The sequence below is a fragment of the Nycticebus coucang genome, chromosome 9, assembly GCF_027406575.1.
Source record: "Nycticebus coucang isolate mNycCou1 chromosome 9, mNycCou1.pri, whole genome shotgun sequence".
NCBI lineage: Eukaryota > Metazoa > Chordata > Mammalia > Primates > Lorisidae > Nycticebus > Nycticebus coucang.
In genome coordinates this window covers 27544241-27666136 of record NC_069788.1, presented here as the reverse complement: position 1 = coordinate 27666136, position 121896 = coordinate 27544241, and the positions used below count along the sequence as shown (strand labels likewise).

Below are 121896 nucleotides of genomic sequence, written 5' to 3'. Positions count from 1 at the left end.
AGCTACTTACCATTATTTGATCTTTGACAAGCCAATTAAAAACATTCAGTGGGGAAAAGACTCCCTATTTAACAAATGGTGCTGGGTAAATTGGCTGGCAACCTGTAGAAGATTTAAACTGGACCCACACCTTTCACCATTAACTAAGATAGACTCTCACTGGATTTAAGATTTAAACTTAAGACATGAAACTATAAAAATACTTGAAGAAAGTGCAATGAAAAATCTTGAAGGAATTGGCCTGGGTGAATATTTTATGAAGAGGACTCCCCAGGCAATTGGAGCAATATCAAAAATACATTACTGGGACCAGATCAAACTAAAAAGCTTCTGCACATTCAAGAACATAGTAAGTAAAGCAAGCAGACAGCCCTCAGAATGGGAGAAAATATTTGCAGGTTATACCTCCGATAAAGGTGTAATAACCAGAATCCACAGAGAACTCAAACGTATTAGTAAGAAAAGAACAAGTGATCCCATCTCAGGGTGGGCAAGGGACTTGAAGAGAAACTTCTCTAAAGAAGACAGACACACGATCTACAAACACATGAAAAAAAGCTCATCATCCTTAATCATCAGAGAAATGCAAATCAAAACTACTTTGAGATATCACCTAACCCCAGTAAGAGTAGCCCACATAACAAAATCCCAAACCCTGAGATGTTGGCGTGGATGTGGAGAAAAGGGCACACTTCTACACTGCTGGTGGGAATGCACACTAATACGTTCCTTCTGGAAGGATGTTTGGAGAATACTTAGAAACCTAAAAGTAGACATGTGATTCGATCCTATAATTCCTTTACTAGGTATATACCCAGAAGACCAAAAATCACAATATAACAAAGACAGCTGTACCAGAATGTTTACTGCAGCCCAATTCATAATTGCTAAGTCATGGAAAAAGCCCAAGTGCCCATCGACCCACGAATGGACTGGCAAATTGTGGTACATGTATACCATGGAATATTACGCAGCCCTAAAGAAAGATGGAGACTTTACGTCTTTCATGTTTACATGGATGGAGCTGGAACATATTCTTCTTAGCAAAGTATCTCAGGAATGGAAGAAAAAGTATCCAATGTACTCAGTCCTACTATGAAGCTAATTTATAGCTTTCACATGAAGGTTATAACCCAACTATAGCACAAGAGTATGGGGAAAGGGCCAAGGAAGGGGAAGGGAGGGCGGAGGTTAGGGTGGAGGGAGGGTAATTGGTGGGACCACACCTACGGTGCATCTTAGAATGGGTACAGGCAAAACTTACTAAATGCAGAATAAAATGTCTACATACAATAACTAAGAAAATGCCATGAAGGCTACACAGTTTGATGAGAATATTTCAGATTGTATATGAAACCTGCAAATTGTACCCCTTGGTTGCACTAATGTACACAGCTATGATTTAACAATTAAAAAAAAAGTCATGTTGTATATAAAGTTATGCTACCACATTGCACAGTAATATGAACATTTCTAAACGCAACCAATAATTCTTCTTCTCTAAACTTAAGCTGATGCTTAAGTGAAAACATAAAAGGAGAAATTAAGCAACCTAACAAATGCATCTAATCACAGGACCCTTCCCACCCCCAGCATCTTAATGCTGGATGTACTTCATAAAATATGTCATTGCTTCCAGAATCATAAAAAAAAAAAAAGCATGTCAAGGAATTACATCAGAGACAATTATTCTGATAATTCTATGCCTTTTATTCAGGTATTTCAGAAAATATTTGATCATTTGTTTCAAAATGCACATTTCAAAAATCCATACAAAATTGTAATTTGTTTTAAAACCAGACAGAAACAGTGAAAAAATGATTTTGAAAAAAAGTTCACCAAAAATAAAAAGACATCCCCCCCCCAACCCTTTTACATGAAAGCATAAATATGGCAGGTACAAATTTTCCTTGAGTTCCTTGTTGTAATTTGGTCCATAACATGAACAGGCTAAAGTAGAAAAACAAAGAGACGATTTGTCCGCATTTGCATTATGCGTTGCTCAGGGCACCAGCAGCCTCAGCTCATCCTTCAGGTGTTTATTAAACAGAGGAACTGAAAAATGAGGTTTATAGTTTCATCACATAAACACTCAAGGAAACAGTGGTACTTACACGTACCATCACAGCCAGATGCTATCAGGTGGGCAGGGCTATCCACCTGTGGCTGATTCTCAGAAAAATCTCCTTCCTCTCCACGTGAACAAGAAGCTCTGGAATGCTTTTAGACAGAGCAACAGTGATGTCAGGAGCATCACAACAGATCTTATTCCTGGACACGGTCTTAGGCCCCATCATGAGGATGGATTTTTCCTCTTCAACAGATTTCAGAAAAGAAAAATATATGGACTTCTACGATGATGCTACATGTTTTACTAGAGTGCCACAGAAACCCACGCGGGGTCACGAGAATGGCAATATGAGGAAAGTGGCTGACATGTCTTCTGTAAGGGATGACGTCTACCCTCCCATGAGTCCCATCTCTCCCCCAACTGCAGGGCATTTTAAGGGACAGAAAGGCCTGTGGAAAAAAACCACTAGCTGGGAGAGTTATTGCACAACCCGGAAGAGAGAGAAAAAGGAGGCAGGCAAGGGGCAGGGGTGAGGGTGAGGGTCGCTGCTACTAACACAAGGTAACACTGAGTTAGGAGCTCAAACAGTTGTGCGACAGCCAGCCAGACTAGACCCACTGTCAAATGAGCTATCTATGAGTTAACACTTGAGACTAAGAAGTAAAAGTAAACACCTTTATCATATAAACTTTGGGTTGGATGGGAAGCCAAAGAGATCATAAGAGGCTTATGGTTATGTTCTTAATCTGGGATGGAGACAGGAAAAGCAGGGCTTGCTGTGTGGGGCCAGAGGCAGGGGCTGGTGGGGCTCTGAGCTCCCCAATAGGTATGAGGCACAGGTGTCTGTGGTTGGGCTACCCCACAGGTTTCTACAGCCACCCATCCAAGCCACAAGAGAACTGACACAAGGGAGAAACCAGAAACAAAACAAGAGAACACACTAGACCCTGATGCAAGGGGGAGGGGAGATGTCAGAAATGAAGCAAAACTGTCACAATCGGCGTCCCTTTCATGTGTAACTGTACTGAGGTGTGGTGCCCTCAGCTGCATATGACAAACAGCTCTAGAGGCCTGGTAGCTGGGGGCTGGCCTCATAGTACAAGTGAAGACTGCAGGGCCAAGTAAGGCACTTATTATAGGCACACACAAAGGATCTGCTCAGGACAAAATCTCTGCAGGAGCCTGCAAATCCAATGCTTTTCTTCCTCATAGGCTGCTAATCCCAGGGACCTCCATAAAGAGTGAGGTGACTCCCACTGGGAAGGAGCGGTCTTTTCCAGCCTGTGGGAGGTGGAGTTAACACTCACTGCCAGAAGGATGGCAAGGAGTGGAATGTAGGTAAAGGCCCCTCACTGGGGCAACCATGGGCCAGACAGGGATTCCATTTAGGTTTTCAAGCCATCTGACAATGACTTAACCCTCCAGTAATCCCCAAAGCCCTCTCCTGAGGAAAAGGGCCATAAGCTCAGAAAGCAGAGGTAAAAAACCCAGTGGGCTGTCCTGCCTCATAGGCCTTCGGCACTCTCCATTAATGAAGAACCGAGGCCTTAGAGAACTGAGATGTGCTCACTCGGGACACGGGCCGGGTAATTAGTTCTGTCCACAAGCCCCGACCTCCTCTCACACCAGGCCTGGGGAAAGCCAACTGGGAAGGCTGAAGCTCATGAAGGAAACCCAAACCAAGGCCTTTCCCAGACACACGGGGGCCAGAAGCCCCATCTTATTAATCTCGAAGGGTGCACACTCTGAACCAACCTCTTAATTCATTGCTTAGAAAAAAAGGTCCGGGGGTATTGAGGAAGGAGGTCCCCCAAGGTAACCCAGAAGCACATACTCTTCCAGGCATCAGGGGGCTTTAGGGTCTCAGGGATTCTAGTCAAGAAAAGCATCTGTGAGGGGTCCACGGCACAGATATCTATTTTGGTTTCTTAAAAGTTGGTAAGTTCTGCCTTAGGACAGGAACAGACAAGATTCTCAGTGACCATCTAGGTCTGGTGGCTGAGGACACACGGGGCTAGTCTCAAACGGGAGGGCAACAGCTCTCTCCTGGCTCAGCTTGCTCCCCTTTCACCCAGAACCATCCCCTACCTTCAAAAGGAACACATGTTCCTATTAATAGTGCAGCCATCAGAACCTTGAGTAAAAATAACTTGCTCATCACTGAGCCTCTAAGGGGGGAACGAGCAGCCCCCCTCTCCTGCCACTGGCGTCTGATGACTCCCCACATGCATAAGCCAGTCAGGGGTGTTAAGAGGCCACCATTGCTGAGGTAGGGGACTGCTTTTCTCCTGCTCTTGGTGGATGGTGCTGAGCTGGCCTCTCAAACTTGGAGCAGTATGGCAGGGCCTTCCCAAGTGACTTGGTACTTTAGGGACAAGAGAGCAAGCAAAAAAAAAAAAAAAAAAGAAAGAAAACAGAACAAAGTAGCCAAAGTCACCAAAATTAGAATGAGTTGCCTGAGAGGGGTCACAGGATGAAGTGGGGTTGTTTTAGCTCTGGCAACATGGTTCATGTCAACCCTGTCAAGGACCTGGCTCTGCCACAAAATAAATGTGCTAGAGGCTAGGTGGGAGCAGACAAAACACCCTACGAGTACCCTTAAAACCCCGAAAATGTCCCCGAAGCCCAGGGTGTTGTGATGCTGCCTTACTCATGGTCTTGGGGTTTTGTTGTTTGTTTTTTTACACAGAACAAACCCTGAACACGTCCCTGACCACTGGGAAAAAGGGCCAGCCTGAGCCGCCCCCGGCCACTGGGCTGGAGGTGCTGCACCCTGGGCACAACACAGAGGCAGCACTGGCAGCGGGAGACCCCAGGACTAAGAAGCCACGAAGGGTGTGGCAACAGGTGTCCTGGGGCAGAGCAGTGGAAATCTACATACGTGTGCATGGGATGGAGCTGCCTGACAGCCAGACTTCAGCAGCTTTGCTCCCCTCCCCTGCGCTCAGCGTACCACAAGCATGCTGTGTGTATTTGTTGAGGGAACACCATGCAGCACTTCAACTTGGGGTCACCTGAGAGGGAGAGGCCTCTGGCAGGAAGCTGGTGACGCCCTACCAACGACACAGCCTAGAGAGAACCCAGGCTCATGGCAGGGGTGTGGTGGGGGTGGACTTAGTCAGCAGCTCCCAGGCAAGACAGGGAGCGTGAACCCCATTTCTGCCCGAGTCAGGCCTGTCCCACTGATTTGGCTAAGGACTTTGGTTTCTGATCAGGTCTGCTGCATCGATGCCAAGCTACAAGCTGCCCTCTCACCCAAGTTCTGCTGTGCAGCCTAGAGATGTGCCAGAGAAGGAGAGGGAGGGATGGGAGAAAGGCCTATTTTCAAATACACTGTCCCACTTCCTAAGGGTAATCTAAAGAAGCCCAGGGTAGTTCTTCCCATTTCTGCAACCTTACCTTGAGCAGATAGTCTATGATGTTGTTAGGAAACAAACCCCTCAGTTACTGGTGAGTTCAACAATTACCTATGATGTAAGTGACCTTGTAAATTCCCTTGATGAAAAGACCCGTTTCCCCCCTTATGGATAAAAATCTAAAGTTTGTTCTGCTCGATGTCAGAAAGAGGACAGTATACCAACGGACGCTACCATTCCTGTGCCTGCTATGAACTGCTCCCCTTTGCCTCTGGCTCCCCTTCACGTCAGCTCAGAGTTCTAAGGTTCCTACTCAGAACATTTTTAAAACCTAATCCCCTTTCTGGAAGTCCGTTCAAGGCACCATAAGGACCTGGAGGCCTTGTCTTCATGTGGAAGAGCTTGGGGGAGAATATGTGAGGGAAGGGGACAAAAAGACCCTCCTCTACCAGGCAGGACAATGATTTGGAGTCAGCTCTGGCTTACTGCAGTCCAAAATGCTGTTGGTGTGCTCAAAAAACATCAGCAAATGAACAATTCCAAAGAACACTCAACTAGTGAGGCCAGAGCTAGAATGGCCCAGTGACCCTCCTCCCTCTCCCCTGGGGACACCAAGGGACCAGCCTGGAGCTTAGTGCTTCCGCAGCTAGAGATCACATCAAGGTAGCAAAGTTTAGCCCTAACAGGGCTGGTTCTGGAGCTCAGGACCACCCTATCTCAGGTAGGCTTGCAAAGCACAGTTTGGTTTGGTTTGGTTTTGAATGCTGGTGAATGGTCAAAAAAGCAACTGTAGCTAGGACTGCTAAAGAAAGGCCTAGGATGACTTCTCCCTCGTTTCTGCTGCTGTTACCTTTCTGGAAGAGCCTGCTGCCCGATGCTTTGCTTTGCTCTCCACAGTGGGAAGACTTGTTCTTCACCAGCACTTCCCCCACTGAGCAGCAGGCAGGTCTCCATGCCACGCCCAGGAAGGCATGAGACCCAACGAGACCCAATGGAGTTAACACACCATCCTCCTGGATTGAATTGTCGGGTCCCACAGCCAAATGCCTTGGCATCTGCAACCAGCAGTGGTTGCTGTGCCTCAAGATGGTACGTGCAGAACGAGAATCGTGGCTCTTGTCAGTTAATCAGCACCAAGGAGACTGTGATCCAGGTGGGCCGGCCTCTCCTCTTCTCGCCCATCTACGAAGGGAACACCAAGGGTCCTGCTACTGGCCCCAGCTGGAGGCTCCGTGGCACGAGGCTTCCAGACTGACAGGTCCTGGGGACTGACGGACAGGACTACAATCTTAGCTCCCTCTCATTGTAGAAATCAGACACAGAAAAATTGCACAATAAGGTGAAATTACGAAGTAAAAGAGAAAGCAACAGCCATGAGCAAGAGAAAGAGGCGAGCAGAAAGACAGCCGTGAACACCAGGCTGCTGGGAACCCAGCGGAGGTGAGCACATGAGGCGGCCTGAGGGAGAGAGAGAGGGAGAGTTTGGCTTTATTGAGAAAGGTTTATGGAAGAAGAGAAAGCCAAGAAGTAAGAAGGAGAAACCCCTCGTTGAAAGGTTTCTGCTGTTTGAGATGGAGCACCACAGGCAGAGGGCGGAGGCAATGAGGGGCCCCGCTCCTCGCCCCCTGCTGTGCCCCCACCACGAGGATTCCTGTTCTCAGCACTTTGGCTTAAGGAGACTTGAGTTTCTTAGTCCGTGGGGAAGTTCCATTCTCTGCTTTCACCACTCCGTTTTCATGGTAACCTGGGCAGTGAAGAGAGACAAACATGCGCGGTGTCTGGGACTGAAGCAGGAGGGGGCGGCAGGATGGGGCAGCCCCGCTGCGGCACAGGGTCAAGTCCGAGGGATACCGGGACACAGCTTCCCACGGTGACAGGAAGCCAGCAGACAGCCCCTAGTAGGGCCCTGCCTTCTCCACTATCTTGGACAAGTGGCCCTGTTTGAGGGGCTTGGTCTCTGTCCTTTAGCATGAGGGACCTGGGGGATGACACACAGTAAAACTCAGAAGCAGGCAGAGGCCTGCCTGTCCCAGCCTGGGGCTAGGGCTAGATGCTGGCTGAGATTGCTTACAGCTTCCAGCATCCTCAGTTCCTCTGGGGCCCCTGCAGGGCGTCAACCCATTTCAGTAACTCCCAGAACAGTGGCAATAGAAGGGAGGAGCATGAGAGGCTATAGGGACGAGGCCTTTGGCAGAAAAACTGTGCTCTCTTTCTACTGTTGTTAAAAATAACTCCGTCTGCTCACTCAAACAGGTACATGTGACTGCAGCCTCATGCCCGCACCTCCTCTGCCAGCCGGGTCACACCCAGCTGCGCACGTTTCTGGTTCCGACACACACAAGCCCTTGCCAAGCAGGTGGCTGCCTGGGGAAAGGCCAGGGAGTCAAAAACTAGAGCCTGGGGCCCGTCTGCATCCAGACAGACAGTGCAGGGCTGGCAGTGCCTGGGCACTGGGTGGGGGAGGTGATTCCTACTATGCGTACCAGAGTCAAAGGAGAAGTGGGTGTCCCAGCCTTGCTGTCTACCTAGCACTGTGTCCCTCTGAGTCACTCCTGAAGACAGAGGAGGAGTCAGCAAGCTGGGAGGCAGGGGCAGGCAGAGATATGGAGCAAAGGGTAGGTGAGGACAGTGCTGCCAGGCAGCACAGAGAATGGGTGCCAGCAGCAGCAGCAAAACTTGGCTGGGGTCCAGAAGCCACCCTGAGGACATGTTTCCCGCCAGAGCGCCCCACCCAGCCACTGCCCTGCCCCGCAGTGGCCAGGGCTCCAGCCCCACCCATAATCTGTCCTTGGCCCACACCCGGACACGTGCCAGTCAGACAGTCAGGAGCCTCCAGGAAGGAGTTGGGGAGGAGGAGCCACAGGACCAGTCTGGGGAGTACCCAAGGAGTCCAGGCCCAGCTCCTCCCTACCTATCCCAGACAGACCTCGCCTGGCTCTGCTCTCTGCCAAGGGCCCTGGCACTCACCACATTCTCTCTTGAGGAGCCTGGCTGGTAGTCTGGGGGCAGCTAGGACTCTCCGCTTGGCGCTCTGCTCGTTCCAGTATTCCCGCCAGTGTCGCAACTGGGAGTGGATGAAGCGCCACATGAGCCAGGCCTGGGCAGCACACACCAGCAGCAGCACGCAGAGCCTGTGTGGGGCAAGGGTGAAAGGGGCTTGAGGAGAGGCCACAGCCTCGGGGGGGAATGGGGGGGTTAGGAGAAACAGGGGGCAAGGAGCTTGCAGCTCCCGTGGCCCGTCACCCTGGGCCTCACTGCCACCATGAGCTCCAGTCAGTCTCTGCTCTAGCACCCTTCAGGTGTGGTAATGTGACAGGGGCTGAGCAGACTGGAAGTGATGACAGACACACATCCAGGTCTGCACTCACGCTGCTCCCAGGCCTCGGCAGATCCATGACTGTATCTCCTTTGCATCCACAGCACAGAACAAACTTATGGAAGCCCCACAAATACAGGTGGAATTCCAACGACTTGAATTATGATGCAACTGAAATAATTCCTGAAGAGTGACTTCTCATCGAGAGAGTTACTTAAAAGCAAAACAGCCCTGGAGAAATCACTCCCCAGGCCTGTGGGCTCACAGACACATGCAACTTCCTTGCGGTCTTCCTCATCAGCCACTGGCCAGGCCGTTGAGGACACGGCTTTAAAGAGCCCATGCATGGTTGTAATGATCAGCTGAGGCTCTGGATGTAAACCTAGGCACCCTATGAAGCACTGGACACATGTGAAGGTATTCACATTTGGGCAGAGACCCAGATTACAGTCTAAGAAAATCAGGGGCAGGAAGTGAAGATGGTTTTGATGGAAGCAGAGGGCTGGTATCTCTCCCCTCCTTAGGCCTGATGTCCAGAGATTTCCAGTTAACTATCAACATGCAGAAAACTCAAGGACCTGCTGCCTCCTGATCTTCTGCAAAAGTTGTGCCTAGTTCAGGAGGCTCTTGCAGAGCTCAGGGAGCCCTGACCTACTGCCTCGGGCTTCTGCCCAACTCACCTGCAAAGCAAAGTGTTGAAGTTCCCTTTCTCAGGATCAAATGCCTGGTTTTCCATGCGAGCCAGTCCAAAGCCGATGGCCAGCACGGCAAGGGTGAGGATGAAAAGGCGGGTCACCCCAAAAACAGCAGCCCAGGCACTGAATCTGCTCACAGAAGCAGAAGAGAAATGTCAGCCTTTAGAGCCCTTAAAGAAATGTTCACCCACTTCTCCAGAAGGGACCTCAAGTAGGAAGAGGAGTCAGGGTGGCCTAAGAGGGTGCTTGAGGGATAAGATAGCCAGAATAAGATACTCCAGGAAAAAAAAAATGACCTCAGGGTGCTGCTTGCAGGTAAGCAGGCAGTGTGCATCCAGGGAGGCACCCCCCAACCATCCAGGCCCCACTTACAGCTTCTCGTTGTTTTCATCTACGAAGTAGAAGAGTCGAGCCATGTGGAAGAGGAGCTCAGTCAAGTACTGCAGCAGCAGCAAGATCAAGCCCAGGCGGCTTAGGCTGCGGGAGAGACTAGCCTTACACTCAGCTCAAGATGCCAGACAAAGCATGGGCCACTGCATGGGCTCAGCTTTCCACCCTCACTTTGTCCAGCTGTCCCTACGTCATCCTTTAGGATTCAGTTTAGCTGTCATACCCTTAAGAATTTTTCCTAATACAACCCACTGGCCTTTGACCGGTCCTGTTGGGGTCAGGTGGCCCTGCCTGCTCCCACCGTGAACCTGGCCTATGCTCTTCCCTGTGCTTGGCACCCTGCATTCACCAGCTAGGCTGGAACCAAGCACATGAAAGGTGCTCGTGGCAAGTTTGCCGAGCTCTGAGCTTAGAAATAGGAGGTGTCCCTGCTGCTTGACTCTGCACTATGCAGGTCCACAGGGCCGAGAGGTGCACAGAGAAGCAGGAAGCCCCTTCCACGTGGTCCTGCCTGCGCCTTCTTCCCTGGTCCTCGCCACACTCTACTGGGTGACAGTGCCACTCACATGACACATGAGCACCCAACACAGGGCACAGCTGGCACCACCACACAGCCTGCAGCCCTCAGAGACCCCACAGCATTAATGCTGCTCTCGGCCTCTGGCGCCAGGGCCAGGGCCAGGGCTGAGCACTCCCTCGCTTCCTGACTCTGTTGATCCGAGTCAGCAGTTCTCACAGGATGCCTGTGGGCAGAAGCCAGAGACAACGGGCCGGCCGCAACATCTCCAGGCACTCCAGCAAAAAGTTATTATACACGGAGGGTGCTAAAAACAGTACGCACATTTTTAAGAAAGGAAACAATTTATTAAAATTATAATACTCAATATATATACCTGTAACAAAAAAGCAATCTAAGTCACATTAGCATCTCTTGGAATTGCAGACGTCCAACATGACTTGAGTAGTAGAAGTTTAATACATTTGTTTCCTTTCTTAAAATGTATATACTTTTTTTGGCACCCTGTGTATATAGCAAGTTCTCAAAATGCCATCTAAGAGCAAGGCAAGTACAAGGCGTGCTCCTCCACTGCACAGATAAAGCTCAGAAAAGGCCCAAACTATCAATGACACCATTTATTCATCAATAGGATTCTTTTCATAACAGAGACTCTCAAGGCCAAACACTATACCAACTCTTTCCACTTCTAGAACAACCAAGATGCAAACTATTCTCCATTTTGTCATAAAGGGAAGGGAACCCCAGAGTTAAGAGCAGCATCAGCCACTGGATGCTGTGAGGCAGGAGCCAGCTCGGGGGGCCTGCACCCCCAAGGCCGCACTTGAAAGGCCAACATTCATGGAAGTCTCGCTCACTCGCTCTCATGTTCAGGAAGGCACTCTTCTGGGTTCGCACAGCAGGTGACACACCACCCCACAGTGCTTACTAAATTACACTGCCATGGCTACAGCTGTCTCAGCCACTGAGGTAAAGGAATTTTTCCTTTTCTTTTTTTTTTTGGCCGGGGCTGGGTTTGAACTCACCACCCTCGGCATATGGGGCTGGCGCCCTACTCCTTGAGCCACAGCGCCGCCCAGGAATTTTTCATTTTCTATCTCTATATTCCCAAGTCTTAGCATGGTACTCAGGACACAGAGGGTGTCCAATGAATGACTGTGAGGACAAATGCATGGACATAAAAGGGCAAGGAACCCAGGCAGCTCCAGGGCCTCACTCACTTTAAGAGGTATGCTCCGGCTATGTGGACCAGGTACAGGCAGATGTACTGGAGCTGGCGGGGAATTTCCTCCTGGAAACAAGAGAAACAGGAGGTAAATGTGCTCATTCCCCTGCTGGAGATGCAGGGAATTTCAGGAACATGCGGTGGGTGAGAGAAGCCAGGCCGGCCTACGCTGCTCAGGGCCAGGCTGCTTTAACATAGACTCTCACGTCACACCAGAATCCATGCACTGGGCCACTAAAAAGTCCAAGGGCATTCAGGTCCTTGGACCTGGAAGCAGAAGGTAAGGTTGGGGTTGAGAAAGAAGAGACAAGCATTGGGGGAAAGGGCTTTTGGAAATAATTCAGAGAGGAATAATTTAAAAGTTTTTTAAAGACTGTAGGAATGGCGAAAAGCTCTCTGCTCTGTATCTAGAAGATGAGAGTTAGATTTCCTTCTCTGGTGGAGAAGGCAGGCAAGAGATTGACCCTGGCAGCCTGCTTTCAAGGGGTCTGCGTGGTGCTTCGGCAGGGAGGGGGCTGACTCAGCATTTTACTCTACTCCCCAACACATTCCCATCACAACCCAACACTCCATGCTGCCAGAGGAAAGGCAGGGGAGGCCCTGCTGGGAATAGCCAGAGCAGAGTGGAGAAGTGAGCACTCACCTTCCGTACCTTCTGGAAGTACAGCTCAGGGAGCGCGTGCAGCCAGTAGGCCAGCTGGCACAGGTAGAAAAACTTCACCTGGAAGCTAGAGATAGGGGCGAGTCACAGACGCAGGACAGAGGAAAATGCCCAGCAGGTGCTCACCAAGCACAGGAGGGAAGGGCACAGGTCACCGTGTGTGTGAAGAGCTGCTCTGCAAGTGAGGGTATGAGGCCAGCAGTCACCCACCCTGCCTTCCCAGCTGGCCTGTGCCCTGCTCCACACACAAGACCACTTAGAAAGACACAGAAAATCCATGGATTAAAAAAAATAATAAAAGAATACAGAGGGCCAGGCATGGTGGTTCAGGCCTGTAATCCTAGCACTCTAGGAGGCTAAGGCAGCTGGTTTACCTGAGCTCAAGAGTTCAAGACCAGCCTGAGCAAAAGCGAAACCCTGACTCTACTAAAAATAAGAAAAACTAGCCAGGTGCTGTGGCAGGTGCCTATAGTCCCAGCTACTGGGGAGGCTGAGGCAAGAGGATCACTTGAGCCCAGGACTTTGAGGCTGCTGTGAGCTGTGACACCACAGCACTCTACCCAGAGTGACAAAGTGAGACTCTGTCTCCCTCCATCAGAAAAAAAGAGGAGGGCTTCTTCAGCCTCAAGGAGGGAGCCGATCACAGACCAGCATCACTGGAGACGACAACTAATAAATATGCTGAACAATGAACGGCTCTAAGCAGCAAGGGCAAAGTCTACCTCAGCTCAATATCCTCTGGTGCTGTTGCTCTTAAGAAAGGTAAAGGGTGGCATCCTGGTAGCACTGAGAGAGGGAGGTGCAGACTCCGCCAGGCCATCGGCCGTGGGAGGCTGGGGGGAGATGTGCGTGAATGTGAGTGGGTTGCCGAGAAGGTGCGAAACTCCAAGAACTGCATGGAGATGTTCTGCTTCTGGGTCTGTCTCAGGCAGTCAGGCACCTCTGTGAGAGGGGCTGGTGACATTTCATCTGGGGACTCTCAGTCAAGCACACTGGGAGGAAGCATCTCCTAGGCACGCCCACCATCCACGACACCTTGCGCCCGCAGGCTCAGGGTGTGACACCGTCCTCCTGCCAGCTGGCCCACTGTGTTCTGGCCACATGCTGGGATGAGAAGGCAGCGGACCAGCTTGCTCCTCCCTGGGGACCAAGTTATGAGAATACTCACGGGAGGTACACGTGCGGGTAGTCTTCCCAGAGGCTTCTTGGGTTTGTTAAGTATCCTTCCTATAGAGGGTGAGAAAAGAGACCATTCAGAGACAGATGTGGTCATGAGACCCACCGGGGCCTGGGATACACTCAGCCCCCACCTACGGAAAGAGGAAGGAACAAGAAATATGAAAGGAAGGCCCCTCTGTGTGAGACCCCCTAGTACCTGGCTAGTTTCTTTAGTGTACAGTCATGTTGGAGAAGGAAGAGCAATACTCCGGGCTCCAAAGACCTGTGTCTGAACATGAGTCCAACACTTATGATTACATTGCATCTTCTGAGCAATCTCGTTAGCTTCAGTCAGCTCATGTGAAAAATGAAGGCAAAAATACCCACCGTCAGGCCAGGCGCAGTGGCTCATGCCTGTAATCCCAGCACTCGGGGAGGCCGAGGAGGGTAGACTGCTTGAGCTTAGGAGCTCAAGACCAACCTGAGTAACAGTGAGACCATGTCTCTAAAACTAGAAAAACTAGTGGGATGTAGTGGTGGGCTCCTACAGTCCCAGCTACTCAGGAGGCTGAGGTAAGAGAATTGCTCCAAGCCCAAGAGTTTGAGGTTGCTGCGAGCTATGACGCCATGGCACTCTACCCAGGGTAACAGAGTGAGACTGTCTCAAATATATGTATGTTCTTTTAAATGCAAACTTAGCTCCCAGTAAGAAAGGGAACCCTCTCTCCAGGACCCAAAGAGATAGGAAGCTAAAAGCCTGAGTAGTAAGGTGTAGGATAATACTGGTCACGCAACATAAGGTGCCACTTTAGCAGCCCTGAAGGTGCTATTCTTGGGGCCAGGGTTTCTGCACCCATGTGGGAACAAAAGATGTCTTGGGAGATGGGACCCAAGACTTTGTATAATCAGGACCCTTGAAAAGCTATAATCTAGAAAGTATTTGCAGACCAACACAAGAGAATGACTGTATCTGCTCAGCCTGGGCTCAGGAAGAAAACAAAATGATTAGCCCAAAAAAATATACAACCTCAGGTTCACCCTGAATTTGGAGTTCAACTATATACCAACTGTGTGGTCCAGGAACCAGCAAGCTAAGAAATTTGTATTAATAGTGTCATCGGCCAGTGATACCCTGAGGACTATTATTCCCACAGATAAAACCTTGGTAAAGGTAAATTTACACCTGGGTTCAGTGGCTCATGCTTGTAATCCTAGCCCTCTGGGGGGACCAAGGCAGGAGGATTGCTTAAGCTCAGGAGTTCAAGACCAGCCTGAGGAAGAATGAGACCCCATCTCTACTAAAAAACAGAAAAACTAGCCGGGCATTTTGGTGTACTTCTATAGTCCCAGCTACTCACGAGACTGAGGCAAGACAATCACTCAAGACCACAAGTGTGGGGTTACTGTGAGCTAGGATGCCACGAAACTCTACCCAGGGCAACAGAGTGAGAGTCTGTCTCAGAAAAAAAGGATGAATTTACAATGCAAGTTTACAAAACACAGGAAGAAACAATCCACCACAAGCAAGATGAGCTGTGCTACAAGAATCCAGTAAAAATCTGTTGGATGGACGAATGAATGATGGATGATGGATGCTTCAGACAATTCCTGCCTTCCAAAGAAAGATGCCTCTTATTTGTCCCTCAGAAGAAGTAGAGAAGGTGAGATTAGTATGACCTCATTTTAGAAATAGGGAAATGGAAGAAATTGACAAGAAATATCTCCTGAAAGGAGATGGTTTTCCAAAACCACTGTTGAAATCTGAGCGAGGCCACCAACCTCCTGGTCCAGTAACTTCAGGCCAATTTACTTCAGTAAATCAGAAAATCAACTGAGCTGGTAGCTTTGATGAAAATAATGCCGAGAGCCTCCAAAATCCACACTGAGATCAAGGGCAGGGGTTCTGCAGCGCTCAGGAGAACACTAAGGCCGACACATCTTGGTGAGAAGCGGCCTAGGTTATTATCTACCAGATCTCAGCTTTATTTCCAAGTGAGGGCTGATCCACCCACCCTGGAGTCACTAAGGGACCTCTGGCATATCAGTATACATTTTGGGTTTAGTCCATAGCCCGAATCTCGTCACCCTGACACAATGACCTGATAGGTCTAATCAGACGCCTGTACCAACGCAGTCATGGAAACTTAGATGGGAAGGGAAAGGCATGAACTTCAAACCCACATGGCCTCATCTCCAGTCTAATGAGCACTGCCCTCCTCCTTAGTGCACACAGACGGAGGTGTGGAGGTGGAAGACCCTGGCACTCCCGCGTGGCATGGTGGTGGTCGTGGTGAGCTCCTTCAGACACATTGCTGCTGTCCATGCCTGCGTCCCCCCTCCACCCACACATCCACCTCCATCAGATCTCCAGCTGTAGGCTACCTCTTTCCAGGGAAATCAGAGGTGAGAATGTCTCTTCCTAAAGGAAGCAGCAATGTGGCTAGCACAAAAAACTGTACTTCTGGGATTGGGGTAGGAGAGGAATTTCTGCCAGGAAAATTAAAAAAAAAGAAAGAAAAAACTGGCCAAGAGAGAAGCAGACAGAAAATCTAAAGCCCAGATAATCTTGTGACTTTACAAATGGTGCTCAGCTCGGCCTCGTTACAAAGGGGTCAGAACTTGGAAGCCACAAGCAAAGAAAACTCCTCAGAAAAATGCCGCCTGCTTGCAAATGTCAATCCACTGGGGCTAGAGGAGGAGGGGGTGGAAAGGGAGAGCAGGGGGAGCTGGAAGAAAAGTGACTCATTGCTCATGGCTCTGAGAACAGCCTTTTCCAGACCTCTGTCCAGGCAGCTGTCTCAGAGCAGATCAGGGCTGGGGCACCCTGAGCTCAGGCACGCAAAGCCCCTGAGTTCCCAAGGGGCCGAGTGTGGCCCAAGGAGTACCTGTAACCCACCCCAAACCCCACCCACCCACAGGCCTCAGCAGATGCTCTGGAGAAGCTTTTGAAATCCTTTGCTCTCTTCCGATTCTACATCGGCCCACGAGCTAAGCAAGGCCTCCACAAGCTGGAATAGTCCCTCCTGTTTCCTCAGCAGTCTTCCTTTGTGGTGCTCGAATAAAAAGAACCAAAAAAACAGCAGAATCTAGACATAGCACAGCCTGCTGCTGCCTCCGTTCAGACACACCTTATATCATGTGTCCATCAGGAATCACCACGCAGTAACAATCTGCTCTAAAGCAAATAAGTCTGTTAGTGGAAACCAGTCCTGATACAGGACCAGCACGGAAGGAAGACCCTTCCATATTGGGTTCTCACTGACCAGCAGACTTTAGGCTCCAAATTTAAAGTCAGACATCCCAAGGAAGTCACACCTGAGAGACTAAATGCCCACCACCCACCCTGCTGTTTCCATTGGAGATTTTTTTCCCCCTGAGTAATAAATAGTAGATCAAAGGTAGATTAAAAGTTGGAAGTTGACATTCTTACAGAGTTAGTGGTTGGTCCAGCCACATTCCTACCATCATCACTCTACCAGTGAATATACAGACAGAAATTTCTGAATCAAACACCAAAATAAAATTGGCATTTCTGTTGAGAAGGGTTTGGGGTAGATATTTTATTTTTCTTTAACTTCTCTATATTACTCATTTTTTAAAAAAAAGATCATCTGTGATGTCTATATAAATAATTCCCTACTTAAAAAACTACTGAAGGCTGGAGAAAGAAGGATTTACAGTTTGTTCATTCATTCTCATGGCAGGTGTTTAGTGAGCATTTAGTACATTCCCGGTGCTGTAGCAGGGCACACAGCAGTGAGCATGGAGCCTGCTAGCAGCAGCTTGGGGTCTTAGTGGGAGAGACAGACAGAGCACACACGCAGACAGGAAACACACCAGCAACGAGAATGTGCAAATGGGGATGTTCTTAGAGCAGGTGATACATAGGTGGAGACTTGGACAGCAAGAAGGAACCTCTGGCCATGGATGTCAGGGACTGAACACTTGAGCAGAAGAGCCACCCCTGCAAAACCCAGGAGGCAAGGGCAGCCAGGAGCGCTCGAGGAAGCGAGGCAAGGACGGGGTCCTGAGGCCAGCGAGGGGAGACAGCAGGTCGGCAGAGCCCAGATCGAGTGAGGAGGAAAAACTTATCTTGGCTGTTAAGCCAGGAAATGTGTGATTTTATTTATATTTTAAAGAGCCCAATCTCTGGCTGAGCAGAAAATGGACTGGGGTAGAAGGGTACAAGAGGGGAAACAGCCCCCTTCTGGAAAAAAAGATACTCAGGAGTCCAGGCAAGAGATGATGGAGGTTTAGACTGTAGGTCAGGGTTTCTCAACTCCTGGAGATCTGGGGACAGATAATTTTTGGTTGTGAGGGCTGTCCTGCGCATTACAGGATATTTAGTAGTATCCTGGCCTACAGAAACTAAATGACAGTAGCACTGTGCCAAATGTCCCCTGGGGGCAAAATCTCCTAGGGTCAAGGACCCCTGGACTAGGGGAAATAGCACAGGTAGAAAGCAGCGGAATCTCCCTGTGTTCTGGAGGTAGAGCAGCCAGGACCCGCTGATAAACAGACTTGAAGTGAGAAAAAGAAGATGAAACATTTGCATCAGAACAGGAAAACATGATTTACAAAGAACAGCCACGTTTATTCCTTTTATAGAACTCCTTCTCTTTTTCTTCAACCACTTTCCTCCCTGGCAGAATGGTTCAGATGGAGGAGGTGAGAACACGAGTTAAATGGGATTATCAGGAGCTGGGGTCACTAGAGCTTCCCCTGGTCCTCCGGTCTTGTTTCCTGTTAGGTAGGTAGAGTGGGTACCTGGCTCTCCCCAGAGTGAATATGTTTCCCAAGAAAGGTCTACGTGCTCCCAAGCTAATTCACATCAGTACTGTCAAGTCCTTGGAGGACTAGAGAAGCAAAGACAGCAGTTTCACACTCTGGAAGGGGGGTAAGCAACCTGGCTCTGGCCTCCATAGCCATTTGTCACAGCTGGTGTGGAAGGTGGGGATGGGGTGAGGCTGAAAGGGTGAAAGTGATCTAGAGATGAGGCAATGCCTGCCTGCTCATTTGATGTCTTTGCTATCCTGAGGCCATTCAGCCTCAGAGTAGCATTAACTCAAAATCAAGGGTTTTAGGAGAGGCCTGAAACCCAGAGGTATAGAGACCTGTGTGCACTGCACAATGGCAGGGGGCAGCACGCACACAATATAAGTCTGCTGGAGGGGGACAGAAGTCTAGGTCCCTCATTTAAATCCCCAGTGTTCTGATTAGGAAAAATGTTCCACGATAAAATGATAATACACAAAGGACATGTTGACTCCTGCCTTGAGAAGATGAATTCAGCGCTCAGCTTGGAGACAGAGAGTTCCTTACAATGAGAGAAGACAGTGCTAGTTGAGGGGTCTGCAGAAGGCAAAGAAGGAAATCTCTAAAAGGTCATAGCGTTGCCAGATTTTCCAATGCATGGTCCTAGATTTCTCACGGGACCAGGTTACAGAAAACCCCAAAGGATTGTCCACATTCCTCTGTACGAAGGAATTTTACTGTTATCAAAGGTTGCTTGGAGTAAGACTGCTTTGTGTAGAAAGGGGAGGTAGATAAATTATCTGGACCTCCAGGCATTTGTCAGAACAGCATTGACTCTTGCAGGATTCAATGTGTGGACAGAACAAGGTTGGCCTCATTTATGGAAGACCAAAGTAGTAAAACAGAATGTATGCTGGACTTGAAACTAGACCCCCAAATCCAAACAACCATTTGCCACTTCAAAAACCATGTGACCATAGGCACACTGCAAAATTTGAGCTTGGAAGTCTTTAATCTATAACACGAGTATCAGAATGAACCATCTATCTTATGGTATAATGTTCATAGAAAGGACTTGTAAAACAGTACAGTGTCCTGTAGATATATGGTACTGTTATGGCAGTATCACCTAATAATTGTAACACATGTTTACTTGGACAAGATGACTCTCTCCAGCTATAAAATAACATCTATACTATTTGGCCTCTCACTGCACTACCACAAGGATACAAAAATAGTTCCAGTTCTAAGAAACTTGCTCCTTGTTCTTTTTCCCCCGGTTAAGCCTTTCACAGTCATTCTATCAGCAATCCAAGAGAGAGCTGCCTCTCGGCCCTTCAGCAGTCCCAGGATCACTCACCGTCACCACCACGTAAAAGCACCATATCACTGAGCTGAGATGAAAGACGACCAGCTGTCCAGATTCATTGAACTTGCTGTGCTTGACCTTGGAGAGATGAAGCCGTTTGCTGATTCTCTAAAGCATCGAGAAAATGCCTTATATTATTATATGAGTATAACCAGGTTGGGCAGATTTCAAGCTGCTGTCTACTCCCCACAAAAGGGTTGAACATCGTTAGAAGGTTGAAGCCATAATCCAAGTGATTTAGCGTAAGCCTACCATGTGCATACTGTGCTTTATTTAGGGCAAGCGTCCTGAAAAAGCGGCAAGATGAACGAATGCCCAGCCTATCCCCTAACCACGCTGTGTGTGACAGACCCATAAGAAAACCATCTCGCCACATTTCAGACAGCTTTTTCCTCATGTAGTAAGTCCTGCTGTCCCACATGCTGACTATGGAAGGCTGTGAGAGGGGACAAAAACTAGTCAAATGGGTTCCAAGCTGCAGTTCCCTCCAAGGGTAGGTCCTCCACACCAAGGCATCTCCCCAAACAGGTCACTCACATCTAAGATGTACTCCTGAACCACAGCGTGCAAGATGACGGTGACGAAGATGTAGAACAGGATGGTGACCAGGTCCTTCGGGCCGTAGTGGTAGTGCACGGTCTCACTGTCTGCGGAGGTAAGAGGAGTCCCGTCAGCGTCCCTGGGTGTGGGCAGCAGAATATGCTGTCCGTATTTGCTACAGAAGAAGGTTTCTGCCCCACTATCCTGTCTAACCTCTGCGTGTTTTCCTCGAGAAGTACCAGTGGGGAGGCTCCTAACACCAAGCTCTCCGCCATGCTGAGACAGCTGTGTGTCTCCCAAGTCTGGGCAGGGGAGCAGAGAGGTTAGGGGCCACAGCTGGAGACAACTAGAGTCCATCACTGGCTCCATCACTCCCTGACTGTGTGATTGTGGATAAGCCATTAAATTCCCTGAGCCTTAATGTCCTCTGTAAAATAGGACTTATACAGTTACACTTCATCGAGGAAGCACAGTGTGGGAGTCAAGAGAGTGACTCAGAAGCTGGACTGCCACATTATTTCCGATTCTTGCTACGTGACCTTGGGCACCTCTATGTGGGACCTCTCCATGCCTCAGTTTCCTCATCTGAGTTCCCATAACATAGGTTGTAAAAATTAGAAAAATTAATAAATATAATTAGAATAGTGTATGGCACATAGTAAGTGCTAGACAGTTACTGGCTGTTGATTTGTTGTTGTTGGGCTATTGTGAGGATTGAAGGACATAATTTACTTATCAAAGTGATTCTAACTTTACGGTACGCACACAAGAAATGGTGATCTATTAAAAGATTATTTAATACTAATAAGTTAGACAGAATCCCAGACAGAGAAATCTTACAGCCCTTGCTACTGTGGCCTCCTTCTCCACAGAGGGGAATTTGCACCCCGCTCCACTTAGCAGGCAGAGGCTGCAGGGCTGCAAAGCGTGGCAGAGGCTTGCCGGGTCTGGGCTGCTCCGCAGACCCAGCACCCCCGGAGGCACACAGGCTGCCCTTCCAGCTGTGCCGCACTCACCCTGAGTCACACACACTTGAGTCATCTCTGCACTGGGATGCATTTACCAGAAGGTAGGCCAGGGTCGGTTTATTTCATGGTGGCCAGGGAACAAAGTACAGCTGACTGGGTCACTCAGGGAGTCAACCCTCACCTCAGCTGCTCTGGCCTGGGGGACCATGAGTGTGGGTGGCGGAGAGGGGGCGAGAGAAGGTGGTGAGGACAGAGAGAACATGAACTTTGAAACCAGGCAGACTTTCCCTTTTCCTCTCCCTCCTCCTTTCCACAAAGAACTACTCTGTAGAAACAAGCAGATAAAAGACCTGCCTCTGGCTGCAAAGCACAACGCACAGCAGGGAGACCAACAAACAGACTTAGGGTTACACCAGGGATAGGCAGGAGCCCTGGCAGCTGGCAGATGGAGGCCTGACTCCAGCCAGAGAGGAGGTGTGGGGTGACTGGCTGTTCAGGGTGAAGAGGGTGGCATCAGAGCGTGGGGAGAGGTGGGGCCGTAGCTGGTGGGGGGAGGCATCCACACAGGACGCAGGCAATGGGGCCCTGCTGCCAGGGAGGCCAGGGGCTGGCAGTTATGGCAAGTGACAAGGCTGCTGCTACTGGCCTTGTGAGCCACGTGGAAGGGTGTGGACTTTATCCTGAAGGCAATGTGGAAACATCGAAGAATTCCAACTAAACAGGAAAATGATGAAATCTGTGTTTTGTAAAGTTTACTCTGATAGCTGTGAACACACCTGTAGGACACCAGCTGGGAAGCTGCCCCTGCAAGCCAGGTAAGGAACCAGGTGGCCTGCATGAAGGCAGGGAGGGAACTGATAAGCCCGGGTGACAAACCCACCCTGACCCACCAAAGGGCTGAGATCTGGGAGGGTTAGTCAGACACAAGGACCAAAGGAGGAAACGGGAGGGTGGGAAGAGAATGGGACTCAGCCTCTGCTGCTGCTCTCCCCTATGGAGCCGGGATGATAGTTTCCCCACCTTCTTCATAACGGAGGATCAAAGGAGATTAGATGCTAGCATATTTTGAAATTATAAGATAATTAAATACATGCAAAGTTTCATCATTAAGTCCATCATTATTAGGCAAAATGGGATTTGTACTCAACCAAACAAGCACAGTCCAAAAATCAGTGAAATAACACCTCTGAAGACTTTAGATTATCCATTTTCAAGCCTTTGAGGTTACACGACAATTTTTACCCCAATTACTATGGATCCAATGGGCTGTGACCACAGCCTTTAGCCCTTCTTGAAATGAGAATGAATACCTGGGCGGCGCCATGGCTCAAGGATATGGTGCTCGCCCCATATACTGGAGGTGGAGGGTTCAAACCTGGCCTGGCCAAAAAAAAAAACTGCAAAAGGTAAAAGAGAATGAATGCATGAATCTATGCATCCTGTGTTCCTTCACTGTTGAGTGTGACGGGCATGTGTGTCCACCAGCTAACAAACCACATGTAGGGCTCCATGCTGGGGCTGGGGAGATGGCAGTGAGCCACGTGGGCACAGCCCCAGCCTGCCTGGAGCTTAGCGGGCACATATCAAATCCTCATGTACTCAAAACCAGCGGCCAAAGAATTACACAACTCAACAACAAAAAATCAAACAACCCAATTAAAAAATGGGCAAAGGTCTTGAATAGACATTTCTCCAAAGAAGAAATCAAATAGCTGGTAAAAACATGGAAAGATGCTGGTCATCAGGCAAATGCAAATCAGAACCACAATGAGCTATCTCCTCATACCCATTAGGATGGCTACAATAAAAAAAAAACTGAACAGAAAATAACAAGTGTTACCCAGGACGCAGAGAATCTGGAATCTTTGTGCACTGATGGTGTGAATGTAAAATGGTACGGCCACTATGTAAAACAGGATGCTGTTTCCTCAAAAACATAAAAATAGAATCACCATCTAATTCAGCAATTCTACTTCTAGGTGTATACTCAAAATAACTGAAAACCCAGAAGTGGGATCTCAGTAAAATATGAGCACATCCCATTTACAGCAGCACTTCTCATGACGGCAGAACAGCAGAAGCAGCCCGCGAGTGTGTGGAGCGACGAATAAACAAAACCTGGTCTATACACACATGGAATATTATGCAGCCTTAAAAGGAAGAAAACTCTGACTACACTACAACATGAAGCTTGAGGACATAGCACTACGTGAAACGAGTCAGTCTCAAAAAGACGAATAATGTATGGTTCCACTTACATGGGTCTGAGTTACCTAGAGCAGTTGAATTTACAGAGGTTGTGGGGTCAGGGGAATTGCTGCTTAATGGGTACTGAGTTCTGCAAGATGGAAAAAGTACTAGAGATTGGTTGTATGAGGATGTGAACACATTCAACACTACTGAACTGTGTGCTTCAAATGGTGGAGACAGTAAATCTGAGCCCATGTGTATGTTATCACAATTTTAAAAACAACAACAAAAACAGCAGCCAGGTATGACAATGCTGCAAAGTGGACCAAAGGCTGGGTGGGGAGTGGGGAGGCTGGGGGCCTGCACAGGCGGGAGATGAGGAAGGGCCCTTTACAGGTCATGGCAAGATGCGTGGAGTGTATCTTAAAGACAGTGAAAGCTACCGGAGGACTTTAGTCACGTATTTACAAAGACCCCTCTTCCTGCCATACATATGGAGAAGGGGTGAGAGGGTCATGGTGGAAGCCCTGCACCAATGATGGTGGCAGAGTGAAGGGGGGAAGACAAATGCATCAGGTGGATTTGGGTGAGAGAATCAGAAGAACCAGGACTCTGCTATCTTATCTGCATTCTGCAGCCCTCCTTAGAGATGCAGAATTCTTCAACAGGCGTTATCTGGTTTGATCTCCAGAAACATCTCACGAGATAAGCAAGGAAGGTGGATGAGGAAACTAGATATTGCCCTCATGGTCAACCTTTCACATCTCCACTTTGAGAGAGAAACCAGTTTGAGAAGTATCTACCTTCCTTTCAACCATATTAAAAGACAGACAGCAGTTAGGACTGCAATAAATAATGAGTGACAAGCAGCTTCGTGATCAGGGGCACACTAGAGGTGAGAGGCAACTGTCAAACTCCAGAGTGTGGTGTCCCGTAGAGTTAAGGGAGTAATGAAGCCCCTTCTCGGCCACTGTGGCCCCGGGAGAGATGAGTGTGGCCGGATGCCCAATATTTCAGCAGCAAAGACAGAAATCTTTATATGAAATCATCTGATTCTAAAATGGGGTGACTAATTCAAAATGTTAAAAAAAAAAAAAAAGTATGAGCCAATACCAAAGAGGCCAAAGAAAACACATCTGTGGGCCAAATCCAACCACGGGCCACTGGTTCACACCTCCAACCTACGTGACCCCTGACACCTTACTTCTTCCGACACATCCCTGTGGAGCACATCTGCGCGCCGTAGCGCAGGAATGATTCTAGCTTCCGGAGAAAGTACCTTCGGTAATGACCTTCCCACAGCAGAAGGGCGATCCCACACCTCCCACCAAAGTCAGCCCGCTTTGCTTATCTTTGATCACAGTTTAAAAAGAAACCTGGAAAAAAAAGATAAAAAGAGGCCTGGAATGACCAACATGAGCACTGGTTGTTTTGACAACCTCAGTTAGCAGCTGTCATTTGTGACCTCCTTTTTGGTCTCCTATGATATTTTCTGGTTTCCTTTTGATGTCACCTGTAAGCAGCTTCTCCTGTCCCTGTCGCCTCTGTATTTCCCAATCTTGTCCAGATACTACTATGCACTCCCTGGCCTCCTCTGCATGACCTGAGCCAATGTCCTACTGTTTACTGCCATCCCATCTGCTCTGAAAACTCTAGCATCTCTCTGCCCATGGAGCATCCTCCTTTGTCTGAAAAACTGGCTGTTTAAAGACGATGACTGGGGCAGTGCCTGTGGCTCAAGGAGTAGGGTGCTGGCCCCACATACTAGAGGTGGCAGGTTCAAACCCGGCCCTGGCCAAAAACTGAAAAAGAAAAAAAATAAACCATAAGACTCTTTTAAAAAAATAAATAAATAAAAAATAAAGAGGATGATTGTACTTACTCCTGGGATCCTTCTTTCTCTCTCAGTTTTCTTCTTAATTCCCGTAAATTTGGATTTGTAAAATTTAATTCTATCAGTTTCTGTGTTTACAGCCAATTCTTTTTTCACCTTATTTTACACTATCTATAAATCCAGAACTTAGTTATGAAAAAACCTGCATCAACAAAATCCAGAGGCAAATGATCACCTGGCAGAAAATATTTACAATTCAGATCAGAAACTAACATGTAAAAAGCTCCCAGAATTTGAGAATTAAAAGGTTTTTTAAAATTCTGCAGAAAAATGGGCAAAGCTTATAAACAGGTAATTCACAGAAAAAAGAAACACAGATGGCCCTTGTGCATTTTAAAGGATGCTCAGTTTTTCACAGAAGAAAAATGCAAATTAAAACTACACTGAAACTACCATTTAATACCTATCAGATTGGCAAAAATCCAAAGCTTGATGGTATACTCTTGCTAAGGCTGTGGGGAAACAAACTCTCTCTTACACACTGCTGGTGGGAATGCAAAAACGGTGCCACCTCTTTGGAGGGCAATTTGGTAATTTCTACTGAGATTGTAAATGCACCAACCCTTTGATGCAGCAATTCTACTTCCGGGAATTTCTCCTCTAGCTAGTACCTTCCCTACCAAAATGACATGTGTACACAGTTATGCACTCCAGCACTGTTTTTCACAGTGAACTCAGGGACACAACCCAACCTGTTTTCATTTATAGGGAACTGGCAAATAAACTGTAGTACAGTACACGGGGTACTCAACACGTGGCATGGACCAGCAGCACCAGCATCATGGATGCCAGGCCTCCTAGATCAGAAACTTGGGAGTAGGGAATCCAGGAATCTGGGTAACAATACCTTCAGATGATTCTGACCCTACCAGAATTTAAAAAGCATTGATATAAACAATGGACCTGCTTAAAAAATAGAGAGAGAGAGAGAATCAGTAGCCATGCACTGTGGCTCACATCTGTAATCCCAGCACTCTAGGAAGCCAAGTTGGGTGGACTGCTTGGGCTCAGGAGCTCAAGACCACCCTGAGCAAAAGCAGACCTCCATCCCTACTAAAAATAGAAAAACTAGTCGGGAGTTGTGGTGGGCGCCTATAGTCCCAGCTACTTGGAGGCTGAGGCAAGAGGATTGCTTGAACACAAGAGACTGAGGTTCCTGTGAGGTATGATGAACCCACAGCACTCTACCCAGGGCAACAGAGTGAGATCTGTCTCAAAGAAAACAAAACAAACCACCACCACCACAACAACAACAAAAAAAATCAGCAATTAATGAAATCAGGAAAGGATAAAACTAATCAGGAGACTGGGGAATGAGAATAGTAGCACCTTTGAGAGGGGCAATGACTAGAGGAGCTCGAGGAAGCTGGGGTTATTGTACCTTCACTCAGGCTACCGCGCTGTGAGTTTTAGGAATGCAAAAACTTCACCAACTCACGCACTTGACTGCATGTGTTATACCTCAAGACAGTGTTTGAAAAAATGATGCCTTATACATATTGATATGAAATGACGTCCAGGGTCCATTATTTAGTGGAAAAGAGGCAAGGGACAGAAGAGAACAATAGCATTCCACCTTTCATGTTAATAAAGAGGGGGGAAATTTTGTACTTGTATTGGCATAAAGCAACCTTGGAAGGGCAAATAAGAAATTCTGAAATGTTTCCAGGAGACAGGTATGATCTCCCACAGGTGTGGAGGGATGAAGGAAGGGAGGACAGCTGGACACTAGACTCTTACTCTGTAGCCACAGCCTGGAAGGGACATCATGAAGAAGCTGGGAAGCAGGAAATACTGCTCTCGGCTCACCTTGATCTAGGTTAGATCTGAATAAAGTATCTGGTTTTGGACAGATTTATATTTGAAGCATGTGAGTGCACTTCCTATTCAAAAATACTTTTTCTTTTTTTTTTTTTTTTTTTTTTTGTAGAGACAGAGTCTCACTTTATGGCCCTTGGTAGAGTGCCGTGGCCTCACACAGCTCACAGCAACCTCCAACTCCTGGGCTTAAGCGATTCTCTTGCCTCAGCCTCCCGAGTAGCTGGGACTACAGGCGCCCGCCACAACGCCCGGCTATTTTTTGGTTGCAGTTTGGCCGGGGCCAGGTTTGAACCCGTCACCCTCAGTATATGGGGCCGGCGCCCTACCGACTGAGCCACAGGCGCCGCCCTCAAAAATACTTTTTCAAATAAATAAATTTTCAAATTCTTCCTGCTTTGTATAAATAAAATAAAATGGTGCCTTCTCCACCTTATTGATCTAGTCCCACCCCCACTCCCCCATGGGGATGTAAAAAGATAGCTCATATCTGGAGCTGCCACTTGCCTATCATGTGACCCTGGGCCTCTCTGCCTCCCTGTTACCCCTGCTAGACAACGTGTATAAAACTATCAACCTTTGTCAAGTGCTGTGCCTCATGCCTGTAATACTAACACGGGTGGCCAAGGCAGGTGGATTGCTTGAGCTCAGGAGCTTGAGACCAGCCTGAGCCAAGAGTGACACCCCATCTCTACTAAAAACAGAAAAACTAGCTGGGTGTAGTGGTGCACGCTGCTAGTCCCATCTACTCAGGAGGCTGAGGCAGAGAAACTCTTGAGCCCAAAAGTTTGAGGTTGCTGTGAGCTATAACACCACAGCACTCTATCCAGAATGACAAAGTGAGAATCTGTCTCAACAAACAAAAAACGATATACCTTTCTTCAAAAACTACAGGAATAAAATAGATAACTGACTAATAAAGTACTATGCAAACAGATAAACTCCTTATGACTGTTTCCAGCAGACAGAATCAGAAGCTAAAGGGAAAGAAGAGTCACTTGCTCTGGGCCACACACTATTCTGAGCACGCCTGGCAGTGACATCATTTGCTCCTTGCAGCTGAGGCTTGGAGGCAAGCAGCCCCTGTGCTCTCAGGACCTGCAGCTAATTAGGACTGGGGCCAGGGCTCCACCACACTGCCAATGCCAGAGGCCAAGCCCATGGTCTCCCCACCAGGCCGCTCTGCTTCCCGACACCCCTTCACATCACACAGAAGATGCATTTGTTAAACGCTGAAGGCTGGCCTCACTCCCCAAGGTGGCTGGAAAGACAGGCTTAGGACGGGCATGGGACATGCAGCCTCATACTGACCCTCTAGCCCTGCCCCGTCTCCCCAGGATGCTCCCCCACTGGCCACCCAACCTAGAGGACATGGCCAGTGGCATTTTAACTCCAAGCACCATCATGGTTCTCAGACATGCAAATGTACACACACACACACTCTCAGACACAGGCTGCTACGGTTGAACTCTCTCCCCTCCAATCCCCATCTAAGAAAAAAAGATATGTTGAAGCCCTAACCCCCAATACCTGAGAATGGGATCTTATTTGAGCATAGAGTCTTTACAAAGATAAACCTATTCCAATATAACAGGGGACCTTATAATAAGGAGAAATTTTGAACACAGAGACAGACACACACAGAAGCAGAGAACGTGACGAGAATTGGGGGAAGCCAGCCATCTCCACGGTGGAGAGAGAGACCTGGAAGAGACCCTTCTCTCACAGCCCTGGGAAGGAAACAACCCTGCCAACTCCTTGATTTCAGGTTTCTGGCCTCCAGAACTGGGAGACAATACACTTCTGTTGTCTGAGCCCCCACGTGTGTGCCACTCTGTCATGGCAGCCCCGGTGAAGTCATACACACACCTACAGAAGTAAAAATCTAACTGGCACATCTTCAAAGTTACCATTTAACTCCATTTGTTTGCTTTGGGATATATTATTCCAGCTTTATGGTAAGGCAGAATGATAAAAGCTATTTCTATGATGTAAAAAAAAAAAAAATGTAGAAAAGATGAGAAAAGAGAGAACTTGGTAAGAAAAGCTCCCAGCTTCTGAATTGCTTTCATGATGCCCCACTCCTTTTGGTAAGGCTGTAATCCTCCCTGTGGCCTTGAAGAAAGACATATAGCAAGAATTCCTAGATGCCAGGCGCAGACTACAGACTGCACTGTTATTTACAAATCTGTGGCTGCTACCTGGAACGTGCCCTGGGCGCAGCACACGCACTCGTTCGGTAGGCTGCCACACCCGCTCACAGCTAGGGAAGGTGTGAACTTGTTTTTTTATTGTTCATTGAGAGCCACAGAGGAAAAATAATCCTTCAAAGATCAAATGCAAAAAAATACTTTTTAAAATCTAAAATTAGGGGTTTTTACTCTCCTAAAAAGAAGAATTTCATCAAACCCACTGCTAAATTAACGACAAAAAAAAAAATTTTTTCAATAAGAAAAATAGATTAGAAAAAAAATTATCCTAGCTAGATACGAGAAGAAAAGATTTCATCCAGTGAAGGTGAAGTAAAATGGTGGGGGTAAGGCCAGCGGAGGGGGAGGTGAAGAAGAAAGGGCACTTAGAAGAAAAGAGACTTGGCAGAAAGGGCGCTCAGTGCAGCAGGTGAAGATGTGGGTGTGCAGGCTTCCAGCTGCTCAGCAATTAGCCACAGTAAGTACGTGGTTCTGCTCACTCAGACCTCTACAAGCTCCACACCAAATGGGGTAAACACTCTGGCGTGTGGCCAAGTATTGCACAAAGTCAAGTTGAGGCTGGAAGGGGACACTTCCAGGTTGATAGATGTGCTCAGTTTGTGAACACATTGATTCAGTTTGTTTTTTTTTTTAACAGTCTCACTCTGTTGCCCAAGCTAGGGTGCCAAGGCCTCACCCTAGCTCACAGCAACCTCAAACTCCTGAGCTCAAGTGGTCCTCCTGCCTCAGCCTCCTGACTAGCTGGGACTATAGGAGCCTACCATAACACCCAGCTAATTTTTCTATTTTTAGTAGAGACAGGGTCTCACTCCTGCTCAGGCTGGTCTCTTGAGCTCAAGCAATCTGCCTGCCTCAGCCTCCCAGAGTGCTAGGACTCCAGGCGTGAGCCACCACCCGCCCTGACACCTGATTCACTGAGTGGAACACTCACTACTGGCCCATCCTTTGCACAACTGTTATACTCCCTAAGTTTGACAACTTTTGCTTCTTGAAAAACAAGTCCAGAACTGGCCACAAGTCCTGGGTCAGAAGCTGCCCACTGTGGGTTTTTTTTTTTTTTTTTTGCAGTTTTTTGGCCAGGGCCAGGTTCAAACCCACCACCTCCGGTACATGGGGCTGGTGCCCTACTCCTTTGAGCCACAGGTGCCACCCAAAGCTGCCCAGTTTTTTTTGGATAGCCAACCAATAAGCCAGGGATGCTGGGGGCTCTGGTTTATTTTTCTCTTATTCTGACAGACAGGACTTTTGGGCCAGAGGGGCTCGGATGTTCAGCCCAACAGATCTAGGACAGAGCCAAGGGTCTGCCTCTCTGACTAATATTTCCCCTCTATCCAACACCCTCCTGGCAAACTCAGCCTTTCTCAAGCTTTCTGGGTCCTGCATAGGGTGTGAGCAACCCCAGCCATCCTCTGCCCTATGACTGCAACCTTAGAAACACCCAACATCAACTCTGAGCCTCAGCTCCCTCAGCTGTAAAAGGATCAGGCCAGGCAAAGCGAGTCTCAAGTCTCCTTCGGCTGCACGCGCCACAGCTGCAGGTTAGGTGGCTTTCAACCATAATCAAGTACAGCTTCCATCTCCAGGGCCACTGTTACCCACCTGTCTTTTCCCTTTCTTGCCCCCATGAGCTCATCTTGCCCCCATGGACTCAGTCTAATATGTGATGCCAATCTTTTGAGCATGTGATATAAGCAGGAGATAACACTAACTCCTGTCGACCAGCAAAGGGAACAAGAACCACTCTGAGCCCTGGACAAAGGCCTATGGCTGAATAAGGCTTTAAAACCACCTGTCTGAGACTGTTCATAGAGGCAGCAGGTCTCATCCTAGAAGGAGCTGTGAGAACGGTGGCCAAGCCGTGGTATTGGAGGTTCCCAGGCTTTCCATCTCCGGCTGAAAAATGCAACAAAGCAGAAGGTAATAAAACCAACAGGAGTAGACAGAGCCAGGAAGTGGATCCTTGTCACCTTTGATCACTAGACCCTCCTCCTGAAGAGGTCCCTCAGCCTCTGTTCTAGGTGTGCAGCAACAGGCATCGTCAGGAATGATGTGACCGCAGCTCTTAGGCTCACCATCTTACAAACAAGTACTAACCAGGAGCTGCAGCCCCTGCTGGAAACCAGCTCTACCCAGGGATACTCCCCACATCCTCCCACCTCTCCCCAGACCAAATATTCATAGAGAAACCAAAACTGGAGGAGGTCAGAAAGATGCAAATGCGTTCCTGGGGTTTTAGGGGTTTTCTGTCCTACCTTTGAGGTCACAGGTGCAGGTTATCTGAAAGCCTAACTGGACCTTTTCACCCACCTAACTTAAAGCCATGCTCTCAAGCTTTAATGGGTCCAGCAATCACCCAGACCCTGCATGTCTAACAAGTTCCCAGGTGGGGCCAACAGCACTGGTCTTGAGAACATCTTCAGAGACTCCTGGAACCTCTTGCCTCCAGGATCTGCTGCAGCTGAGGCAGTGACCTCGCTCTCAATTTCGCAGATGGGGGATGGAGACCAGATGTTAACCAGTTTGCTCAAGACAAATTAGTAGCCAAAAAAATCCTTGTAAATAAATGCTTAGCCGGGTGGCACCTGTGGCTCAAGGAGTAGGGTGCTGGTCCCATATGCCAGAGGTGGCGGGTTCAAACCTAGCCCCGGCCAAAAACCAAAAAAAATAAAATAAAATAAAATAAATGCTTAGCCTATTTCAACAGTTCTAGACTAGAAATGAGCAGGCCTTGAGTCTGCCAGTGGGAAGAATCAAACTTCCATAATTCTCTGACATTTAACAGTCTCAATATTTCTGACCCTAATACTAGATACTTTCAACTGTTTTAATCAGGAAGAAAACTCAGAGCGTCCAATGGTAAGACCAGAAAACTGATACTTTATTCTGTGCCAGTGCTGGGCAGGGTGTACGGGTGCCAGGTAAGATATAGAGGGATCAGTTTACATTTGTGTTTCAGAGAAACAATGAATAATTTTCTAGTATAATTCTGTCCCAAGCATAATTTGGAATATACTTATATTTTAATAAAAAGGCATTCATTGTTTGCCTGAGAATTGGACTGGCAGTCCTGGATTTCTATTTTAAAAGCCTGGAAACCCATTCAACAGGATGGCAAGTAGGAATAAGGAGAGCAGGGAGCTGTCAAAGAAGAATATCCCCTGCTCAGTCACTGCTGCCTTTGGAGAAAGCCACAAGTTCCCTCAGTAGGCACAGACTTACCACTGCTGTTCCGAGTCCATCTCTCTGAAGACAGCTTAATTTTCTTAACTAACTGATTATAATGCAACAAAATCACCAATTTATAGCTGGTGTTACGGATTGCATTGTCCCCAAATTTCATAAGTTGATGTCCTAACTCCCAGCACCTCAGAACGTGATCTTGTTTGGAAACAGGGTCTTTGCAGAGTAATTAGTTAAGATGAAATCACAGTGGAGTAGGATGAGCCTCTAATCCATCGTGACCGTGTCCTTTATAACAAAGAGTAATCCGGATATGGAGGCTGACACGCTCAGAGAATGCCACACGCCAGGGAGCTACCAGAAGTAGGAGGGAAGCCTGAACACACCTCCTTCCAGCCCTTGCAGGGAGCACGGCCCTCCTCGCCCCGGGATCTCTGACTTCTGGCCCCCAGAACTGTGAGACAAGAAATTTCTGTTGTTTAGGCCACTCACTTTGTGATGCTTTTGTTATGACAGCTCTAGGAAGCTGATGCTGGGACTGGGAAGAAGGGAGTTAAAGGGACTGGAAAAGAGGAAGGAGTTAAAGCCAAAGGAAGCTGGCAGGAAAAGCCTCACCCACATTACATATTAGCTGTTTTCCTTAGCACTTAAAAACCTCAGCTGAGAGGAGACACAGGGATTTAGAAAGGACAGCCGGCTTCAGCTTCGTATGAAAACAGTCAGTTCTCCACGAAAATTCGACTTTAAATGTTGAGTTGAGCAAGTCACATAGTATTTAAATAAGAAACCTTACAAGTCAGAATTAACAAAAAAAGGAGCCATTTCCAAGAGTAGAGTGCAATCTGAAGAGATTTTGAGAGTTTTAAAAATCACAACCTTGACAGGCTTGTTACTGCCAAGTATTTTTTCCCATGAGAAATTTGCTTTCCCCCAATCTTTACAAACCAAACATTACCATATTGGGGTGGTGATTAAGGAGCTCAAAACAAAATAAAGCAGGCGATGCTAATTTCATTGTCTCTCTTGATTATTTGCTTGTCGTATTTCAAAAGCCCCAAATGGCGAGATTTAAAAGATAGGTTATTTAACAATACTTTATCATCTCCTTCTAAAGCGACTGAAACCCCCTCAATCTAGCATGGATTTTAATGTACCTTTCCCTGGAGCCAGGCCTGTCCTGGGTCTGGAAGGTATATTTTGGGAGCAGAATTCTACAGTCCCAACCTGGAAAACTGCCCGGGCTGGCTGGCTCCAGTCACTCTGGCCCACGTTCAGTTACTAGAACACACTGAGGTGTCTGTTTCTCACCTGGCGGCTTTTGCCCATGCTGATCCCTGTGCCCAGAATGTTCCTTCTTCCGCCCAAACCGCTCTCTACACCCACAACACAACCTCCACACACTCAGCTCAAAAGCCAGCTCCTCAGAAACACCTCCAGTCACCACCCTTTCATTTCTGCTTGTCACAAAACCTTGTCCATTTCCTTCACAACCCCGTCACAGCTATAATACTGTTTACTTGTTTGTTATCTGTCCCTCCCCAATAGATGGTAAGCTTCACGGAGTCAGAAATCAGATGAGTTTTGTAAATTATACCCAGGGCTCAGGCCACGAAGGGCACACAAATATTTGTCTAGATCAATCAATTAATTAATTAAACAAATGAAGGCATGATATGGTCAACAGCAGCAGCATCCTCCGAGACACAGTGGGAATTCCCAACACCCAGAGGCTCTGAGTTCAGCCCTGGAGCAGGCAGTCGACGCTGACCCCCTGGTCAAAGACAGACGCTGGAGGACATCACTCATCTGCTCATTTCTCTGGCAAAGTTTCAAACTCAAACATCAGCCCTCTAGGATCATGATCTGGCTTCACAAATAGGCTCTTCCTGTAATAGAAGAATGCCCAGTCACATGTTATGTCAACTGTTGTGGTCCCCAGGAAAATACTTTCTTGTGGTAAATTACCAAAGTGGTACTGGTTATAATCTGATGTCCCATATACATTAACTTCAGGGAGAAATGTAATGGAAACACCAGCGCAATGTGTAATAGCTGGCTATTTCTTTATAAATTTATCAATAGGCATTCTGACATTAAATAAAGAAAAAGCCTGGTTTCATCCCAGGGATACAAGGCTGGTTTAACATATGCAAGTCCATAAATATAATTCACCGTATCAGTAGAAGCAAAAACACAGACTATACGATACTATCAATAGATACAGAAAAAAACATTTGACAAAATTCAGCATCCTTCCTCCCAAGAACCCCATAGGTGGGCACATTTCTTAAACGGATGGAAACCATCTATGACAAACCCACAGCTCATGTCCTACCGAATAAAGTAAAACTGAAAGCTTTTCCACTCAGAACTGGAACCAGACAAAGATGTCCACTATCGCCACTACTATTCAATATAGGACTGGAAGTTCAATCCAATGTAATCAGGCAAGAGAAGGAAATAAAGAGCATCCAAATGGGGAAAGAGGAGGTCAACCTTTTGCTCTTTGCCAACGATATGATCTTATACTTAGAGAACCCTAGAGATTCAACCACGAAACTCCTGGAACTGATCAAAAAATACAGTAACATTTCAGGATATAAAAATCAATGTTGGGCGGCGCCTGTGGCTCAGTTGGTAAGGTGCCGGCCCCATATACCGAGGGTGGTGGGTTCAAACCCGGCCCCGGCCAAACTGCAACCAAAAAATAGCCGGGCGTTGTGGCAGGTGCCTGTAGTCCCAGCTACTTGGGAGGCTGAGGCAAGAGAATCGCGTAAGCCCAGGAGTTGGAGGTTGCTGTGAGCTGTGTGAGGCCACGGCACTCTACCAAGGGCCATAAAGTGAGACTCTGTCTCTACAAAAAAAAAAAAAAAAAAAAAATCAATGTCCCCAAACAGCTAGGTTGAGAAGCTAATCAAAGACACAATTCCCTTCATGGTAGCTTCAGGGAAAATAAAATACCTAGGAATATACCGAACAAAAGAGGCGAAGGGTCTCTACAGAGAGAGTTATAAAATCCTAAGAAAGGAAATGGCAGAGGACATTAACAAATGGAAGAACATACAAGCTCTTGGCTGGGAAGAATCAACATTGTTGGAGGATCTATTCTACCCAGGGCAATCTGCACATTCAATGCAATCCCCATTAAAATACCAACATCATACTTTGAAGAACTGGAAAAAATAGTAGTTTGTTTTATATGGAACCAGAAAAAAACCCGTATAGCCAAGGTGGCTCTGAGTAACGTGAATAAAGCTGGAGGCATCACTCTACCAGACTTCAGGTTATATTACAGTGATCAAGATCAAGCACGTATTGCCACAAAGATAGAGATGGGGATATATGAAACAGAATAGAAAACCAAGAGATGAAACCAGTCTCTAGTGGCCATCAGATCTTTGATAAACCAAACAAGAGCGTACAGTGGGGAAAGAATCCCTTTCAACAAATGGTGCTAGGAGAACTGGATAACCCCAGGTAAAAGACTGAAACTGGACCCACACTTTTCACCACTTACAAAAATTGATTCAAGATGGATAAAGGATTTAAATTTAAGACACAAAATGATAAAAATATTAGAAGAAAGTGTGGGGAAAACTCTTGATGATGTTGGACAGAGGAAAGATTTTATGAAGACTTCAGCAGCAATCACAACAACAACGATAATAATCAAATACGACTTAGTTGAGTTGAAAAGCTTTGGCACAGCAAAGGACACAGAAATTAGGGCAAGGGTACAAATTTCAGAATGGGAAAAGATACTCACATGGTATGAATCTGACAAAGGGTTGATAACTAGAATCTACAGAGAACTCAAATTAATAATAATAATAATAAAAAGAACAACCAATCCCATCTATCACCGGGCATGACACATGAACAGAACCTTTTCTGATGAAGACAGATGAATGGCCAACAAACATTTGAAAAGGTGCTCATCACCCCTAATCATCAGAGAAATGCAAATCAAGACTGCTCTGAGATGTCACCTGATCCCAGTGAGAATGGCCCACATCACAAAATCTCAAAGCTACAGATGCTGGCATGGATATGGAGAGAAGAACACTTTCATACTGTTGGTCGGACTGCAAACTAGTACAACTGCTTTGGAAAGAAGTGTGGAGAATCCTCAAAGAACTCAAATAAGACCTCCCATTTGACCCTGCAATCCCATAACTGGGCATCTACACAGAAGAAAAAAAATCATTTTATCGTAAGGACATTTGCACTAGATTGTCATAGTTCAATTTACAATCGCCAAAATGCGAAAACAGACTAAATGCCCACCAACCCAGGAATGGATTAATAAGCTGTGGTATACCATGGAATACTATTCAGACATTCAAAAAGATGGAGACTTTACATTTTTTGTACTAATCTGGATGGAGTTGAAACACATTTTTCTTAGTAAAATATTACAAGAATGGAAAAGCAAGTAGCCAGTGTATTTAATACTAATATGAAGCCAACATTTAATACATGCCCATATAAGAGAAAAACTCAAATCAATTCAAGGTGGGGGGTGGAGGACAGAGGGAGGGGGATGGGTGTGCTCCCACTTAATATTAGGATATATGACACACCTCTTGGGGGTGGAAAACAATTATAAGAGAGACTCTACCTAACAAATGCAAACATTACAACCTACTTGTTTGAACCCTCAAACTAATCTGAAATTTAAAAGAAGAAAAGAAAAACACTGCATTTTGTTTACAAAAAAATCCCCTAAAAAAAAAAAAAATCCCCTAAAAACCCTAAGATTTATGGATCATAAGTAGATGACATAGGGTGTTTTTAGCAATACATACACAAAACCTTTAAACACTGTCTCATGCCTATAATACTGGCACTCTGGGAGACTGAGGAGGGTAGACTGCTTGAGCTCAGGAGTTAGAGACCAGACTGAGCAGGCATACAAGACCCCGTCTCTAAAAATACCTGCGCACTGTGGCAGGTGCCTGTAGTCCCAGGTACTTGGGAGGCTAAGGCAAGAGGATCACTTGAGCCTAAGAGTTTAAAAGTTGCTGTGAGCTATGATGGCAGCACTCAACCCCAGGGCAACAAAGCGAGACTGTGTCTCAATAAATAAATAAATAAAATGTGTGTCTACTTAACAGAAATTCCATTAGTAGGAATTCATCCTAAGAAAATAATCAAAAATGAATATAAAAATTTAAACACAGGAATATTTACTGTAATGCTATTTATAATAAAAATGGGAAACTTAGAAATCCAAATAGGTTGATAGAAAATCTGTAGTAATCCCTATTAAGAAATTCTCTGCAGCTTTTCAAGACGTCTTGTTGAATGGAATAAAAATCAATGACATCCATAAACTCTAGTAGCAAAAAAGGACATTAGGAATCAATACTCTAAAACTTATTAACTACAGTTTTTGCTCGGTGATGGGTCATGTGTGATTATATTTGTTTTTCTGTATTTTATATTTTTTCTGTAAGAGTTACGTCTCACATAAATATACTTTGAAAAAAATGTTCATTAAAAAATAAATTGTTAACTAATCACAAAAGGACAACCGCTATATGATCTCACTTACATTCAGTACCTAGGGGATCAAATGCATAGAGACAGAAAATATAATGGAGGTTGCCAGGGGCCGGGGCAGGGGATGGAGAGTTAGTGCTCAGGGGGTCCTGAGTTTCAGTTCTGTGAGATAACAGGGGAGGGGGATGGAGAGTTAGTGCTCAGGGGGTCCTGAGTTTCAGTTCTGTGAGATGACAGGGGAGAGTGATGGAGAGTTAGTGCTCAGGGGGTCCTGAGTTTCAGTTCTGTGAGATGACAGGGGCAGAGGATGGAGAGTTAGTGCTCAGGGGGTCCTGAGTTTCAGTTCTGTGAGATGACAGGGGCAGAGGATGGAGAGTTAGTGCTCAGGGGGTCCTGAGTTTCAGTTCTGTGAGATGACAGGGGCAGAGGATGGAGAGTTAGTGCTCAGGGGGTCCTGAGTTTCAGTTCTGTGAGATGACAGGGGAGAGTGATGGAGAGTTAGTGCTCAGGGGGTCCTGAGTTTCAGTTCTGTGAGATGACAGGGGAGAGTGATGGAGAGTTAGTGCTCAGGGGGTCCTGAGTTTCAGTTCTGTGAGATGACAGGGGCAGGGGATGGAGAGTTAGTGCTCAGGGGGTCCTGAGTTTCAGTTCTGTGAGATGACAGGGGCAGGGGATGGAGAGTTAGTGCTCAGGGGGTCCTGAGTTTCAGTTCTGTGAGATGAAGGAGTCCAGGACACGAATGGTGGAGATGACAGCACAACGAGGTGAATATACTTAATGCCATTAAACTATACACTTAAAAGTGGCTAAGATAGCCAATTTTTCTTTTTTGTTGAGATGGAGAGTCATTCTGTCACCCTCAGTAGAGTGTCCAGCATCATCACAGCTCACAGCAACCTCAACCTTTTGGACTCAAGAGAGCTTCCTGTCTCAGCCTCCCAAGTAGCTGGGACTACAGACACCTGCCACCACGCCCACCTGGTTTCTCTACTTTTAGTAGGCATGAGGTTTCGCTCTTGCTCAGGTTGGTCTCGAAATCCTGAGCTCAGGCAATCCACCCAACTCAGCCTCCCAAAGTGCTAGGATTACAGGTGTGAGCCACCGTGTTCAACTTAACATGGCCAATGTTATGCATACAATACCATTATGTTTTTTAAAACTAAAAAAAAAAAAAAAAAATTAAACCATTAAATCTTAAGTACAGCTGAGTCTAGAGGTGACACAGTTACTAAGATTTTCAAGAAACAGAAGTAAACAAGCCTAAACTTGAGGATGGACGGCACTGAGCTGCACGGTCCAGGCTGCCCCCAGTGCTGGAGTGTGTGGTTGGATGAGCAGGTAAGCCTGTTCCCTCACTGCTGGTGCTGGCCACACATCCCCTGGCTCACCCTCCAGTCTCTTCCATCACGGGTTGGAGTTTCCTTTCTCTCTTGCCCATGTCCCTCAGTTTGACTCTCAGATTAAAGAAATTAAATTGGATGCCCTAGAAGTATGACTTCCCAGAGCCTGGCTACAGTGACCACAGGTGACAGGGGGACTCAGGAAAAATTTGTGGCTATGTCCTCCATGGACCACAGGCTTAGAGACTCACTCTCAAAGCCCTTTAGCTAGGGGTTGGTGGAGTCAAAGAAATGAATCTCACCTTAAAGTCTAGACAACTGACCTCTCTACTAAAGAATGAAGAGGAAAGAACCAGATTCAGCAAATGAAATCCTTCCTTTGTTCATCAAGAGGGCACCCAGTCCTTAGCCCCTGAGAAAGGAGTGATGCCTAGATCTGACCCTGAGAATTCCAACGTTGCAGACCCATGGCCCGAAAGCTGGACTTGCCCTACAGGTGTGTTGGCTTAGCCCACCAGTGTTGGTCTACACAACATTTGCAAAATTTCTGTTAGTTGCCAACATTTAAATAAAACAAAACACCTACCTAAAAGGAGGTGTTCTTGTTGTTGTTTTGTCATTGTTTTTCAATTCTCATGGGAAAAATAAAGAAATCTCTTGGCCATACTGAGTTTACTCTCCTATGTGACAACAACGGGCTGGAGGTGAGCAACAGATTGACTCTCCCCAGCCCAGCCTCACTATTTACCTACCTGGCCCTGCTGCTCCTTGAGTGGTGGCCCCTCAACTGGACTGGGAACTGCTTGGGAGAACTTTGGGGCACAAGGCATGATGCCACACAGGCGTATTACCATAAGGTCTCAGAAATACTCAGTGACTACTGGCCAGCCTTTGGCATCAGAGTGTGGCACTCTGCAGGCTTGAGGGTCAGGAATAAACCACAGACCCAGAGGTGTCTGGCATCTATATCCTGGCCACGTTTCCAGGTACCAGGTACCATCAAATGCAACATCCTGCCCATCCTCCTCATTGCAAATTTTAAAAAGAAAGCTGTACTGTTGAGAACGGATCGATGGTCATGATGCCTTGTGTCCTCTCTCCAGCAGAAGACGACACGGGATGCTTTGGGGAGAGGACTTGGAGCCGCACGAAGCACCCCCTGGTGCACCTATTTTCTTCCCGTACCACAGCTGAAGACCAGAGGAAAGTCCCCAGCCATTTACACTGCACCACTCTGCTATCTCTACAGTGGAACAATGCCGGATGCTGAGTTTAAATATCTAAAAAGATCACGTACAATCCTAGCACTCTGGCAGGCTGAGACAGGTGGATTTCTTGAGCTCAAGAGTTTGTGACCAGCCTAAGCAAGAGCGAGACTCTGTCTCTACTAAAAATAGGAAAAACTAGCCAGGTGTTGTGGTGGGTGCCTGTAGTCCCAACTACTAGGGAGGCTGAGAGCCAAGAGGATTGCTCAAGCCCAAGACTGTGAGGTTGCTGTGAGCTACGATGACGCCATTGCACTCTACCCAAGGTGACAGAGTGAGACTCTGTCTCAAAAAATAAAACATAAAATATAAAAAATAAAAAAAAAGATCATATGTCCACAGGGGTGAAAGGAAGTTTTCCAAGTCCTTCGGGGTTAACAGAGCCAGGGAGAGATCAAGACCAGTGATTTCTTACCTGCTGTAGGCACACTAACGTTATACTGAGGTAAAATAAATAGGAAGGCAGTCTTGGCTGTGACCTGTAAAACAAAGGGAAAAGGTTCCAGATTAACTTTCAGCCACATCAAAGACACAAGACTGAGACCAGCCTCCAGACCCTGCAGGCCTCTCAGATAAAGGCTGTTACCTAATGCAGAGGTAGCACTGGGTTTTGTCCCATTTTTCTTCACTGACATACCTCCCAATACTTGTACTAAAAACAAACAAAAAAAGACCCTGGGCCCCAAATGGTATCTAGACTGGTGACTCACTGCAGATGGGTAAGACAAGTGCAGCCTGGCAGGATGAGAGCTCATAAGGGACAGTTATAAACCTGGCTGCCCTTCCTTCCTCCACTTACTCACTCACTCTCCCAGCTATTTACTGATTTAGTTCTGTGTACCCAGCTTTGTGGAAGATGGAAACTAGCAGATGAGATCCTGGGCTTGCACGCAGCTCAGGACCTGACTGGGGTTTCCCTGGTTGCCTGCACATTGGACACAGCCCTGAAAGTCTACACGTGGGCTTCAGAAACAGAGAAATTCAGCTGCTGATTTCATATCGACCTTACTGTGGGGCAAGACAGGACACCTCACACTGCTGTTTACTTCAAAGGCTATCTTTAAGATCTTAGTTGTGTTGTGATAGAAACTGTGGTTACCACCTGGTTATTCGTGGCTAAATCAGTACTGTGACACTTTAGCCAGCTGGGAAGAAATTACAAAACATAGAGAGATGTGAAGCTTGGACTCTTGAACTGACTACCTGAGTTCAAATGCAGGCTCTGCCATTTCCTAGATGTGGGACCATGAGCAAATAATCTTCTACGCTGAGCCTCGGTCTCCTTGTCCATAATATCAGGGCTAGTTGTAATATCTTAGCTGGTCTGGGTGGCACTGTCCCTGATGTCAGCATTGTTGAAAGCTCCCCAGATGTCTCCAGTGTACACCTGGGCCTGAGAACCACCAGCCACACTGCTCTGAGATGCACCTGAGGCCAGATGAAGAGAGGCCTTTCTCAAGAGGCCTCTGGTGACACCTCATCAAGACAAATGTCCCGGTTCTCCCCCAAAGCAGAGGTTTGGAGAGTGGCCACGTTGGGGGAAGGGACAAAAACACTGCAGCAAAGGCAGCACAGGAAGGAGTGAACAATGCATGATACAGTCCCCGTGTCACTGGGATATGCCAGCATGAGGTTCCTGCCTCGGCCTCCCCTCTAGAGACAACCCTACTTCTTGCCACAGTCAACAAGACCCAGTGCCCTGCAGGGGGGGTGTCATTTCCTCCAAGCCTTCTCGTGAACCTGGGCTGCTGTCTTCTACGTGTTCTGTCAAGCTCGCAGGGAAGGTCCCAAATGAGATTAGGTATGAGAAGAAGCTCTTGAAAACTCCAAGCCCTATTCAGATAGACAGGTCTTCCCCAACCCCCACCCTACACCCTTAAAACTTTGGTCCACAAGACCTCTTTCAGCATTCCTGACCTACCTTCCAGTCCCACAGACTATTTTCTTTACAACAGGCATGCTTGGTTTCAGCCAAAACGTTCTCCTTGCTGCTTCCTTTTAGTGGCCTGAGCCCCTCTCATGCTGTGCACTGTGACTCCTGTCCCCTCCCCCGCACACAGTTCGACTGATCAGAATCTCACACACCTTTCACAACCCACCCAACTGCAATCTCCTCCGAGAAGCCTCCATGTGGCCCTAAGTGCTCACAGGTACCACGCTTTCCGGCTGGGAGCACCCTGCACGGGCTCTGCTGTGTCATCCCGTCCAGACCTTGTTCCTAGTTCTCCTTAAAGTCAGGGGCTGTGCTGTCTCATGTACTCTTCTGTGCCCCCTCGAGTCACTCACACAGATGCACACAGCAAGTGCTCAGCGACTAACGTGGAAGGTCTCGGGCCGCATCTGCTTCACGCTGCTGCCTTTGCACCCACTCACTAGAGAAGTGACTTTCAACCGGTGCGCTGTGGCACCTGCTGTGCTGTGAGAGGATCTCAGGTGTGTAGCAAAAATTTTTAAAAATCATTAATTAAATTATTTTCAAAAGAAGTTCAAAGCACAGTAAGTATATTCTTTTCTCTTTGCTTTTTTTTTTTTTAATCAACATAATTTAAGTGCGCCGTGGAAGTTAAACTATACGTTCAAGTGTGCTGTCAGATAAAAAGGGTTGCAAAATACTGCGGTAGAGGGAGCTGCCCTCAGTGGCATTGCTAGAGCTGTCTCCTGTCACTGAGGCCTTTTCTGAGAGACCTGCCCAGCTGCCAAACCGCCTGAATCCAGATCTGCCACATGACCCCTCCTGACCACTCCAACCACGTGGCTCTCCCTCTCTGACCTCTGCTCACAGGGGTCACTCTTGGCTCCACCACCTGACCCTGTGTTGTCTGTCACGACTCCTGTGAAGTGAGCCTTGTCTTCTCAGACTGAAATATGTGTGAGGGAAGATCACAGCAGCCGGAAGAAATGGAGAGGGGAGAAAGGCAGGCAGAAGAAAAATATTTACCAGCACTTTTCCCTGCCCAGGCACAGACCTCCCACTTGGTTTCCTCAGGAACTCCCTTGTCTTTTAAGATTGTGGGGTGGAGTAGGCCTCTTTGGGCTGTCAGGTACCCACTCTCCCCTTCCTAACAGCACCAGGTTTCCTAAGGGAATCACCTTCCCAGCCTGTATGGGGTCACATCCTTCCTCTCCTGGCCAACTGGACCCCCCGTCCTGGGCCCTGGATTGGGGTGGGAATGGGGAAGTGTGATCACTGCCATACACCTACCAGCATCTTCCACTGTGGTCCCCGCAGTCCTGGCCCTGGAGCACCCATGGGTCTGCAACCTTCCCTCAATTGAGTGAGCCCCAGAGAGCCTCCATTTCTAAGACACTTTATTCTTCGATGTGAGGTGTACTCGTGTTCCCCTGAGCTGCCCTCGAGAATCCCTGGGGGAGCATTTGAAGTCCTTAGGCCAGGGCCACACCCCAGCCAATCAAACCAGACCCTTTGGTCATCCGCATTTTGTCAAGCTCCCCACAACATCCCAGCATACAGCCAAGTCTGAGAATCACTGTAGCTTTTTTTAAGGAAGCTAAGACACATAAAGGTGGGTGGGCTCTACCTATTCTCCAGCCCTAGCCCTGCATATACAGATGATTCTCCTCACCTGGGAGACACACAGGATTAGGTTCCTACAAGCCTCTAGTCACATTTTCATCGACAGATTAATACGTAACCTTGTTTTACGTGTGTTTCTGCTTAAAAACACCTTATTTGATCCATATTGTTGATTCATTAACACTGAACTCAGGGCCAATAGCACCATAACTCGTGCCTGAGATGAGCTTACCTAACACACGTGTTTTCTCCATAAGGACCATGAAAGCTGAGAAGGGCCATCTCTGTGAAGAACCATGAAAGCTGAGTATTGATTGGGGGTTGCAAATACATATTACCAAGTAAGGGAGCTCACAAAAAATGAAATCCACAAATAACGAGAATAAAATGTATTAGGGCGAACCTGAAGGTCAGGACCATAAAGACCAAAATTTTTCTTTTTCGACAGCTCGATTAATGCAAAATGTATACGCCACAAAATTCACCCATTTTAAGTGTAGAACGCTAATGGGTTTATCTTTATCTTTAAACTGTTTTTCCTTTGTGGGAATGTAAGCACTAGGAAAGTGGAGATCTTATCTACCTCGATTATCTTTGACCCATAGCCTCAAACAGTTCTCAGCAAACACGTGTCAGTGACCACAGTGAGAGCCGGTGTCATGCTCAAGCTACCTGACCGCAAGCCTGACCTCTACCCAAGTTTATTCTTCTGTAGACATCTTCTCTTCTAAGTCTGCCCCAGTGCTGAGCAGGAAGTAGGTTATCTCTTAAGTACCTGTTTCATGAACTCATACTGTAAGCACCTATAATATTGAACGACCACGGATGAATGCTTAACATGTTTTCTGAACATGATTCTGATAGAACAGGACCTAGGGCCTTAATTAAGGCAATAAAAACCGTTCTAAAACATGCGTCTTTCTTTGAAAACAGTCACATTTGCTCCCACCTTGCCATATGTCAGCAATATGGTGTCAGTTTACCTGATTTATAGATGCAAACGCTGAATTTGGGGCATAGAAAGGTAAAGTTGCCTCCAGAGATCTCACAATTCTACCAGCAGGAAAGGCAACATTCAACTTGATTTTTTAAAAAAGGTGTCACAAAAAGAAAAACCTAGAAGACACAAAATACTGCTCATGAAACAGAATGGCAACATTTTAAATGAAACAGCAGAGAACAAAAAACACATATACTGAAGGCAAAGGGAAGGAGCAAGGAATGAGGCTGATCCACAAAAATGCATTCCAGGAAGTCCTGCTCCTTGGCTAAAGGTGGCCAGAAATTTGGCTGTAGGCTTTTCTGCAGTCCTCTGAAAAAGGAAGGAGTGATCAGCTCTTGGACTCTCAAGCTCTATTAGTTAAAAAAGCAGAAAGCACTAGTCAAAAAGAGCAATCCTACTTCTTCAGGATAAAAAACACTCTCTGTGCCTTAAAAGATCCTTTGGCACCCCAAATCTCCACTCTATGACCTTCTATCGACTTCAGACCAGAGATGAAACCACTAACAAGCCCCCCTCCGCAAGCGCTGGTTGAGTTTCCTCCGCACAGAGGGCTGAGAAACAGGAGCCTACTAAAAACGTCACTCTAATTATTTCTCATTCCTCTAAGTCTGTTTATAGGAAACATTATTGAGTTTAATAGCATTTTAAATGCCAAGCTCAGTGGGTAAAAGGTTAAAAGTGACAATGTGCTAATATACTAATGCAAGAGAGAACACTAAATTATGTAGGAAGGGCCACGTCACACATGCACACGCGTGCGCGCAAACACACACACAGCGCTTCATTGAATTTTTAACTAAAACAGGGCATCAAAGACAACGGCAGGGACCTTGAGCATGCTTGTGTAGCCACAACAAAACAAAGCTCTTCCACATGCCATGTTCTATTAGGGGCACAGGAACCTGAGCTCTTGGTTGCAACGAGACCAAGGGTGCCAGTAAAATAGCTGCTTCTAGCTAAGCACAGTGGATACAGATTCCAGTCCCAGATCTGGGCAAGGCATTTCACCTCTCTGGACCCCAGTTTCCACATCCATTAACAACAACAATTAACAGTAGTGACAGCTAATGTTCTCCTGTGCTTACAACTCCAAGCCACTCATGGTTCCAGGGGCTTTGCATAAATTAATCTAAGGTAATTCTCACAATGACTCTCCAAGGCAGGTGCTAATCATGTCCCCATTTTACAGATATACATAGAAAGAATCGGGTCAAAAGAAGGGGTCAGAATGAATGTCCTTAAATGAATGTCCTCCCCTCCCCCAGCCTCAAAAGGCTACCATTTCCTGATTACACTTAGTTTCCAATGCCCCAAACAGCCTTACACCCACTAACTTGCTGGGAGGTCTTTCCAAAAGTTTAAAATATGTTGTTGCTCCCCCACCTTGTGGAGATGAGGTTCAGGCATCATCTATATTTGACAGAGCAAGAAAGTAAAGCCTCTCGGGTTAACCCTTCACCTGCCAGCCGTGGGCACTGCGAACACCTGGACTTCTGAATGCCCTGATTCGTCCTGCCCTCCCTGCAAGGTGCTAGCTGGGCACCAAAGATAAAAAAGAAGGACTGTGATGAAAGCAGTCTCACCACTTCTCTTTTAAGTGTTAAATGTTTTGATTCTGTTTATTCTATTTTTTTCCTGGCAGACACATTTATGCTCCGTCACTTGGAAGGGGCCATGTGGGCAGACCAGCCAGCGAGGACCGGATAAGGCACAGGGCCTCACTGGAGGGCTTATTTTCACAGAAGCAGCTCTGCTCCAAACCACTTCTGTCCCACCACACCACCCCTCCTACCTGAGCCATATATCCCACACCTGATAGTGAGAACACTCATTTGTTTCTTCCTTACAAACACAGGATAAAGCCAAACAAAATGTCCCCTGAGGCAGGGAAATGAAGCAATTAAAACTCCCCTGGACCCCCAGCTCGGCCTGTGCTTGGGAAGCCAAGTGGTCTCCACTCAGGGTTTTGACAAACTGATTTTGCATCTTTCTGCTAAGGCAGAGGATAGGAAAATGTCAGTCAAAATCTTGAAAAGTTAAGCTCAATAGGTGAGAAAGAGTTTTTCAGGGGGGCGGGTGTTACATAGTCTTTTAGCCTTTTTCCCATGAGTGTTTGCACCCCAAGGTTTTTGTTGCACAAGAGTCCGTAAGTCCACCAATCACCTGTATGTGCCACGTATGTGGCCTGGACACAGTGGACACAGGTTTGCAGCCCCCTACCTCTCACTGAAAAGCAGATATAGCTGAAACAAAAATATCTTTCCCTTTTGCTCTCTGGAAGTCTCCGTTTTGCAGGACCAGAGGTTGGCTGGGGGTCAACCTCGTGAAACACAGCCGACAGAGTTCTGACAGTACCTTTCTGTGTGGCTTTTAGCAATGCCTAGAGATTTTGGTTTTCTTTCTTTTTTTTTTTTTTTGACAGAGCCTCAAGCTGTCACCCTGAGTACAGTGCTGTGGCATCACAGCTCACAGCAACCTCCAACTCCTGGGCTCAAGCGATTCTCCTACCTCCCAAGTAGCTGGGATTACAGGCACCCGCCACAGCGCCCAGCTATTTTTTGGTTGCAGCCATCATTGTTGTTTGGCGGGCCTGGGCTGGATTCGAACCCACCAGCCCAGGTGTATATGGCTGACGCCTTAGCTGCTTGAGCCATAGGGGTCGAGCTGAAATTCTGGTTTTCTTACCTGAAAAACTACCTTAATACAAGAATCGGAAAAGCTAAACACACTCAACAGATTCACAATGCGGAACAGACTCACTATTAACACTGATGGTCACAGTTTTGTAGCAGATTTTAAAATGACACTGTATATGCATGAGAAAAACTCAGAATAGCCACAATAAAATTATACCACTTGGTTTACTTCATCAGTTCAAAAGTCTAAACTTTATATTGGAATAAAGAAGAATTTTGAATGAGTCACCTAAAAGGTTTTTAAAATCTCTCAAGTTGGGCTTTTTAAAAAAGATATGTCTGAAGTTCAAATTTGCCATGCTGTACATTCTCAGTTTGGAAAGTTAATTTAAGAACTAAGACACAGGAGTTGGCCTATGACAGCCTTTTCCACTTCTTTTTATAACTTAAACTTAGTTATAATTTTAAGAAGACTTCATATTTATGTAACCCATGATTGCACAAATTGAACCTGATCTACTATGTGCCCTACAGATAGCTTTATATAAAACTATTCATTTGCATGGAAAAAAGCATTCCTTCTCTGACAGGAAGTGTCCTTAAAGGGTGTCCGTAAAGTTTGTGTGCAATTTAAAACAGACAACTAGTTTATTTATTTTTTAATTTTCAACGTAGGGTTACAATTTTTTTTTTTTTAGCATCTTTTTATTGTTGTTGTTGTTCTTGGGGCAGTGCCTGTGGCTCAAGGGAGTAGGGCGCTGGCCCCATATACCAGAGGTGGCAGATTCAAACCCAGTCCCGGCCAAAAACTTGTTGTTGTTGTTGAAGATTCATTGATGGTACAGAGAACCAGGTTACACTGATTGCATTTGTTAGGTAAAGTCCCTCTTATAATGTCACACACCATGACCCTCCACACCCCTCCCTCATTCCCTCTCTCTGCTCCCCCTTCCCCCACTCCCCACCATGTACTAAGTCATCAATTGTCCTCATATCAGAATTGAGTACATGGGATTCTTGCTTCTCCATTCTTATGATGCTTTACTAAGAAGAATGTGTTTCAACTCCATGCAGGTTAATACAAAAGATGTAAAGTCTCCATCTTTTTTAGTGGTTGAATAGTATTCCATGGTGTATATATATACAGCGTAGCTTGTTAATCCATTCCTGGATTGGTGGGCATTTAGGTTTTTTTTTTTTTTTATTTATTGTTAAATCATAGCTGTCCACACTTGTGCAATCAAGGGGTACTATGTGCTGGTTTCATATACAATCTGAAATATTCTCATCAATCTGCATAGCCTTCATGGCATTTTCTTAGTTACTGTATGTAGACATTTGTATGCTGCATTTAGTAGGTTTCGTCTGTACCCATTCTAAGATGCACTGTAAGTGTGGCCCCACCCATTACCCTCCCTCCACCCTGACTTCCCCCCTCCCTTGGCCCTTTCCCCATGGCATTTAGGTTTTTCCCACAATTTGCCAATCATAAATTGAGCTGCAATAATAAAATGATTTTTTTTCTTCTAGGTAGATGCCCAGTAATGGGATTGCGGTGTCAAATGGGAGGTCTAGTTTGAGTTCTTTGAGGATTCTCCATTCTTCCTTCCAAAAAGGTTGTATTAGTTTGCAGTCCCACCAGCAGTGTAAAAGTGTTCCCTTCTCTCCACATCCATGCCAGCATCTGCAGCAGCTTTGAGATTTTGTGATATAGGCCATTCTCACTGGGGTTAGGTGGTTTCTCAGGGTTTCTGATTTTCATTTCTCGGATAATTAGGGACGATGAGCATTTTTCTTATATGTTTGTTAGCCATTCGACAGACAACTATTTTAAATTTAAAATAGAAATAGACAACTATTTTAAATTGCACATGAACTTCACAGGCACCCTGTATATACCCTTATTCTCCCCCCTAAAAAAGAGCCCTGCAGAGATACTTCTAATACTCACTGCTTGATTATGTTTTATTCTCCTTCACATGCCCCTCACCCTCAGCCCAAATATCTTTTTCCTTTAATTGGATAGAATATTCATAAACCATTCCTCATGGAAGCTAAAGACTAAATAAAAATTAAAGATTGCTAAGGCAGAATAGGGTTTAAGAATATCTTTAAACTTACTTCTCCCACGTCATGTGGTAAAGTTTAGATTCCTGGTTGCATCTAGATATTAGTAAAACACACACATTGGTCAGAAGAAAATATTTTTACTTTTGGCCAAAAGCTACCTGTTCACGTTGGAATATCATCTTTAAATTAAATTAAAAATCAAAAACCCCCGGGGCGGCGCCTGTGGTTCAGTCAGTAAGGCGCCGGCCCCATATACCGAGGGTGGCGGGTTCAAAACCGCCCCCGCCAAACTGCAACCAAAAAATAGCCAGGTGTTGTGGTGGGCGCCTGTAGACCCAGCTACTCGGGAGGCTGAGGCAGGAGAATCACGTAAGCCCAGGAATTGGAGGTTGCTGTGAGCTGTGTAAGGCCACACAGCTTTACCGAGGGCCATAAAGTGAGACTCTGTCTCCACCGAGGGCCATAAAGTGAGACTCATAAAGTGAGCTCTCTACAAAAAAAAAAAATTATTATAAAAAAAAAATCAAAAACCCCCAAAAGGAAAGGTTATAAAGTGCAGAATTTTAAGTTGCAACTGATTTTTGGAAAGTTAAGATAGACTTGACGGCAGAAAAGGAAACGGCTCCCCAATATGCCACAATGGCATTTTAGCTGCAGTTTTAAGAGAAGTTTCAGCTCTGTAAGGCAAGAAGTAGGAAGAAAAGGGGTCATTCTAATTGTTATAGACATGTCTACGACAGCCAGTCACTGCTGTCACTAATCATCTGTGAGCAACAAGCGTGGGTGCCAGGGAGAATCATCCCTAAGGAACTTCTGGCATTTCCTGGCATTTGGGGAAATAAAAGGGTTATTCAAGGGCTCCACAGACACAGGGAAGCTGGACCAGGCACGGCCCAGGTGTATTTGCCTTCATTTGCTTGTTTGCGCTGAGGGGAGGCAAGAGTTGCCAGACAGTGATCTACCGTAAATTATTCTGTACCATCTAGAAGGTTTCCTGATGAAAACATCAGCATTTTGACTGGAGAGCTGGACATGTGGATTAAAGCCTGACATGAAAATGGGCCTTGTGCTCACAGGGATGGAGCAGAGTGAACCATAAACTAGGTCTGGGAGCAAGGGTGCCGCCATTCTCACAGGGAGCTCTGGGGCACGTAAAGAGAGGCCTGCACCAAACGTCAGAGGGAGCTGGACCTCCACCCATCCTTAAACTGGGTGGAATGGGGCTGGATGGTAAATATGCACGTTTTTTATTAAAATGTCAGATGTGTAACCTCTTGCTGCCCTAGTTTCCACAGTGCCCCTACTCCACAATTAAGTGATCGGTCCCCTGGAGTTGGCCAGAGGGCTGCTCCAATAGCATTAGAAGAAGTCAAGGTCTGGTGGGAGAGTGCTACCACATGTGTCCTGGTTCTGAGTCACCTATGCTCCCTACCACTCTCTGCCTTTCCACAGAGCAGCCCCCTCCGCTGGGAATGCGCTGGAGCACACTCTGGGCTGGCTTGTCAGCCCATTTTGCTTACGTCTGCAAAGACCTGCCAAAAACCACCTACATAGGGAACCTGATAAGCAGAACGTAATGATGATGATTTGATTCAAGTGACTTAAACCAAGGCCAAGAATGTTAATGAAAAACATCCAGGCCTCAAAACATCCCTGTTTGTCTGCAAATAGCAGTCACAAAGGAATATTCAGAATCATCTTCAAAGCAGAGAAGGAAAACAACAACATACAAGGCAAGAGCTCCCAGAAAAATGTGCTACAGATGAACAGAAACTACAAATCCAGCACCAAAGGCCTGGCCTCAGGTGAACGCGGCCCACACTGTGCCACAAACCAGCAACCCCCACCCCCCGCCCCAAGACCCTAAACCAAATAAACAAAGCCTGGGCAAATGTCTATATTTAGGTTAAATGCCACATTCCAAGACATCTCTCTTTCCCTTTCTCTCTTTCTCTCACACACAGATATAGTTACATACATTACTATGAAATCTCATTACACTAACTTGAAAATGGCATTTTAACTAAAAAGATTTGGAGATTTTTCTCAGCCCTGCCAGACCAGACTCCATCACAAGCTCTGGGAGTTGCAGGAATCTGACTGCGACCTCACACAGGGTGACGGCAGCTCAGGAAGAAAATCAAACATCAGAGGGAAGGCCGGATCCCAGACAGAACTCACAGCTGGTCCCCAGAGGCAAACACGAGGCATCAGGCACCCTCACCCAAGGCTTAATGTGCAAAAACAGCCGACTTGCTAACCAGGCTAGGCCTGGAAGTGAGGTCCAGGAGGCCAAGTGTCACCCACCCAGGCCCATTCAGCAAGTCTGTTTCAGGGGCACATAAGAAGAAACAGGAATGGCCTGGAACGTCAATGACCTTAAACTTTTGCCAAGAAGCACAGATAATCTTGTTGCAAGACAATCACACAGTGAGAGCCTGTGGACGGGAGGACACAGACACACAAACGGGAGGAAAGAGGAAAGAATGTCCCCTGCCAAGGACTTGTAGGGGGAGGAGTGGAAGGAAAACTAGTGCTGTACCCCCACGCAGCATACACACTGAGGCTGGATCCAAGGCCATGGCCATGCAGAAGGCACGTTAAGGGGCCACCCTCAGGTACTGTTTCTGCCATCTCCCCCTGACCAACCACTGGGAAAGACAAGTGTCACCCACTCAGGCCCGTTCGGCAAGTCTTTCAGACACAGATCCATCTTCCTAAAATTCCCCAGTCCTCCATAGCTCCTTACTGCCCAGAAGAAAATCATGGCCCCTGCAACCCTGGTGTTGTACAGCATTTTACATATTTAATAAATGTTATGATTGATTAAAAAAAAAAAAGAAAAATAAAATCATGGCCCCTGCTGGACATTCCAGGACTCCAAAGGTGGCCCTATCTCGCTTCCCAAGCTTTTCCCCCTTCACTATCAGACACAGGTACACTGCCCCAAACCCCGGCGGACCCTGCCCCAAATACCATCCTGGGCAGGAAAGCACCACCCAACTCTGCAGCCCAGTCAGACAAATCAGTATGCAAAAAATAATTTAACTACAACAAAATCATCACTATCTGAGGCCACATACAGGCAGTTCAAGAGACCAGAGCAGGGGCTCCTGACAGAGGCCAGGACAAAGGGCACCCCGCTCCCCACAGCCAACCTCAGTGACAAGGTCCTGCCTGATCTCCATCCTGAAGGGAGAAATAGCCAAAAAAGGGGCAGGAAGAGCGCTGCAGGCTGAGGGATCTGCACCACCAAGGCAGAGCAAGGGAAATACGACTCCCAGGGAAAATGCTGGGTATATGTGTGGAAGCCGATGAGTCTGGAATATTGGCAGGTGGCAGGTCTTACGAAGGACCCTTTATGGCAGGTATAAAAACTGAACTTTACCCCACACATGAGAAGTAGCACTGATGATCCTTTTTTTTTTTTTGTAGAGACAGAGTTTCCACTCTACTTTATTGCCCACAATAGAGCGCCATGGCATCACACAGCTCACAGCAACCTCCAACTCCTGGGCTTAGGCAATTCCTTTGCCTCAGTCTCCCGAGTAGCTGGGACTACAGTCACCCGCCACAACGCCCAAGCAGGGGATGACACAGTGCCATTTCCATCCCAGAGAGCTCATTCTGCTCCCGGGGTACAAAAGGGGCTGGAAAGGCTGAAGTCGGCCACACAGGTGGGACTAAGGTGACAGCAACAGAGGGCATCAGACCTGCAACTTGCAGAAGACCTGATGGCACAATAAATTCAGGTGAGGGAACAGTCAAGGTGGTCAGGTCCTATTTGGGAAACAGGCACACAGACCTGCGAGGTGTGATGACAGTCATTCACTATGGATGACTGGGGATCGGAGGGCGAGGAGGCAGCTGAGAAACCACTGTCAGCGGGAACAGAGAAAGAACAGAGGGGCCCAGCTGCCCAGAGAGGAGCCTCAGCACTGTCAGATGCTTCAGGAAGGACCAGCGCAACCAGGACTGAAATGTGAGCTGCACGAAGACAGGGGGCTTTGTTTTCTGATGAGACCTGCACTTGGGTCTCATCAGAAAACAAAGCCGATGCACAGACCCAGAACAGTGCTCAACACATAGTGGGGCCTCAATAAGTATTTGTGGAATGAATGAATGCATGAAGTGTCCATGAGATCTGAGAACCAGAAGGTCATCAGTAAAGGGGACAAGGGGAAGAAGCTGGCATGCATGGCGGAGCGTGGAAGGGAACGGGGAGACAGAAGTAGGGACTGCTTGCTCAGGCGGCTTCACTCTGAAGGAAAGAAGAGCAGCTGGCAGCTAGAAGGGAGTGGACGGTCAGGGAGGCGTAGAAGAAGCTCAGCCACACGGTACGGAGAAAGACTACAGAGAGATGGGATGTGATGCACAGAAAAGCAAGAGAGGCTGGACAGGAAGTCCTCGGAATGACACCAATCCAAGGGCTGTTTCTTTAGGAAATGAGATCCAGAACCACAGAGAGAGAAACGTCCCTCGAATTAATACAACTCAGAAGAGAGGAAGAAAACAGGAAGTTGGAGAGGAATAGGAAAACTTAAGAGGAAGAGGAAAAAAATTAATATCCTTTCCCCAATTATGTTCACAAAGGGGCTAGTAAACCTTCTGCTAACTATTTAATCAATTCTTCTGAACCAATGCTACTCTCTGCAGCTGGACTTTACTTTCATTCATTTCTCCAGCGGGAGCGGCCAGGCCACCTGGATGGATTTACAAGGGATGATGGTTCTGTGGGTTCCCAGGGGGAGATCTGTCAGGGTGCCAGAGGGGTGGAGGGACACCGAGAGGAGGCCTCCGGTTTCCTATCGGTCTGTTAGCCTTTATTGCCTCTGGCTGGACTGATCAGGTTCAAAATCAGAACAGGAAGATAAGCGCCTGGCCATGGGCCAGGGTCCACGCTCTGTGTCAGCAGGGGCTGCCACCACAGACCTGGGGCAATTCTGGATCCGACAATGGCCTCACTGGGATTTCTAAACTAGATGTGTCAAGGAAAGCATTAGAAGTATGTGCACGCATGCACACTTGTGTGCTGGTAAGACACTTTCACATTCCAGAACCATGTCTTTGCTTAGCACTGTCTCTAGAAAAATGAAGCTAAAAAAAAAAAAATAAAATCAGAAGAAATCAATCAAGTCTTTGATCAGGAAATATCCACTAAGCACACGTTCTGAGCAAGGCACAATGCTACAGGAGATGCAAAAAATTACAACACCCACCTCCTTCCCTCAAAGGCTCAGAGACCAAAATCAGGAACTAGGCTAGCAATCTAGTCCGACCTCCTTATCTCAGAGATGTTAACCTCTTTTTTCAACATTTACTGTAGTCCAGGGAAGGTTAAGGCACTTTACATAATGACCTCCAATAATCCTCAAAACACTGTGGGGAGAAACAGGGACATTCATAGCATGTGAGATGTTAAATGTCAGGCACTGTGCTAACCACCCTACCGGGATCACCTCACCTAACCTCCAACTTCATAAGCAGCCGCTGCGTTACTGCTCTTCACTCAGCTCCCATAGCCTGCCAGGAACTGCTCTGAACACTTACAGAAATGATCTCATTTAATCCTCCCAGAGGCCCTAATGTACAGAGAAAGCAAGGCTCAGTAGTAAGCTTAAGAAACTTGCCCAGAGGCACACAGCTGATCAGCCCCAGAAGTAGGGCTGGAACCCAAGATCCAGCTAACTATGGCATCTGGACTCCTAACCACCATGTTACCTGAGCCACGTGCCAAAATCTAATGACCAAAATGAAACGTAGATGCACAAAGGATTAGTTTTAAGGGAAAAAAGATGTCATAGATCAGGACAAGGTTAGGCAAAGGGCAAGTGGAGGCTCCTTTCCTTCCTCGAGGGCAGAGGACAAGTCCTAATTCGTCATGCATGAGGAGGGGCTCAGTAACATCTGTTGTGCTCTCCTCCTAGAAGATTTCTGGGAGGAGGTCAGCTAAACTAGAAAGATGTTCAGAAAGTAAGTAGAGAGGAAGGGTGAAGGTTAGAACAGAGTCATTATGGTGCTGAGAAAGTACCAGCAGAGGCCTAGAGATGGAGGTTTTCTGGTTTTGTTTTTTGAAACAGTCTCACTTTGTCACTCTCAGTAAAGTGATGTGGTGTGATAGCTCACAGCAACCTCACACTCTTGGGCTCAAGAGATTCTCTTGCCTCAGCCTCCCACGTATGAGACTACAGGAGCCGACCACAACACCTGGTTATTTTTAAAGACAGGGTCTCACTCTGGCTCAGGCTGGGCTTGAACTCCTGTGCTCAAGCCATCCACTCACCCCGGCCTCCCAGAGTGCTAAGATTACAAGTGTGAGCCACCACACCTGGAGAGATGGAAGTTTGGTAACAAAGCCATGGTGACCCTGGGAGGGCTGTGTCATGAGTGGGCCAACTCCAGATCTCAGCAGTCCCCACTTGTTTCAAACAAGCCAGTCTCAAATAGGAACAGGAAAGGAAATCTGACTCTCAGATCCCTGAAAGCTTTTATTCATCCATTCATTAATTCCTTCCTTCTAAAACCTTCTCAAAGTGAACTGTCTTTGTCTCCTGAGTTCATCAACAGGAACATCAATGTGCACATTTCTCAAAATGACTCAAGCCAAGATAAAGAAACGATCGCTTCCCTCAAAGTGCAGGACGCAACACTGCAGCATGAAATTCTCAACTCTTTCTTTCTACTCACAAAACTCTAAAAACCGTTCCATATTTCAAAATTTACCTATTAAATTTTATCAGTTACCTAATGGACAAGTGAGTCTGAGCTCCTCCAAGTGAAACTGTCAAGGAAGCAATTTCCTATAGGATACAGATATTCAAAGACCAGTGCTAATTGGGCACGGTGATTAGAATCCCATTTATGCTATGCTAGAAACTGCTCTTGGTCCCTGAGGGCTGAGTGTGCAGAGCACTGGGCTAAGTGGAATTGAGTAGTATCTGAACCAGCAACAAAAGATAAAGCTGGAGGCATTTAATGTGCTGCCACTTTAAGAAGCAAAGTGATTCTGCTCTCCCCAGAAATCAGGGTAATAAGCAGCTTAAAGCAGCTGTGCTATTTGGTTTATTACTATCAGGAAACGTCTGTTCAAAGATCCTAGAGTGTAGTGATTCAGGAACGTCAGTTTAGCTTTGCCACCCTTTCCGATTTGATTGCTTGTCACCATATATGAGGCAGGATTCCAAGAGCAGGTAGAATAGAATCTGTTAAGTTCTACTGGCCTGTGTCCTGGAACGGGAAGTTTGACCTTTACGGTCAGTACATTAATGGGCTTCAGGTTCTCCTGCACAGAGGCGATGAGAGGGCCTGAGGGGGTATTCACTAGCTGGCTCCCTCCCTGCCGGGAAGCCCTGGTACTAATCTCATCCTCCACCAAAGATACAGCCCTTCCCCCTCACCCACAGCTGTCACCCTGCATCATAACTACTCCATCCCCAGCTCCTTCGGGCTTAGGGGTAATCTCCCCACTGCTGAAGCCCTGTAGCACTTTACCGTTCCTGACTTGTTCTCCTTGGTCCAGTCCACACCCTTGTTAACAGTGCCTTCAAGAACTCCTCCCCAATTTCCCCATCTGTTTCCTGTTGGGACCCTGACTGATGTAGCTTATGCTCCTCAAATGAAAGGTTTGCTACTAATACCACATGATAATAATTAACCTCATCAATATAACCACAGGCAAATAGGACACTTTAAATCAGCAAAATTCCCTTCCACGCACACATGCTGGTATCATTCCCCCACGAAGCCAGTGGGAGGCAGACAACCACTCCCTAAGGACCACCTAAGTTCAGAATGACCTACAGTGTCAGAAATGGTTTCCGTATGCAGGACACCCCGAATGGCTTCTCAGAGACTCTGATGAAGACAGACCACCCCTGTGGATCAGCCACTTCCTGTGTGGGGGTGGGGGAGAGCTTTACGGAGAAAGGAGGACGAGAATGCAGCATGGGGGGGGGCACCACTGACCTCAGGCTTCAGTGATGGTCCCCAGTCCTGCCTTCACGAATACTCGACCCCATAGCTTTTATTATTGTTTTAGAAAATCACACCTGTTAGGAATAGGGACTGGATTTATACTGACGAATAATGTCTGTTAAACAATGTCCAATCTGTTCCAGCACAAGTGTCAAAGGATCTGCACCTTTATGTGCTCAGAGTGCACATAAAAGGCCGCTGGGATGGCAGGGATTACCCAGGGAGTTCCTAGCCATTTACTTCCCTCTCACAAAGGGGTTCCTTTCTCTTTTTCAGAATAGAGCAGTTATTGGAGTAAGAGGGTGGGCACACAGTGGAGGGTGAAGGAGGGAAAGTCTGCAAACAAACGGGCCACTTATCTCTGGGATGTCTTTCTACCTTTTCCTACATCTGAGTAGCCTGGGGGCAAGTTGTCTGCCAAGCTTCCCAGGCCGTGTAAACACTCTGGCACCAGCTGGGGTTTGGAATCTGCTGAGTCTTTGCCAGCTGGGGACCTGGAGATGGGTCAGATTAAAGGAATGCATAATGAGGAAGGGGTGGGAGACAAAGGCTGTATTTACATAGAGAGGGTCTGCAGGGGTCAGTATGGCTGCGCTGGCCAAAAGGGGCTCTGAAAGTGGAAAATGGTGACGGGAAGTAGAAGGGGTTTCACTGTGCCCAAGTACCACACCCCACCCAAAGGCCCAAGGCTGTTATGTTCATTTATTTTTTCCCTTTAAAAATTGACTTCTTTGTCCCTGTCTGAATCCCCAGGCAGCATCTCCCAAACCAATTACACACAGCCTTTTGAAAGGTTCGCAGCTGGCTGCTTGAGAAGGCTCAGCGTGATCAGACAACACGGACACTTGATCCCCTGCGATCCCAATTTGGGAACGTTAACACGGAAACCCAAGCCACGTGCTGACAAGCAGGCCCCAAGCCATGCTCTGGCCTCAGACGAGGCCAGGCAAGAGGGGACAGCACAGCCAGCAGCCCAGGCAGCCATCCCAGCTTCCAGCCTTAAAGAGAGAGACTCCAGGCTTCCCCATGCAAAGCGCAGAGGGCAAGGATTCAGAAAGGACAGCCCCCTGGATAAGACCAGCATGCTACTCTGCGCTTTCCCTACCCTGCAGAGGGCAAGGGGGTCAAGAACAGACTGAATCTGGGGGGTATTTGGTGGCCACACCTGCTAGCAAATACACCTGGCTGCCCTACAGAAACCCCTGCAGATATCTAAAGCTCAAACGGCTCTCTGGTGTCTCCTTGCCGCCCAATATGTATTACTAAGGAGAGAAAGCAGAAGCAGGAATTAGCGGAGGGGGAAAAGCCCAGTGAGGGGAAACGAGACCAGTTCTCCCCCAACTCAGCCACAAAGCACAGGGGTAGCCTCTGACTACTCCCAAACCCCTCAGGAGGCTGCAGTGTTCTTATATTTTAAAATGTCCTCCAAAGTCCCTTTGTTTCCATGGATTCTTACACATGCTTCTGGGACATGGTTTCATCTCCAGGCCCAGGGCTCACTCCTAGGCAGCTTTTATTTCTTGGAAATCCCTGCCATAGCCACCCCTCTATTCCAGCAACACATCTACTTTTCCTGCTCAGATCTTTCTCCTGGGAGACGGCCCTTTACCAGCACGCCAAATGTGGTACCCAGAAGACATCCCTATATTTGTCCATCGTCCCAAGCCCCAATTGAGAACTCCAACCTTCCGTTAGAGCAGTGGTTCTCAACCTTCCTAATGCCACGACCCTTTAATACAGTTCCTCATGTGGTGGTGACCCCCCAACCACAAAATTATTTTCATTGCTACTTCATAACTGTAATTTTGCTACTGTTACGAATCGTAATGTAAATATCTGATATGCCGGAGACCCCCAAAGGAGTCGCGACCCACAGATTGAGAACCGCTGCTTTAGAGCCTCCTGTTGGTTTTTTCCTTTACCATTTCATTAAATCTACTATTTCTACTCCCGATGTTACTAGGGAGCAGCATACATTCTTCTCTCACCAGCCTGTGGAAGAAAGAGGCTTCTAAATGGGGCAGCACCTGTGGCTCAAAGGAGCAGGGCACCGGCCCCATATGCCAGAGGTGGCGGGTTCAAATCCAGCCCTGGCCAAAAACTGCAAAAAAATAAAAGACTTCTAAATGGATTCTCTGCCTCAGGACTCAATCCCCCTTCCTCCCCTCCCACCATCCTAGCTAGGAGAGCCAGGAATATACAGACACATATATACATGTAAACACGTGCATGTGTGCATACACACACAGACAGCCCCTGCCAAGGATCCCCACTAATCTGACATTACTGAATGTCCTTCCTTCTCTACCCTTGATTATCCCAACTCCCCAAACAAACACAGTATAATAGCCCCAGATGTCCTAAAAGACATTCTGGACATACTATTCTATGAAATGCTCCTCAAGATCAAGAAATATGTTTGGTGCAAAAATACAATACTCATTACTACTACATTAAAAGCTCTGACATGTCCTGTATGTAGTGAAGAAGTCTGTATACTCCTGAGCCCATCCGGCCCAGGAATCCTTGTGTAGCCATATGCCTGTCAACTGTTCTCTTTGATTCTCCAAATGCCTCTTCTTGCCCTCTGTTGTGCATCCCATCGTTGCTCTGCCTTGACTCTGCTTTGAGGGCCAGCTCTGATCTCACCTGGCCTGGAAGCCTTCTCCCCATCCCACCATCAGCCCCATGGCTGCCTCTCTCTCTCACACCTGAAGTCCTCAGTTCCTGCTAGTTGAGAGACAGCCAAGAACAATGGTCAACAGCTTGGATTTTAAATTCAGAAAAGACAAAGACCTGCATTAAAATCACGATTCGGCCTTCACTGACTCTGAAACGGCATTGTTTAGTTTGCTCAGTGTAGACAGAGACAGAATCTGTGAAGAAGATTGTGGAGGGGAGTAGTAGATTAGAAGCACAAGGCCTTGCACATCACAGGGACAATTCAGTAAGTAACAATTAGTCCTTCTTTTTATCATTGCTTTGTCATTTATCATTCTCCGTGTTCTCCGGCACCCCCTACATAAACCAGGCTTAGTTAATGTGTGTTGATAAGGGAACCACCCCAACAGCTCCACCTTCCCCGACAGCAGGCAGAGACACACCTTGGGCAGGAAGTGGTCCTATCAGCCCAGGCTGCCATGTCAGCCCTGAGCAAAAGGATTCCATCCAAAGGTTCGAGGCTATCAAGCCCTCAAGCCCTCAACTCCATAGACACCCTGAACTTTGTCACCCTTCCCCACCCCAATCACCCATTTGCTTCTATAGAATTCCTGGAAGAAATATGGGGGTGAGGGACAGGGCACCCCATTTTGGTTTTGGAAGTCCAAGTGAATAGGTCATACCCCAAAGTAGACAGCCCCACCACTATGGGACAGCAACAACTGCTGGGTCGGCATTTAAATCTCAAATTTTCAACTGCCATCTTTTTAAAATGTAAATATTCACCCCAGGCCACTTCTGGTACTGGTTTGTGCAGTTAAGACTTGGAAGGGAGAAGTTACATTTCCACTTCCAGTCAATCTTGACCTGAGTTTTTCCTAATGGTTTTGTACAGGCTTCTCTGAATGGTCTGGAATACTTCCATTTTCACCCTCTCAGCCACTCTTCAAAAGGCTTCTGAAAAGAACGCTTTTATTTACAGTAGGTGGGAATGGCATCCCTCTCTGAGAGTGAGGGGGTGGGCTTCTCTTCCCTTCCCTGCCCTCCTGACCTCTTCCCTCTCCCACACCCCCCAACCCCACTCATGTTCTGGCTTCTCCTTCCCCTCCCCAACCAGCAGAAAGACCTTCCAAACTTTCTACCTTTCTATTTTTAAAATGAAGCAGCTTTAATGTGACGTTTTCTGATCAAAATGATACATATTTCACTGAAATAAATATATATATGAGTGGGTGAGATACAAGCATGGGAAAAAAATTTAAATTACATGAAATTCTACCACAGAGATACTATTTTGATGACCATCCGTATAAAGATCTTTCTACAAAAATAAATCCAATCGTTTACCAAAAAGGCCCACACAATATGGAATTCTGTAATCTGATTTTTTAACAAAAAACAAAACCATATGTTTTGGACATCATTCTATGACACTTCCTAAAGATTTATGTCACCATTTTTAAATGATCTAACCAATTCCTTACTGGTAGGCATGTAGGAATAACCTCATCTTTTAAAAATGCTAACATTTCAAAATGTTTGGATATACTATTGAGTGGGAAAATTTTCAGAATTCAGTCTGTGCATTTTTATTACAACTATGAAAAACCATAACATCTGGGCATGAGAACAGAGCAGAAACTAAGTTGACTGTGTTAAGTGGAAGAACTACAGGAAATCAGTTTACAAAAGTGATATCTGGACAAAAAAGAAAGTGCTTCAACAAAAATAATCTTGTAAAATAAAAATCCCCATTATTTAAAAAAAGTAACATAAGTCCCACCTCAGTATAAAATATTTCAAGCAGCCAATTATATTGAACTTAACCTCATGGATTTTTGCTTTTGCTTTTTGAGACAGGTCTCACTCTGTTGCCCTGGGGCAGAGCACTGTGACATCATTACAACTCACAGCAACCTCAAACTCTTGGGCTCAAGTGATCCTAATGCCTCAGCTTCCCAAATAGCTGGGACTACAGGCACCTGCCACAATGCCGAGCTACTACTTTTCTATTTTTTAGTAGAGTTGGGGTCTCATTCTTGCTCAGCATGGTCTCGAACTCCTCAGCTCCAGCAATCCTCCCCGCCTCCCAGAGTGCTAGGATTACAGGCATTGAGCCACTGTACCCAGCCAACCTCATAGTTTTCTTCCCAGTGGGAGAAGGGGACAGCAACACAGAGGCCATATAATCTGTGAGAAAGGAAAACGCTGAAGGGCAGTTCTGGAGGACATTCGCGGAAGATACCATGGTGTGGGGTCTTGAGCACACAAGCTGAGAGAAGAAGGGCTCAGAGACCACCAAGGAGAAACCCCCAGCAAAATGACCCAACCAGTACTTTTCTTAACAGTTTGGGTGGCCCAGGCAGCAATGTTTGAGTGTAAAAGATCCATCTTGTGAGGAACAGATACACCAGGAGGTACAAACTGTACATAACCCATAATATAAAAATCAGAGCCATGTGTGATGACAATGGGAATATTCACAGAACGAATTAATTACAATTGATGTACTACCAACAACTAACACCAGTCGAGTCCTCACTGTATATCAGACTCAGTAAGAATGCTGTGCGTGCATTCTTTCTTTTTTTCTTTTGCTTTTTTTTTTTGTTTTTTTTTTGAGACAGGGCCTCACTCTGTCACCATGGGTAGAGTGCCATGGCATCATCACAGTTCTCAGCAACCTCAAACTCTTCGGCTCAAGGGATCCTCTTGAATTAGCCTCCTAAATGCTGGGACTACAGGCACGTGTCACCACAATGCCCAACTGGTTTTTCTCTTTAGTAGATACAGGGTCTCACTCTTGCTTAGGCTGGTCTCAGACTCCTGAGCTCAGGCAACCTACCTGCCTAGCCTCAGGCGCACACATTCTTAATTTACTTGATCCTTTCAACAACCCACTGAGGTTAAGTAGAGGCATTTTCTTTTTTTTCTTTTTTGTTTTGCAGGTTCTCATGATGTGGGCTAGAGTTCCAGAGAAAGTAGATTTTCCTAGCTGGTCAATGACAGGGTTTACTACCTAACTGACTTCTGATGGTTCCAAGATCACTGCTTATTCTTTTTTTTTTATTGTTAAATCATTGCTGTGTACATTACTGCAATCAAGGGGTACAATGTGCTGGTTTCATATACAATCTGAAATATTATCATCAAACTGTTCAAGGTAGCCTTTATGGCATTTTCTTAGTTATTGTATGTAGACATTTGCATTCTGCCTTTAGTAAGTTTCACCTGTAACCATTCTAAGATGCACTGTAGGTGCGGCCCCACCCATTACTCTCCTTCCACCTTAACCTCCCCCCCTCCCTTCCCCTTCCTTGGCCCTTTCCCCATAGTCTTTTGCTATAGTTGCATTATAGCCTTCATGTGAAAGCTATAATTTAGCTTCATAGTAGGGCTGAGTACACTGGATACTTTTTCTTCCATTCCTGAGATACTTTGCTAAGAAGAATATGTTCCAGCTCCATCCATGTAAATAGGAAAGAGGTAAAGTCTCTATCTTTCTTTAAGGCTGCATAATGTTCCATGGTATACATGTACCACAATTTGCTGGTCCATTCGTGGGTCAATGGGCACTTGGGCTTCTTCCATGACTTAGCAATTATGAATTGGGCTGCAATAACATTCTGGTACAGATATCTTTGTTATATTGTGATTTTTGGTCTTCTGGGTATAAACTTAGTAAAGGTATTATAGGATTGAATGGCAGGTCTATTTTTAGGTCTCTAAGTATTCTCCAAACATCCTTCCAGAAGGAACGTATTAGTGTGCATTCCCACCTTTTCTCCACATCCACGCCAACATCTCTGGTTTTGGGATTTTGTTAAGAAGAGTTTGTGGGCTACTCTCACTGGGGTTAGGTGATATCTCAAAGTAGTTTTGATTTGCATTTCACTGATGATTAAGGATGATGAGCTTTTTTTCATGTGTTTGTAGATCGTGCATCTGTCTTCTTTAGAGAAGTTTCTCTTCAAGTCCCTTGCCCACCCTGAGATGGGATCACGTGTTCTTTTCTTGCTAATATGTTTGAGTTCTCTGTGGATTCTGGTTATAAGACCTTTTTCGGAGGTATAACCTGCAAATATTTTCTCCCATTCTGAGGGCTGTCTGCTTGCTTTACTTACTATGTTCTTGGCTGTGCAGAAGCTTTTTTTTTAGTTTGATCAGGTCCCAGTAATGTATTTTTGATACTGCTTCAATTGCCTGGGGAGTCCTCCTCATAAAACATTCACCCAGGCCGATTCCTTCAAGAGCTTTCCCTGTACTTTCTTCTAGTATTTTATAGTTTCATGTCTTAAGTTTAAATCTTTAATCCAGTGAGAGTCTACCTTAGTTAATAGTGAAAGGTGTGGGTCCAGTTTCAATCTTCTACAGGTTGCCAGCCAGTTCACCCAGCACCATTTGTTAAATAGGGAATCTTTTCCCCACTTAATGTTTTTCATTGGCTTGTCAAAGATCAAATAACGGTAAGTAGCTGGATTCATCTCTTGGTTCTCTATTCTGTTCCAGACATCTACTTCTCTGTTTTTGTGCCAATACCATGCTGTTTTGATCACTATCGATTTATAGTACAGTCTCAGGTCTGGTAGCGTGATTCCTCCTGCTGTGTTTTTATGGCTGAGTAATGTTTTGGCTATCCGAGGTTTTTTTCTGATTCCACATAAAACGAAGTATTATTTTTTCAAGATCTTTAAAATATGACAATGGAGCTTTAATAGGAATTGCATTAAAATTATATATTGCCTTGGGTAATATAGACATTTTAACAATGTTGATTCTTCACAGCCATGAGCATGGTATGTTTTTCCATTTGTTAACATCTTCAGCTATTTCTTTTCTTAACGTTTCATAGTTCTCTTTGTAGAGATCTTTCACGTCCTTTGTTAGGTATACTCCCAAATGTTTCATCTTCTTTAGCACTACTATGAAAGGAATAGAGTCCCTGACTTTTTTCGGCTTGGTTATTGTTGGTATATATAAAGGCTACAGATTTATGGGTGTTGATTTTGTAGCCTGAGACATTGCTGTATTCCTTGATCACTTCTAAAAGTTTTTTAGTAGAATCCCTAGTGTTTTCCAGATATACGATCATATCATCTGCGAAGAGTGAAAGCTTGATCTCTTCTGACCCTATGTGGATATCCTTGATCGCCTTTTCTTCCCTCATTGCATGGCTTCCATTACAATTATTCCAATTACTTCCATTACAATGTTAAAGAGCAATGGAGACAATGGGCAACCTTGCCTGGATCCTGATCTAAGTGGAAATGATTTCAATTTAACTCCATTCAATACGATATTGGCTGTGGGTTTGCTGTAGATGGCCTCTATTAGTTTAAGAAATGTCCCTTCCATACCAATTTTCTTAAGTGTTCTGATCATGAAGTGATGCTGGATATTATCAAAAGCTTTTTCTGCATCAATTGAAAGAATCATATGGTCCTTATTTTTTAGTTTGTTTATGTACTGAATTACATTTATAGATTTACATATATTGAACCAGCCTTGAGACCCTGGGATAAATCCCACTTGGTCATGGTGTATAACTTTTTTGATGTGTTGTTGGATTCTGTTTGTTAGGATCTTATTGAGTATTTTTGCAAAATATTCATTAGTGATATTGGTCTATAATTTTCTTTTCTTGTTGGGTCTTTCCCTGGTTTGGGGGTCAAGGTGATGTTTGCTTGGTAGAATGTGTTGGGTAATATTCCTTCTTTTTCTATATTTTGGAAGAGGTTTAGTAATATAGGTACTAGTTCTTCTTTAAAGGTTTGGTAGAATTCTGATGTAAAGCCATCTGGTCCTGGGCTTTTCTTTTTAGGGAGATTTTGTATAGTTGATGCTATTTCAGAACTTGATATATGCCTGTTCAACATTTCCACTTCGTTCTGGCTAAGTCTTGGTAAGTGGCGTACTTTCAGGTATTGGTCGATTTCTTTCAGATTTTCATATTTCTCAGAGTAGAGTTTTTTGTAGTTATTTGTCAAGGATTTTTTTAATTTCTGAGAAGTCTGTTGTTATTTCATCGTTCCCATTTCTGATTGATGAAATTAGAGATTTTACTCTTTTTTTCCTGATTAGGTTGGCCAAAGGTTTATCTATGTTATTAATCTTTTCAAAAAACCAACTTTTGGACTTATTGATCTGTTGTATAATTCTTTTGTTTTCAATTTCATTTAATTCTGCTCTGATTTTGGTTATTTCTTTTCTTCTGCTGGGTCTGGGGTTGGAGTGTTCTTCCTTCTCCAGTTGCTTGAGATGTCCCATTAAGTTATTAACTTCCTCTCTTTCCGTTTTCTTGAGGAAGGCTTGCAGTGCTATCAATTTCCCTTTGCAGTATCCCAGAGGTTCTGGTAATTCGTGTCTTGATTGTTGTTTTGTTCCAAAAATTTGGTGATTTCCTTCTTAATCTTGTCTATAACCCATCTATCCTTCAGCATAAGGTTGTTTAGCTTCCATATTTTTGTATGGGTATGCAGGTTCCTGTTGTTATTGAGTTCAACTTTTATTCCATGATGGTCTGAGAAGATGCAAGGAATAATTTCTATTTTTTAAAATTTGCTGAGGTTAGATTTGTGGCCTAGGATGTGGTCGATTTTGGAGTATGTTCTGTGGGCTGATGAGAAGAATGTGTATTCAGTTTTGTTGGGATGAAATGTTCTGTAGAGGTCTGTTAAGTCCAGATGTTGAATCGTTAAGTTCAAATCTAAAATTTCTTTGCTTAGCTTCTTTTTGGAGGATGTATCCAGCACTGCTAAAGGGGTGTTAAAATCTCCAACTACTACGCAACTGGAGGACATCAAGTTGCTCATGTCTGTTAGAGTTTCTCTTATAAACTGAGGTGCATTCTGGTTGGGTGTATAAATATTAATAATTGAGATCTCATCATATTGAGTATTACCTTTAACAAATATGAAGTGTCTATCCTTATCTTTCCTTATTTTGGTTGGTTTAAAGCCTATTGCGTCTGCGAATAGGATAGCAACGCCTGCTCTTTTCTGCTTTCCATTTGCCTGGAAATGGAAAGGACAATTTAAACCATTCACATTAATTGAGAATATTGATAAGCCTTTCAAGAGTCCAGTGGACATTTTTAATCCTTTTGCGACTGTGGAAGTTGGAATTTGATCAGAATTTTCTGGGTGGGCTTACTTTTGTGGTGGAGGATTACGCTGGTCTTTATGGAGGATAGGTCTGAGAATATCCTGGAGAACTGGTTTAGTTATGGCAAATTTCTTCAACATGAGAATGTCATTGAAGTATTTCATTTCTCCGTCATAAATGCAACTCAGTTTAGCTGGATACAGGATCCTGGGTTGAAAGTTATTTTGTTTTAGAAGATTAAAAGTCGATGACCATCCTCTTCTAGCTTGAAAGGTTTCAGCAGAGAGATCTGCAGTTATTCTAATATTCTTGCCCTTGTAGGTGATGGTTTTCTTTCATCCGGCTGCTTTCAGAATTATCTCCTTCATATTAACTTTAGTGAAATTGATTCTGATGTGTCTGGGGATGTCTTATTTGGGTTGAGTCGTGCTGGAGTTCTGAAACTGTCTGCTATCTGAATTTTGGAATCTCTTGGCATATCTGGAAAGTTCTCCTTCATAATCTCATGGAGAAGAGACTCTGTGCCTTGTGAAGCCACTTCATCGCTTTCGGGGATTCCTATAAGACGAATATTAGTTTTCTTCTAATTATCCCAGAGCTCTCTGAGAGAGTGATCTGTTTTTGCCCTCCATTTCTCTTCCTCTTTGAGAGTTTGGGAGTGTTCAAAAGCTTTGTCTTCAATGTCAGAAATCCTTTCTTCTACTTGCTCCATTCTGTTACTGAGGGATTCTACTGTGTTTCTCAGATCTTTGAGGGCTGCAACTTCTTGTCTCAATGTGTCAAAGTCTTAGGTCATTTGGTCTTTGAATTCGTTGAATTCTTGAGATATCTTTTGGGTTACTGCTTGGAGTTCTAATTCGATCTTATTTGCTATCCAGATTCTGAATTCGATTTCTGGCATCTCAGCTATCTGTTTGTGCATGGAATCTTGTGCCGTACCTTCCCCATTGATCCTTGGGGGAGTTGATCTACTCTGATTATTCATATTGCCAGAGTTTTTGTGTTGATTTTGCCTCATGATTGTTTTTCACCGTTGCCTCTGGCCATCCTCTGAGGCATTTTCATCCACATTTTACTGACAGGAAAACTGGGGCACCATCAAGTAACTTAATCAAATTATCTAATTAAGTGCAGGAGCAGGTGAAGAATCAGGCTATTTGAATTCAAAGCCTGCACTCACCCTGTACATACATCGTCATATTTATTAGTCCCACACAAAGTGGCAATGTGACACAGAATCAGTACATACATCCGGACAGAGAAAGCAAGTGAGCCTCAAACCTGCAGTCAACCTTTCTGGGGAAGGAGAGCCTGAGAGTTCATCATCATAATCAGCCTTCTCGGTAAGGAGCTCTCTGTACTGTACAAGAATGCCAAAAATAAAAATAAAAATAAAAATAAAATAAATTAAAAAAAAAAAAAAAAAAAAGAATGCCATGACCATCTTTTACTCTCAAAAGGTCTCTGTGGAAATGCACAAAACCAAATGAGACCTCGAGCCAGTTTCTCACCAATCTGTTTGTTTAGCTTTACTCATGCTCCTAGTCTGGGACTTCAGCCATGTCACCATGGTCATTTTTAGTTGTGAAATAGAGAAAAGGCATTTAAGAATAATCACAGAAGTCAGTCCAGGAGGAAGCTGAGCTTGCAAGCTGAAGGACAGTATATTTAGCTTAAACATGATGGCTGGAAGGTCTAGAATACTATATTTGGGCAAACCGTTGATGTAGGGTTTGGTGAAATTCTGGTTTTGGCAGAAACACCTTCCTCCTGCCCTTCTTCCCACCCCAGGCCACGTGGGCTCAACCACAGAGCACAGCTCTCACACAGGCAAAATCTGCAGACTAGGTCTCCCCAGGGCTTTGAAACGCAGAGGTGACACAATTTGTCTAGGAAGCAAAGGGAGTAAGAAACACAATCAGCAAACAGCCCAACAGGAAAGCATAAGAGAAGAAGCCCTGAAGTACTCATAGTAACAAGCTCCCTTCCTGAGGCAATGGCACCTCACCACTGTGGCCACACTGAACTGTAACCACTGATTTTCTGTCCATCTTTGCCATTAGACTGAGCAGGGAGTTTATCCTAATAATCTCAATTAGATGCTCAATAACTGTGAATGAATTGAAAAGAGCTCTAGAGACTGGTTGCACAATGGGAATGTACTTAACACTACTTTACTGTACACTTAAAAATGGTTAAGATGGTAGATGTAGTGTTACATGCATCTTACATGATTTTTTAAAAAACACAATGATGACATGTAATACAGCAAGGGAAGAGTGGCACTTAGGTAATATGTAACACTCATTGAATGAAATTTAGTTGAGTGTAGGTTGAAAAATTTAAGTTTAAGAAGCATGGGAGTATTTTGACATAACATGACATAATAAAACATGACAGCAAGTCACGACCTATTAAAACAAAAGCTACAGGGTGGCGCCTGTGACTCAGTGAGTAGGGCGCCGGCCCCATATACCGAGAGTAGCAGGTTCAAACCTGGCCTCAGCCAAACTGCAACCAAAAAATAGCCGGGCGTTGTGGCGGGCGCCTGTAGTCCCAGCTGCTCCGGAGGCTGAGGCAAGAGAATCACTTAAGTCCAAGAGTTTGAGGTTGCTGTGAGCCATGTGATATCATGGGACTCTACCAAGGGCGGTAAAGTAAGACTCTATCGCTACAAAAAAAAAAAAAAAAGCTACAAGGAAATGGCAAATATGACCCTCCTAATAGGTTCTTCCTGTGTCCTAAAAGAAAATTCAATAAAATGTATAGGTGGCTGGAAATGTGCTCCAAACCTCATCCAAGAAATCACACTCCATTAATTCCCACAAATACTCTTCCGCACACACTTCCAACCCCAGACCCAGCATCTGGTATTTATTCACTAAGAGAGAAAGAAAGAGAAACAAAAGGGTTTTTGTTCATGAACCTATGCCTTCTTTCCTCATCCTTGTAGGATAAGATGGTGGTCTTCTGCAAATTGAGATCCGAGGAATGTTACGGGATATTACTTGAAAAGAGATGGTCGCACAGTTCCGAAACAGTGGACACTACTTCAGAAAGTTTATGCTCTGTGAATCTCCCCAAAGGGGGACATGGTAGGAAGAATTTTGCATACCTCTCTGGCCCAGAACCTCCCAGCCGCCCATAACTACCCCCAGGAATAACTTTGAATCCATATAAAGAATAGATTCCATCACAAATGTAATGGATCACTTGGGATAGCCTGAGTTCACATCCTGGCTCCCCAATTGGCCAGCTGTATGACCTCAGGAAAGGACTTAAATTCTCTCAGCCTCAGTTTCTTTCTCTTTTAAAAATGTATACAGGGTTTGGAGCTGTGATATTAGACACATGGGCTCTGAATTGTGGCTCTGGCATTTATAAGCAATGTGAGTCTGGACAGATTACTTAAGTCTTTCTAAACCTCTGTTCACTCATCTGTAAAATGGGAGTAGTCACAGTATCTACCTCACAGACTGACCTTGAGGACTGAGTGAGAGAAACAGCTCAAGGGCTCATCATGGTGCCCAGCACAAAGCAGGCACTCAACACCCTGGGTCTTTCACTCTATATGCCATGAAGAGCTATATAAAAGCTGTCCTTCCGTGAGCCCCAAAGCATCTCCCATTCTTCTTTCATGAAGATTCCCAGATTGCAAGAATCTAAAACCTCTCTCCCATGTGCACTTACAGTTTGTAAAACGTACTGGCACTCGGTCATAGGCCTAGATGCGGTGTTTTATCAATCCCATGTTGATAGCTGATATTCAGATATAATTCTTGTCTCAAGAATTTTTCCAAAATAAAAAATTATGGGAAGCTAAATAAATTTAAGAGCTACATACCTATTGTAAAAAATTGTTTAAAGGAAAACATACAAAGTTGGAAGCGAAAGTTTTCCAAAACCTACCTCCTAAAGCAGTGTTTTTCTTTCAACCTCTTTTATCTCACAGTACACTTGAACCTATAGTTAAAGTTCTGCAGCACACTTAAAGTATGTTGATCCCCAAAAAAGAGGAAAGAAAGGAATATGCTTACTGTGCTTTGAACATCTTTAGAAAGTAATTTAATTAATGGTCTCTACAAATTTTCATGGCACGCCTAAGATCCTCTCCTGGCACACCAGGTGACAGTCACTAACCTAGAGAGATAATCAGTGTCGACGGTCTGCTGCTCCCTTTCTGGGAGATTTACAGAGAGTATTTACCTGCATATATATAATAAGTTTTTTTTTATTAAAACGAGCATGCTACTGATCTGTAGCCTACCTTTTCCCTCAGGTATCAGTCTATGCCAATATGTAAAGATGACCTTATCCTCTTTTAAACAGCTGTAGAGTATTCCATTGTACAGCTAGACCATGATTTACCCAATCAGTTCGATACAATTCCACATTTATGTCATTTCAAATGAATTATGATGTTAGGGTAAGAGCTGTGTCCGGTGTTTTGACATTTCCATGGGGTTAGCACAGTGAGTGGGAAGCATTCAGTATATTCTGTTGTAAGAACTGACAACATTTTCCTCTGAGTCACAAAGGATTACTGGCCCACAGGCCATCAAATATAACTCACTAACACACTGCTGTGTGAAGCCAGAATAACAAGCAGTAGTCATAATACTGGCCTGGAGATAAATTCTTTTTTTTTTTTTTTTTTTTTTGTGGTTTTTGGCCGGGGCTGGGTTTGAACCCGCCACCTCCAGCATATGGGACCAGCGCCCTACTCCTTGAGCCACAGGCGCCGCCCCTGGAAATAAATTCTTAATTCTCAAAAGACAAGCTGTTCAATATTTTCTCAGGGCTGGCTCCTTGCCTATATTAAAATTACTTAATGATCGAGCAATTCCATTCCTGGGTATCTACCCAAGAGAACTGAAAACATGATAACCACATAAAAACTTGTACATGAATGTCCAGAGCAGCGTTATTCATATCTGCCCAAAGGTTAAAACAACCCAAATGACCATCCACTGGGGAACGGGTGAACAAAATGTGCTATTCCCATACAATTAAATAGGTGCAGTCATAAGAAGAAATGAAGCTCTGATACAAGCCACAACATGGGTGAACCTGGAAAACACTGCGCTGAGTGAAAGAAGCCACAGAAGACCACCTATGAATGATTCCCTTTACATGACATGTCTACAAAGGCAAATCCAGAGACACAAAGCAGATTCACGGAAAATGAATGCTAAAAAACAGGTTTCTTTCAAAATGACAGAAATGCTCTGGAATTAGATAACAAAGATGTGTAAAGCATGTTAAAAATCACTGAACTGTGTCTTTTTAAATGGTAAATCTTATGGTAGATGAGTTGTATCTCCATTTAAAATGCAGGGAAAAAATTCCTGGGAAAGGGGGTTATTCATTGGTAATTCTACATTACCCCTCATTTACTGAAAAAATATCACCGAAGAACAATCAGAATGCCAAGTGCTACGCTGGGTACCAGTGAGTCTATGGTAAGCCGGTAAGCAACCCCTCCTGCCCTCAAGGAACGTGCAGCCACGCCGGGCAGAGTGACCAGTCAGAGCTGTCATGAGGGAAGCTCAGGGGACTTAAGGGCTGAGTGAGGCAGGAGACACTGCCTTGCCCAAGGATAGGGAGAACTTTCCAGTAAAAGTGGGCTGCGACTGAGGAATGAGGAGCAGCTGGCCCAGTGACAAGAGGAAGGGTGTCCCAAGGGAAGAGCTCATGTGGAGGGCAGGAGCACCACAAAGTAGAGGTGCACCACAAAAACGTGTAAAGATCATTAATTAAATTATTTTTGAAAGAATTTCAAAGCACAGTATTTATACTTTTTTTCCTTTTCTTTTTTCAAGCAACCTAATTTAAGTGTGGCACGAAGTTTAAGCATGGGTTCAAGTGTGCCATGAGATAAAAAGGGTTAAAGAACACTGCCACAGAGGGACTAAAACATAATCATTAGCAAAGAGCCCCATTATCCAAAGGTGCTGAACAGTATCATTTAAAAAATTCAACACATATTCTGATTTGATTTGATTCCTATTAGGCGCTGTGCAGCCCCCGAGACTGCAATGGAGAACAAGATCAACGCGGCCACTGAATAGTTAATAGTATGTAACTATTTCCATGGGTATTCAGTAAATAGCCTTTGGCTAACTGCTTTGGTGATTTGAACATGGTATTTAAAAGGGACAAGGACAATTTGTTAATTTCTATCAAAAATAGAATTATGCTTTGACCCAATCATCCCACTTCCTCGGAAAATATCCAATAAGATATTCTTGTGTAGGAACAAAATGACATGTGTACCAAGATAAACCACTTGCAGCACCGTTTAGGACAGCAAAAGCCTAGAAATGACCCAGCGTCCGTCAAAAGGGGACTGGTCAAACGAATCAGAGTGAACCTGCGTGGTGGAAGACTGTGCAACCTCCCACACGAATTAGGAAATTCTCTGGGAACTGACATGGAAAGATCTCCCAGATATTTTCCTAATAGAAAGAACAAGGTGCAAAAGTGTAAATAACATGCTTCATCTTGTGTAAGGGACGGGAATCTAGATACATAGATAGAAAAAGACATATATGTGATATGTACACGCACATATATATTTTTAGCTGCTTATATTTGCATAAATAAACCTGAACAGAAAAATACACAGAACTAAAAACAAAAATTAGCTACTTGTGGCTGGTGAGGAGGAGCTAGATGAGAACAGGTGGTTGGAAAGAGACACTTCTCGATACAGTTCTTTTTACGTTTTTTGAATGTATCACCAAATAGTACCTATTTCCAAAAAAAAAATTTTTTAAGCTTTAAAAAACTGAGATTATAGTTTCTTTACCTGTATGCACATGCCAAAGTAGCCAACATTCCTAATGTGCCCACAAGCATCCCTGACCCTGAGAACCCAGAAGGGACAATGGGGACAGAAAGGCCTCAAAGGCAACTCAAGACACGTGCTATTCTGTGTGTACAAAGGGTCATCCCTGAGAAAGTCACACCAACTCCACGGTATGTACAGAAATGCTAGGGATACTGAGAAAATGCGAAATGACTTCTTCCTTGGGGTTGAGGGGAGGTCACCACAAGTACAAAGAGCCATGTCTGGCCCTACTCCTATTGCCAGCGACCTTCCTAGTACAAATATGAGTTACTTACTCCATGTTCAGAAGTCTTCAATGGCTCCCTATTACCTAAGCTGAGGACCAAATCCAAACTTCTGGACAAGAGCCTCCATAGCCTGACCCTTCCTGCCAGTCAAGTCTCATCTTCCACCACTTCCTACCTTAACCCCCCAATCCCCTCTCTGGCAGTATGGAGCCACTCACCATACCCCCTACCCCATCCCTGTGCCCTCTCTCTGCTTACAATACCCTCTCCCTACCACATCTGCCTGGCCAACGTCCCTGGGGCCTCAAGGCCCAGCCCAGATTTCTTTATAAAATAAACTGTCCTTATACCTCCCAGGGGGGCTGTGTTCCCTTCCCTGACATGTACACTGTACCTTATACTCACAAGAGCAGCAGTGACACTGTCACCTCCCTAAGGACTCTCAGCTCTGGGACAGCAGAATCTTCACCTTTTCATCTTTTATCCCTAGCCCCACAACAGTGCTTGGCAGAGAGCAAAGGCTGGCTCCAAGTTCAGTGGAATGAATAAACAAGAGAAAGACAGAGGCAAAGGAAAGGAGGAATTAGCTCTCTTAGGACACAAGAGCTGGGAAAGTGCTCTGAGCAGGTGAGCCTTAAAGGAGAAATAGAAGTTAGTGGAACAGGGCGGCGCCTGTGGCTCAGTGAGTAGGGCGCCGGCCCCATATGCCGAGGGTGGCGGGTTCAAACCCAGCCCCGGCCAAACTGCAACAAAAAAATAGCTGGACGTTGTGGCGCGCGCCTGTGGTCCCAGCTGCTCAGGAGACTGAGGCAGGAGAATCGTGTAAGCCCAAGAGTTAGAGGTTGCTGTGAGCTGTGTGATGCCACGGCACTCTACCCGAGGGCGGTACAGTGAGACTCTGTCTCTACAAAAAAAAAAAAAGAAGTTAGTGGAACAAAGGTGGGGATCTAGAAGATTTGGGGGGTGGGAGTGCCTGGGAAAAAGCAGAGAAGCATGAAAGAGAAGTGTATATTCAAAAAGCACAGGTAGGTAGGCTGGTGTGCAGTGAGAGGTCAGGACCCTGGCAAGGCCTCAGGAAGGTGCAGAGTCCAGAACAAAGGCTGGTTAAAACTGGGGGGGAAGTCTGAAGCCATGCTAAGCAGCCCCGCCTTTAGGTGGGCATCCGGGGAGGAGTTTAAAATTGCATACCAGTGGGGGGTAAGGGTCAGAGACAGTTTGTTTACCCATGTCCCTGACTCCCTCCTCCACTGATTTGCTACTGTTACATAGGGGATACTCAGCTCTGTACTTAAGAACAATTCCTGGAAGAAAGACCAAAGCAGACAAGAGCCTTGGGGCCAAGTTAGGACCCCACTGTAGCCATTCAGATGAGGGCTGTTCAGTAACTGAGCAGTAGGACAAAAAGGAACCTAAGAGCAACGCAGGAGGTAAAACGTGAGGCGAGGTGGGGGACAAAGGGGGCAAGCGACGGCTATGGCATTCTGCTTCAGCACAGGCACTCATTAGAGTTCCCCCTCCTGGAGACTATGGAGACCACAGCAATGCACGACTGTGGCAGAGGGGAAGCTAATAACATTGTGGTGTCCCCAACAGGCCTTAGTAAAAGGACCTCTAGATGTTCAATTAGGGTGCTGGAAATCAGAAATGGGGAAAGCCTCGCCGCATGTCTTTCCAGGGTCTGTCACAGGTCAAGAGATGAACAGAACAGCACTTGATAAAGCAGCTGGTCCCCCTTTTACATGTGTTGTCACATGCTGGGCGCAGTGGTTCCCACCTGTAATCCTGGCATCTGGGAGGCTCGGTGGGTAAGAGCGTCTGAGCTCAGGAGTTCAAGACCAGCCTAAGCAAGAGACCCCGTCTCTACTAAACATAGAAAAACTAGCTGGGTGTGGTGGTGGGCACCCGTACTGCCAGCTACTCAGAATGAGGCAAGAGAATCACCGGAGCCCAAGAGTTTGAAGTTGCTGTGAGCTATTACATTCTACCCTGGGTGACAAAATAAGACTCTGTCTCAAAAAAATATATACTATCTACTAGAACTCCCAAGTGCAAAATACAGGTAGATCACCATATACAGTGACTGCTGAGTAACTTTTCTGAATGAATGCTACACGCTCCCTCTGTCCACCAACAACACCTCATCCCTCCCCATCACTTATCCCTAGAAAAACCCACACAGAGGAAGCTCCCACTGCCTCCCCTCTGCTGAGTACTGGAACAAAACCAGCTTCCTTAGGTAAGGACACGGTACTTTCATGCAAGCCTCTTCATGGCTTATTTAGCTAAAAAAACAAAAAGAAGGAAAAGATGTTCTAACTCACTGAGCCCCTACATTTTTAAAACTCAGAAGTCATTAGATGCAAACAAATACCTTCTAATGAGTCTGAAGGACACTCAATGATAACGTCATGCAAAGGCAACACAAGCAGTGATGCAGAATGACAGCCACGCTCCAGGGCAACAGCAGCATGAAGCACACTTTGGTGTTACGATAAGGTCGAAGAAAAAGCTGTTTCTCCCTCCTAGGGTTAACTGTCCTTGCCTGCCCCACACAGCTGCCTTGCTGCTTACCCATGTCACATAAAACACACGGGGAAGAGCTAGGAGAGACCTTACAGCTGCTGAAGTCTGGATCAAGAGCACAGAGAGTATGTGGGTCCTGCCTGCTTCTCGGGGCTCACCTTCTGGTTGGGGGTAAAGATGAAATTTCTCCAGGTGGAAGTTCTGACGTGGATCTACTCTCTTCTCTAAACCACTCTCCAGACAGTCTCCAAGCAACCTCATCACATCACTGTTCTCCCTAAAACTCCTCAAAGGCTCCCCATTACCTCCTGGATAGTTTCAACTCCTGCATGCCCTACAGGGCCCTCAGAGCTCTGGCTGCACCTATCCTCTTGTCCCCTTTTCCCGGCCCTGCCCCACTTCCAGAGCATCCTTGATGCTCCACACCAGTTCATCTCTGTCTACGCAATGACACTCTGATCTAGGAGCTGCCTGTTCATGTTCCCAAGGCATCTCCTCTCTACTGTGTGCCAGACCAGACCAGTATGGCAGCTCACCCACAGTACTCACGGGCAAGTGACTAGACTTGTCTCCTTTAACCTGTCTCCTTTACTAGCTGGTAAGTTCCTTGTCATTAGACAGGCACTTTCTCTCTGGGTTCCTAGCATCTAGAACGATGGCACATACAAAAGCACAATTCAATTAACATTTGCAGAATGAGGGGCAAGACTCACAATGCTTGGGCCACATGGGCAACAAGCCGACTGGTGGGACTGAGCCGCCAGCAACACATTGCTCAAGTTACACTTGGCTCCACCACAGCTGAAGGCTAAAGGTGCGGTCAGTGGTGACAATCCGGCAAGGCCATATTGTGATACCTGGAGGTATCTGGACCCAAGAAAGTCAGGGAAGAGTGGACAAGAAGCATTGCATTCTCTTCTTTCTGAAGCTCCAAAACTGAGTGGCATAGAATGGGCTGTGTCAACAAACATGCTGGCCAGCTTCCATTCCAGACCTCACTGTCTCGGACTGAGTTGGTATATTTCCTTAATGATTTTTTTTTTTTTTTAAATCAAATGGCTGGGTAGCTGAATAGAGTTGAATGAAGATATTTTCCAGGCCAGGTGATAAGAATGCCAAAAATGTTTCTTTTACATTTCTTGGGTAATAAAATGTACTGTACAGGAAACCAACTTTTGCCTTCTACTTTATAATACTATATAGCTGCCCCAGAAATTTCTGGGGATGAATCAGTCTGGATAGCCAAAGTTTCCTTATTGCCACAGATTTGTTTGAAACTTGGACATAAATCACTGTGAATGAATAAAATCTATATGAGCGTAGTTTTCCGTGGACCTACAGGATAATAATTGTGATGAAGTATTGTACTGTATTATCTATCTTAATAACCTCAGAATCTACTGAAGCTGTTTGCTCATACACTAAATGACACCAGGTATTCATGTTTTGTTTTTTTTTCTTCTAAGCATTTAATACGTAGTAATAGACAACCTACCTCCCAATGGCCAGCTACATGGATCTAATTACCCCAGCCTCTTCTCCTATTTTCTTACTTTATCTTCTCCTGCAAACTTGGGAAAGAGAAGAGCAGCTTCATATAACTATATGCAAGTGCACATGGCTGGGCTTTGAACAAGGGTGTGAAGGACTAGCCTGGATCCTTCGGACACGGCATCGTGACCCAGGGTTGAAGCCACCATCAGGCTACTCCAACCTACATCCTACTTCTCAGCTGTGGAAGTTCTCCAGGTGGAAGTTTGGGAAGCTGTGTCCCAAACAAATGTGGCATTCACAGGAGGAGGGCCACATAAAGTATCACCCTAACACTGTTTGAATGTGATATCAATCAAAAAGGTGGATTGGGCTCTTAACTTTGTACCAAGGCCTCTCCTAAGTGCTGCATTTGTGCTAACATTTCCATTCCTCCCAACAACTCTATGATGTATTATATCCTCATTTTACTGATGAGGAAACTGAGGCACAGAGAGTTAAATAATTTGCCTAGATGGCACTGTTAGGATGTGGAAAAGCAGAATTCAAATGCAGGCAGTCTAACTCTAAGGCCATGACCCTAACCAGTGCAATCCATGCCTCTGATGATTTCTTAACATAACCACACCACAATTACTCTTACTATTTATTACTACCAAAACAGCAAAAAAACAAACTCACAAAGCAATGTGTAAACCACCACTATTCCAGAGAACTTTCTTTCTTTTTTTTTGTAGAGACACAGTATGACTCTATTGCCCTCGGTAGAGTGCCGTGGCATCACATAGCTCACAGCAACCTCCAACTCCTAGGCTTAGGCGATTCCCTTGCCTCAGTCTCCCAAGTAGCTGGGACTACAGGCGCCCGACACAACGCCCGGCTATTTTTTTGTTGCAGTTCGGCCGGGCCAGATTTGAACCCACCACCCTCAGTATATGGGGCTGGTGCCCTACCCACTGAGCCATAAGTGCTGCCTTTTTTTTAAGACAGCATCTCACTTTATCAACCTTGGTAGAGTGCCGTGGTGTCACACTGCTCACAGCAACCTCCAACCCCTGGACTTAGGTGATTCTCTTGCCTCAGCCTCCCAAGTAGCTGGAATTATACGCGCCTGCCACAATGCCCAGCTATTTTTTTTGGTTGTTGCAGTTTGGCCGGGGCTGGGTTTGAACCCGCCACCCTCGGTATATGAGGCTGGCACCCTACCCACAGAGCCACAGGCGCCACCCCCAGAGAACTTTCTAAATAATCAAAATGTTCTATATCTACACTACTTGAGCACTTGAAATGTGGCTAGTGTAAGTAACTGAGAAACTGAATTTTTTTTTTCATTTTACTTTAATGAATTTACATTTAAATAGCCAGATGTAGCTAGTAGCTACCTCATAGGATTACATGGGGGCTGTCAAAAATTGTGATCTGTCAAACATTAACTATAATGGATAATTTCCACTTGAAACCAGGCTTCAGAAGAAAATGATTAAGTACGGATGCATCTCTGCATAACACTTTCTCCACTTCTGTGTTGCTTTAATCCATTCCCATTATTCTGAGGCAGGAAGTATGCATTTGGTCAGGGTAGTTGAAGAGGCCAGCTAGAGGAAGTGGGAACTTGCAGAAGTAATAGTATTAATTGGCTGAGACCGGCCTTTAGAGATCTGTAGGGAGTGTGGGGCTGGGGGGTGGCAGATCACAGGTCAGATTCAGACACAAGGGTCACCCCATTGAACCGTAAAAAAATAAATAACCCATAGATGCATGTATGTGATGAGCGTATCACTAAATATAGAAATACTCTGCCAAGCCCAGGATCCCAGACCACACCCAGGACTGGTGTGATACAATCTGATTTGGCAGAATAGATGGACGAGCAACTATGCCGGGGTTAGGAACACCTCTTGCTTTTCCAGGTCTCCTGGTCAGCCTTGGCCTCTGCCATGAAAGTCACAAAGCCACACCCAGAGAAGGATTGCTTACTCAGACCCATAATACATGGATTTTCTCCTTCCCCATCTTGGGTTCTGCTAAGCCACCTTATATGCCAAACCCAAATTTAGTCTAGAATCTGATTTCAACTCAAATAAGAAATGAAACCAAGGTTAGAAACTGAGCCTGCTAACCTAGTAAAGCGACAATGTTTACTCTGGTTACTCCCTAAATCTATAAGCGCCTCCTTCTCTCTCCTCACAATTTGTGACTGGCAACTTAAAGTTTATACACATTTCCCAGCCTTGTTCTACACGCCCATGGTAAAAAGGCATGATGGAGGGCCTTGCATGGGCCACACGGCTGTCTAATGGGAACAGTCCAGGCCCTGGTCCTCACTGCTTCTACACACGCATCCCCACTGCAGGCCCTCCGTGGGCACAGCTTACGCCTTGAGGACTCTGGAAGAGGAAAACGCATTCTAGCCTTCATGCCCAAAGTGCTATTTAAAAAAAAAAAAAAAAGTTTTTTTCAACTACCACCCATTCCTTTCCACACAACATCCCTCTTCCAAAGAGTCACAAAATCCATACAAACAAGTTGTTCCTTGCCCATCAAGGTCAAAAGTTGACCCAGTGTAAAGTCAGACTATAAATGAAAAACATGCTCTAAACTGCAGAAGCATCAAGTCTCAAAAGTTCCAATTCTGCTCCAAGTTCTGAGAAATTCTCTTCAGCCGGAAACCAGGCATTGTGAAGCAGGCCCTGAAACTTCCTGCAGGACTCCAAGAATTGCTGTAGGGAAGGTCTGTTTATCCCATGATTGCTCCATCAGGTCAGAAGCTCCCGGACTGTAATCCCCAGGGAAGGAGCTGATAACACATCCCGAACCTCTAACCCTAAGCCTAAGCCATGTTCCCACTGACCCTCAATGCTATTCTTCCAGAATCCAGCACTACCCCAGGCACCCTGACCAGGCCATTAACCCTTGTTGACCAACCAGCATGGTCCTGGGCATTCTTTGAAGCAAGGGAGTGGGGATCAAGATAGGAAGCAGGGCCATAATTGTCTAAATTATGCAGTTATTTGTTCTGAGGTAGTTACTTCCTTCTCTCTCAACAGTTAGGGAAGTCTTCATGATGGACCACGTGACAGTCTTTCTAAAAATTCTCTATAAACAGAAAAAATAAAATACTGCCAAAGAGAGAATATCTACATCTTTATAAAAAAAAAAAAAAAGATGAAGGAACAAACTGATTAAGAATATTCTGTTCTTGAAAAATTCAGGAGCTTTAAGAAGCTCTCTCCCTATTTCTCAAGGCAGGCTCAGAGGATTCCACCCTTCCCATCACAGATCTGATCATCACCTACACCAACCCAAAAGGAACCTTACAATCATGTTAGGGTTTGACACTTACAGTCTTAAAAAACCATATGGAAGAGTTTTCCTAATTCCAGCCAGGGTTTCAATCAATATAAGCCCCCCAGTACTAGAAAATTGCACTTGTGCATACACATTACACACACACACACACACACACACACACAGCCTATTTTGCACTAAATGTTTGTATTCCCCTGCCCAGATTCCTAGGGTAAGATCCTAACCCTCGATGAAATGGTATTAGGAGGTGATCAGGTGATAGGGCTATAGCCCTCATGAATGAGATCAGTATCCTTATAAAAGAGACCCTCTCTCTTTCTCTCTCCAACCCCACATGTGGGGACATGGAAAGGAGATGACCATTTATAACTATGAACCAAGAAGTAGACCCTCACCGGACACCACATCTGCCAGAACCCTGATCTTATAGTCTTGTTAGGCTTCAAGACCATGAGAAAGAATGTAGGTTTCATAAGCCAGCAAATCTACGGTATTTTTGTTAAAGGAGCCCAAACAGACTGGCTTTAAGCCAGCAGTTCTCAACCTGTGGGTCGCAACCCTTTTGGACTGTATTAAAGGTTCGCGGCACTAGGAAGGTTGAGAACCACTGCTTTAAGCAGTGACATACACATAAAAGTACCAGCTGTGCCTCACAAGGTATTAGCAGTGACCACCACTCTTCTCTGAATATTGAGCACTCTACACTCAGGGTGTTAGGTTCTCAGTTTAATAAACCAGCCTTCCACCAACAGCAATGGCTCAAGGGTTAAGGCCCAACAGCCTGAGGTTGCACCTATCACTCACATCAATTTGAAGACCTGATGCCTACCCACAAATAGTGTACCAGCTTTAAGCTACCACACTGTGAGCGCTTAGAAGACAGAGACCCTACTTATTCATCTCTTCAATCCCAGAGCTCAACACAGGCACACAACAGGTACCCAGGCACTCCAAAAACAGCTGCCAAATCAATAAACATGCCACTCAAGTTCAAGACTTCCACATATACACTGGAGTTCAAAAGTAGAGTCTAGACTTCGAGTGGGCAGAGGTGTAGAAGACACACCGGAGACACTGAGCCCTGGATTCAAGGGCTATTTTTGTTGCCAAAAATACACTCTACTGTCCTGGGCATGTCTCCCAGCCTCTGGGGGTCTTATTTTCTTCTTTTGTAAACACAGTAGAGGACTTCTCAGGTTTCACTCAAAGATCTTAAACTTGTGAAACATGATATGCCCCTGAGCTCTGGCTACAATATTAACTTGATGATAAGGGCAGTGTAGAGGTAACAACCAGAAGCACCTTTTCTTATACAGATTTTGGGTAGCAGTAAGCAGTAGGGAAACCTCCACCCATTCACCTATGTTCACGTGCGATACACACACACATCTGCGTCCTTCTCTGTAGTCTCTTTCAGGGAGATGCAAATTTCGATGATTGTTCCAGGAAGAAAAGCCTCCAAGTGGAACAACGACCCACAGACATCACTTCCAGGTAATAAACAGATTCCATTCAGACAAAGAAAAATAAAGCAGCCTGTGGCTACATTCCACAGACTCCCCGTTTGTGGAAGCATCAAGGCTGAGTTCTAAATGTGAGCCAGACGTTGCTGAATTCTCATTTTGGCTCCGACTGTAACTCTGAGTGGATGGTCCTTGGCCAAGCCTCTCCTCTAGAAGCCAGGCTCTGGATGGGTATGACAACCTCCATAAACCATCCCAATTACAGGGTGAGGCTAGTAAAGCATTTCACAGATGTAAAGTGCTGCCAGCCCCTCCAGAGAAACGAGGGAAGCTGTCAAAGAGGCAACGTGGCTAGGTGGGGAGAGCCACCGAGCAGCCCTCTCCCGACGCTAGGCTCCCACGAACTCAACAGAGGGACCCAAAGGCCTTCAGCCCCCTGCTCACAATCTGGCCCCATTCTCCCTGCTGAAAAGCAAGCACTCTCTGCAAGACTCATTTGCAAAGCTCTGTAAACCACAGTTAACTCCCAGCATCAACCAGCTGTGACTAAATTAGGTTTGGTTCTCCTCTGCTATGGGACATTTGAGACAGTAAAGGTATATCAGGCAAAGGAATAGAATATATAAAAGATAACAGTCTGCTCAGGAAATAAGAAGGGCTGTTTAGGAACCATGCTAGTAGTTTTACTGGTTTTTTTTTCCTTTTAACTATTAGGTACCAATGGATACCAGATACACAGAGCTGGATAAAAAGGTTAAGAGATACTATCTGTAAAGTTTCCCACCAAAGCCTGCTAATAGCACTCCGACTGATTAGAAAGCACTTCTGTCATTTGGGAGCTCTAATCCACTCTTATCAACCCTCTGGTTTCGTCATTTATCAGGGTGGGAATGAGAGGTACATGGGCTATGCCACAGAGTGATTTCTGGGGCCCCTGCCCATAAAGAAGCAGATCAAAAAAGGAGCTCATGCCTGCCAGAGTGAAGCTTTCACCATAGCAACACATGTTATTCTACAAACAGTCAGGACTAAGGCGCTCTGTTGTGACCGGTCTGGACAGTGCCCCCAAGAAATGAGTGACTAAGGGTTCAGACAACAGCAAGCAAGAGAAAAGTGGTATCTATTTAACTTGCAAGGCAGTCTTCTTACAGTTTTTACTTCTCTGCAGAGCTGCCAGTGGTGACCCTAAGACCCTCCGGTACCCACAGCCCATGTTCTAATAAGAGAAATGTCCAAGAGAAGACACATTCTCTGTGGAGCAGCCACACCACAGAACAAGTCTCCATGGGAAAGGAACTGGGGTAGAGAGAGATGGGTCCATCTGGACAGTGCTCAGCTAGCACTGGAGCACTTGGGGGAAAGGTCTCCAGCTCAAAACATGTCATCTCTAAAATGAAATCCAGCCAGGATGCCCAGTGAGTGGAAAGTTGACTCACAGACCCAAAGCAAAACCAACAGCAACAGTCACCTGTGTGGTTGTTGAGACCATTGATTAAGTGCCCATGTGCCAAGCACAGTGCTGGGTATTCTTATTTTTATCCCTATTGATCTTCATTCATGAAGTTAAGGTTAAAAAGTCACTAATTGATGAATGCTATTTTTCTGAATATAACATTTTTGTGGAGAAGAAATAGGAATGACCAGTGTGTCCTTACATCCCATGAGATGGGGTTACAGCTGAAGCCTGACCAGCAGAAAATGCAGCTGCAAATTTCTGCTCTGCTGCTCAAATCACTGAGCCATGAGCGCAGAAATCCGACCACAGAAGAAGGGTGCTCAAGAAGAGTCTGTGACCCCCTCCACACCATTTCCTCTGAATAACTTCTCTAGAACACCACTGACAGACTAAGTCAAAGGCTAGAGAAGGATGCATAATGTCAAGAACTAGAAAAGCTGGAAAAGAGACTTCTTCAAAGGCACAGGAGAAATTAGTCAAAAAAAGATGACCCACGGCTGCAGATGTCTGTCTGTGCCGTTTAGATTCATCTTTTATTAACACAACAGATGAAGAACTGTGTTATGATCATTTCAGGTAAGGATGCCCACAGGTATGGTGGGAAGGGGATGAATTGGTGCCCTGGAACCCATGGCTATGACACAAAGGGCTCCCATTTCATACCGACAAGTCAATCACAATGTCAGGAATGGGGAAGGTCGTTCCTAAAGAAAAGGTAGATTTGCCACACCATTCTCCAAAACAATTAGAAAGCAAAAACCAGCCACTACCAAGAATTCCTCTGAGGCCTAAACCCTTAAGTCATCACAGACCAGTCAGAAACCAAACCTACAAATGACAGGCTCAGAATTTCAGAAACATTTCATTGCAGCTGCAGAGCCTATAAATGAGCTTAAAAAAAAAAAAAGAAATCTGTCTCAAAATGGCATTTTAAAGGTAGCATATAAATTGCTTCCTCTCTCTTCCATGCACCCGTTTTTCCTCTTCTCCATTTGCTAAAGGAAAAGTTTTCCTCTTCCCCTGCCTGCTTCAGTCTGAAACGTGGCACAGAACAGGACACTGGAAGGCAAGGGGTGGGGGCCACTTTCTAATCTGACGCACATCGCCCCCAACCAGTGCCCACACCATGAGTGGTGATCGGACCAAACTCCACCTAAGAAAGGACTAAAGGACCAAACAGCTGAGCAGAAAACTCCTCCTGTACCACCTCTCTCCAAAGCAGAGTTAAGAAAGAGAAAGCTGGAAAGGAAGAAGGGGGAAATAAAGTTCCACATTCCTGACATTTTTTAGCCAAGTGCTGTGGCCGCACAGAGAAGCTCCTCTATTCCAAGCAGCCTATAGGATGGGGAAGAAAACTAGGTTCAGGGATAAGAACCTGCCCCCTGCCATGGAAACAGGATGACCTAAAAGTAGGACAGGCAGGAGACAGACTTCCATGTATGTTCCCAAAAGGAAGTGATCCCAAGGAAAGGAATTTGGGGTCATCATCTCTCTAGGGATAGGAGTAAAGTCTTGGGCTCCCTGAGGGGGCAAGAAAGGTGCCCTGCATGCTGAAGAGGTGACCAGTGAGCAGGAGAGGAGCACAGCAGGCATGAGGTAGAGGTGCAAGGACTGAGGATGCCTGGGCACAGGCTGGGGGACAGAGGGACCCAGCTCACCAGCAGAGGCAGGGCAGGGGACCCCAGAGGGAGAAGTGGCCAAGGGAGTCCCTCTTTGTGGGAAGAATTACAATTGACTTTTCTGGCTCAGCTTCTGAAAGAAGGAGTCCCAGCCTGGCCAAGTCAGAACCCCAAGGGCCTAAAGTCCTCTCTCCCTCTCCCTCTCTTCTTCTGCCCTCACTTCTAGTAAAAGTGCTCAGTTCTGAACTGGACCCTCCACCCCACCATATGCATCCCTACCTACCCACCCATACATACCACGCACCAGGAGACCCTGAGCAATACCCATCTCTGTGGAGAGTTAGTAGATGGGTATAGACAGTGAGGACCTACCATGTGCCTAGCACAGAAAAACATAGACTGGAGGTGTAGGGCAGACTGCCCACCCCACCAAAGCACCTCCCGGAGAAGATGCCTGCCCTGCAAGACCTGTAGGTCTAGGAGGTGGTGGAGTTGGTGGGAAGAGGGGACCTGCAGGGCCCTTGCCACACACCCTACTCCAGTCCTAAGGCGGAGAGCTGCAGTTTTATTTGTTTTTGTCACCTTGGACCTTTCTCTTCCATCAAGTACTGGGAGTAAGAGCTCCTAGCACCATTCAAGTCCCAGAGACAGGTTTAATGAACAGGACTTTCCCAAAGACTAGAGGCGGAGAGGGACAGAGTTACCAAGCTCAAACTCCAGGCAGCTCTTTCTGAGCAAAGATAAAGCAGATAGAGCCACAAACCTTAACAAATGCTAGAAACACAGCAGAGAGAGCCACAGGCTATATAAGAAACTTGGCCGCAGCACAGCGTGTGGCTTTGAGGTTTACAGCTGTCACGTGTGTCTTTCCAGCCACACCCTCCAAGACTGGGGACATGGCACTGGGAGGCCTCTTAGCATGGAAAATGGCAAATAGACACCAGGGTACTGGCGGGGCAAAACAAATGCTATGTTATTTTGTTAAATTATTATTATGATAAATAATAACAGAGCTCCAGGAGCAAGAGATGTTAACAGCTTTTTTTTGCCGACATGATCTCAGTTAAACTTCACCACTTCCCCATGAGAAAGACAGGTTTTACAAACTTCTCTAATGATGGGGAAATTGAGGCTATTGCCAATTTTCAGTCAGACTAGTGACAAGAGTATGGACTGATACCCTGAGTGGAGAGGAAGGGAGAAGAGAGGAAATGGACTAAATGAACACTACACAAGTATGGAGTACAGACCCAAATCTTAATCCCAGGTTTATTTCCTACAGACCCCAAGGTCCAGCCAAAGACACATTCCCATATCCAACCCTGACTCAGCCACCACAGAATGTCCCCAGCTTGAGGGCAGCTTCACCAGCCAAATAGGACCCTGGTCACCTACAGAGACAGGGAATTAAGAGACAGAAGGACAAGGAGAAATTTAGCCACGCTAGGAATCTTCCACCTCTGGAGAAGTTTATAAACGGTTACAGCTTCCTAACCCTGAGAATACAGATAAGCAACCCTACCCAGGAGGGAGGACAAGGAGTTGTCTCAGAGGAGCCAGAGCAGACCATGGTGAGGCTGAGGGAGTTTCATTCACATATCTCATTTCTGAGACAAGATATATAGCAGCCAATCCATATTCAGTTTCCTCTAGTTCTTCCCACTTTTGAATACCACATTTTTCTCACTCTGCAAGAGTAGGGAGTCCTTCTCATCAGCCCCCTTGGATTCTGACCCCTTGTTGGCTTATTAAAACTTCCTGTTGTGGGAGGCCTACACCAGGACATTGCTGTCAGCATAAGATCCCATCCTCTACCCACCCCCACCCTATGCTACTAGAGAATCACCTTTCCTCTAAGATCAGAGGGTACCCCTGGCCTATCCTTGCCCCTGCAAAGAGGGTGAAGCTCTGGGTCCACCACAGATGAAATCTAAAGGGGCAGTCCACAGATTGATAAAAGGTGTCCAAAAACTAGCCCTTTAGGCCAGAGCAAAAAGAGAGAAAGCAAGAGAAGAGCAGAAGGTCACTGCTGGGATGGGGCCACACGTGAACACCCCAGCACTTTCCAGAGTTGAGGATACAAACATCCACAAAATCAGATGAGGAGAGGAAAAGGGTCAGGGTTCCTCCCATTGGAAGAGCCCAGAAGAGCGAGTGGTCACTACCGCGGGAGGGGGAGGGGGTACAGATTGTGCAATGACTACAGTCTGGGAGTCTCTGGGCTTGGCTCCCGGACGCCAGAAAGGAAACCCCACGCGTCAGCCCAGGGTGGCAGCGCGGCGGCTGGTTCAAAGCCAGGCTTGGATTTAAGGGCTGCAGAAAGAGCTGCAGGATACGGTGGGTGCCCAAGGGGGCAGCAGAGCATGGCACGGCGCGGAGCTGAGGGTAATACCTGGGCTGACTGGAGTACAGGCCGGGGTTACAGCGCACAAAGCTGGGGATAAAGGGGGTACGCGGTGCACAAAGCCCGAGTGCAGATAACGCCAGGCTCCTCAGCTCAGACAAGGACCTCGGGGACCTGCAGGGGTATGACCCGTGGCACACAAGAGGGGGCACTGCCCGCCCCTCCGGCACCCCTCTCCCCAGTCTCTCTCACCTCGAACATAAGCCCGATGAGGACGCAGAGCACCAGGCAAAAGCCGATGTCCGCATGGTTGTGGATGACGAACTCCTGGCTGAAGAGCGGGTAACTTTTCGTCCTTCTGCGGAAAGCCATGGCAGCGGGCGCGCAGCGGCCGGCGGGGCCCGCACCCTGCGCTCACGAGCCGCAGCGCAAACTTCTCCAGCCCCGACCCGGTCCGCCCGCCGGCCCGCCGCCCGCTCCCCCAGCAGCCCGCCCGCCCAGCGCGGAACAACTTCTGGGCCCCGCCCCCTTCCTCCGCCTGCCCCCGCCCCCGCCGCCCGGAACCGCCCCCGGCAGCAGCCCCCTCCCCACTCTCGGCCCGCACTCCGCGCGCAGGGCTCGCCCCGGCCCCGCCCCCTGCGCGCTTAACCCTCTCGCGCCGCGAGGCGCGCGCGGGCTACTGCGGCGCCGGCGGGTTGGGACGGAGAGTGCGGCCCGGGTCTCGCTCGCCCCGCGTTCGCGCCGCGCCGGGCGTCCGAGGCTCGGCCGCCTCCTATGCGGAAAAAGCAGGCTGCGGAGGAGGCGGACGCTTGGGCCTGTCCGGACAGGAAGTGGGTCCGGGTTTCCCACTCCTCGCGCCCAGCTCTTTCCTCCGCGGAAAGGGAAGAGCCGGAGGCCGCGAGGCGGCCCAGGGGTGGGCCCGGCAGCCGGATATTCCCGGGGTCGCCGGCTCTGGCCCTGGGGTGCTGAGAGCTGCGCAGGTTCGATGGAGGCCGGGAAGCTGCAGGCCGGCCTTCTCCTTGGCCACAGCGCCCTACTCGGACAACAAATGAATGGATGGTTAATCAAGTATTTACTGAGGAGTTGCCGTGGGCTAACTAGGCACGGTTCAGGTTGCTGCGCTTATGCTGCAAACAAAAGACCCTATCCTGGGGGAGCTTACGTCCCAGAGGGGGGGAATAGGTGGATGGTTTTGCCCCCCTACTTTTGGGATCCTCGTGCTACGAGGGTAAATTAAATAAATTAAGTTTTACAGGTCTCACCCAAAGTCTGCCTTCAATATTAATTGAGGTGAAGAAGTACACAGAAGAATAAAAAAGAAACTTTCTCATTGAAAGTTTTAACATTGAGTCTTAAAAGTGCTCCTGGAAGGACAAAAGGTCTTTGTAATAAACTAATTTATATTCGCAAATATTGGATTTAATCCTACTAGTAATGGAGTCAACTAATCACTTTCTAGATGCACAGAAATGTGAAATGAACAAAGAACTATTTAATTCCTATTCCCTTTATTATTAGGTCCACAGTTACTTCACTTTTAAGTAAATATGATTTCTTAAAAATGGCACAGTGTTGAAATGTGATTGAGACTGGATGGAAAATTTTTCCTTTCTAAATTTGACTCCAGTATTTAGCAGATTCTTGGGTCTTTAATTCTCTTATCTGACTGAAGGAAATGAATAAATAATTCCTATATTGGGCTAAACATTTAACTTCAAGAGTGGTGTCCCTTAAAGTTAGACCTTAGTCTTGTGAGAAACAGATTAAGAACTCTGGAGCACCTCATTATTCCTCTGTGAAGATGTTAAAATTTTCAATATGCAGCCACATTTATTAGGTTGAACTCTATGAAATTGGTTTCTTTATGGGTCAAAACTGGAATACCAGCATATCAGATGATTCAACTCCATAGTTCCCCCATATTGCCCCATGACTATTTGTAGAGAGGATATTGTGGTGGGAATTTCCTGCAAAAAGTAGGATGATGTCAACTACTTAAAAATGAGTTTAGGCTGAGAGTCCTCCATGTGTATAAATTAGAATCCTGAGGTAAAGGGGGATGGATTAGACACTGCTCAAACTGCTGACTCCAGCCCGGAGCCCTTTGAAGTATAATTAAACAATTAGACTCAGGGTTCTTATGTGCATGGTTTGATATTTCATCCCTTTGAAACCCTGTGGAGGAGTTACTCTATGTCCTGATATAATTGTTATGCTATACTTTTATATGTCTGGCAAGGCAATAGGTTTGTTTATACCAACAAACACGTGAGTAATGTGTGGTGGTATGACTTCATGATGACTACAGTGTCACTAGGCAATAATGATTTTTTTAGTTCCATTATAATCTTATGGGACCACCATGATTTATGTTGTTCACTGTTAACTAAAACATCATTATGTGGGCCGACTCATGCCTATAATCCCAGCACTCTGGGAGGCGGAAGTGAGTGGATCACTGAGTTCAGGAGTTCAGAACCAGCCTGATCAAGAACAAGACCCCATCTCTACTAAAAATAGAAAAACTAGCTGGGCCTTGTAGCTACCTGTAGTCCTAGCTACTCGAGAAGCTAAGGCAAGAGGATCACTTGAGCCCAAGAGTTTGAGGTTGCTGGGAGCTATGATGCCAGGGTAACAGAGTGAGACTCTGCCTTAAAAAAAAAAGAAAAGAAAAAACTATCATTATGTGGCATGTGTCTATATCTCCTCAAATTCTTTGATACTCTTCCTTTCAAGAGGTGGCAATTCAGGCTGGGTGCCTATAGTTAAATGGTTAGAGCACCAGCCCTGTGCACCAGGGGTGGTGGGTTTGAACTTGGCTCAGGCCTGCTGGAAAAAAAAAAAGTCTACCCAAAAGGTAGCAATTCATTCCTTTCCTCTTGATTGTGGGCTAGACTTAGTGGTTAACAAATAGAATATGGCATAAGTAATAATGTGTAACTTCTAAGATAGGTCATAAAAGGCATTTGGGGTTTTTCTTTTCTCTTTTGGATCACTTTCTCTGGAGGTTACTCATAGTCTTGTGGAGGGGTCTACATGGCAAGGAGTTGAATCCTCCTGCCAACAATCAACACTAACTTGCCAGGCATATGAGTGAGCCACCTTAAAAGCAGTTTCTCCAGCCCCAGTCAAGCCTTCAGATGACTATAGCCTCCACTGACCTCTCAACTACAACCTTGTGAGAGATTCTGAGCCAGAACCGGCCAGGTAAGCTACCTCCAAAATTCCTGACTCAGCAGCAACTGTAAGATAACAAATATTTACTGTTTTAATCTTGTAATTTGCTATATAGCAAGAGGTAACTAATAAACAGTGTTGGCGCTTACAATATTTTAGAAGAGACAGAGGCATCATTATAATTCAGAGTGATAACGGTGATTGTAAGAACAATTTGAAACGTATACATTATGAGTACAAAGAAAAGGTAACTTAATTCCATCTGGGGTATAGGGAAGAGGACATGTGATCTGGGCCTTTACCCTACAGAGTTTTTACTGACAGAGAATCCAGAAGAGCAGTGGGAGATGCATTTGGAGAGTTAAGATGGGGCTGAATCGTAAAAGATTTTGAGTGCTATAATAAGGAATTGTGACTTTATTCTGCAAATGAGAAATGGGAATTTGTAAAGCATGACCAGCTCTGTCTTTAGAGGAGAACTATCAGGAATATGGAAATCATTCTGATTTAAAGAGAGTGGTGTCAGAAAGACCTTTCTGGAAACTATTATAACAACCCAGTAAATAAATGAACACTTCTCAAATAATAGTAGCAATGGGAACAAAAAAAGGAATGAATTACTTCAGAGACATGGCAATAATTAATCAGATTTGGTGACTGCCTACATATAAGACTATGTAAGGAAGTTTAATGAGTCAAAACTTTTAGACTGTAATGACAAAATGATGGTGGGGCCACTAAAAAATATGCAGTAAAATAGTTGACTACCTCCCTCCATTGACCACCTCCTTAAGTTGACCTAATTGTCATAGACCAGACATGTACCACATGTATATATCAGTACAATAGGCCTACTTCCTTATGTTGACCAGTATGGTACATTCCCGTACCTGGTTGGAATGGTCAACTTACTGAGGTTCTACTGTATATGCAACAGCAGATAAAGAGCAGGTGAAACAGAGGAGAAGAAGGTGGCCTCGTCTGTGAAGAAGCAAGGGCTGAGGTGGCTTGGAACATCCAAACCAACACTTTCCACAGTGCAGTTGGAAATTGTTGGATTGGATTTGGGGAGGGAAAATCAGAAGTAAAGATATCTGTGACTCTGGTGGCACCTGTGGCTCAGTGAGTAGGGTGCCGGCCCCATATGCCGAGGGTGGCGGGTTCAAACCCAGCCCCGGCCAAACTGCAACAAAAAAATAGCCGGGCATTGTGGCGGGCGCCTGTAGTCCCAGCTACTCAGGAGGCTGAGGCAAGAGAATCGCTTAAGCCCAGGAGCTGGAGGTTGCTGTGAGCTGTGTGAGGCCACGGCACTCTACCGAGGGCAATAAAGTGAGACTCTGTCTCTACAAAAAAAAAAAAAAAAAGATATCTGTGACTCATCTTCAGCTGGACTGTTGATAAGTGTTCTGGGGTCAGTGACAAAAACCTTGAGGTCAGAAAAATCCTCGTGACCCTAATATTCAGAAGGGAGAAGGAAGAGGGAACAGTGTTGTAGAAGCCAGGGCACTAGATTTCACAGGACAGGTGGAATCCAGCAGGATGGAACAAGGTGAAGATTCAGCCATTATGGCTTGAGGAACCACTTAATGAATGTTGGAGTGTGCTTACCGGTGCTTAGAAGTTGAGAAAAGGAGGTGGGAAGGTAGTCTATTTCTTAAAAAACCTGCAGTGAGGGCGGCGCCTGTGGCTCAGTCCGTAAGGCGCCGGCCCCATATACCGAGGGTGGCGGGTTCAAACCCAGCCCCGGCCAAACTGCTACCAAAAAATAGCCGGGCATTGTGGCGGGCACCTGTAGTCCCAGCTACTCGGGAGGCTGAGGCAGGAGAATCGCTTAAGCCCAGGATTTGGAGGTTGCTATGAGCTGTGTAAGGCCACGGCACTCTACCGAGGGCCATAAAGTGAGACTCTGTCTCTACAAAAAAAAAAAAAACCTGCAGTGAGAAAAAGGGAAATGAATGGTGTTTTGAAGGATATGGAGGATCTAAAGAAGACTCTTTATATTGTATTTAATTTTTAAGATTAGGGCATGTGCAGAGACAAATACCCAGGAGAGAGAGAAAGAGAGAGAGAAATACTGAAAATACTTGAAATATAGGAGATCACTGATGACACCAAGGCAGAGGCTGGAGGGTAGCTCTACCAACAGGAACAAGAAAGAAAACTCCTCTGAGACAGGGTCAGGGACCTAAGAATAGGTGTATATATAGTTACATCTGGAGGTGGAGAAAATAATAACCCCCCACATTTATATTACACTTTGCACTTGCCCTGTGAGGGAGGCAAGACAGTTATTAGCAAAGCTTTCCTGTAGCTTTTCTTAGACACATGGATGACCAAGGGCCCCATAATTAGTGGGTAGCCAATCCTAGACTCCGACCATCGAGTCAGGCTCTCAGCACAATGTTCCCTTTGCTGAACATCACTAGCACCTGTCTGGGCTTTCTAAAGTATGACAGTATCTGGTCAGCACCATCTGCCATTCTGTACTTGTCTAGTGATGGCTGTTTCTTCTTTCCAGAGCAACCTTTTCTTTCCAGTTTCTGTGTCTTTGTGTTTTTGTTCCTCTCACCATGTCCTTATTCCATGTCCCTTTGCCTTAAAAGGTAACCATTCTTCAAGATAAAGAGTGCATACTTCTTCCTTCGCTCAGCTTCAGGTCACTGGTCTGGAGGCATCCACATGGCACCTGGTGTGGACCTCTCAGGTAGCTCCAGCTTCACCTGAAGTCAATATGTTTGTCTGTGAGTTTTGCCCCCCACGAGATGATGTGATCCTTCAAGATGTGAATCTTACCCTAGACTACTGTCATGTTCCAACACTAGCAAACACAAGAGTCCCACATATTCAAGTGTTAGTTGAGGCATGATTGAAAGGGAGATGTTGTTGCAGCAGGCTGTATTAAAATGCCCACCATCCCCAGCCCTGTCTACGTGATGTGCAGTATACTTTTGAGTTGAAGAATCCTTTCCATCGACTGTCATTTCCCAAAAGTAGAAAATGGATTTTCTCTTAGGACAAGAAGTCTGGAGGTAGTTCATTCCCAGTAGTAAGCAGTACATTAAAGAAGAGTTTCATTATCCTCTCACGTTGGAACTTGGTATTCACTTCTGTCTCAGGATTACCCCTTGTAGTTACAAAGTGGCTGCAATAGCTCCAGGCATTCTGCAATAGCTCCAGACATTCTGTTCTTTAAGTTCAGGCAAGTGAAGAAAACTTTCCCAGACCTTCCCTCATGCCTCATTGACCAGAATTGCATCCCATGCCTATTCCTAGGCCAAAGCAAGCCGTTTGGTATGGTTAGAGTAACTTCACTGAGGATGTATCCTCTGAGGGGCTGAAAAATCCACTGTCCTTTGGATATCCCTCACCTCAACAAAATAAAAATTCCCATGGCAAGAAAAAGGGAGAATTGATGTTGATTAGGCATCAGAATGTCTTTGGCATGATTTTTTTCAGTATGTGTCACCTTGATATTTCTACCTCTTTGCCTCACAGAATAGGAGGTTCTTTTACCCTAAACAAGTCTTGCTTTCTGATTTCTGTACGCTAGGCACATGAGTCTGGCAAATGTCACTTACCGCACGGTCACTGTTGGAGTGGCTAAAGGATAACCAGCTTGACAACGTATAATTATTTGTGCTCGGGTGTTTGAGTATGTTGTATCAGGCTCACTAGCACCTTTCAGCAAAAGATGAGACTTTTTACTCCCCACACAAGAGTTTCGTAGGATCAGGGGTATACCAAGAAATGGGGAGTGGTGGGAGTGGTCAGCATCTGGGGCAGGCAATAAGGAGTGCTAGATCCATAATGAACTTTAAATCAACAGTACACCCCTAAATGCAATGTGGTGTCATAGATTAAACACTGGCACAAAAAAAAAACACCAGTGGAATCAAAATCTGTAGTTTGATTAATAGTAGCAATGTTAATTTTCATGTTTTGAGAAACATACCATGCTTACAGAAGCTGCGTGAAAGGTATATGGGAACTCTATATTATTTTTTGCAACTCTTCAATAAATCTAAATTTATTTTCAAAATAAAACCTTTTAAAGTGTTAAAATTGACTAAAAATTGATCTGCTTTTTTTGCTGTCACCATGCACTGGCCATTCTCAACAATGTTAGGGATAAAATACTTCCTCCCCTCCCCCAAATCTTTTGGTCTGTGTTTTAAATAGTTGTAGATAACTGTTCAGTCTTTTTTTCCCTCTCTTTTGTTTTTCCTTGGGTTTTTGTTGTTGTTTGTTGTTGTTGTTGTTGTTGTTGTTGTTGTTGAGACAGAGTTCTACCCTATGCCCTGAGCAGAGTGCAATGACATTGTAGCTCACTGCAACCTCAGACTCGGGCTGTGGGCATCCCGCTGCTTCAGCCTCCGAAGCTGCTGAGATTACAGGCACTCGCCAAGGTGCCTAGCTGGGCTTTTCAATTTTTTTCATGAGTCGGGGTCTCACTCTAGCTCAGACAAGCCTCAAAACTCCTGAGCACAAGCAATCCTCCTGCTTCAGCCTCCCATAGTGCTGGGATTACAGGAGTGAGCCACCACGCCCCGCAATAACTGTTAAGTCTTAATAATGTATCTCTAAGCTTCAACTTAGTGTATTTTATTATTTACCTTTTAATAAACATTGCATTCTGCTTGCAAATTAATCCCACAGTTAGCCCCTGATACATGAGGTCTCAGATGTGTGTATTTGTTCATATCTAGTTGGAATCATCTGAGTTTGCCAGAGGCATAGTTGGTGTCTCCAAACTAGTGCTAGAGATGTTTGTGTCTAAACTATAAATTTGAAGCAAACAATGATAGCACAGTGATTATGAAGATGAAGAAACGGAACTTAAGTTACTTTAATTCTTTAATTCTGTATAACCATTTGAAACTTTTATTTGTGTTTAAAATTTAAAACAGTGAAATCAAGGGCAAGCTGCCATTATAATTCTTTCTTCCGTGGCAAGATTTTTTTTTTTTTGAGATAGAGTCTCATTTTCTCACCCTCTGTAAAGTGCTGTAACATCATAGCTCACAGCACCCACAAAGTCTTGGGCTTAAGTAATTCTCTTGCCTCAGCCTCCCAACTAGCTGGAACTACAGGTGGGTACCCACAGTGCCCAGCTATTTTTTCTTTTTTTTTAGAGACGAAGTCTTGCTCTGGCTCAGGCTGGTCATGAACTCCTGAGCTCAGGCAATCCACCCACCCTGGCCTCCCAGAATACTAGGATTACAAGCAAGAGCCACCACGCCCAGCCCATGGCAAGATTTTTTTTTTTTTTTTTAAACAGAGTCTCATTATGTCACCCTCTGTAGAGTGTCGTAGCATCACAGCAACTTAAGTGATTCTTCTTGCCTCAGCCTCCCAAGTAGCTGGGACTACAAGCACCAGCCACAACGCCCAACTGTTTTTGGGTTATAGTTGTCTTTGTTGTTTGGCAATCCCAGGCTAGATTCAAACCTTCCAGCTCTGGTGTATGTGGCTGGCGCCCTAGCCACTGAGCTACAGGCACCAAGCCCATGGCAAAATTTTTTTCTGGAATTTTTTTCTTCATGGAGAGGAGCAAGGTGTTAAAAATTATCTGCTCCTCAGGGCGGTGCCTGTGGCTCAGTGAGCAGGGCGCCGGCCCCATATGCCGAAGGGTGGTGGGTTCAAACCCAGCCCCGGCCAAACTGCAACAAAAAAATAGCCAGGCGTTGTGGCGGGCGCCTGTAGTCCCAGCTACTTGGGAGGCTGAGGCAGGAGAATTGCCTAAGCCCAGGAGTTGGAGGTTGCTGTGAGCTGTGTGACACCATGGCACTCTACCCAGGGCAATAAAGTGAAACTCTGTCTGTACAAAAAAAAAAAAAAAAATTATCTGCTCCAGGTCTCAAATATGCTAAGTATGAGAGTAAGTAAAACTAAGATTCTGGGTATCAGAAACTACCTTAAATATTATATACTCACTCTCTTACTTTAGAGACCAGGAAAGCAAGGTCCAGAAACTTGCACTGTGTATAAGGATTTGCTGAACTGGGTTGAGGACAGGCCCCTCTCCTTTCTGGTGTTTTGCTCCCAGTATGGTCTCTGCATCCTATACCCATTCTTGAGCAGAATAACAATAACTCAGAATAACTAATTCCCCTGCCCAGCATCAGCTGGTGACTCAATGGCAGAATAAGGCATGGGAACCTGAACTCCTGATAGCTCTATTCACTGTAGCCAGTTTTCCCTTTCCAGCTCTTGTTTGGCCAGAGACACCTTAATTCTGGACAACTGATGAATGTGCCACCTGACTTTCAGATAGAGGAGTGCAATTTTTTAAAAGGGACATGATTTAACATTAGAAAGGTGTAGACTTCAGGGTGACGCCTGTGGCTCAAAGGAGTAGGGCACCGGCCCCATATACTGGAGGTGGCAGGTTCAAACCTGGCCCTGGCCAAGAACTGCAAAAAAAAAAAAAAAAGTAAAGTGTAGACTTCAATCAAAATTCCTTCAAGCAGAAAAACACTGGAATATAACCTTTGGGAATCAAAGGAAAAATTTCCTTGAGGGAACAATTTCAGGCACTGTTTTCCACTAAGTCTTCCAATTTGGGAGGATCTTTGGATGGAAAGAATATTGAAAATTTAAACTGCCCACAGAAATGCTTATCTTTATTTAGTTTTTCTATATACAAAGAGAAAGTAATAATTATTAGGGTGGCACCATTATGATGCAGTAGGCCATTGCATTGAGGAAAAATTTAATAGAAACAACTCTGTGGAAAGATGATTTCTGTGAGCCAAAGCACAACCCATGAGACCCTGTTACTTGATTGCCATGCCTGACTTCCCTGAGCAGCCTCTCCTAGACTAGGGAGAAACATAGGCACTATATTGATGAAATTTAGGCATTTTCCTGTGAACCCTTGTTACTGAAATGTATCCTATCTCTGCTCCTCAGATCACAGCCCAGCATTCAAGAATGATTCGCTGTGAATTATCAGGCCTGGACTCTGCATACAGATACCACGGTCTTTATACAGCTCCCTACCACACTAATTGGTTAGGTATAACCTGTTCCCCCTTGGACTAGTGATTGGCCTCTTACCACACGGTTGTAGAGATGATGGATGAATGAGTGGATGGATGGATGCATGGATGCGTGGATAAATGGATAAGTGAAGGATAGATGAATACATCAAGGGCTAGGTGGATGGATGAAAGGTGAATAGATGGTTGGAAAGAGGGATGGTTGGATGTGTAGAAATGTGGATAAGTGGATGGATTAATAGACCAATGTGCAGGAATCTGAACCATTGCATTTTATGTAGATGCCCAAGATAATTTCATAAGGAAGAGGCCCCAAGGGGATTCCGCTTCCATACAGGAGATATGTTGAGGACCATAGCTATATTTAAGTTGGGTAGAAGATAACCTTGGGGTAGACTTTAAGGCCCTGAAAAGCAGAAATCATGAGACTTAGTAACCAGCTCATCTTCTGCCACATAGTAGGTGCTGGGTGAATATTTGTTGACAAAAATGAACAAAGGGTGAATGAATGACTTCATAAGTACATGGACAGCTCCCCCTGACCTTGAAATTCGGCCCCACATTCTGATTTTTGTGCTTATACTCCAATATTAAAATTTCATTCCTTTATAAATCAATTAAATATCTGAAAGTGTACTTTTATAACACAAAATATTCCTGGATGTTGAAAACCTTAAATCCTTTCCATCTGGCATCCCCCTGGCAGGAATTAGCTGGTCATGGTTGCTGTCTCTCTTGTTTGTTTGCTGGTGACATCGTGCATATAGACAGATCCAGAGATTTCTCTGACTGGGCTGAAGGATTCTGGCTGACAAGTGAGAGGGGGCCCTTTATGGAAGGAACCACCAGCGCTTTGGGAAGGACATAGTAACTCCCCTCTCTTGTGATCTTGAGCAGCCAGCCCCTGCTCCTAATGGGATGGGACTTCCTCTCTTTGACCCAGGGGTTTCTTTTTCTTCTCTTTCTTTTTTTTTTTTTTTTTTTTTTGAGAGAGAGTCTCACTCTGTTGCCCAGGCTACAGTGCCTTGGCATCAGCATTGCTCACAGCAACCTCAAATTCCTGAGCTCAAGTGACCCTTTTGCCTCAGCCCTGACTACAGGTGCCTGGGACTACAGGTGCCTACCACAATGCCAGAATAACTTTTCTGCTTTTAGTAGAGACAGGATCTTGCTCTTGCTCAGACTGGTGTTTCTGCAAGCTGACTAGGCACTGAAGTGAGGACAGAAAAAAGACAAGAGTAGGTGAGAGAAAGAAAGGAAACATGAGAAGAAGGGAGAGAGTTATAAGGAGAGAACAGAGGAAGGAAAAAGATAGGATGGAGATACAATATAGAATGTATTCAGGGCACAGTGCCTCTAGTAATATTATCATTATCTTGCCTGAATAGATGTGCAAGGACTCCTATCTGCTCATTACACAACTTGAAAATGGAACACATTTTATCAGCCTCATCAGAAATCTTGGCAGATGCTGTCAGAAAGTGTGTGCTATTCCTGACATGTGATTTTTCAATGGCATGTACTATACTTTTTGATTAGTGGTAGGAGAAAGAGGCAAAGAGAGTTGATTGTACTTTCTTTTTGTTTTGTTTAATCTTGAAATTTTTCTCTCTACGGAGACTTTGCTTTAGACCATCTTGAGCCCCTTGGAACAGCCATGTCAGCACAGCCAGGGGTCTAGAGTTGGCTAGTAGTCTGGGGCCACAATAAAGCCCTCTGCCAAGGACCTAGTTCTTTGAAATACCCATCAGGGCTCTCCCCTCCCCTCACCCCAGCATTGTTCATGGCTTCCATGCCCCTCTCTTCCACTTCTGCCCTGATCTCAGTGTCTCTGTCTTGCATTGACACATCTGAAATACATGGTTCAAGGAAAGAGTATGTTTGTTCCCAGCTGAGCAAGGCTCCAGGAGACCAGCATTGCCAGAGACAGAAGTGGGCACCGTTCATCTCTGAACTAAAGCCATGCAGTGGGCACGTTCCCCATGGCAAATACCACCTTTCCCTGGGAAGGCAGCCAAGGCCTGGAGCGCCGTAGAAAATCACCCATGAGAGGCCCTTCCTGAGTCCTACAGAAAATGGTTCTTTTCATAGCCTCTGAGTCCCCTTCCTTTCTAGTCGTGAATGCTCACATCACATCCCCCTTCCTGGCCTTCTGCATGAACCAGTGCCCCCAGCCAGGTGCCTCCCGGCTTCTGTACCCTTCCCCTTCCCCTCCACACTGGATGGGCTTTCCCAGACCTCAGAGAGCGCTTCCTTTCCCCAGCTCTGCTACTGACTCTCCATCCAGCACTCTGAGCCTCTCACATGAAGCAGTCCCATGCTATGACCTAACATCTCCGGAGGCTCCTCTTGGGTTGAACAGAAATGATTTGTTGACTTTGCCAGATTAGCAAGGGGAGCAAATTCCATAGATGCCTTTGTCCCTAAGTCTCAAAGTTCAGACCTCTAGCCTGATAGCAGGAGCAAGGTGCTGGAGGTAGCCCAAGTCCCAGAAAAGAATAACAGCAATAACAATGGCTCTTGTCTGGAGCAATGACTTGCTGGCAGGCAACTGTCTAAGACCTAAGACCAGCACTTGGGTGTTTAAATTTACTCCTCACAACAATGTTCTGCAGTAACTATCACCAGCCCTGTTTTATAGGAAATGGAAGCCCATAGCAGTTAAGTCACTTGCCTAAGACCCCAAGTTAGTAGGAGGCAAACCCTTACTGTGTCTGGGGGTGGGATTTCTGCACCCACTCAACTGCCTTTCCTGCCATGGCCTGGGGATGGAGGGACAACCTGGATTCCAGCCCAGCTCTGCTACTCCTTAGGGGGGTTACTTCAGGTCAGCCACCCTCATTTCTTAAGTCTCTGTTTCCTAATCAGAAAAATGACGGGTTTTGAGGTGATTTCTTACAGCCTTTTCCATAGGGTTATGTTGTGATTTCCCCCCCCTAATTATAAAAGTACTCAGAAAGATCTCCAAACTTTCTGGACACAGGGCCAACCCCAGGCAAAAGGATAGAGTAGGAGGCAAAAGTGATCGTTGATGACCTCTAAAAACTCCATCTGTGCAACTTTTCCATGGTCCAGATCAAGCCTTTAGGGCAAATTCCTAATGCCCTTTGGGGCCCCAGGGAGGATGCTAAGAAGGCTCATCCATAACCTAATGACTCAGAGGGCACACACACCCAGTGCATTAGTCAGGATGAGTAAAACTGAGCTTCTTATTAAAAATAAAGTTGTCCTTTGAATATGTCCTAATTTGTAACAGGGGAAATGCATTGATCAGTGCCAGTCAAAGGTGACTCCATTCCAACTGTCTTGGGCAAGAGGAGAGTGATCCTTCATGCTTTGATACGAGATGGAGTCCAAATACTGTTTTAGATACCAGGGGGCATGTGGTCAGAGACCACAGCATCATACTCCCCTGCCAGGAAACCTTCGCCTTCGGGCTCTGCCCATCACCTGCTGGAGAAAGTCCACATCCTTTAGCTTGGATTCAAGGAGCTCCATAAGCACCTTCTCCCTGTCCCTCCTTGAACTCTGGCTTCCTTAGTAATTCAAGAATACTAAGGAAGGGCAAAGCACAGTGGCTCTTGCCTCTAATCCTCTGGGAGGCTGAGGTAGGAGGATCCCTTGAGCTCAGTAGTTTAAGATCAGCTTGAGGAAGAGCAAGACCCTGTTTCTACAAAAATTGAAAAATTAGCCAGGCATTGTGATGGGCGCCTGTAGTCCCAGCTATTTGGGAGGCTGAGGCAGGAAAATCATTTGAACACAGGAGTTTGATGTTGCTGTGAGCAACTCTAGCCTGGAAAATAGAGCAAGACTCTGTCTCAAAAAAAAAAAAAAATGAAAAAAGGTAGCCTTACAAAAAAAAAAGGGGGGGGGGCAGCACCTGTGGCTCAGTGAGTAGGGCGCCAGCCCCATATACTGAAGGTGGCGAGTTCAAACCCAGCCCAAGCCAAACTGCAACAACAGAAAAAAGGTAGCCATCCCCAAATCCACTCCCTTGCAAATCCAACTAAGCTGGCAGCATCTCAAGCATTTCCCCCTCACCACTGGAGGAAAGTTTGTATCATCATATGTGCTTGATTCTAAGATGTATGCTTTTCTCCATTTTAACATCTTCTTCATTTAACACTGACGTTACAATCAACGGCATATCTTTGTTTCTTTTTTTTTTTTTTCTTTTTTTTTTATTGTTGGGGATTCATTGAGGGTACAATAAGCCAGTTACACTGATTGCAATTGTTAGGTAAAGTCCCTCTTGCAATCATGTCTTGCCCCCATAAAGTGTGACACACACTAAGGCCCCACCCCACTCCCTCCCTCTCTCTTTCTGCTTCCCCCCCCCATAACCTTAATTGTCATTAATTGTCCTCATATCAAGATTGAGTACATAGGATTCATGCTTCTCCATTCTTGTGATGCTTTACTAAGAATAATGTCTTCCACTTCCATCCAGGTTAATACGAAGGATGTAAAGTCTCCATTTTTTTTAATGGCTGAATAGTATTCCATGGTATACATATACCACAGCTTGTTGCATATCTTTGTTTCTTTAACAGCACTTCTTTCTTTAGTGGTTTGCAAAGTACTGGTGCATCTCAGATTCGATGAAATACAGGGAGTAGCATTCTCCAAATGTGAGCTCCAGAAGCTCAATCAGAGGCTGGGAACCTGTGTGCTCCTTCTCTGAGTCTTTTTCTCCCAATCAGTACTGGGTCCTAGTGGTAGAAAGGGGAGATCTCTGGGGGCCTGTGTAGTCCCCTGGTTGTAACCTTGAGTACTGTTGAGCATTTAATGACCAGCTCAGCCTGAATAGAAGGTGGTTTGAAACAGCCAGCCTGTCTGCCCTGGTGCTTACCTGCTGGTCAGCCCTTAGTCCTTACTCCTCACTTGCTGGCTCCCAACCCTTCACCCATCTGCCCTCATTCCTATTTCATGAATAGTTGACAACAACTCAGGGAACTTAGCCTGTCACCTAGTTCCAGGAGACAATCCAAATGTGGTTAATTCAGGCTCCTTTACCATGAGTGGCTTTACGGGTATGCCTGTGTATTAGTATTCTTTTCCACTGTAACAAATTACTACAGCTCTAGCTCAAAACAATGCAAATGTATTTTCTTACAGCTGTGTGGGTCAGAAATCTATTATGGGACTCATTCGATAAAATCAAAGTGTCCTCAGGGCTGTGTTCCTTTCTGGAGGTTCCAGGAGGGGAGGATGGGTTTCCTTGGTCTTTCTGGTGTTGGCGGATTTTAGTTTCTCGCAGCTGCAGGACTGAAGTTCCTATTTCCTTACCAGCTGTCAGCTGGGGGCCTCTAATAGCTCTTAGTGGCCTCTCTCTGGTTTTGGTTTTGTTTTGTTGTTATTGTTGTTGTTTTGAGACACAGAGTCTCATTTTGTCACCTTGGGTAGACTACTGTGGCATCATAGCTCACAGCAACCTCAAACTCTTGGGCTCCAAAACTGTTCTTGCCTCAGCCTTCTGAGGAGCAGGGACTATAGGCACCTGTCACCAAGCCTGGCTAGTTTTTTAATTTTTATTTATTTAATCTTTATTTATTTTTTTGAAACAGAATCTCACTTTGTTACCCCTGGTAGACAGCTGTGGCATCACAGCTCAAAGCAACCTCAAACTCTTGGGCTTAAGCAATCCTCTTGCCTCAGCCTCCCAAATAGCTGGGACTACAGGTGCCTGCCACAACTCCCGGCTATTTTTTTGTTGTTGTTGTCATTGTTGTTTAGCAGGCCCAGGCCAGGCTCAAACCCACCAGCCCGGGTGCATGTGGCCGGCACTCTAACCACTGCGCTACGGGTGCTAAGCCTAGTTTTTTTTTATTTTTAACAGAGACGGTGTCTCATTCTTGCTCAGGTTGGTCTCAAACTCCTGAGCTCAAGCAATCCACCCGCCTCAGTCTCCCAGATTGCTAGTATTACAGGGGTGAGCCACTACACCCAGCCCTCTCTGGTTTTTACACATAGCCCTCTATATCTTGGAACCAGTAACAAGTCCTTCTCAAGATGCCATCTCCCTTACCCAGCCGAGCTGATGTGTTTGGATTGGGTACACTAGATAATCCAGGAGAGCCTCCCACTCTCAAGGTTCATGTCTGTAATCACATCTGCAAAGTTCCTTAGTCACAGGTTTTGGGGCACTGCCCTGTGAACACCTTTGAAGGCGTTATTCTGTTCTGTGTCACTGCTACAGTATGGGACCCATCTGGCCCATGAAATGTAAAGGGGAATGTGCTGGACTTTGGGGAAAGAATTTTGCTCCCTGATTAAAAAGAGAGACATTGAGGAGGTTTGCCGCCTGCTATCCTCTCCGATTGCAGTGGTGTGAGCTGTAGCAGCTCTCTAATGACCATGAGGCCTCAAGGCCCAGGATAAAGGGAAACATACCAACCACAGAAGTAAGGGTGTCAGAGAGAAAAGACAGAAATAGCTTGGCCTTTTTTATGACAATGTGTAGCCACGGAACCGTAGAACCACTACATCTGACGTCCTGTGAGATACTTCAGCAGCTTTATTACTTAAGCCACAGTTAGTCAAATATTCTGTTACTTGCAGTTGAACTCATCCTAACTGAAAGTCAATCCCTTCATTATTGGTCCATTTCAATTATGCCTTCATTTGCTACTTGGTAATGTGTTATCCTCCCTAGTATCTCTGTCCTCTCAGAATACTGAAATGCACCTCCTCCCAAACTTTTGCCTATTTAACCAAGGTCCTGACCTTCTGCCTAGTTCTTGCTGACCCCCTCTTTAGGGTCTATGTAGGGAAGGCCTCTGTATTTCCAATTATGGCTGGGACTAGTCTCGGATTAACAGCCCTCCCTAACCCCTGACACTGCCTGCAGGGCATACCTCCTGGTGGACATGATTGTCTGAATTATGCCTGGACTTGCAGCCCTTCAAACATGGTTACCTGGACTGTTGTCTGCCTCAGAGCCACTCAGGGTCCTCCGCCCTGTCCCACCTGCTCTCAGCGTTTCCCTTCCTGTGCATCTGCATTTCTGGGGTCACGTCATACTACACTCTGTCCATCGTGGTGCCCTAGTGGTGTATCTTAATATCCAGCCAGCCTAGACCACTGGCCGTTGTCTGATCAGCTCTTTCACTTCCATGATTCTGCACCATTTCTCATGCTGCTCCCCCAAAGAGTAATTGCCATTAATTGCCATGAAGTCCTAGTGGCAATCTCATGAGGAGGTCCTATTGTTCCCATTTTGTAAACAATTAAGAAACTTTAGGTGATTTATTTAGGGGGATATGGCTAGGGAGTGACAGGCTGGGATCCTAATACAAGTTTCTCTGACTTCAAGGCTCATGTCCTTTTCCACTCATATCTGACATTTTAGGGATGGTGCCCAACCCATGACTTGAAAGTCTTGTTTCCCTCAAGGCATTAAAAGCAGCATGAGGGCAGGTATTTTCTCTACTGGCCACTAGAGTCAATGGTGTGCTTGTAAATGGTTAATGACTAACTCTTCGAGGGGACTGGGGAGATCCTAGTTTATAGATTTCTGAGTCCCATGGAGTAAATGCTTCCATCTGGCTGATTTCAAGCTACCTATGATAGCCCTGGACAAGGAGTTGGGGACAGAAGCCCAGTAGCACATCATTATATGGTATTTCCACCGTGAGGATGCAATCTATGTGAACGGCCTCAAGAGCACCGGAATAGTATAATGAAATGTAGTGAAATAATTAGGAAGTGAACTGGGGTATTTATTACCTTTGTTTTAAATTTAATTCATTCAATTGTGATTTTATGTAATTTAATCTTTAATAATTGTTATATTTAACATTCAACTTGCAAATTTCCTGCAACTCTAGAAAGGAGCCTCACAAACTGGTTTGAGCCGGCTCTAGCACACCACTGCTAGAGTCTGTTATAATGCTCTGCTTTTAATAGGCGTGGAATTGGTGGTAAGGATGCTGATAAAAAGAACATGAATATCCACTTAGGAGCTTTGAATGCAGCTGGTAACCCAGATTTCAGTATTCTTTCCTACGTCTGAGACTTTCTTTTTTTTTTTTATTGTTGGGGATTCATTGAGGGTACAATAAGCCAGTTACACTGATTGCAATTGTTAGGTAAAGTCCCTCTTGCAATCATGTCTTGCCCCCATAAAATGTGACACACACCAAGGCCCCACCCTCCTCCCGCCATCCCTCTTTCTGCTTCCCCCCCCATAACCTTAATTGTCATTAATTGTCCTCATATCAAGATTGAGTACATAGGATTCATGCTTCTCCATTTTTGTGATGCTTTACTAAGAATAATGTAGACTTTCTTAATTCTATCCCTCATACTTAACAGAAAGCCAAACAAATAAAAATAGTTGAGGGTGGAGACCAAAGAATAGCCAAGGCTCCAACTAAGGGCTGTTGAATACTGAACTCTGCCCTGGGTCAGGGTGGGACCCAATGACTGCTTAGCATTCAAAACTGTCCCCTGCAGCTGGACTAGAGCAAACCTCTGAGCTATTAACTGTCTTCTGTCCTCGCCTCTTCCTGACCATGCCCACAGTAAAAGAAGTCCTGAAGAAAAAGCACCAGTCATGTCGTTATTCTATTACATTCCAGAAAGGACAGCCTCCCAGGAATAGGGAGCTTAGAAAGTATTATAAAAACTAAATTGTAGCATAGCATCCAAGGGCACAAAAAAAAAAAAGAGTCTTGCACTTCAGCTATCTTAGGCTTTTGTTATGGATGCTCTGCTGATCTTAGTGGAAACAGGAGTGGGCAGGCCCAGCTTAGGGAGAGAGGGACAGCTGGTGAATCAGCTGTGTTGCGTTACAGTCAGCACCAGCCCTGTTGCCGCAGACGGTCAGGGATTGTTCCATATAAGGACTTGGACTCGGGACAGGCGGTCCCGCGGATGTGCTTCAGAGCTCCCCTAAAATTGCATCTTGGGATTAGGTCTTTGTTACCAGCAAAAGGGGGACCCTGGAAAGGTTGGTCAGTGTGAAGAAATCAGGACTAGTCGTGGCCTGGCGAGGACAGGATGAAGAAGCAGGGTGCAGCCCCTTTGCCGCCAAGCTGTGCTCGGGAATGCAGGGCAGAGCCTGAGAAAGCTGTGGGAGTGAGTCTCAGCAGTGATTGCATGGGCAGGGACGCAGCAAAGGACCAGCCCCTCTCTGCCTGGGGCGGCGGGGGCATTTCCCCCATAGACTTGGACAAGTGTGGTAGGGGTCAAAGGGACCCCTTTTTAACCACGAGAGGCAGTTTCTTTGACTATTGGTGAAGGTGGCTATTATGCAGCTGAAGACATAGGAACTCTACTTACTAATCAAGTGGGGAACAGTCCAAGCTCTGAGTTATTCTGAGAGCAAAGTAGCTTCACCCAAGTAGAACGCAGCTAGTTAACCTCCTTCCCCTCCTATGGGTTCAGGCAGAGTGACGCTGCCAGGGCTGTGGGAATCCAGGGGAGAAGGAAAGGATAAAGGGATGGGGGAGTGATCTGGGAAAGTGGCTTTTAATAGATGGGCAATAAACTGGATCTAATTTGTAAAGATTAAACAATTTTGTTGTTTCAGCAATCTGATTGCTTTAACTTTTTTTTTTTTTTTTTAAAGACCCAGCTTAAACCATTTCAGGACACTTCTCTGTACCTCTTGATTTGGTTCAAAAGACCAGCAACTACGGAATAGTTTGTTGCAGTAAGAATGAACTGCTCAATATGCAAAACACAGACAAATCTCACAAATGTAATATGGAGCAAAAGAAGACAGACAAAAAGAGTACTGTGAAATCCCGTTTATGTCAAGCTCAAAAAACGGGGAAAACCAATCTGTGGTGTTAGAAGTCAGGATACTGCTTCCTTTGTTGGCGTTTGTGGCTGGGAGGGGCTGGAGAACTCCAGGGTGCCGGTAATGTACTAATTCTTTGTCTGGGTGCTGCTTACACAGATGTGGACACATTGAGCTGCCCATCTATCATCTGTGTACATTTCTGTGTATATGCTGTATTTCAATCAAAAGTCTCTTTAAAAAAAAAAAAAAAGGAAGAAAGAATCAGAATGTAATCTTGTGAAATTAGTGGTCATAGGAAGAGTGAATTCCTGTGTGCCAAACCAAACTAAGCCTCTGAGGGTCGGGTGGGGGCAGAATAGCAGTACCACAGGGCTAAGAGTCAGAAAACCTGATTTCCAGGCCTGCTTCTGTTATTCGCCGGTGGAAGAGAGTTAGAAATTTAGCTTCCCTCAACACCTAACAGCCAGTTAGGAGTAAATAAAAGGCTTCAGGAAAACCTAAAGTTGTCTTCCAATCCATGCCTTGCCAGGAAAGGTTAAGGATCCCACTTGAAGACCAAACACCAAGAGACTTAGATAAGTGGTAATAATCTCCTATGTTTGTATAATGTGTCCTGCACCCAAAGCACTTTCATGATCGTTATATGTACTGTTTGATCCTTCACAGTAAGAAGAGTAGGAATGCAGGCTCTGGGTCTGAACTGCCTGGGTTGGGATACTAGCCCCATCTGTTACTAGCTGCTTGACCCTGAGCTCTGCATTCTGTGCCTCAGTTTCCCCATCTGCAAAACAGGGATGTGGGGAGGTTTAAATGAATGAACAGAAAAGCACTTACAACAGTGTCTGCCGCATGATGAGCATTTGTTAATCATTGGTTACAACAAGAACAAAAGGCCAGATAAGAGTTCACATTTTACAGTTGTGGAAACTGAGGCTCAAAGCCAATTACAAGGCTAATTCACAGCAGATCCAAAACTGAAAGCCAGGCCTGCAACTGGGCTGAAACTCCCAAGTCTGCAATGATTTGCTATCCATTTTTATATAATAACACTAACAATACCTCTTACTGGGCTGGGCACAGTGGCTCATGCCTATAATCCTAGCACTCTGGAAGGGTAAGGTAGAAGGATCAGTTGAGGTCAGGAGTTTGAGACCAGCCTGAACAAGAGCAAGAGCCTGTCTCTACTAAAAATAGAAAAATTAGCTGGGTGTTGTGGTGGGTATCTGTAGTTCTAACTGCTCAGGAGGCTGAGGCAGGAGGAGCACCAGAACCCAGGAGTTCGAGATTTCTGTAAGCTAAGCTGATGCCAGGGCACTTTAGCCTGGGCAACAGAGTAAGACTCTGTCTAAAAAAACAAGTAAAATAACCCCCAACAATACCTTTTGCTAAGCACTAAGTACCAGGCACTGTGTTAAGTGATTTATATACAATGTCTCATTTAATTCTCATAATTTGTGAGCCAGGTATTGTCACCCTCACTTTTTTGTTTGTTTGTTTTCAGTTTTTGGCCAGGGCTGGGTTTGAACCTACCACCTCCAGCATATGGGGCCGGTGCCCTATTCTGTTGAGCCACAGGTAACGCCCACCCTCGTTTTTTTAATTTTTATTTTCCTTTGAGCCAGGCTAGAGTGCAGTGGCATCATCATAGTTAGGTGGAACTTTAAACTCCTGGGCTCAAGTGATCCTCCTGCCTCAAGCTCCCAAGTACCTGGTTCTATAGGTGCGTGCTACCACACCCAGTTAATTATTATATTTTTAGTAGAGACAGGCATCTCAATCTTGCTCAGACTGGTCTTGAACTCCTGACCTCAAGCAATCCTCCCACCTTGGCCTCCCAGAGTTATAGGATTACAGGCGTGAGCCACCACCACACCTGCCCTTGTTATCTCCATTTTAAAGGGGAACAAATTAAGGCCTGAAAATCTGAACAAGCAAAGCTGAATAACCTTCCTAGTGATGGGAGACCCAGGATTCGAATGCAGGTCTCTGTAGCTCCAGCACCTGAGTTTTTAACCACTCATGTTCCACAACCTCTGTAAAGAAACAGATGACTATAGATGCTTACATTATGAACAACTAGGGATTGCCAGGACAAATTGGATAACATGGGTAAGTTCCCTGGGGTCAGGCAAAGCCCTTCCTATCCATCCTCCATCTTTCATGTCCTCTGCATCAGGCACCGGACGCCCATAGGTATCCCATAGCCCCACAGGATTTGCAATTGGTTTCAATAGCTTAAGAAGCCAGGCCCAGGAGTGGAGAGGCACCCAATGAGCCAGGGTTTATGGCCCAGGTGCAAGCTGGGTGCCAGCAGTTTTGCCAATGATGTTGATGGTGCCAAAGAGATTGTAGGAGACCAAATGCCAGAGCTCAGAAGGAGTCACTGTCCCTGGGCGCACAGGCTTTATGACAGTCCTCACGTTTTGAAGAATGATACTTCACCCAGGGACCATTAGTCTTGGAAGGGGGATGCCGCTCCTTGCAGATGGCTTCCGATGGCTCCCTGGGAACATCTGCCTGGTGTGAGATTTCAGGTAAAGGCCTAATCAAAGCAGCCCTTTGCTTGGCTCTGTCTAGGCCAGACTGACACTGACATATGCTTCCGTGCCCACACCTGGTGGTGGCTGGTAGCCCAGACAGTCAGGACTGCTTTGAATTCTGATTTTTTTTTTTTTCTTCCTCTATGTGCCCGAGGTCCCTACCCTAACACATTTCATTAGGGGTCATCACCAGTCCCACACTCTGCCTGGGCCTGCTGGGCCCCTGCTGAACAGCAAAGAGTAAGGGAACCCTTCAGGCAGCAAAGAGGCAGGTATGGGAGTGGAGAAAGGGTGGTATCTCACTGTGGCCTTTCCCAACAGACTTTAAAGAGGCCTTTTGTCACTCACTCTTGTTCTCCACTGGGTCAATGATTTACTATGATTTAAGGGGCCACAAACACAGCAGCTCTGACCCAGGAGTGGACTTTGCAGGGGAGGCGAAAGTATGACTTGGCCTCTTCCCTTGACTTCCATTTGGAGCAGCCCCACAACTCCCAGGGGATTTAGAAGGTAACACATTTAGAGCTTTCCTGAAAGAATTTGGAGCCCCAGCTTGACCAAAAGGTGTTTACTTCCATGGAGGTAGGATTTTTATTGCTAGTTTCAACATCAAATAGGTGTGAAAGTTGCGTAACATGTAACAATCAATACCACCTAAGGAAGGCCAGAAAGAGGCTCCCCAGGCCAACGCTTCTCAGACTGAGGCACCCAGGAGGAAGCATCTGGGGATGTCACACAGCTACTTGGGAGGCTGAGACAAGATTCTTAATCAGTAGGCCTGGGGTGGGGCCAGAGAGTCTGTGTTGCTGCCATAGGAAGATCTCTCCAGAAAACATGGTTAAGGCAAATTTTATTATTTCTTTTCATTTTTCTGTATTTCCCAAATTTTCAACAAATGAATCTATCTTGTTTTTCTTTTTCTTACTTTTCTTTTTTTAAGACAGTCTCACTCTGTTGCCCAGGCTAGAAATGCCATGGTCTCACCCTAGTTCACGGCAACCTCGAAATTCTGAGCTCAAGCCATCCTCCTGCCTCAGCCTCTTGCTGAGACTGGTCTCGAACTCCTGAGGTCAAGCAATCCACCTGCCTGGCTTCCCAGAATGCTAGGATTACAGGTGTGAGCCACCATGCCTGGCCTAGTTTTTATTTTTCTTCATGTCTAGGCTTGATACAGCCTATACTGTCCTATACTGTTGAACTTCGTAGCATTTTCTTTTCCCTGGTACTAGCTGAACCAGAGTGCAATCTTTGACTTTTAAGGACTGATAACGTATACACAGGTACACTCTAGAGATAACTGAGTGTTAGGGGTCAGGAGAAGCCCAAATCTTCTGGTATAGAGGAGACCAAGCTGGCAGGACAGGATGATGTTGAATTGCTATTTGGCATTGAGGGAAGGCTAGAGAAGGCCTGTGAGGAATACCCAGTGTCTGCCTCCTGAGGTCATGCTGACCACTTGCTGGCTTCAGTCTGATTTATTTTCATTTCTGTGTCTGTGAGCAAGGCCAGTTTGCATGAAAGATGGTCCGGCATCTTGATCCATGCTTACAATTCAATGAGCAGCCCTCCTAAATCAGTGAACTGTGATCTCGTGCCTTCTATAAATGAGAAAAGGCATGCTGGGGGAGGGAGAGTGGTGAAGGTGGTAGTCATCATGGAAATGGACCCTTCATAATCAGTTTTCCCATGGCCTTTCCTTGAAATAAAGGATGATTCCTAGTCTTCAGAAGCTCTCGTGCAGCATAACTTCAGATAAACACCATCCTCTTTTATTAGCAGCATGCTTTGTACACAGTAGGTACTCACTTTTAAAATGTGTTTATAATATAACTTTAAAACACAATTTATTTTCTATGATGCTCTGAGCACTCAGCACAAAGCAATTTTAGAAAATTGTCATCCTTTCCCCTGGTAGCAGTCAACTGTGCAAAGTCATTTGTATATTATCGAGTCACTACCTATTTGTTAAATAGGATAAAAGAATACTGAAGCAAAAAGATTAGGGAGGACTGAAACAATGAAACAGATTGCGAGAAACAGGAAAAGGGACAATTCTAAAAGTAGCAATCTTTTTTTTTGTTTGTTTTGAGACAGAATACCATGATGTCATCATGGCTTCTTTTATTTTTATACACATAAAATGGCTATACTGGCTTCAAGCATTTTATTTTTAATATTTGAGGAAATAAAATTACAGAGAGCTCCCCCCACTATTCTGGAATGAAGACTGGCCTTCGGTTACTATCCTGGCTGATCTGTCTGCTGCTTTTGTGCTAATCCTACCCACTAGTTTTGAATAGTATTTATCCTTCATGCTTGGGGCTGCAAAAGCAAATACGCACAAGGACCAATTGCTGTCTTCATCTCCAGTCCTTATTCTTCTAGGTCCTTCATTCCTTCTCTTGACTATGACCCTTCCCATCAGGTGTCCAATATTCTCATGGCTGCTTCTCAGAAAAAAGGAAACTCCTTTTACGTAGGTACAAACAACTGATAACAGTTTAGAGTAACATAGACAGGTTATTATTATTATTATTTTTGAGACAGAGTTTCAAGCTGTCACCCTGAGTAGAGTGCTGTAGTGTCATAGCTCACAGCAGCCTCAAAGTCTTGGGCTCAAGTGATCCTCTTGCCTCAGCCTCCCAAGTAGCTGAGACTACAGGCACCTGCCACAATGCCCGGTTTTGTTGCAGTCGTAATTGTTGTTTAGCTAGCCCCGGGCTGGGTTTGAACCCGCCAGTCTCGGTGTATGTGGCTGGTGCCATAACCACTGTGCTACAGGCACTGAGCCTATTATTTCTTTTATTTTTATTTTTTGAGACAGAGTCTCACTATGTTGCCCTCAGTAGAGTGCTGTGGGATCACAGCTCAGAGCAACCTCAAGAGCTTAAATGATTCTCTTGCCTCAGCCTCCCAAGTAGCTGGGACTACAGGTGCCTGCCACAACGCCTGGCTATTTTTGGTTGTAGTTGTCATTGTTGTTTAGCAGACTGGATTTGAACCCAACAGCTCTGATGTATGTGGCTGGTGTCCCAGCTGCTGAGCTACAAGCGCCAAGCCTTTTTTTTTTTTTTTTTTATCTGAGACAGAGTCTCACTTTGTTGCCCTGGGTAGAGAGTGTCATGGCATCATAGCTCACAACAACCTCAAACTCTTGGGCTGAAGTGATCTTGCCTCAGCCTTCCAAGTAGCTGTGCACCCACCACAACACCCAGCTTTGTTTTAGAGACAGGGTCTGGCTTTTGCTCAGGCTGGTCTCAAACTCCTGAGTTCAAGCCCTCCACCCACCTTCGCCTCTCAGAGTGCTAGGATTACAGGTGTGAGCCACTGCACTTAGCTTCATTTAGGTTTTTTTTTTCTTTTTTGAGACGCAGTCTCACTTTGTTGCCCAGGGTAGAGTGCTGTAGTGTTAGCCTAGCTCACAGCAACCTCAAACATTCTGCCTCAGCCTCCTGAGTAGCTGGGACTACAGATACCGCTACAGTGCCCAGCTCATAGACTGGTTTTATTATAAGCCAAACTGTAGTGGCTAAAATTTGTCTCCTAAGGCTCTCTTTGCCTACGTATTTTCGATCCTCTGTTTACATTGTTAAGATATCCCTGGCTCCAAGAGTACCTCCCCGAGGCTTTCTATTGGCTCAGGGAGGGCTCTTTATTTGCAATCTTGTCCTAACCACCATACCTCTCCTCTCACCTTCCCATCAGAACTTACCCAGTCTTGTCCCATTTTTCAGTATCCTTTATCACAAAGGCACCAATCAGTCCCCTTAATAATGAGATTAGAGGCAAGTACAGTTTTGGGGGTTTTTTTTTGAGACCCTCAAGCTATCACCCTTGGTAGAGTGCCATGGCGTCACAGCTCACAGCAACCTCCAACTCCTCAGCTTAAACAATTCTCTTGCCTCAGCCTCCTGAGTAGCTGGGACTACAGGTGCCTTCCACAACGCCCGGCTATTTTTTGGTTGTAGTTGTCATTGTTTGGCAGGCCAGGGCTGGATTCGAACCACCAGCTCTGGTGTCTGTGGATGGTACCTTAGCCTCTTGAGCTACCGGGGCCACCCTGAGGGAAGTACAGTTTTGAGATGTGAGATTTCCAGATCACCCATTGTGAGTGGCCCTGACTTTTTTCCAGGGGCCCAATAAAGGTTGATGACAGGTGTGTTGAGGTATGGCCAAGACAGTGTTGTTCTTTGCTCAATTCTAAATACTTTCCTCAAGCCCTGTGACTTTGGAGTAGCAGTTTGGGATAATCAAATTGCTCCTCCAGAAGTAAAATAGATAAGATAAAAGCACAGGTGGATGGCTGCCATTGAGGCACATTTGCATTGTGTACTTGTGATTCAAGGTTCCTGGCTCCGAGACTTGCCCAGTTAAATTTCCTCTGCAGTGGATTCCACACATGCCCAGTGAAGTGCAGTCCCTGCCCAGCTTCCTAGCAGTACGTAGGCTCTTTGGCATATGGGAGAGCGAGCAGAACAGATACAGGGCCCAGGCACTTCTTTCTTTTGGCGGGAGCCAGCCCTGAGTTCCTTGCAAGTCTGGCACGCCTTACCACTGTCCTACAGCAGAGCTCTATAATTGATTATGGAAAGCAGTCTGTCTGAGAGAAAAGCAGCTGGGAGGATTCCAGGACATCCTGACTTCTGGAGCGTGCTAGGATCAGCAGCTAATGAAAACAGTGCTTCGCTCATCTGCTGTCTGAGGCAGCAGGAGCTGCGGCTCTCAGACTCAGGTCAAGCTGGTATCAGCTTGAGAAGGGAAACCTTTGCACACAGAGTCAAAGTTCAGCATCTTTGTTTTGCTAGGCTGCAGTGCTCTCTGGGTCAGAACTACACGACTCCTAGTTTAGAGTAGAGGCCGGGAGCCTGGTCAGAAGCTTAAGCTACTTACTGTGCGTCACACCCTTTGCAACTCTCCAGGGGATCTTCTGAAGCAACAGTCACCCGGCTCTAACTCATTCTTAGCTCACTCAAGACATCAGATAGGAAGGGGCCTCACAGTTTAACTGAGAACGTTAAATTGGGGCAACTGGAGAAATATGTCACTGGGAAGTGTGTGTTTGGGGGACAGGGTGTACCACTTGCTTTCTTATCTGAGAGTAGATGTGGTTGAATAATAATAATAAAGAAAAAACTCTGGGAGGGATAAGTTACATGTAAACATAAATGTTACCAGTTTACGGATCTTGAGAGGCCATATAACATAGTCACTATGTCACAGTGGTTAAGCCTGTGGACTTTGGCACCACCTCTGGGTTCAAATTCCAGCTGCACTTGCTGTGTAGTCTGGATTACTTAACCTTTCTGGACCTTAGTTTTCTTATCTAAAAGATGGAGACAATAATAACAGTACCTCTTAAAAACAGGTTTTGTGATGATTAAATTAGGAAATACTATCAAAGCGAATAGATCAGTGCGTTATTTCATAAGTGCTCCGTAAGTTTCAGCTAAAATTTTGGGTATATGAAAGAAAGCCTGTTATTTCTTATACAAGTCAGGTTTATTGAGGTACATTTTACATATAATAAAATCCATCCCTTTTAGTATATAGTTATATGAGTTTTAAAAAACACATGTAATCACGTGACCACCATCACAATCAAGGTGTAGGACGTTCTGTCATCTCAGAAAGTCCCTTTGTGCCCATCTGTTTTCTGTTTTTGCCTTTGTTTTTTCTATTGTTATTGTTGTTTGTTTGTTTGTTTTGAGACAATCTCACTCTGTTGCCCAGGCTAGAGTGCCATGATATCAGCCTAGCTCACAGCAACCTCAAACTATTAAACTCACTCTAGCCTCTTGCTTCAGCCTCCCCAGTAGCTGGGACTACAGGTGCCAGACACAACATCCGGCCAATTTTTCTACTTTTTGTAGAGATGGGGGTCTTGCCTCAGGCTAGTCTCAAAATCCTGAACTCAAGTGATCCTCCTGCCTTGACCTTCCAGAGTGCTAGGATTATAGGTGTGAGATACTGTGCTCAGCCTGTGCTACCCTGGCTAACCAGTGGTCTGTTTTTCATCCTCGTAGTTTTGTCTTTCCCAGAATGCCATATAGATGGAACCATGCAGACCCTAGCAGAAAAATTTTTAAAGGCTGACATATATTTGGCATCCATTATTTCTAAATGCATTTAGAGAATCCAGTTAAAATTTTTACCCCAATTCAGATGACATATCTCCTGTTGACTTTTAGTAGAGGTATAACATTTTTGGAATGCCTCCCGATTTAATTTCTTCACGGAGGTGTCTTTCTCATGTCTATTGGTCATTAAGCCTCAACCTTGAGGCTAGAGTTTCCCTCAAAGAGGATGGGACATAGTGAAAAATCTCAGATATTCAGAGAAAAGGGAAAGGAAAGTTCCTCTTCTTACTGAATGGACAGTGGGAAGAGGAGTCATGTGAGGCAGGAATCAATTATCTGGTTCTCCATCTCTCCATTTTGGGAAAAGTCTGGGGACTTGTGAGAAGGAATGCCAAGGACAGGGACATTTTGTTTGTCTATTGCCTTTTTTGTTTTCTTTCAGTTCATGATTTGGACTTTGGGAGGAAATTGCTTTACAGCCTGTCTTGCACCAAAACCAGGAAATGGCCATTCCTAGGTAAACTTGGTGGTGCAGCGATTTGTCTGGGTTCCCATATGATAAGGGGTAGAGGAAGCAGGGCCCAGAAGTGCCCTCAGGAGGTGGGAGGAGAGAAAGTAGCTGGGTTGAGCGTGTCCACTGTGACAGGAAGATGACCCTGTACAGAGAGCTCGTACTAATCACCTAAACCAGGGGCTGGCTGAGAGCATGGCTGAGAGGGGTTTAACCCCAGAGAGAAGCCGGGAGGACCCAGGCTGCCAGGAATCACCTCCAACCTTGGCCAAGAAGCCAAATGTTGGTGCATGCCTACAGCTGCTGTAGTCACCAGGGTCAGCAGGGAGAGCAGTGCCCAGACCCGGTGAGGAAAGGGGACCAGAGCACCCAGGGACACTTCTTGGATCCCCAGACCTCTTTCCCCTAGTCCCATGATGTTTTAGTTAACAAGCCCCTCTTCCCGCCCTATTTTGTAAAAGCAGAGCAATGAATTGTAAAGACTGAGCATTTTACCTCAAGTAGTGTTTAAATGATCACAGCAGACTAAGATGATACAGTGGGCCAGGGCCTTTGAGAAAGTCAGGCCAATTAAAGATACAAAAAAGGAGCTAGTCTATCTTAATTTTTGATTTATTACCTCCTGAGAGTGGCACCTGATAGTGTACAGCTCTAAGGATCTTGGTCTTGCAACTTCTATAGGAGCTGGAGATTTTAAGAAACAGTGAAATACTTGCATACCTCTTCAAATAAGGATTTAGAAAAGTTTTATAACTCCAATAGGCACTCTATAACTCACCTTTTGGTTCAAGATTTCACCCTTCATATTTCTTCTGACAATCCCCTCTCCTTTCTCTTTTCATGCTCATAAAGGTACATTAAGCCATTAGATACATTTATGCATTTCCATAGGCAAACATGAACTTTTTATAATGAGCAATCAGTATGGAATTTTACTGATATCAGAAGATTAAGAAAGTGATTATAAATAGCAGGAAGAACAAACACCCCTTGTTTGGGAACAAATAACTTTAAATGTTAGGGCAGGTTACACTGTCACAGTGATAAAGCAATTAGAGTTCATATTTGAAACAAACCTGACCCAAGAGAAAGTTCACAAGCAATTATATTTCCCACGTGTGACTGGGCAAGAAAAATATGAGACCTAAGAAGGCAGAAAAGGCACTTCGTTGTAATCATCCATTAAAACTGAATGTTGGAACATGAATGCACTGTGAAACAGATCATTATTTTCCTGCATCCTTTTATCACTCTGAAGTGAGGAAATCAACCTAGGGAAAAGGTGGGAGAGAGCTGGCATTTTGAAATGCACTAAGAAATTCTAAATTATGTGAAGTATTTGATAAAGCTGGTATTTATAACTCTATCCCGGATTTTATAATATTTACATGTGAACTACAGACACAATCAAAGCCTGGTAACCCATTCCAGTTTATTAATGCTGTTTCCATTCACAAAGACACCAGGTTAAAGTACACGAGACTCTTCTTGCAGCCAAAGACATATACGACAGTGACATACTGAAAGGGTCAGTTGGATCCAGCCTTAAAAGACAGACCATTTGAAATAAAGGTCTCTCAAGCCAGACTGTACATTTTGACAAGTTATAAATTGGATCCAAATTGGTGTCATTGGGGATATATCTTTGATATTCACCTACAAATACAATTTCTCAAGAGTAAAGTCCGATTGTGCCCAGGCATATAAAATGTCTACTGAGCTGGTGAATTTCTGATTCCCAAAACTGTGGGAGAGAGTTCTCCAAAACCCAACCTTCCAATTCTATAGCCAGAGAAATCAAGTTTTAAGTTCCCTTTCCTTCTTAATGTCTTCAGTTTCCTTCATTCATTTACTGATATATTCATTTGTTTGCTGTTTTTGTTATCTCTTGCTGTGTAATAAATTAGCCCCAAGATTTAAGGGCTTAAAACTACACATGTATGTTATCTCCAGTGTGCTGAGGGTCAGGAATCTGGGCACAGCTTGCTTGAGTCCTCTGCTTTGGGGTCTCTGATGAGGCTATAATCAAGGTGTTGAGATCTCATCAGAATGCTGACTGGGGAAGGACCCACTCCTAAGAGCACGTTGTTGTTAGCAGGATTCAGTGGACTGAGGGCCTCAGCCACATGAGTTTTTCCAACACAGCAGCTTGCTTCATCAAAGCAGGTAAGCCAGGAAGGTAATTTACAGGGTGGAGGCTACAGTTTTTTGTAAGCTGGTAATATAAGTGGCATACCCTCAACATCACTGTATTTTATCATTTAAAGGCAAGTTACTCAAAGTGAGAAAATGACACACCTGTGGAGTGGGGGGGCAACTTAGAGGTTGCCAAGCACGTTTAGTAAAAATGTACTGAGCACCCCTCACTGCTTGACACTGTGCTACGTCTTAGGAAATAGCAGTGAACCTCTGCTCTTATCAGAACTCACAATTGAGCTGGGGGAAGGGAAACAGTCATTCAATTATTACAATTGTGATAAGCACGCTAAATAAAAAATACAGGGAGTAAAGAATTCATCTTTGCCTGGGTTGAGGGAAGTAGGAGGTCAGGCAGGGACATTTCAATGGAATTGTGAAGAAGGACTGGCCCAGAAAAGAGGAGAGGAAGGAAGTTTTCTAGGCAGAGGGACTGTCCTGTGCAAAAATTCTGAGGCGTGAAAGATCACGTACTTGAGAGGAGAGTTGCTGAAGCGTTGAGTGAGAGAGTGAGAAGAGCAAGCGAGGCCTCGTCTGCTGTGTTGAGGAGTGTGGTCCAGAGCCAAGACCAAAGGGAGGCCCTGGAGGTGACACACAAGGTCTGTGGCTGCCTTTCCTTCTCCTTCAGGCCTTCCCTCCACTGGTCTCAAAACTCACTGTCAATCTCGAGGCAGTGACCACATGGGGACACTCCTGACTCCTCTTTACCCGGTAACAACATCCCACTGATATTGCACTGACTGATCCCATGTGGCACAGTATCCTCCTCCTCCCAAGTAAGGTAGTTTTCTGGCAGTTTCCAAACTTTTCAAACAAAACCAGATGTGGACTCGTAATATATATAACAGATTAAAGCAGAGTCACTTGGCTCAAAGAGAGTTACAAGAAGAGAAGGGACACTCAAGAGCACGCTCCCCTATGTCCCCCCAAGCTCTCGTGGTGGCCCCTGTACTACTTCTCTGGATCTCTAGGACTCTGCAAACTTTCATTTGAGAAACATGCCCGCAGGCCGTGGCTGTGCTGACTATAGTCACTGACTCATGGGTTCAAGAACTTGTATTGAATCCTGAGAATGGGAAAGTGATTAAGACAGTCTCCTCCTTCTCAAAACTCTCTAAGGAAGGATTCAGGCAGGGGGATTGTTGCTGTGGTTTGAATGTGTCCTCCAAAAGCGGACTCTGCCGTCACATGCAATTGCAGAGGACTGAGGGGGGAACGGCAGTGGCTCCAGGGAACCCAGAAAGACTGCTCAAATAGAGGAGGCTTGAATGGAAAGGAGAGTGCAGGTGAGCAAGAGGCTGGGTGGTGCCTGTCTTTGAGGATTTGCCCTGGTGTCTGAAATCACCCCTGTCACTCTTCCCATCGCAGACCACACCATCTAGATGGCATTCCAGAAGCCCTTTCTCACTATGCTAAAACAACGGTCCTTCACTGTAAGTGGAAAGCCCTCAATTGCTCTCCTAGGTTCTATAACAACCACAATGTTAGAAAACTTATATTGAGCTTTAAATCTCCCAGTCATTTCTGAATTGGAATGGAAGAGGAGCAACTTTACATGGAAGGAGAGCCTGAGATCACTTCCATATCCTACCTTAGTTTGTTTCCTCCCTACCGGCGCTCTGCACAGGTCAAATCAGCAGCATTTGACCTACCTGACTTCAGAGACTTGGCACTGAAGTCACCAACAGTTCTGGAATGTTCTGTTGCTTGATCAGATCCCCCTGATGTGCCTTAACAAGCTAGAATTCGGCCGGGAGCAGTGGCTCACGCCTATAATTCCAGCACTGTGGGAGGCTGAGGCAGGAGGATTGCTTGAGCTCAGGAGTTCGAGGCTTGCCTGAGCAAGAGTAAGACACCAACTCATAAAAAAAGAAAAAAAACCCAGCCAGGCATCGTGGCAAGCGCCTGTAATCCCAGCAGCTTTGGAGGCTGAGGCAGCAGGATGCCCACAG

At 45.7% G+C, this 121896-nt stretch overlaps 1 protein-coding gene across 2 annotated transcripts; it reads right to left on the bottom strand.

Moving 5' to 3' along the window:
• Positions 1-1695: 1695 nt before the first annotated feature.
• TRAM2 (translocation associated membrane protein 2) lies at positions 1696-89689 on the bottom strand. Of its 2 annotated transcripts, none has more exons than XM_053603110.1 (11): positions 88944-89689; positions 40839-40902; positions 20051-20160; positions 19505-19621; positions 13400-13458; positions 12214-12298; positions 11566-11636; positions 9811-9915; positions 9424-9567; positions 8395-8558; positions 1696-7171 (listed from the first exon to the last, which is right to left on the bottom strand). In XM_053603110.1, the coding sequence occupies exons 1-11, from the start codon at positions 89061-89063 to the stop codon at positions 7098-7100; spliced, it is 1113 nt and encodes a 370-aa protein (XP_053459085.1). In that variant the 5' UTR covers positions 89064-89689; the 3' UTR covers positions 1696-7097. The 2 variants fall into 2 exon arrangements, with proteins under 2 accessions (XP_053459085.1, XP_053459086.1); XM_053603111.1 differs by having other exon boundaries at positions 12223-12298.
• Positions 89690-121896: the final 32207 nt, after the last annotated feature.

Excerpts from the sequence above, each read along its gene's own strand:
- TRAM2 (XM_053603110.1), bottom strand. The coding sequence starts at position 89,063 with ATGGCTTTCCGCAGAAGGACGAAAAGTTACCCGCTCTTCAGCCAGGAG. Across the intron at positions 19,622-20,050 it reads TTCAGGAGTACATCTTAGAT|AGAATCAGCAAACGGCTTCA; the intron begins GTGAGTGACCTG and ends TCGATGCTTTAG. Across the intron at positions 9,568-9,810 it reads GATGAAAACAACGAGAAGCT|ATTCAGTGCCTGGGCTGCTG; the intron begins GTAAGTGGGGCC and ends TTCTGTGAGCAG.